Raw genomic sequence first — 144,179 nt, forward strand, 5'->3', positions numbered from 1 at the left:
CCTCTTCAAAGTGGCATAACGAACCCCCCCCCCGCCTCCTCCCATCATGATCGATGGGCAACAGCACTTTGAAATAAAGGAGGTTCTAGATTCCCGAAGGCTACGGGGCACCCTTCAGTACCTGGTCCGCTGGAGACATTTCCCCCACCCTGAGTTGGTGCATGCCCGGGATGTCTCAGCGCAACGGCTTGTGAAACGCTTCCATGCAGCGTATCCTTCCAAACCGGCGCCTTGACGTTTTTTCCTTCCTCCTTCCTCCCCGGAGGCAGTATGTCATGTCCCCCATTGCAATGTATACATACATCACAACGGGGAACATGCCTTCCCGGGGAAGGGGAGGAAGGAGGAAGGAATCAGTGATAATCTTATAAGCACTGAAAGTCAAATGGAAATAAAGGACAAAGGAGACATACCTTTGCCCTGACCTAAAAAGCCATCATCCTATCTCCCTGACATCTCTGCATTACCACGGGGGACACACCTGCTCCGGACACAGGAAGAGGACAATCAGCGCTAATCCTCCTGATCACCCATTGAGACTCCGGAATCGCCCCGATCGCCCATCAAGACTCCGGATCAGGACTCTGGGACAATAGGGGGTGGGGAAGGATCAGGTCCACACCGCGGGTATTTACCAGCTACCTCGCACGCCATGTGCTCATTCCCGTCTTTTTCTGTGCATGCATTCTATTCCTAATAAACCAGAAATCCTTAGCCCTGACTAAGTGAGTCTGTGTCTCTTTGGGAATAAGGCAACCATCACATTGTCATTGTCATTAACAAGACAATCATGCTATAATCATTGGGAAGGAAAGAATGAGAATACTGTACATGTGGCACTAACAGATACTTAGGTGATAGTCCTGCTGACATGCGCCTTGGTTTGTAAGAGAGGTCTCAATTTACCTATCTCAGGTTGATGCAAGCCACTTGTTACTAGCCAACTACATCCACCATTGAGCAGTTGATGAGCCAGTATGGAATACTGACCTGGCCTTTTCTGTTTCATGAATAATGCCAAGGATACAAAACTGAATTTCAAAAGTGCATCAATCCAGTTCCACTATTAGATACCTAGCAATGGAGATGTGTACTCACTGAATAGATCTATAGATCTGAGCATGTGAATGATCCCATTTCTTGATTATATTAACATCCATGCATTGCTTACTTGGTGGTCATGTATATTTATTTTGTATTTTAATTGTTTTAATTGAAATTGTTTTAATTGTTTTATAGTTTTTATTGTTCTAAGCTGCTCAGAGTCACTTGCTGAGATGGGTGGCTATTGAAATCGAATACATATATACATACATACACACAGTTTGGAGCCATGCACTTTCCACCAGATGAGTTTCTGGGTTTAATTCAATTTTCTTCATTTGAAATTTAACTGGGCAAGAAGACTTGTGCATAAGCCACTTTCATATGGAAATATCTTTGCTAAAATTGAACTTTTTTTTCTTTGAAAGAGCAGCTCTCAGATATGCTCTACCATGTTATCTCTGCAATCACAGATGAGGCCTATAATAACTGAGTGAAACAGCATTTTTTGTTCAGAAATTATCCTCATACTAATAGTTATAATTGAATGGCATATTTTACATTTGTATGTGTAACAGCATCCTAAGGGCTGATCAGGACTGCTTGTAAAAATTAAAAATGGACTGTGTAAATAAACACTTGTGGAATTATTTTACTTAATGTATTCTTATCTAATTTCAGACTCCAATATCTCCACTGTTCTGTGTTAAAGAATGCTAATAATTTGAAGCCAGCTGAACTGTTACAAAACTCCACAAAGACTAAACTACATTCTAGATTATTGTAGGAAGCAAGTTTTCTTAGTAAAACAGGGATCAGCAATCCTTAGCCTTCAATCCCATTTTGAAGTCCAAAAATTGTGCAGCTAAATTTCACCAATAAAATTGTATATATATATATTTTTTGGCTTTTCCCAAGAAAGTAAGTCTCAAAAGGCACACTTCGGGAACACCTCTTCTGAGTAAAGAAGGAAAAAGTACAGCCAACCAAAAAACAAAACAAGCCCTTTCAATGATGTGGAGGAAAATTGTGCATCCTGGTAGTGAAGAAAAGGAGATTTCTCTTAGCAATATTTTCTTTCACATATCATCAAATGTTTGGGCAGAGAGGGCTTGTCTGGCCTACAAGTATGACATTATATGATTAGGAGTGCAAGATATTAACATTTTCAGGTAAAATTATACATGCTGCCTCAGGGTAACTATTGGGTTAGTTATTTGGCAGTTCAACTCATTTGATTTACACCATTCCATTTGCTGTGTGAATTACATCTTTTCTTTCTTACACAGCAAAACTTATATTTATGTTGCTTGCTTCATGTTTTCTAATGAAGCCTTCAATCCCATTTTGAAGTCCAAAAATTGTGCAGCTAAATTTCACCAATAAAATTGTATATATATATATTTTTTGGCTTTTCCCAAGAAAGTAAGTCTCAAAAGGCACACTTCGGGAACACCTCTTCTGAGTAAAGAAGGAAAAAGTACAGCCAACCAAAAAACAAAACAAGCCCTTTCAATGATGTGGAGGAAAATTGTGCATCCTGGTAGTGAAGAAAAGGAGATTTCTCTTAGCAATATTTTCTTTCACATATCATCAAATGTTTGGGCAGAGAGGGCTTGTCTGGCCTACAAGTATGACATTATATGATTAGGAGTGCAAGATATTAACATTTTCAGGTAAAATTATACATGCTGCCTCAGGGTAACTATTGGGTTAGTTATTTGGCAGTTCAACTCATTTGATTTACACCATTCCATTTGCTGTGTGAATTACATCTTTTCTTTCTTACACAGCAAAACTTATATTTATGTTGCTTGCTTCATGTTTTCTAATGAAGTACTAGAGTCCCTTGCCTGCAATCAAATTCTAATAATAATAGCTTTTTTTTTTCAATTCTGCTGGCACTTTTCAGTGCTGATATAATGAAGTCTGAAGTTTTTGTAAACATCAATTGTACATATTTTATAAATCTTCAAGTTACAAATTAAAATTTCTCTGGAAAGGAAAATTGTTATTAAAGTTTTTATTTCTAGCTTCTCAGACTTTCTCAAGGAATTATAGTCACTATCAGACATTAATCGTGCTAGTCTGCAGAAGAAAATAATCTTCAACTATCCATTTGGAAAAAGACTGTATTCCAGCATTCCCCAGCCCAAGTGCCCTCCAGGTGTGCAGACTTCCAGTATTTCAGTATCCCCTCATTAAGACCCCACAGCCTTCAGATCCTAGGACAAAAGCTCAATAACCTTACTTGGTCAGTCAGGGGCAAAGATATACAACTGAGTATCATCAGTGTATCATCAGTGTACTGATGAAACTATACACTAGTACCGATGGATGACCTTCCCCTGCAGCTTCATGTAGATGTTAAACAAAAATGGAGAGAGGGTAGAGCTCTGAAGCACCCTACAAACATGGAAAGATGTGGATTATGGTATGATACGTTCATGTATGTGTACATAAGTGCACATCCAAGATTTGAAAAGATATCTAGAAGTCTCTAGTGGAAATCTGCTGGAGAACATTGTAGCAGAAACAGAAATTCTCCAGTGCTACCTTCTAGAACTTAGGAATGAATGGGGCCACCATCAAATAGTATAGCCCCAACACTATCTGGCAATTCTGAAAGTTAACTTTGCTGTTTGAGCAAATTGCTCAATCAACAAATTAGTGCTGAAGCTCGATTGAAATGGATCTAGAATGCAGAGAGAGATTACAATGTTAAAATGTTTTCCTACCTCTATGGGCTGAAGGGAACATGACAGTGACAAGGGATGTCATTTCAATTCTCAAGGGGAGGTCCAGCAAAAAAAAAAAAAGAGCAACTTAAGCCCACTAGATTCATAGCATGACTATGTAATGATTGCCTATTCCAATAAAAGGAGTCTCATCAGTAATTACTAGAGAAAACTAATTTATTGAATGAATAGTATGCAAAGTACGAAGAAAGCTGAGAATGAGCAAAAGCGCGCCAATTACAAACTTAAAAAGCCTTGCTCCCGTTGCGAACCCTCCCCTCAGGCTAGCATAGCAACCCCCCACCCCAGATGCTAGCAACCGTTAGAATCGGCCTGAGAAAGTAACCTTGAACAGCAGAGATAACCCAAACATACATTCCAGAAGATCACAAGTCAGCACAAAGGAAATTTACCAGCGTGGCCAGGCAGGCACGCAACTGCAGATATGACATGTGAAACGTTACGAGGAACCATAAACATCGGAACGGGAACATGACATACCGCCCCCCCACAAAGAAAAAAAACTTAATTGTTAAGGCGCAGGTTTATCAGGGCAAGCAGCATGAAACTGAGCAACCAAGTGGGGAGAGCGCACATGTTGTGCAGGGACCCACTCTGGATGAGAGAAATGCTTCCAGCGAATCAGATATTGCAGAGTGGAATGGAAACGTCTAGAGTCTAGTATTTCCTTGACTTCGAAATGTTGTTGACCATCAATCATTATGGGGGGAGGTGCAGGCGGCTCAGGATGCCAATGGGTAGACTCCACGAATGGTTTAAGCAAACTGCAATGAAAAACAGGGTGTAAGCGCTTGAGATTGTGAGGTAAGTCCAACTTAAAGGTAACAGGATTAATCTGAGCAACAATAGGAAATGGACCTATGAACTTGGGCGCCAGTTTTTTGGATGGTTGAGGGGATTTGATGTATTTGGTGGAAAGGTATACTCTATCCCCTATTTGAAAAAGAGGTTGTGGTGCCCTTTTTTCGTTGGCATGTCGTTGATAAGTGGCTTGAGCATCGGCTAAAGCTTGCTGTAGTTTTGGCCAGGAATCTGCCAGTTGTGAGGCCCAATCGGTTGGGGAGGTGGGCGAAGTAGACGGTGGAGGCAATTCAGGAATAGGGACAAAGTCATGGCCAAATACAGTACGAAAGGGCACCGCCCCAGTACTTTGATGCACAGCATTATTGTAAGCAACTTCAGCAAATGGCAGGAGGTCTACCCAGTTGTCTTGTTGATAATTAACAAAAGCACGTAAATATTGCTCCAACGTGGCATTAACCGCCTCAGTATTCCCATCTGTTTGGGGATGAAAAGCCGTGGATAGCGCCTGTTTAGTGCCCAATAGTTTCATAAATTCCCGCCAAAAGCGTGAAGTAAATTGTGTTCCTCTGTCGGTCACCAAGCGGGCGGGGCTACCGTGTAATCTGTACACGTGAACTAGAAAGAGGCGTGCCAGCTGTTGTGCAGATGGTAGAGACGCACAAGGGACAAAATGAGCTTGCTTCGAGAAAAAATCCTTAACAACCCAAATGACAGTCTTTCTCTGGCTAGGAGGTAGATCCACAATAAAATCCATAGAGATTTCCTCCCAGGGGTGGGAGGGATTGGCCACTGGCTGCACAAAGCCCTGGGGTTTCCCCCCTTTTCGTTTTGCAGTAGCACAGACAGGGCAAGACTTGACATAGGCTTTTACATCTCGCCGGAGGGTTGGCCACCAGAACTGTCGACGCACTAGATGAATAGTTTTTGTAAAGCCAAAATGCCCAGCTGTTTTATCATCATGAGACCTGAATAGCACGGTTTTGCGCAAGGTTACGGGCACATAGAGGCGATCATCTTTCCATGCCAAACCTTGCTTCAAAGTAACCGCGCTCTGATTGTTTTGCAACCAAGTATCCGATTTCAACTCTGCCAGAAACCTTTGTTGCAAATCTGCAGGAACGGATACATGTATCGCTCTAGGACCGGCAGGGGTGTCAGGTTGCTGCGCTCGCGTCTGACTGCGAGTGACTGCTGCTAGTGCCATTTGGGAATCTGTCCAGAGGGTTCCCACCACATCTGGGGCTGTTCCTGAATCCTGGGGTTGGCGCGACAGTGCATCAGCTAAAAAGTTTTTCTTTCCCGGAATGAATCTGAGTTTAAAATCAAAGCGGCTGAAGTACTGAGCCCATCGCACTTGCTTAGGGCTGAGCTTACGAGAGGCAGTAAGGGACTCCAAGTTTTTATGATCAGTCCACACTTCAAAAGGGTGTGCCGCCCCCTCCAATAGATGCCTCCAATTCTCCAAAGCGGCTTTCACCGCAAAAGCCTCCTTCTCCCAAACATGCCAGTGTCTCTCTGTCTCAGAGAATTTACGTGACAGATAAGCACAAGGCTTTAATTGTCCTTGCTCATTGCCTTGCAATAAGAGGGCACCAATAGAAAAGTCTGAGGCATCGACTTCACCACAAATGGTTTGTCAGGATCAGGGTGTTGCAAGATTGGTTCAGAGGTAAACAGTCGCTTGAGTTGGTCAAACGCCTGTTGACAAGCAGGCGTCCATTTTAGGAGTGCCCCTGGATTCTTTGATTTGCGGGTGTCTCCCACACCCTTTGTTTTGAGTAATTCGGTTAGGGGTAAGGCAATCTCAGCAAATTTTTCCAAAAATGGACGATAAAAATTCGCAAATCCGAGAAACGATTGCAGCTGTTTGCGTGTGCGTGGGGGCTCCCATACTAAAATAGCCTCAATTTTGGCAGGATCCATTTCAATGCCTTTATCTGAAATCCTATACCCCAAATAATCAATTTGTGTTTGATGAAATGCACATTTGGATAGCTTGGCATACAAGTCAGCCTTTCTCAATTTGGTTAACACTTGCCTAACCAATTGCACATGTTCCCTCATGGTTTTTGAATATATTAACACATCATCTAAATAAACCAAAACCCCATTGAACAAGTGGTCGTGCAAGACCTCATTTATCAACTGCATAAAAACCCCAGGTGCCCCAGCCAATCCAAACGGTAACACTTTATACTGAAAAGCCTCAAATGCACAATTAAAAGCTGTTTTCCATTCATCCCCCTCCCGAATGCGAATGCGATAATACGCCTCCCTTAAGTCCAATTTAGAGAAGATTTTCCCCCCCCGCCAAGTGGGCTAACATTTCCTTGATGACCGGGAGGGGAGATTTGTTTAATAGGGAGACTGCATTTAACCCATGACAGACTATTGCAAACTAATGCTTTAAAATATTTATCTCCCTCCCTAGCAATTTGCCAATGAATTTCAACAGCTGTGTTTTCATGTCACCCATGGGCGACCCATCCCTAAACAGAAATAACCCGTATCATCCAGAGTGAGTGGAGATTTGAGAATCTATTTCTCAGTCAACATGTCACCCTGAATGGTATATCTGAAACTACCTGGAAATTGTTTGATGTAGTGAAGACAGATTGGAGATGTTCAACCTTGCCTTACTGATACTAGAAGACCCCATATTCTGATACAGAGGTATTTATCAACAAAGTATCTTGCAAATAGGTCACAATGAATCATCATTTCTTTTCTTTTCCCTTATGGATCAATAGAACATTTTTTTTTTACTATTCTGAAGAGCTTCACTCAGAATGCATCAGAATCAGATCACTACCATGCATCAGGTCTAAGGCAAATTTTAGCCTGTATCAGCACTCAATTCCTTAATTATCTTCTGTCACAACTGTTCATTTACTCAGCATCCCTGTTCCTTTATGGTCCCGTCAACTGACTACAAGGAAAAGTTTAGCTCTACTAAAGAGCTTAGCAATAGCTAGGTGAACACATTTTGCTAAATTATATTTTGCTGAATAAGCCAAAATTGGCAAGAATCATAAAATATAAGCCAGAGATGGGCAATTTTATTAGGGTCACATTTAGTATTTGAAGGCATTAAGAACACCACAACAATGCAAAGGAGGAAGAAGACATTTTTTCCATTATTTCTCTTTGTGGGGAAGGGAAGGGGACCCTAACCCTTTTTTTAACCTGCCACCAATTTTTGCCATCAAAATTCAATAGTGTAGTTAGGGTGCATTGGGAAGGCTGCATCAAAAACAGAAAGAAAAAAGGTCCAGGGTATTTGGTCTGGCCATTGCAATTTGCCTATACTTACCATAAACCATGGTTTATAAATCTCAACACATGAAGCCAGAATTAAACAAATTAAGATTACAGTTCAATATTGCTGGGAGATAAAGTCACAGCTGTGAGCAATTGGTTAGGAAAAATTAAGTTACACCATTCAGATAGGCTTAACCACCTCTTTTTAGAAAAAATCCAAGGCAGAGTTTCAGTACTGCTACATCGTACCAACTTTTGCGCTGATGCCTTTAAGCAAAAGTCATGGCCTGGGGAGGCACAGGAAAATTGTTTCGAAAACTTTCTTCTGCGCTCCCTGTTCCCCACTCCTTCAGATCGCAGTCTCTGACGAAAAGTAAGTCCCCGAGAGGCCGCTTCATTAGCGGTACTGAAAATAAACAAAAACTTCCTCCCCGGGAGGTCTGGAAAGGTGGCTGCAGTGTCCCCAGCGGCTGTTACGCGAAGTCAGCTTGGCACCTGACGCTGCTGCTTTCGTTCTCCCGTTTCATAGCCAAGGTCCTTCTTACTCCGCCCCTAAAACGGGGTCCGCGGTTTAGTTTGCCCGCGCTGTGACGTCCCTCGAATAGCAAGTCGAGGCGGGCAATTCCTGCGAGCGCCTCGGGGAAGTAAGTGCCGCAGCTTAAGCGGCTTGTCTTTTTGCTTTGGCCGAAGGAGCGCTCGGGTGCCAAGGAGCGCGCTCCCTGGAGAAAGGCGCCGGACTGTCTCTAGACAGGTGAAGCTTCCCAACAGGATGACACCCGCCATCTCTGCCCCTGGAGCGTCGCTTTGGCTCCTTTTTCTCATGCCCTTTGCCGCGGTGCCTTCCAAATTAAACATCCCTAAAGTGCTGTTACCATTCGCTCGGAGCACAAGGATTAATTTCACCCTGGAGGCAAGCGAAGGCTGCTACCGTTGGTAAGTGAGGGAGGGGAGGAAGACGGATTTGAGCGCGCTGGGCCTCCTGAGCTGAGGCTCATGGCGCAGGTGCAGCAACTGCTGGCGCAACACGTGGAAAAAGGAGCTTGAGTTTAGACCATCTCTCGAAAAAACAAGTTCCTCTCTTGATCTGCGCCGAACAAGTTGATTGGCAAGATATTGTTAAAGGAGGAGGGTTAAGTGAGGTCTACTAGAACAACTCTTAACTGTACTTTTCTGTCCAGCAGAGTATCTATTAGTCTCCAAGGCGCTTGCGCACTGCCCGAGATTCGAGCATGTAGGAAACACACCTTGCGTCCAGTATTTGGAATTGGGGGCCCATAAATCGGGAAAGTTGCTTTTATTTTGTAGCAGTGGTTTGAACCAGAGACGTTCCCACCCATCATTCGGGGATCCTCAGTTCTGAGCTTCAGAGCTTTTGGGGTGTTAAAAGTTTTGTTTCCTCAGCACCAGTACCAGAATGCTACTGAGTGAGGAATATGTGCGGTGTAGCCTCATCAGAATTCAAAACTTTCTGGAACAGAGTAAATTATATGTGGTAACATATTGGTTTTCTTAAGAATCTAGGATGGGCTGCTTTTGGAAAGTGAGGTTTTATCTACAATAATAATGAAATTACACAAGTACTGTCAAGTCTTACAATGATATAACTGGTTCATTCTGTCTCCATTTCTTTCCTGTGGTTATTCCCCTGTTTTTTTGTACAGGAGAAATTGACAGTTCTGTTGAAAGTCTGAAATAAAAGCTAAGGTGGTTAATATCATAATCACCTTTCTAATTATAAAGAAAAACACCTTTCTCTATTCTTAGGAGTACGATTTTCTTGATCTCAGACAAGGAAAAATCCAGATTATTTCCAAAAAATTATACCACCCTAACCAAATATATCTATATCTATATATGTCCAACTTTTGATCTTTTCATGCATTTTATTTAGTTGTTTACATGCTGCTGTCCAAGTCAACTTCCAATAATAAATGTAAGATAATAATCAACATTTAAACGGGATATTATGAGATTCACATAAATTAACCGTAAAAATAACTTTTCTGTGATATTAATGGAATTCCTGTGTATCACCCTGAAAGTTCTATTGGTGATTATGAAGGGTGCTTGAAATACCAATAAATTATGTGTGGATTTTACCAGAAGCAAGCCGGATTGCTTTGCGTTCAGTTACTATATAGCCAGGTGAGGTTTATAGGATTGGAACTTTAGTGCAGTGACTATAGCATAGTGTAGTGCTAAGTATTCACAGTGACTTATTTGGGTTTAGGATATGGCCTTGACTATATAGAATGTGCAGCTATGATAGTGTGTGTATTACTTCATTCTTACTTAGAAAGACAATATTTTCAATTATCCAATTACCTGTGAAATCTCCAGGATCTATCATAGCTTATTAATTACAGTCAGAGTCCATAAAGATGAATGAGCACTCTCTCATAATTCATTCTTGTAAAGTATTTTCTATTCAGTGTCAGTTTTATTTATTTATTTATTCATTCATTCATTCAATTTATATATCCACCCATCTCAGACCAGGGACTCTGGGCGGCTAGGAGACATGTAACAGAAGTGAATATATTGCTATCCTCATCACATTTTTTCTGTCTTGGGAGTTGTGCTAGACCAAGATTTAACAAATACATTAATTTTAAAAAAGTTAATTTTAATTACAAATGTATTCACATAATAAGATCATGGTAGTGTTAAAGTTTGATTAAAGCACAGCTGCTTAAAATACAAATCAGGTAACAATGTAATCGTACTTTTTAGTAAAAAAAAAAAGCTTAACTGGCAGTCTGATCTTGCACATGGTTAAAATGAATTCCAAATAATTAACTGAGACTTACTTCTTTGCAAAACTGCATTAAAAAAATTCATGAGTTCACATTAGACTTAAGCATACTGTAACTTGGTTTGGTTTAGCATGATGTATGAAACTAGGGTTATGGCCTAGGCACATATAATGTAACATTTAAAATGCTAAATTGTGCTTAGCATTGCCAGTTATTTACATATGGATGTTGTTCCAGACAGCACAGCAAAATGCTCCAATGGTTTCCTTGTTCTCATTCTCCCTGGCTGATAGTTTATCCATCTTTCTAGTAGGTGGCTGGTACATCTGGGTTTTAGTTTTGCAAAAAAAAAGAAACAAAAGAGGCATGACAGCCTGATTGGAGTCAGAGTTACTACTCGTTCACTGTATTTCAGTGACACCCTGGACTACTAACTAGCTAATCACACCTTAGCCTTGTATTTTATGTGAACACTAGACAACCCATGACCCACTGGGTCATCATTTCAGAGATATTTCCATACCTAAACAGAGTTGTAAAATGACCATGGGTGGGCAAAAAGGGAGCGGGAGTGACTTCTGACTTCCTGCTGGCTTCCCCATTGACTTGTGGGAAGCTGTCAGGGAGTGCTGGATATCTTCCTTCCTTCCCTCCCTCCCTCCCTCCCTTTCTTCCCTCCCTCCCCAATCCGAATTGCACCCCCATGCACCCTCCCCAGCCAGCACTGTACCCTCACACATCCTCCCTGACCCACACTGTGCCTCTCACGCACCACTGTGCACCCTCCCTGACTCTCACCTCATACCCCCTGGCTCTCTCCCCCACCAGGCAGCAGCCACTTAACTGCCTGCAACTTTCTGCCAGCTTCCTCACTGACTTGTGGGAAGCTGTCAGGGAGCATTGGAAATGACAGTCACGTGGCCATGGCTGACCACGGCAGCATGGTGACACTAAAATGGCAGCAGCACAGTGGTGTTGAAGCAGCCACAACTTTGCCAAAAATCAGTCTCACAGGAGTAATGGGTCATAGATTTTGGATGCATTCTGTAAGTTAGACCGTTTGAGGTACCTTGGTTCAAAAATTGTTGCCGTGTGATGCACCATTTTGCCTAATGGAAGGCTACAAACAGACAGACACAAGAGTTTTAGTAGTATATAGATAGATTATGGTTCAGTATGTCATGCAATCTCAGAAAATTGAGTTGAGTAAAGCCTGTCATGTAAACATTGAGTTAAATGAAGCATGTGAACATAGCTGCTGGTGGGAGAATGCTAACTGTTCACAAAACTCCTTGGTGTTTTTGCTTTTGTTTGTTTTAGTGGAGGAAAAAGCAGTTGAGAAATAATGGAGAAGCTTTATTCCATTCCAGATGACAGAGGAAGTTGTGATCAGACCAAGCAAGCGTAACAGGTTGAATCTAAAACATGATCAGGGGTCTGTTTTTTAACCATAATTTGAGCTATGAACCCAGTTTGGATTATATGCTAAATCTAGCCATTGCAGGTAATACATACCAGCAAACTAGTCTACCGTGATTTCTTCAGGAAAAAGAATAAAACAAATCATAACTTAGGACAGTGGGTGAAATCAGCCATGATATAATTTAGATTTGAGCAGTTACTCAGCTGTCCTGGATGGATAATTTGTGGAAAAGGTAAATGGGACCTGGTTCTTTCATTTTCCCCCCTAACAAGACTAATCATTTTCTATAGATCTTGATAAGATACCAATAAGAACTAAATTAAAAGTGAAGTGAGATATTTCTTCATATTCTTTGTGCATTCTTTTTTTTTTTAAAAAAATGCCAGTGATACTATATGACCATTCGTACCTTGGTTGCAATTATGATAGATAATTTGCCCATACAATTTATTTTCATATGTAGTTTGGCTCTAAATTTTATGAAAAAGGTGTAGAATCTGTATAAATGTTGTATGTACTTTGGCCATAAAACCACACTAGAGTTTTTTCAAACATTCAAATGCTTTTAGCCTCTATGTGCAAAAAGGAAGGGGGATTAGTGGCACCTCTGTTGTTCAATTTACTGTCTTGCTGTATGAAAATTGACTGCACCAGAAGGACTCCTTTATTCCTGGAGGCTCTTCCTGTGATTTAGAGCCCTGATACAGTAATCTAATAAAGCTTGCATGTTTAAGCTGTTAACCATCCATGACTGACTGACATAACCAGATTCATACAGCAGAGCAGTGTTCATTGGGGCTGTGCAATGATCCACATTTGAAAGAGAAAATATTATTTGGAGTGTGCAAAAGCACTCAAGTTGTACCTGTCAGCAGCTTCTTAAAAAGCAAGTAACTGCATGATCCCAGAAAAAGACATGCTTGATTTCTGGAGATGACAGAAGGTGCATTGTATATTCCCATGTCTGCTCTAAATCACCTTTCCCCTTTGAACTGGGGAATTCAATCCTAGTGCTCATGAGATGCTAACAATTATCTTACAGTATTGTTCAGCATTTTTTCCCATTAGAACTGCTGGTTAATGTGTTGCCTGTGAGGGTGACTTGTATATATTGTTGGTGTTGGTTTCTGCTGAAAAAAACATGGAGTATTGGCTACATGTTACTGATCACTTGTCCTGAATGCATAGTTTTATACTGTACAATCAAGATGATTATGTTACTGGGTTCATGTCTTATAAAAGAATGATCTACCAGAGAGCCAAATCCCCCTTGATAAAGATATTCATGTTTGTAAGTTAGAACAGATAAAGACAATTTTGTGCAATTACTGGAACTGAACCTTAAGTCTCTTATATAATAAACAGTCATGATTATGCATGATTCAGCCAAAGTTAAGCAATTTAAGTCTCACTGATTCAATAGGAAAGAGTTAAATATCTCACAGCATTCACCACCTGAGAATATTTAGGGAATTCAGGAAGGATAATTAGGTCCATTGAATTCAACAGGGTTCTTAAAAATGTGAACAGATGTTAGTATTAATTCAATCTGTCAGTATCTTCATAGCAGATATATATCCCCAATGTTGTGTATATGGTTTTTAAAAAAAGCTAATTTAGAATGGCCCCATGAATATGAATAGGCAACATATGAGTCAGAAAAAACTATTTATAAAGATTGCAGTAAATAATGAGAATCATATACATATATAATTGGCATTACTTCTGTCTTTCTAATTTCTTACAATTGGCATGTGATTTTTTGTAGATTCAAAAAGAAGGGTCTAGTTTAAGGATACTGAAAGTTTGTGGAAGCAGATGGGAAGGAATGAATGATATTTTTAATTGTAAAAATGTTGAAGATTAAACTAGTTTCCAAGAAAAGCTTGCTACTTCAGAATTTTCCAAGTTTAAAAGTGCTACTTTTTGTTATTTTGTTATACTGTCTGTAAAATTAGGCAGACTTTGATTGCCCACTGATGATCCTACCATTAAATAGCATATTTTGTTTTATTTTATTTTAATGCACTTTTATCCATATTTGTATAAATTTGTATTTTATTTGTATTTCTGGTCTGTGACCATAATAAAATATTGATTGATTAAAAGTGCTACATTTTTTTGAAAAAAATCTTCATTCATTTTGGAGTATCATCCTTTTCACTTGTACTGGATATGTACTTTCTTCACAAGCCTCGGTATTTAGAATTATTATGATATTGTCAGTATTCTTCTAGGTTTCTAATTTTGCTGCTGGTGTAACTACTGTATTAGTCTTGTCTCCATGTTAGACAAACATCTCAAAGAATGTTAGATCATTAAATTTCACTCCAGTAGTAAAAATCTGGGCATAAACCCATTGCTTTTTGCTTCAGAATTTGGTGTGCAGTGTTTGAAGAGGTTCCTTTTTCATGCAGAGTAGAAACCAACAGAACAGGAAGCACTGTTGCACCAGACCTCTGTTTAATCTCAAATTCTATGTGTAAGAAAAGAAACGGAAATAAACTTCTGAGTATGACTTTTTTTTGTAGTTACTAAAGTATGCTACTTTACATTTTCATTTGTACTGTTCACGGTTCTATAGAGTCTGCTGAAAAGACAACCTGACTGAATCTAAATATAGGAATATCTATATGTAGGGTCCATATCTATATGTAGGATTACACACACACACAACTATGTATGTATGTAGGTCCGTGTGTGTGTCTGTGTATATTCATATTCCTACTCCTGAGGATTGCTAATCATTAATACTATCTGAAAGTCTGCATTACACATTGGTAACGAGATGTGCTGGAGCATGTAATTACATGCTCACATCATTAGATTTTTCAGTCTTCCAGTTTGAGGAGTAGGGGTTGTGCAACTGGGTCTTTTTTTAATACCATGTATCTGAATGCAGTTAAAAATTATGTTTAGTGCATGGATGCAAGGTAGACTTGGGTGACAACATTTATCTAAATAAAAATGTTCTTAAATTGTGTATGTGCTTCAGAAGAATCCATAATATCATGTTCTACCGAGATTTTCATAAATACAGTCAAAGGAGAAGAGTTGATGTTTACGTTTCTCTAAAGATCCCATTGAGGTTAGGCACTTGGAAATGTCAGGCAAGTTGTTTCCAGTAACTCAGGCTTTCCTGACCTGGTATTCTTCAAATAGGAAGGATGGATGGATGGTCTTCAATTCATATAATTCTTAGTTAATATGGCCAGCAACAGCTGGTTGGGGCGGCTTTAGTAGTTACTTAAGAAATCATTTATAAAAACAGTCTAGAGATAATTGGCTAGGAACCCACGGCAGTAGGTTTATTCTCTTTGATTCTGCCTATTTATCTCTAGATCAGTATTTTGCAGTTCTGAGTGTGAATCTTCCCCCCACACCCCAGAATATTCAAAGTAAGTCTTAAAATAGGCAGGATGTATGGATGATTCTTAGGGTTAGTATTCCTTTTTTTCATCCAGCTAAGTTTCAGTAATGTATGCCAAATTTGCCCTCTCATCCATAATTTCATAGTGAATGAGGTTAGATTTGTTATAGAAGGAACTGGTGATTGGAAGCATCAGTCTGAGTCTGAGGCATGCAGCAATCCAGATGCCTCTCTTAAAGGTGAGATTGAAAAAGTGAAAGGTCCCCTGTGCAAGCACTGAGTCATGTCTGACCCTTTGGGGGGACGCCACTTTCGCGACATTTTCTTGACAGACTATAGCGGGGTGGTTTGCCATTGCCTTCCCCAATCATCACCTTCCCCAGCAAACTGGGCACTTATTTTACTGACCTTGGAAGGATGGAAGGCTGAGTTGACCTGAGCCAGCTACCTGAGAATCCAGCTTCTGGGATCGAACTCGGGTCATGGGGAGAGGGGGACTTAATTAAAGATTGGAAATTTTGTGCCAGTCTGTCTTCTCTTGAAATGCAAGTATTCTTCTTGCATTCTTTCCCTGCCATTGCCATTGCCATTCTCCTTTTCGTCTTTGCCCTCCTTAGCTATCCAGTCCCACTCCCAACCACCCAATGCCAAATAACAGCACCTCAGCAAGAGTCAACTACAGGTACAACTAACTAACCATTTCTTCCCACTTCCTACACTAAAACAGCCAACTTTTTCCTTCCCACTTCCTACATTAAAACAGCCAACTTTTTCCTCACCCTCTCTTTCATCCATCTCTCCATCCCTACCTGGCTCTCACCCATCTAGAGTCAGAAGGGACCAAGATCCCTTCCTTGTTTCTTACTCTGGGGAAGGAGCTTTTCAGTTCTTCAGCTCTACTCAGAGAGCAAACAATTTTATCCTTATTTTGTTAGTCTGTTTGTCTTCTATCCCTTTGTCTGTTCCTCCTCCGTTCCTCATTCTAATCTTTTAACTGTTCTCCTGCTGCCACCACTTTACAATCTAATGCAGCAACTGCTCTAGCTTTGGATCCTCAATCTTGCCTTCTCCTCAATAGAAGAATCAAAGAGATTTGATTGATGGCAGAGGCAACAGTTTCAGTGGTGGTCTTAGCAACTTCCACAGCTTCCTTCAACCTCAGACAACATCTGCTTACCCTGAGGCTCCAGCATAAACTTCATTTGCCTTTTAATAAATTCTATTTTCTTTTGTTCAAACTATTGAAGATATGTGCTAACAGAAACTTTTAGAGACTTTTCATTTCTTCAAAAACAAGATTTCCCCAGTCTGACATAAAGTTATTTTATAAATTGCCTTATAAAGAATTTAGCTTCATGTATAGCCAATAGAAGTATAACTGAAGGAAATATATTATCACATATGCTTAAGGGACTTTTTAAGGCTCTTTCCTGTTTATTACTATAGCATTATTTTATATATAGGTACACATTCATAGCAACCAGTAAATTGTAATAAAACAATGTATCATGCAAGTGCAAGTGCTAAGAAATATCCACTGAACTTCAGTGTTGGCATCTACTGAATGACAGATCCAATGGCTGCTGTTCTTCCAATAAAGAAATTTCATATGTTGGTGTCTTTGTTATTAGATAACAGAATATTTTTCACAAAATCTTGGTGTCAGTGAGATCAGAAGTAGCAGTAGTGTTAATGGTTGCATTGCCTAAGGGAGGAACTTGTTTTAGTTTCAGTTTTCCCTTCTGTGTAGGCTTGCAGAGAATATGCAGCTGAGAGAAATCTCTCCTCTCAGCAAACAGCCTTTAAATATGTTTTGCTTTCTGTAAATAAAATTATTTTTATGGAAATGCCTGGTGTGTGACTTTTCTGATCTCTCCTGGGCCAAATGCTTTCTAGCACTCTGCCAACATGGACATGGCCTTGAAGAATGAATTCAATAACTATTATGTGAGCATCAACCACATAGACAGGAGGTATGAAGGAAAAAATCAAGATTGTCCCACCTTGATTCTCTGGGAAGAGAGTAAATCTCTGTCCAGCTTTCAAGATTCTGTTGTTATACCCTGTAACAATAAATTAGAATTTCAGTAGCTCTTGTGGTGTCTGTTTCCTGATCTGGTTTAGACATTCTACTACCAGCCCCAGCATCTACTCACCCAGAGAAGATGTTAAACCAAAATTACCAATTCAGTCCCCTCAAAAATATCCTCCAAATGATTGGGACATCCAGGTGTATCCTGTACAGGAAGTCCTGGGTCCAGCTGGAGAAATTCATTATGTAACATGCTCCATGGACTCTTTGTGACTTAAGAAACATGGTTTTACAATTTCCAAGAATCAGGACCCTTAGCATTTTAAGTATGAATTGCAAGCCAGCATTGATGTTTATGACTCTATATGGGCAGATGTAGATCTAGGAGCTATTTTAATAAAAGAGCAATGTTCTTGAATGAAGTATTTGGGTCAATGGCCAGCCCAGATGCTGGCTGGGACAAACATTGATTAACATCAACAGAGTCTTTTGAAATGTTCCCTGTACAATCTGATTGGGTTAAAATCCATTCCTGCAAGCAAGACTCCACAAAAGCATATAGGTATATTACAAATGCTTCTTAAAGGCTTTTGGTCAGCATTCTGGAATTCAGAATCTTTGCAATTTTTCCACAATCAGTCATTGCTGCCTTAGTTAATGGTTACCTGATGTTAGCAATCAAGCTAAACCAGTTAAGGTAAATAAACGCTGAATGTGACTACCCATTGTGTCCATCAAATTGAACCCAGGCAGAAGGCAAGTAAAGATAATTTTATAACTCTACAAACTATTACTCTACAGATAGGAAACAATTTTTTTCTGAACAAACCACCCTGGTTTTTCACCTTCTGATCGTGGTTGTGGACACAGCCACAGACCTAGGGGTCAAGGACAAAAACTGAAAAACTTCACTGACCCCAAGCTTGTTATCAGTATGGATAGGAAGGTCACTGAAAGACACAGTGCCCTCAAAATCTTAAAGCCAAGCCTTAGCAAACTCCATTGCTTGGACCAGTCATCCAGGGAACAAATCAGGGCTGAGTTGGGATAACTATTTTATGTTTCTGCCTATTTATTTCCACTTTTGCCATTTGCCACTAACTTTGTTTCTGTAATATAAATGGGAGGCTGTCTCCTTTTCTTATAAATATTGGTGGTGCTTGTTCTGCTTTACCTACTCTTTCCTTTCCAGGTTTACCTCATTCAGAGATATGGTGACTGTAACTGGAATTGGCAACAGCTCTATCGTTCATCGAGTGACCTCTCCAGTGACTCAGATGAGCATGCTTTCCTCATGGGCATAGATTTCTCTATGTGTTAGCTAGGGAGGGATCTACTTTATAAATTATTACTGATCTTTTATCATAACAATAAATTTGATTTTACTTTATAAATTGGATTGCATCATATTTGTACAGCAAAAGGTATGTTTTTGCAGGTTGTAATGGAAGATCGTAACTCAGCATATTTCTTGTTAAATTCTTCTTCCCCATCCTGATCTCCCCCACCCCATCTTGGCTCATATCCCAGTGACCCTGTGAGCAACTTTTAAAACTGAATGTAGTTTAGTGAAATCCATGAAGCCTGTGTTGGGTACCTTGAAGCCTGGTGTCTCTCTTTGTACAATACCCGCTTAATAAAGCTGGTTCTTGAGGACCTCCTACCTACTAATACTCAGACAACAAGGAATTTGGGGCACTGCTTCTAAGCCCATGCACTACACCCCCATCCTGGCAGTTAAGAAATCCCACCAGGACCCCACTGCTCCTCCCCAGTACTAAATGATGCAGGACCTTCATGCATCATTATTTTGAGACCTTAATCCACTTGAGTTCTTAATTCTTGTCAGCCTTACCAGGTAGACCAGACAGGAAACACAACCAGATTACTACTACTACTTTATGGTAAAGCTACATTAGCAGAATCTTGGAAGTCTGAAAGTACAATTCTCCCACCGACTCCTTTACAGCCAGAGAAACTGGGGAAGGTTCTTTCTGAGGCTCTTGCCCCACCCACTATCCAGCTGCGGGCTATGATGTCTCTTATCTGACCGTTTCCTGGGTGGCATCTTTTTGCCCCGTCTCCCAAGGTCTTTCCCCCATACCATTACAATCCTACAGCATCCTTACATAGTAAAATGTTTCCCAATACTACATTCTTTACTGTTATAAATTTGTATTTTGCTTTCTTTTTTCTTCACTTATCCCTGGACTCTCAGTACTTGTCTGCTTTAACTTTTCAAAGGGAACAATTTGCCTGGACTCCAATGCTACAAGGGTGCATGGAAGGTTTATCTAGGTGTGCCAAATGAACATGGTGACCCTTACCCTCCTTTACCACATGGTGGTTGCTCTTTTGTCAAAAAACCTGGCATCCCCATTGATTTCACAGAGACTGTTCAAAATTAAACTTTCTCTCCTAAATTCTCCTGATAAGAAATGTGTCACATTTCTTCCCTTGATCCTTCTACTGCCGTTCCTTTGCCCACGCCCTCAGATGATACTGTGTTGTGTGCTTTTAACTTTCCTTAAACCTGATATCTTGAAAACTTCCTTTATACACGTTTCCAAAATAATAGCATTTGGTTGCAGTGCTTTTTTGATGTAAAAAATAGTCTTGGGATTGAGTTTGATTTCTGATGATTCCATGGACCCATCCAGTAGTTTTCTTAGCAACTATACAGAAATGTCTCCCCAAAGAAAGTACTTCGATACTCTAGAAATGCATTTTAGTAGGCATTGCAAAGTACTTTCACAATAACCAGTTTTGTAGGAGCTGTTCTGAAAGAAAGCAGGGGAAACTAAATTAACTGTCCGTAAGATCTCTAAGGAAGCCCATGAATGGGTTGTTCAGGGCATTTTTGAAGTACTAGCATAATCTGATTTATGAACAAAATCATGAAGAAATATGGAATTCCCAAGGTCAACATTTTCAGTGTGGGGAGAAACTATCCTTAAGTCTATCTCCATGGCCTTTAGTAGTGTAGAAGAATAAACACTTTATTACTGATAGCATTGAAGTTTGGGAGGAATTGAATGTTTCCTTGACAACAGAAATAGAAAAATGACATAGTTAAGCCACAGAAGCTTTAAAAATGAATGACACAAACACTTTTTTACACAGTTTCTTGCCCATATTCTCAATTTTCAGTACTGTAGTTAGTCTTTATCTGCTAAGAAGAGCAATTGGCTATCATGAGCATCCAGCAAATCTCAGGACAAGGGATATATTCTTAAATATTTGGATTCATCGATCACTACAATATTAAACCAAATTTTTAACAGCAGTGAGTATTTCTGCTGGTGTAGAAAGAGTGTTTACTTCCTTTAGTGCTGTTCATTTTCTTGCTCTTATTTTTTCTTTAAAAATATATTACTTATAAATGAAACAGTTAATTCAAAAGTACATGTGCTTGCTTTTTGTTAAAATAATATACTGTTACTTTTATTTTTCATTAAACTAGCTAGAACAAACAAAAATTTTACTATGGTTTAAAACTAGTCAAATTATGGCAAAAATTATCCTCCATGCATCCATATATGTCAATTCAACTAGAGCCAGTTGCTAACAAGACCATCATCCCATTTTTTAAATTGAAAATTAATCGGAAAATAATGTTGCTAAATAAATTGTCATGTGATATGTACCTTCTAAAAGTTAAAGTGACATCTCTCTCTAGTAAAGTACCTGGTTAGTAAATTTCAGAGAACTTATGGCTGAATAGACATTATTGCTGATGTACTCTGGATAAATCCAAAAAATACAAGTAAGAAATACACCCTGGACTTAATATTTTGTGACAATACAGGCAGGTAGGCAGGCTACAAAAAGCTTATTTATTTATTAAATTTGTCCCCACCCATCTCCTCCCACCGGAGGGAGAAAACAATATTTCTCTATTGTCTGCTATGGGAATTTTAAGTTTTTTAAAAAAAATACTGCACCCATGCCAATTTTTGTAGGTTGAGTGCTAAATGGCACTTGGCATGGATTATCACTTAATTTTCTTTTGTGGCCCTAGGATAAAAAATTGAGAGGATAACTGCTATATTGGTGCACTCTGTTGTGGTAAATTGGAATAATGGCTTATTAAAACAAGCCAATTTCATTAATCAAAATTTAATCTGGGTTGCTTTTATAATACAAAATAACAGGAGTCACATATGTAAAAGAAAAGAAAAATATTGTTTGATCCTCGTCTTTTGAGTGAGTGGATTGTTTGTTGAATACTTCTCAGTAAACACTGAAATAAAAACACTTCTTTCAGTCAAACTTGACAGCTGTTGACTTCATGCCATGTTAACAGCACTATGGAAGTCATTTATCCTTATTATCATCATCATCATCATTTATTAAACTTCTTTGATGCACAACTTCTTTGATGCACAACTGTCAATGACTTCTTCCAGGACTTTATTTTTATTGCCTAGCTTAGCCTACAGCCCTGAGATTCCTGGTGGTCCTCCCTTCAAGCACTAACCAGGTTTAACCTGCTTAGCTTTCTGAGATCCACCAACATCAGCTAGGTGCTGCCAATGCAGGATTCTTTTTTCCCCCTCTTTGAATCAGTGTTGACTCCTGGCAACTGCCTGGACTAATCCCTGCAGTTTTCTTGGCAAGGATTTTTTCAGAAGTGGTTTGCCGTTGCCTCCATCCTAGGGCTGAGAGAGAGTGACTGGCCCAAGATCAACCAGCTGGCTCTGTGCCTAAGGCAGGACTAGACCTCATGGTTTTCTGGTTTCTAGCCTGATGCCTTAACCTCTACAGGTAGTCCTCACTTAACAACCATTCATTCAGTGACCATTTGAAGTTACAGTGGAGCTGAATGAATGGTAGTTAGGATTGGTCCTTGAAGTTACCACCATTGCAGCACCCCCACGGTCAAGTGATAAAAATTCAGGTGCTTGGCAGCCCGCCTGTATTTACAACCCCAGCATGCACTTCAATTCCCCCCACCTCTTTCTCCCCCTCCTCTGCCCTTTTGGCCACCCTGCACTCCACTGCCACATACCCCTGCTGCCCCCAGCTGACCTTCACCATCTTTCACTGCTGCTGAGGCTGCTGACAAGTCTTTGGGGAGGCTGCACAAGGCCTTACAAAGGGCCAGCAGCTGCCTAGGTTGGGCATGTCTTGTCAGCAGTGGGAGGAAGAAGATGGCAAAGGTCAGCAGGGGTGGCAGGGGTAGGTGGTTGCCAAGTGCAGGTTGGCCCAAAGGGCAGAGGCAGGGGGGAGATAGGCAGGTAGGGGGAGTTGAAGCGGAGAGCATGGCAGGGCAAGAGAAGCATGAGGTCCTGGCCTAACAACTGCAACCAGGACTACCGGAACTGCTGTCACTAAGCAGTGTGGTCGTGATATTTCACCTAACGACCGCTTCACTTAGTGACAGAAATTTCTGTCCCAATTAGGGTCATTAAGCAAGGACTACCTGTACACCAAACTGGCTCTCACAGTAAATATTAGGACTGTTTATACTAGGGACAGAATTATAACTCTCCCATATTGACTACTGCAATGCGCTCTATGTGGGGCTACCCTTGAAGAGTAGTCATTGAGCAGTGTGATTAGATTTGTTATTTTGAGGCTTAAGATTAGGTTGTTTTTTCCAAACTACTTCCACCCAAAATAATATAGAACCAGGGAGCATCCTGTCCCTGCTATTATTGGTTTACATGCAGTGTGGTTATATGGGAATAAGATGCTAAGAAGAGAGGATACTGCTGTATCCACATACAAGTTTTGCTAATGCTGCTGAGGTATTGTAAAGAGCACTAGTATAGTGTTGGTTTGGTGGGTTTTTAAAGGCCACTGTACACTCTACGCCTTCTCTTGTATTAAGTTAATTTTGAGCTTCAAGATGCATTTTAAAATGGAAAAAACTCATGTTTTGTTGTCGTAATGTTAGCAATATTAAGAAGCATCAGTGACCATTATTTGCACTCAGCAGATGTACAAGCAAAACCATTAGCAAATCAACATATAGTAGTTGCTTTTGCTGTGCTTGCATGGTAAGCAGGCTTTCCTAAAAACAATACATGTCAAATCTGATGTTTGGATTTGCTAAATAAATGGTGTGTTAAAGCTTACAGGAATAGTGGCCAGAAGAATCTTTTAAAAATAATAAAATTGTTAAGAATAGCAGAAACTTGGTAATGAAGGAAATACTAAAGCAACTGGCTGCTCTCTTTTTTCTTTGATCTACTGTCTGAGCAACTGAGATTAATTTACTGATATAAATAAGATCTCTGTTGAAGACAGACACGGGACAGGAGGTTCATAATAAATTCTAAATTAAACAGAATTTTCAGTATGTGATAAAAGCTATGGGGATTTATTTTTATTCTTTTTAAAGCTTAAAAATCATTGACTAAGCAAATGTATCTGCAATTTGTATAGTTGATATACTTAGCATGGATTACCTTACCATCCTATTTATCCTTGTGATTCTTAAATGGAAAATGAAGGAGCAGCAGCTGATCGCAAATTCCTATTGTTTCTTATGGTGGGCACACTTGAAACATTCTGAGTTTTGTTCTGATGAAATGCGTAACCTAAAGCTATTTCAAATTTTGTTCCATCAAAATAGACCGAACGTGAAATGACTTGCCAGAGAGTTTCAAGTAGGGTTGTTTTGTTCTTTATGAAACAAAATGTTTTCCATTTTGTCATACCAATACAAGTAGTCCTCACATACTGACCACTCTTTCAGTGACTGTTCAATGTTATGACAGCCCTGAAAAAGGAGACTTACAGCTGGTCCTCAAAGTTGCAGCCATTGCAGCATCCCCATTGCCATGTGATTGCAATTTGGGCACTTGGCAACCAGTGCACGTTTACGATGGTCGCAGCATCCTGCGGTCATGTGATCACCATTTGTGACCTTTGTAGCTAGCTTCCAACAACCAAAGTCAATGGGGAAGCCAGCATGAAGTTGCAAGTCACGGTCATGTGACATTGTGCTTAATGACCTGCAGTAATTCATTTAATGACTGTAGCCGGAACTGACATCGTAAGTCAGGTGCGGTCACATGACATTTACAACCGCATTGCTTAGCAACAGAGTTGCTGGTCCCAATTGTGGTTGGTAAGTGAGGACTACCTGTAGTGCAGATTTCAAAGGGGTATTTCATATCAACATGCTTTGTTCAAATCACCTTTTCAAAGCTGCTTCACAAAGCAACAGAGAATTTATAAAATTCTCATGTTTTACAGTGACATTACCTGAACAGGCAAAATGGGCACATGAAGAATCTTGTTTCTGCAATTCATTGCTTAACCAGTGAAAATGACAACTGACTGTTCTCTGAGTTCCAGCAGTATTAGCTGTTCTCACCATCAAAGGATTTTCAATTTCTAAAACATTTTGCTATAAGAAGTAAAAAGTAAAGGATTTCAGCAGTTATAATTGGTTTATAGCGCTAATATTTTAAATATTTTTAAATAGGTCTTCCAGCAGACCAGAAGTTGCTAGCATAGAAGCTATAGAACAAGATAACCATCACTGTTCACAGAAAGCTATTATTCAAGCCAGATCAACACAAATAGCACGGCTTACAAGTATTATTTTGGCTGAAGATGTTTGTAAGTACCATATCTTTCTTTCTTCTCCATTAAGATTTTATTAGGACTAAATTTTAAGCAGTTGTAGGAATTCTACACTTTACATACCATTCCTATGAAATTCCTAGTGAGTACATGAATAAAACAGTCTTGTCCACACTTACTCAGAAGTAAGATCCATTGTTATCTATGCATAGGATTTTACATAGGAAACAGACTACCCTAGGGGTGTGTGTGTTATTTGAAGTGAGAGACATAGAACTGTGAGTGAAGTAAAACTTTATCTATAGCTTCTGCTCATCTCTTCTGGCAGATGCCACCTCTTTCCAATACTGACTAATTTTTCATAGCATCTGATTCCATTTCAAGCTTTTCTACAGTTTGTTAGACAGGTAGAATGTTTATAACTACAAAGGCAGGCATCCTGTGGAGATAGAAAGAAAGGAATGACTTGATCTATATGATTGGAGGGAAGAGAAATGAAGAAATTATGGCAAGACAGCAGGAAAGAACAAAGGGATATTATGTTTGCATACAGAATCATAGAACGTAGAGGAAAAGGTACATACTAAGAAGGTAGAAAAAATTAAAAATAGAAAAATGGGTGGCAGAGAAAAGTTGATGCGTGTCTAATGCCTTCCTTTAAGTGTGTGTGTGTGTGTCTGTGTGTAAAGTATTTTAACCTGCTCATGGAACTTGTATTGATTGAGAAGCCCTAAAACTGGCCATGGATTGTATTTGCATGGATTAGATTGAATGGTGGAGAACTGTGCCTTGAAAAGTGAAATATGGGTAACTGATATAATTGTTAAATGTCTGCTGAATGACTTTGTATATCTGGAGTATATTCTAGTCTGAGAATAACATATTGAAACTATATGTAACTTGCTTTGAGCTAAGTTCCAAAAGAAGAGAATAAATGTAGCTCAGGGTTAAACTGTGGAGTCCATGATGCTCTCTGAGCTCAGTTGTTTGCAGATGTTTCATTACCCAACTAGGTAACCCCATCAGTGCGAGTGAGTGTGGGGTTTGCTTCCTGTTTATATCCAGTGGCTTGGCCTGCCAGTGTTGGTGGGGGTGTGGTTTTCTCCTTCGTAGTTCCTGATTAGGGTATTGTTTTCTGCTTGATTGTTTGTCTGGTGTTAATCCCTGCTTATCTGGGTATTGGTTGCTGGAGAGGATGTGTTCTGGTCTTTTTTTTCCTTCTTAGCTTTTTTATTGTCTCTTTTATGTAAATGTGGTTTATCTCTGTTTGTCTATTTGAGACAAGTATAAATACGAATGTCACCTAAGATGTAAAGATGATTTGTTACAGGAACTTGCTGTGTTTCAGTATAATCATAAATGAATTTTGCATATCTTCAAAATTATGTATAATACACACACACAAACACACAAAACAGTACTGTAGTGAATCACCTCAAAGGTCTTTTTGGATTGACAATAATTCTCACAACTTTCCTAAGCAGAGATCAGTCATGGCCCTTAGATTTTATATTAGGGCTATGCAAGGGATACTTTGGAACATGTAGAAGCATGTATGAAGTGCCCTCTTTGAACTGTAGAAGGAGCCATGCTTTTTTCTGTAGTTGTGTGGTTGCTTTGCAAGTGGTTTCCAATTGTCTCTGCATGCACATGCATTACATGGCAACTGGAAGCAGTTTTGAAGCAGCCATGCTATGTATGATATCCTGCATACTCCAGTTCAATCTGATGAAATATAAGATTATTTTATACATCAATTCCGGACAGAGACCAGAATTCCTGCATAGCAGGATGGGTAACAATTCTGAGAGTCATAGTCCCAAACATCTAGAGGCACCAGGTGGTAGAATGCTGTATTAAACTGTAGACTGTATCAGTGCTTAATGTTGACTGGATCAGTAACAACATTTTCTTCTTTTTCATCAAGTGACAGGCCAGGTGCTTCGCTGTGATGCTATAGTTGATGTTATTCATACTATTCACATAGTATCTACAACAAAGGAACTGTATCTTGAGGATTCACCGCTGCAGTTGAAAATTCAAGCCCTAGATTCTGAAGGTATCTAATGTATTACTGATTCAACATTTTAATCCATAGAAAGACAGCACCTTTTTCTTTCAAATACATGACTGCATATTGATGGTATAAGCTATATACCTTGTCTTTTAATAGGACTTTCAAATTACATTTAATTACATGGATTTTTAATTGACTGCAAAATTATGATAGTAGGAGATTTTTAAAGTAGTCTGTTTTCACATTTATTTCTTTAGTTTTGCTTTCTTTTTTTAATTGAACGAATACAATGTCAAGACAAAAACTAAGAAAATAATAAATTGAGTTAAAAAAGAAAATAAACTAAGCTAATTAATACTAATCTTTAAAATAAATACAAGCATCCATATTTAATATTTCTGCCCAGAACATTTTCATAGATATAGGTACTCTGTTAATGTAACACTAAGACATAGTGACCAGATTTGGATAAATATATCGTTAATTATAAAACTCATTCAGAGCTCTTTGCTGAATTAATCTGTAGCCATTGATTCAAAGAACAATATCCCTTGGTTTTCCAGTATTTAATATGGAAACCTGGCAGCCAATAACAAACCTAACAGCTAACAATAACAGTAATTGTATTAATGTCTTACATGACATCAGTTCCTATTCTTTAAAAATATGAATTAGAAACCAGTATCAGGAGTCACTGGGAAAGATTTTTGAGTGGATCTTCCATTTTTTTCAGACTTCTGACTGAAAGGACTAATTGGGCATTGCAACCCCAAATGCTAATATATACTAATTTGATTACAACCTTACCAGTACTTTTTGGAAATGGTACTATTCATATAATGTAATTTTAAAGAAGTATAGTGCTGCCAATGGATTATCTTCAAAATTAATTCTTGATAACTTGTTGAAATATAGTTAATAGGAAATTCATGATACAAAACATTCCATGAGATTCATCAAATCGAAATCCCAAATCATTCTCTCAGAGGTTAGGAATTTCAAGAAAATCTTTTCTGTTAATATATAAACATTTTAGACAGCATGGAATCAATCAATCAATCAATCAATCAATTTTTCCTTGATTTTAAATGAAATAGATGTACACTTATTTTGGAAACCTTGTATTCAGATCATTTAAAAATCTATCAACAATGGAAATAATACTTAATCTAAAGCAGTTCACAACAAAGTCAGAAGCAATAGTAGAAACGTTCTTAAGAAAAACAATATTCTGAAAGACTCAGTGAAATACATAAGTATGTTCACTGCTCACTTAAGAGAAAGCAACAATAATATCAGGGATATTATTTTTTAGGATGTTATTCCAGATGCAGGGTAACCTAACTAAAAAGGCTAGGAAGGAGTTTAAAAGCAGTGGGTGGCAGACAAGTAGGAATGCATGCTGCCCTTGCTTCAACCAGAGCGGGGAGACAGCAGGACCAGCAGGATAAGATCAGCATCGCTCAGGACTTCTTTGCAATCTGCTGCTGTCAGTCAGGCTTCAAGTGAACACCCACTTCAGGGAAACGGAAGAGGCAGGAAGCAGCAGCGATTGGGCATCTCTCAGCAAGTCTTGGCTGGGGAAAGAGTGCACCTGCTGATACCAAGGAGAGGGAAATGCCATCCTGTTCAGGTAATAGGAACGTGATGTTGGTATGGTATGTGCCAACACCTAGCTATGTGATCTGAAATTGGGGGACCTCTCAGTGTCTCCCTTGTCATGGTCAGATCATGCCCTGATTACCATGAGATTCTCTGTGTTTTTTGCTGTACGTCACCCAGTCACTTCTTGTATAATGGGAGGCCATTTGATTAAATAAATAAATAATCATGGAGGTGACAAAAGCATGAATGTTCTAGGATACAATGATGTTTTTCCAAAGGAGGCAGCCACTGGTATGTGTCACAAAAGAAGTAGAAGATGCTTCTGTGTATTGAAAGGAAAAAAACAGAAAATAATATTAATCAAGGATTTATTTTTGTTCAGATTTTACTAATATTTTAAGAAGATTTGTCTTAATTTTGTAGAGTTAAATGATATGCCATGAAAACAATGAATTACTATTACACAACTTGTATACCTGTCAGTTACACTTATTCATTGATACCTGTTTCCTATATGATACACTGCATTATTAAATATTAATGATTTTAAATCCTTGGTCCTCAAAGTCAGGAAATTACTCTTAATGAACACATGTAAATCTGCCTAGCCAAGGGTCCTCCAGATGAATGGAAACTAACTTCCAGAATTCCAAGATAGCAATTCCATGGGTTCTATTCCCAACACATTTGAAGGATGTCATATTGGGAAGGTGGCTTATATAGTGAGAGGTCAGAGATATGAATCTCCTAAGATTTATTGTGGCAACTTGTACAGTGAAGTAGTTCAAAAACTTTAAGCAATTATTTACAGATAATTCCTTTTGCAAATAAGCTATCTTGTATCTAATTTGTTTCATGAATCACAACTGTAACAAATATCAAGGAACATTTGTTTTTAGAGTAAATGCACTTTCTGCATAACTCTCTTTTATCAGTAATAGGGGTAATGCTAGCATTTTAAAAGCCAAATATATGTTGCAGAGGGATATGCGCATTAGATCATGGTGTGGTATTTGCAGTCAGATAGGGGGCATTTAGGGGACGCGGTGGCGCTGCGGGTTAAACCGCTGAGCTGCTGAGCTTGCCGATCGGAAGGTCGGCGGTTCGAATCTGCGTGACGGGGTGAGCTCCCGTTGCTAGTCCCAGCTCCTGCCAACCTGGCAGTTCGAAAACATGCAAATGTAAGTAGATTAATAGGTACCGCTTTGGTGGGCAGGTAAGGGCGTTCCGTTTAGTCATGCCAGCCACATGACCATGGAAGCGTCTACGGACAAACGCCGGCTCTTTGGCTTTGAAACGGAGATGAGCACTGCCCCCTAGAGTCGGACACGACTGGACTTCATGTCAAGGGAAACCTTTACCTTTACCTAGGGGGCATTTAGATATAGTGCTAGTTGAAAAGAAAGTGTGCTTGTGAATAATCATTTGCAATTTCACTCTCTGTGGTTGATGAGGCATTTGATAGTATTAATGAAGGAAGATTGTTTCCCTACCCCTTCTAATTTTCCATTGTTGCCGTTTTAAATCTTTCCATTTTAAAAAACTTATTTTTTATCAAATATCATAAATCATGCATCTGATATACAGTACATAAAATTTATTATATTTATATCAATATATTACAATTTGTATTACATTTATAGAATATTTAATACAAGTTTGTGATTTCTGTTAGCTAAATGAATTGTGTTCTGCCTCTATTCCTCTTTCCCCAGATCATTGCACTTAGTCATATTGCCAACTACTTCTGAGATGAGTTTAGTAAAGGTAAAGGTTTCCCTTGACGTAAAGTCCAGTCGAATCCGACTCTAGGGGGCGGTGCTCATCTCCGTTTCTAAGCCTTGGAGCCGGCGTTGTCATAGACACTTCCGGGTCATGTGGCCAGCATGACGACTCGGAACGCCGTTACCTTCCCGCCGAAGCGGTACCTATTGATCTACTCACATTTGCATGTTTTCGAACTGCTAGGTGGGCAGGAGCTGGGATTAACAACGGGAGCTCACCCCGCCGCACGGTTTCGAACCGCCGACCTTCCGATCGACAGCTCAGCGGTTTAACCCGCAGCGCCACCGCGTCCCTGTTGAGATGAGTTTACCTGATCATTTTATGTGATCTGCTTTATTTTCACTGTAATTCCCATGTGGTTGTGCAGATAGTTTTACAGATGAAGGAAAACTGTTCTGATATTCTAACTGTTTTGATGTTCAATTATTTAAAGGAAATACTTTTAGCACTTTGGCAGGACTTACTTTTGAGTGGACTGTGGTGAAAAGCTCTGAAACTAATGGATTCTCAGATTTCCATAATGCACTGCGGTAAGTTTCATTTAATTTATTCAATTGTTAATGTGTTCATAAATGTAGACATTAGGTAAATGGCTAGACAATTTGCAAGTAGTGAGGTTTTTTTAAATCATAGTTGCGGTAGCTTCTTGATTAGGCCCTTTTACCTGCCTAAAGATTAAAACTTTGTCTTCTTGTCTTTCTTCTTTCCCTTCCCTTCATGTTTCTCTGAGGGTTTTTTTTTCTTTTGTTTCAGATACACTTGGCCACAACTCTTGCTATCATGCACATCTGTATACATGTTTATGGTAATAGAGATTGTAGCTAGACTAGTGCTTTTCAAATGCAGAGATACTTCTTTTACAAAAAATAAAATTGTTAAAAAAGTGTGGAGAAAACATCTATCTTTCTAAAGTTCTGCAGTTGCATCCCCAGATTGGCACTGTACTATTGCTTGCCTCTTTATGTTAAGACTTTTCAACATTTCATTATAAGCCGGTTATCTGGTCTAATTATAGCTGATGTTGCTAATGCACAGTTGTTACTCATTGCAGTTCCTAGAGGGAAGGGATATTTGGGTGTGATTCTCCAGGAGGGTTTGAGAACAGACCACCGAGCTTTCATAAGAGCTGCAGTTGGTACAATTGTCTCATCCATCTGGGTCTAACTTACAGTGCTATACTGGTGGTTCCATGCCAATTACTCAAACCTTTGTTGTTGTTGTTGTTGTTGTTAGCTGCCGTCAAGTTGTTTACAACTCAAACGTTGCAAATTACAAGACAAGGAAACACTGTAAGGGATTGTTCGTAATGTAAAAAAGTCATTCCAGTGAAACACACACACACACGTATATATCTGCCAGAGACAGCATGGAAGTGGCATTCTCTGTAGAAGCTCCCTCCGGTAGAATAGTTTATCCACAGAAGTAGCCCTTTCTCTCATTATATTTTGGAAGTTTGTTAAAGCTTTTGGGGAATAAAACGCTATGCCATAAGAATGAGATCCAGCTCTGCTCTCTACTCTACTCATTGTATTCATTGATTTTGATTGGTATCATTGTACAGTTGGAGCAGGTATCTCAATAGGAGAGGACCTTCAACAGGGACTCTACTTAGACTTATTTGGTGGGCAGATTTAATAAGTGGTTTTGAAGATACCCAGATCCTAAACCATATAGAGCTTTATAGGTGATACCCAGCACCTGGGTAGAATCCAGAAAAATACTGGTAGGCAGCGCAGCTCATATTACCAGTGAAATATGACAATGATGGCTCTGTCCCATTATTAGATGGACAGATACATTCTGCACCAGCTGAAATTTCCAGGTGCTTCAAGGGCAACCCAGTGTAAAGCAAATTACAATAGTCTAGTTGAGAGATGACAAGTGCATTAATGACTATACTCAGTGCATCCTGTTCCAGGTAAGATCACAAGTGGTGCATTAGCCAGAGCCAGGCAAATTGTTATAAAACTGATTAGGAAAATTGGAAGTCCCTACTGACCTCCCCATTGTTCATGCATCTCCTTTGGATGAGGTTTGTGGTTATTAACTGTACAAAATGGTATAAAATTCCATTAGATTTTTACATTCGCCTCAGAGAAGAGACCAGCATTTATTAAAATGATATTTTAATGCTTTAGCTTCTATTTTAAGATTCATCTGATTTAAATGCTTTCCTAGAATATTGTTTGGATATTTTTCCTTTCAACCTTCTGATGTTTTGTCATACCTCTGTTATTGATACTGACTCTTTGAAAATAGGTCTTCAATACAGCTGAATCCCATTGTATATCCCAATTTGGTACGATTTATCATAATAAATTAAACAACAGGCATTCTAGTTCTTTAATTTTCATTGAACTACGTAAGTGCTTTTTTACTATGCTTTAGAATTTCTATTCATTACCAGAAGTATTCAGAACACTAAGTAACTTTTTCAATATGAACAACCTTTACAAATTAGAGCAAGGAAACTAAAAGAAAGAAAGGCACCTAACATTTGGAATCAAATTCACAGGTTTAGGTTTTTTTAAAAAAAATATGAGCAAGATATAGCCAAAGTTTAAGTATTGTCTGTTTGTCTTTAGTATGTAAGTAAGTAAATACATAACTTTATAGTTATAACCACAGGTCATAACATATAGCGTGCCATAAAATACAATAAAATAACAGTAAAATAGTAAGATTGTAAAATATCTTTGGTGCCAACACAGATGCTTGTAAGATTTCATTTCTTACTTCTTGCAGACATTTCTCCTGCCCTAGTCTAGTTCCTAAATCACAACCTAACATAAGGCTGCATTCCATTTGCACACCCTGAGATACTACCTGGTCATGTTTCATTGTATCAGAGCATGATAGGAAATGATGAATATGCAAGGGAACTTGAGCTGCCTTGAACTAGTATATTAACAGTGCCATGGAGGAACAGTCAGGAGTCTTCTGCCCACTATTTATTTTATTTATTTATTTATCTATCTAATTTATCCCCGCCCATCTCCTCCCGTCGGAGGCCTCTGGGCAGTTTACAACAAGTGATTAAAACCATCAGAATAATACAAAAATAAAATACAGTAAAAATACTATAAATAGAAATAAAGAATAAAAAATCCAAGCGATGAAACATCTAAAACAGTCCAAGTGTGGGAGGAGTGGTCTCTAACAACCATCCCCATGTAACTCTATTCCCCTCTCCACCCCAAGCGAGGCGACAGAACCAGGTCTTCAGACTCCGCCGAAAGGCCAGGAGCGATGGGGCCAATCTCACCTCCGGGGGCAGCATGTTCCACAGGGCAGGAGCTACTGCGGAGAAGGCCCGCTTCCTGGACCCCGCCAGATGAAATTCTTTTACAGATGGGATCCGTAGCATGCCCTCTCTGCACGATCGGGTGGGACGGGTTGATGTAATGGGGAAGAGGCGGTCCCTCGGTAACCTGGTCCCATGCCATGTAGGGCTTTAAAGGTGATAACCAACACCTTGAACTGGACCCGGAAGCAAACCGGTACCCAATGCAGCTCACGCAGCAGTGGTGTTACATGTGCCCTACTGGGGGCACCAAAAACAGCTCGCACAGCTGCATTCTGGACCAGCTGAAGCTTCCGGATACTTTTCAAGGGTAGCCCCATGTAGAGCGCATTGCAATAGTCTATCTGAGAGATAACAAGGGCATGAGTGACCGTCCAAAGGGCCTATTGCTTGTCGTAACTGGGACTTTCCCCCAGAGTGCACAAAAATTGTGTTTTATGAATCTGGTATTTGTGGTCTTTGGAGAGTATGCACAGAACAATGAGGATTATGTGTTTCTGAAGTTTATTTATGCTATATATTTTGCTTTGCATGGCAACTTAAATATGGTGTGTAGTTCAACAGAACATTGAGAAACTACAAATGCAAGCTCATCCACATAATAAAAAATGAAACCTTGACTTAAGGGGACCATGATACAATGATCCAGTGGATGAAATTGCCATTGCATTTACATCATTTGGTGTCATTTGCATACTCTTACACAAATGATATAAAATGACAAAAATTATGTAATTTGCATTGTTTGCATAATGATGTCATTACAAGATACAGTGCTCCCCAATTTAATGGACAATTGAAAACAACAGATACCTCCCTGCCCCCAGCTGGTCCATTCAGTTTAGGTTTCATTGTATTGTGAAAGATTTTGTAATATAAAAGTGTTATCATTTGATGCCTAAACACAAGAATGTAAGCAGTCTGAGCATAGTTTTTGAGAGGTTTCAGTTGGGTAACTAAGTGTTTAAAATAATTACTGCTATTTACCAACATGTTGCATTTGTACAATTATCTAATATAATACATAACCTTGGGGAAATAGCAGCACATAAAGACACAGTTGTTGGGTTTTTTTTTGCTAACATACACGTTTAAAAGAAAAGAACAACAGAAAAAAACACGATATTAGAATTAAATTGGAGAAAAAGATGAAAGACAGAAAGTTAAAAGCTAGTTATTATGGAATAAATAGTTTTATACAGATACTGAGAATATTGGAAATCTTAACATTTTGGAAGAGTGATACCATCATTCAGGTCATATTGGATTTTATGGAGTTATTATTTGGAAGTCAGCTGGCAACCAGTGCAGATTAATAAATGTGGTATACCAGCCACTCTGAACTTTAAATGCCATTTGGTTATTTCTAAGATAGACTGGGTCTGCGGACATGATCCTAAAGACATTTTCATCCACATCTAAAATAGCTTGGGTTTTGATCAGTTTTTTAAACTAATTTTCTCTCTTTCCTATTCATCTTCTTCCTGAAGTAATATCCAAAGGATTTTTTAGAAACATCAAGCAGCCTTCCACATATTTTATGTTGTAGGTCGATATATAACACACAAGGTAGTATAACGTATTTTAAAGTATTAAAACAGCTTTCCATAATGGCTGTATGGCTTGGATCCTGGGTATCTTAGAGTTTGCAATTCCGAGAATATTCTGCCCATCCAACCCAGATGAAAAGGGAATGACTGCTGAAAGTCCCATCTGATCAGCAGGTATGACAAGGGGGGGCATGCAGGGGACATTTTCTCCCCCCTTTTGGAACAGTCTACCCCTGAGGTAAGGATGGCCCCACTCTTATGGCCTCCTGGAGAATAGTTAAACTTGGCTTTTCTGAAAGGCCTTTGATGATTAAGCAGCTGTAAGAAAATCCATGTCATTATTGTTTGCTATTGCTTGTGTTTTTATTGTGTTTTATTATATTGTGCTTTGTATTGTGTTGTGTACCACCTAGAGTCTCTGGAAGGAGCTGTTTTATAAAGCTTATAAACAAACAAATAAATAATATAAATATCTAAAATTATTAACATTTTTAACAGCATTCTGAAATTTTCTGAATCAACATATATACCTCCTTCATATATATTAGAGATGGAAAAAACTGCAAAACAAGGAGATATTGTCTTAGTATCTGGTATGAAAACAGGGAGTTCAAAACTCAAAGCAAGTCTACAGGAAACTGGGTATAAGGTAAGTTACTATTAAGTGCTACATTTATCATAGCCATTTCCCAACCAAATCACTGTCCTATGATGGAACTAAAATAAAAGTGATACCCATTAGACTAACACCAATACTATAAAGAAAGCACAATTCAACAGGAATCATGTAGTAGCCATGGGTGGCAAATATATTAGGGCCTGAGTTTGGTCTGAGAGCCAGTTTGGTGTAGTGGTTAAGGCACCAGGCTAGAAACTGAGAGACTTTGAGTTCCAGTCCCACCTTAGGCACAAGACAGCTGGGTGACCTTGGGCCAGTCACTCTCTCTCAGCCTAGGAAATGGGCAATGGCAAACCACTTCTGAAAAACCTTGCCAAGAAAACTGCAGGGACTAATCCAGTCAGTTGCCAGGAGTCAAGACTGACTGGAAGGCCCACACAAAAAAAGTTTTTATAGATGAGACTATGAAGGCAAGGTATGCAAATAGAAATATTGTGAAGAAAGCAACTTTTCCCTCTTTTATAAAATTCTAATGAAACAGAATATAGTGTTATGTGTTGACAGAATGTATTTTAGTCTAGCTCAAAAGGAGCACATTTAGAGTCTGTGTTTTGGACATTAACAAATTTCATCTGAAATTGTTAGCATTCATTTATGAATGTCAAAATCCATTAATGCTGGCCATTGGATATATTGGCCAGTAGTGTTGAGCTCTTCCTTACTCAAGGCCTTCAAGCTGAAAATGGCATAGTTGCTCGTTAAGAGTGGTCTAGCTCCAGAATTTTAGCAGAAGGCAGGTGGATTACAGCTAGATTGTTTATTTAGCCATTTCAGTTCTTTGAATCTGCACCTCTTCCCCTGCAAGCTAATTATTAGTATTTGGAGGAGCTCCAGAAATAAGAACAAAAATATAGCAGAATTACTATTGCTATTTTTCTCCATAAATGCTTTTTTATTGTCACTATTAATTAATTTTGCTCAGTAAGTGATATTATAAATAGAACATTAAGGAAAGCTCATTGTGAGATGCCTGTTTTTTAAGGATTAAAAATGCAAAATAAAGTGTTGTTTTCTAAGTATAGTATAGTTCCCCTGAGTATTCAAAAACCTCACAGATAAAAATATGTTATCTATAACAAATACTGATTTTTCAGCGCTGACACTAGTATGACATAGTCAGGAGGATTCTATTCTGGTTGAACATTCATTTTCTAATCCCTGAATATTTTTGTTGTCTTTCTTTAAATCCTTTCCTTTTTTAAGTTTACTGGCCTGGACTGGGCCTCGTACATTAGGTGAGGTCCAGTGAGCCTAGACTGGAGTACAAATACTATGGTCTGTAATTTGGAAATAGTGGTTCTGTTGATGAAACCTAAAATTTCATTGGCATTTTTTTGTGGCCACATGTCATTGGTGGCTAACAATTACGGACTGTGCTGGGCAGGGACAAATGGTAGAGCTATCCATTACATTCCCCCAGACTACTGATTAAATTAATTAAAGATAAAATAAGTGGCAGATGGTGGTGGTTGTTTGACAGATTCATGCTAACTTCTAAATCTAAACTGGTTATAAGGTGCTTTCTGATCAAATGCTTTATAATTTGTTCTAGAATCTTTTAGGAACTTTGGATGGTTTTCCTAATGTAAATGTAAATTTCCTCAGAATTTACATCTTAATTTTTGCAGTTGCCATTTGTAATTGTGTTATCAAAAGATTTACTTTAAAATACTGCAAAAGGCCTACAGCTGTGTTTATTTATTATTATTATTATTATTATTATTAGATTTTTTATCCCATCATTATTATTATTAAATAACTCAAGGCAGGGAACATACCTAATACTCCTTCCTCTTCCTATTTTCTCCACAACAACAACCCTGTGAAGTGGGTTGGGCTGAGAGAGAGTGACTGGCCCAAAGTCACCCAGCCGGCTTTCATGCCTAAGGCAGGACTAGAACTCACAGTCTCCTGGTTTCTAGCCCATTGACTTAACCACTAGACCAAACTGGCTCTATATACCAGCATGGGCAAGCTTTTTTACCCCTGAGAAATATATATAACGGTGGCCAGAATCCCCATGTGTGCACACAGATTTCTATAAAGAGAAATTTCCTCCCTTCACAGGAAGCAGTAATAGGTTTAAACTAACCCTTCCTCTGTACAGCAATCTGGCTAAGATGGCTTCCATCTCCACCAGCAGAGTACAGAGAATTACAAGAAGAAATCCTTGGTTACAATGGGGCACCAATCTAAAAGGCTGCAGTTGTGGTAGCTTGAATCACAGGAACTTCTTTCCTCCCCTTCCCATAAGGCATTATATGAACAAGTGTCCATATCATATCAGAAGCATAGCTCTGGGGAGGGTTTTGAATTGGAGATAGGGCTATTTATTTATTTATTTATTTATTTATTTATTTATTTATGGAATTTTTTTTATACCGCTGCAGTTGTGAAACTCTCAGCGGTATACAGAAACGTATAAAACATCCACAGTGAAAGATTTAAACCCTACAGTACAAAGAATAAATCAAAAATCGAAATCAGACCAACATGCAGTCTGAAAATCTAGCAATGCAAGGAAAAAATTCAGAAGATAGTGTCATCTTAACTAAGCTAAAAGCTCAGTTTTTTAAAAATTATTCTGGAAGACCCCTGTGTTCATTTGTTTCTGAGAAGCTCTCAGTATTGGGGCAAGTAGAGATGCCCCTCACCCCTAGATGACTTATAATTTACCCCAAATTACCCCATTCTGCATCAGGTTCAGCAGTTGCTGTGATGGCTCTAGTACCATGATCTTAACTTGAGCAACTCTCCAGACAGTCCATTAGGAAGCTTAAAGAATTCATTTATTAAAATCCGATTACACAGGAAAGTTGCAAAGCTCTGAATAATGCTTTGGCACCAAAGCATTCAAATTAAATCATTCCCTCTGACATAGTCTCCCCTCCTCTCCCTGTCTCGTTCACAAGCCCATTCTCACTCCTGATCTCCCCCTTCCTAGTTCCTTACACTTAATTGGAATCCAGGTGTCTTGTCAGCCTGTCCTTGGCTCCAACGGCTTGTGAAGGAATGTGATTAATGATCCTCTCTGTTTGCAAAGCTGCAAAAGCTGACATGGGTTTGCTCTCGCCTTGGCTGATGCATGTAGCAATAGTTTCTATGACAGGCATGTAAAGCGAACCTGACAGTTGCATTGAATGAAGTCACAGCCCTACTTTAAGTTTCTATTATGCTAGATACGTTGGTACTTCAAATAGTAGCAGACATTAAAATGAATTCATATAAATTTAACTTTTAATTTTAATTATTTCAACCTTTAGGTGAATTAACATACTAGCATTTACCATACTAGTTCATTACCATTGTTAAAGAGACATGTGGTTTTATTTTCCCCATTATTTCAGTAACACATTCTCCCAGATGCTTCACTTTTTGTGTGCAAATTTATTTTTATTTCTCTTCCAATGTTATGAACCTTCTCGTCTCACAAAATGTAATCCTAATCTATCAATATTCATTCATTTGTTTATTATGCATGTATGCTGTTCATTTCTTGAGGCTCTAGACAGCTAACAATGTCAACATAAAATACCCCAATATCCTAAGTACATATAAAAAAGGAAAAAAAATCAGAAAAGATAAAAATCAAAACACAGAAACACCTTGCACCTGCAAATCCTAGCTTCAGTTAAAATACACCTGTTGTAACATGGAACAGGTAGGCCTTTATCGTTTTCTGAAACACAAGAGGGACAAAACTGAATCTCTACCAGGAGGCATTCCAAAGAATGGGGGCAACTATGGAAAACCCCGTTTCTAAGGCCCCATCAGGTGGAAGTCCCACAGGGATTGGGGCTTGGAGGGAATTGAGCCTATTGGATGGACAGATGAATATAGGAGAAGATGATCCCGCAGATAAATAGGTCTGTAGAGCCTTAAAGGCAGCTTGAATTGCAGCACCTTGAATTGCAGCCAAAAGCCAACTGGAAAGCCAATGTCGTTACTGAAGCAGTGGGGTCACCCAAGTATATCGGGATATACCCATCCCTGCCCAGGCCTCTGCATTTTTTAGCTCCTAGGGGATCAGCTCTGATGTAATCCAGCAGCCAGCTTGTCCCAGGTCATGTTCTTCTCCCAGGCTTTGACTCTCTTTGCTGTAAGAGGCTAAGAAGGGGAAATATAGTCATGCTTTCAAGATTCTGCTATTATAGCCTATTTCAATAAATAGTATTTACTGAGTTCTAGTATTTCTTGAGATGTCTGTTTCCTGACCTGTCTTACCTTGAAGGGCTGACATCAGGAGACTGAAACTTCCCAAAACTCTGGAGCCAAGGGCTAAACAGCATCCCAGAGCCAGGATATAGTTCCCAGGTCTGGGCGATGTGTGCAGCTCACAGTGTCTTGCTCCTTCCTGAGTAAGCAGGCTTGCAAAGGCCTCAGAGCACTTCCAGTGTGCCCCTTGGGTTGCATTCTATCATCCTGGAAGCATTTCAGCTCATTAAATACCTCTGAAGGCACTTCAAATTGACACTCCGAAGACCCCCACAAACTGCGGGATCAGGCATATCCTGCACCGTCTCACATATCCTTAGAGCCACCTTACTCTTGCACTTTCCCCAAACATTCCTGTTGTGGTACCATGATGGGCTGGGGTGGGGGAATATTATTTATTTATAATGACTTACGACAGGAGCCACAGAGTAGAAATTAAACTAGATAATTTCTGAGAATTTCAGTTATATACAGCTTGGGGATTTTTAATTCTTTTTAAAAGAAAGATCAACGAATTGTCTGTTTTCTGATATTTTAAGAGGTTCCAAGATTAAAATATACTCAGATTTGCTTTTCTCTGGGCAAGAAATTATTTATTTTTGTTTTGTTATTGTTTATTTGGCAATATTCTGATTGAGCGACTGTAGAAGAGAATAGAACATACATATCTGTCCCAGGAAAATGGTTTCAAAATATAGTTTCAGAGCTCAAAGCTCACTTTATTTCTCTCTTTCTTTGTCAGCAAATTATATTGTTGTTCCATAGATTATATTATTAGACAGAGTAGAATTAAAGCTCCTGTTCAGGAAAAGTTGCCTGGCAGGGTCAGATGGACCATTTACAAATTTTAAGCAGTGGGGGACTCACTAATCTTTTTCAGTCTAACTCCCAAAACATATCATAAGTGTACAAATTGGAGTATATGACTTTAAATCCAATATAAAGTACCCATTATACAATTACTTTTGGCTACAAATATAATGACTAAATCAAATAAATCATTATTATAGTTATAGACCAACATATGTCTAAAATTTGTTCATATATGAACAGCACTCACACAGATGTATTTTACACAAAACACCACTCTGCTGTTTTATAGTAAGGGACTAGAAACCTTCAATTTATAACTATTGTGCCATGCAAGAAATACAGAAGATCTTTTATTTTCTAATTTCATTGTGTTGATACTCATTCTCAAAAGCTAATAGGAACTGATGTTACTCTGGAATGAAGTAGCACCTTCATATTCTGTTAGTCTTCTCCAACTGCTTCTCTTCTATACCATTGGACTGCTAACATCAGACATCTCCAGTCAGCATGATCAATGACATTGTCAGATTGGGAAAGGCAGCTTTGTATTTTCAAAATAATTTTTTTGTAAATTAAATATTTATGATTAAGTTAATTATATGTTTAAAAATGCATGTGTGATTGTTTCTTTAAATTAAATTCTTCTTTTAACCGACAGAATGTGCCTGCAGCTGAAGTCAGATTGTTTATTTTGGAAAACATCATTTTAAATCCTGCTTATGATATCTACCTACTGATAGGAATGTCAGTACAATATAAAGTCATGAAAATTAGGCGAGGGAAAATTACAGGTTTGTCTTTTGTCCAGCTGTAATACTTTACATACGCTTCCTATAGATCTATATAATGGTACAGCTACGTTTAAGTTAATAAGGTCACAACAGAGTCCACAAGTCATTGCTCAATTAGATTTCTGTGTCCTATAATATTCAGTTTGACACAGATTTCATCAAAATATTTCATGAGCTGAAAGACTCAATTGTCATCATATGAACCTGAGTAAACTCCTCAAATGTCAACCCATGGTGTGTGGGGGAGGGAGGAGAGAAAAAAAATAACAGTAGCATTGTGTTAACTGTGCCTTAGTTTTCTGTTACTTAGGGTTGCGGTGGGGACGTGGTGGCGCTGCGGGTTAAACCGCTGAGCTGCTGAGCTTGCCGATTGGAAGGTCGGCGGTTCGAATCTGCGTGACGGGGTGAGCTCCCGTTGCTAGTCCCAGCTCCTGCCAACCTAGCAGTTCGAAAACATGCAAATGTGAGTAGATTAATAGGTACCGCTTCAGCGGGCAGGTAACGGCGTTCCGTGTAGTCATGCCGGCCACATGACCACGGAACTGTCTACGGACAAACGCCGGCTCTTCGGCTTTGAAACGGAGATGAGCACCGCCCCCTAGAGTCTGACACGATTGGACTTAACGTCAAGGGAAACCTTTACCTTTACCTAGGGTTGCAAGGGTTGCCTGAAAAATTAGATAACACGAACCCATGTCTGAATTGTATACTCTGGTTTGGAATCAAGTTTCTACCATGTTATTGGCCTATTCTACTAAAGAGTTGGGGAAGCAATATTTTCATACTTCAGTTCCTATCTGATCTCAAGGACACTTTTTGATACTTATAAAATTACTTAAATAAAATAAACTTAATATTCAACACATTTCTATCCTGCTCTTCAAAGGAGCTCAATGGAAGTATGTATGAGGTCAGGAGGGATTGTTCTGTTCTGAGAAAGCCAACAGTGTATTTAAGCAAGTTGGTTTAGAAACATCAACTTTCCCAATTGTATAAAAAAAATAAAAAATTTAAAAGGTTTCACTCAGTTGAGTTGCTATTTGGACTCAATTTTCATGGTTGATGAATCCCTCTTAAACTTAACTTTCTTAAAGGATAAATTACAAGAAGTTACCCTAAGTGGAGAAAATGGTAAGAAATATGCATCAGTGAATTAATGTAAGAAATCTAAACCCATTTTCAAGGTTTAGAAGTACTTCTAAGCCAAGAACTAAAATACAGGTAATATTGACTTTAATCCAGGTTAGGATAATTGCATTTAATTTACCCTGAAATCAGTGGGAGAAATAAGTAATCACTTAAAACATTTTCCATTGGGTTAAAATACAGCAAATTTGGCTTGGATCCAAATCCATTGATAAAATATTCATGTAAATGTATATTCATATTTTCCTAGTTTCTTAATAAAACCACATGTCAGGTCATCTTCACTTCACCACAGTTAGCATCTGTTATTTACTTTGGCTCTGTTATATCTAAAAGCTTAGATAAACTCATTAATATGTGCCAAAGGGTGGAAGAGTTCTGCTTTGGGGAACAGAAAACCAACATAAATAAAACAGGTCTTGTGGAGCCCTTGGTGCTCTCTGAGCCTTGTTGCTTTCTTGCAGACATTTCATTGCCAGAGTAGGCACCATCTTCAGTGCCAGTGAAGATGGCACTGAAGATGCTGCCTAGTCTGGCAATGAAATGTCTGCAAGAAAGCAACAAGGCTCAGAGAGCACCAAGGACTCCACAGTTCAACCCTGAGCTACAAATATTCTCTGTGATTGGTAAAACAGGTCTTCCTTAGAGGCTAAATAGAGCAAACACCTATATTAGTAATATAATGAAAGTTTTTTTTTAAAAAAAGAACATTGTGAATCCATTTATTTCTGTCGTCCTAATGCCTATGGCTTTAGCAGCGAGGATTTCAACCATAAGAAAAAACTGTTATTCTGTGACTTTTTTTGTAACCTTGTACTCTGGCTCTTTTTAAGTAAATAGGTAAGGTGATATTTTATAGCAAACATTTGTATGATATGTTTTTCTTTTAAAAAGTCTTTGATAAGCACAAATGCATTCATGTATTGCTTTTTTTCAATTGGCAGAATTCAAACACTGACACCTTTTTTTGTTTTGGTTGTTTCTTGTGTTGTCTTGCATTTTGGACAGAACTAATCTTGCCTTCAGATCAGTATGAGCTACAACTTCAGAACAGCACACTCAGCCCTGGAGGAGATACAGCCTGGCCAGTTGCCAGATTGGATCAGACAACATGCACAGTTACTGCATTGCAGCGGGGACAGGCCAATCTCATACTCTCCCACAAAAATATCCTTTTTGTGTGTGGTTTTTCGTATTAAGCACAATATGTAATATAAATGATCATTTATTCTGTGTTTAGATGCCTCTATCTTTCCAGGATACTCAGTAGTAGCACCACTACTCATTAAGCAGCATTACTCCTGACTTGTTCAAACAGCAGAGAGTATAATAGATGTTAGTGTAACAAATCTTCACTGTGACTTCTTTGATTCTCTCTAGTATTGGAAATTAGGTAAGCAAAGACTTCACTGATACATCAACTAATATTAATTCGTTATCTCTTTCAAACCTTTGGATCCTTAACCAATTTACAAGCGTATCTATGCAAGGAGCTTCCAAATTACCAAATGGCACCATTTTTGTTGTGGACCCAGGGTACTTAGGTTAGTACTCACTGCTAATTGACTTTGGAAATAAAATAAAATAAAGAACTTCATACATTATTTTAATAACCAAAGCTTCCATATATACATGTATGATAATATATTGGCATGTACTTAACTCCCAGAGTTGCTGGGAGTTGTGTGGCATATAAATAATAATTATTATTATTCATATTTCTGTGACTGGCTGCTCAGTAGATCTAATAGTGTGTATGGCACATTTCAATTGTTCAGATTCTCAAATATTTGGAGTCCTGGCATCTCATTTTCAGTAAGCTTACTAATATGTAAGCTGTCCAATAAATACTGATCTTACCATTTGTAAATGTACATACTCCTAGTCTGCATTCTCAAATCCTTCCTCACCTTTTCTTTAAATGTCCTTTCACTTTGTTCAAAATTCATGATTGATTGATTGATTGATTTAGTAAATTTCTATGGCCACTCATCTCATATACATGACTCTGGGCAGCTAATAATTAAAAACAGGAGAAAACCACCAAGATTTTAAAAAATCAGCATAAAATAGCTGCCAAGAACATTCATAAGGTCCCACATTCAAATTAACCATGAAACGGGTTCACCCATATTGCCATGGCCCTCGACTAGATAGTAAAATCAAATTTTTAATGCCATGAGAAAGGCCAGCAGGGTCAGGGCAAGTCTAATCTCAGGGGGGATGATATTCCAGAGGGCAGGCACCATGGCAGAAGAGGCTCTCTTCCTGGGTCCCGCCAAATGGAGCTCTCTCACAGACGGGGCCCAGATCATGCCTCTCCTGCTGGATGTAACAGGACAAGTAGGCACCACTGAGGAGAGATGGCCCCATAAGTAACCTGATCCCAAGCCATGAAGGGTTTTAAAGGGAACCACCAGTACCTTGAATTGCACTGGAAGCATACTAGTCGCCAGTGCAGCTTGCAGAGCAGAGGTGTCACATATGCTAAATGACCAGCACTCATAACTGCCTGTTCTACTGCATTTTGCACTGGCTGAAGATTCCAAATACTCCTCGAGGGCAGCCACATGTAGAGTGCATTGCAGTAATCAAGATGGCTAGGGCATGAGTGACTGTGAGCAGGGCCTCCTGGGCCAGCAATGGGGGCAATTGACACACAATGCAAAGCTGTGCAAAGGCCCTCCCAGCCACAGCCACCACCTGCTCAAAGAGGAGCCGTGAATCCAGGAGGACCCCCCAGCTTGTGCACAGGATATGTCTGGGGCAGTGCAACCCTATCCAGAACAAGAGAACAAGGGGATCCTAAAACCCAAAGCCACTCAGTCTTACTAGGGTTGAGTTGAAGCCTGTTGTTCCTCATCCAAAGCCCCAAAGCCTCCAGACACTGAGACAGGACCTCCACAGCATCACTTGGATGGCCTGGGGTGAACATATATAAGCAGGTATCAGCTCCATACTGATGATACCTCACCCTGAACCAATGGATGACCTCACCCAGCAGCTTCATGTAGATGTTAACAGGAGAGGAGACAGCACCGAGCCTTGTACAAAGTAGGGGTGGTGGGCTGGACCTCCCCTTATCAACACCTGCTGGAACCAGCCCCAGAGGAAGGAGGAGAAACAGCACAAAATGGTGCTGCCCATACCCAACCCTTGATGCCAATCCAGAAGGATACCATGATCGAAGGTATCAAAGGCTGATGAAAGGTCCAGAAGAGCAAAGACAGATGCACCATACTGTTCTGCTCCTGCTAGAGATTATCCAAGAGTATAGTCAGTGCTGTCTTGGTTCCATACCTGGGCCTAAATCCTGACTGGAAAGGGTCCATTCAATCAGCTTCTTACAGAGTTCTTTGAAGCTGCTGTGCAACCACCTTTATATGTGATTACTGAATGTATATGTGATTACTGAATCAAATAGACAATTACTGCTTTTTTAATTTGGAAGAAAATAAGTTTCTGCTGAATAGTAAGATCTTTTAAATATTTTCTTTTTATGGAACAGTTTATATAGAATCTCACTTAATGCCACTCTGATGTGTTTTGATCAGGTATGTATTCCATAACTGTATGACTTTCAGTGCTTTTGCTGTGCAGGATTTTCAATTCATCCTGGTGAGAGATGGGTGCTGGAAACTGAGAGGTTCTATGAAATCACTGTTCAAGTGTATGATAAATCAAGCAATAAGGTGCATTTATCTGAGGTAAGTGAAACATAAAGAAGCATTTTTCTCAAAAATCACATCAATTATATATTTGATGTGAAGGTGACAAGAGGGATTTCAATCAGGAGCACTATTAGGATTAGACTGAAGACAGAACATAGATTCCACATGAACAAAGAAACAGGTGTCTAGCCCAAAGATGAAAAACGATTTGCTACTTTCAATCCCCACTTTGAAGCTATCCCTTTGCTCGTAAGTTATGGTTGCTATGGTTTTTTTTTAGCCTTCTGCATTTTAACAGCAGTCTGACACTCTTCTATGAAACCAAAATTGTCGAGGAAAATTAAGAGAATAGACCCTCTGTTGAAAAGCAGAAGTCCACATCTTTTACGCAGAAATAACATACTGAAGTTTATTCCTGCTTATTAATGTTCGAGATGGTAGTGGTGGTTTTATAGTTCTTTTGTTTTGAATTGACAACCACAGCTTATGCATATGTGTATTGAAAGTGAAATACTAATGAAACATCTTTAAAGAAAACTAGGGCACAAACTTCTTACAACAAAGAAATTTGTCTTGTAAGTTTGGATTTCTTAGTGTTTGAGAGCAGTTTATGGGATGGTCATTATAAAGTATGGCTGAGGCAGCATGACCTGATACTGAACATCAAAGCAGTTGATTAGCTTTCACTGAGATCTGAAGAGTTTTGTTTTATTATAGTTGTCAAAATGGCAGTACCTTTGCCACATTTTCACTTTGCTTGTGATATTTTCTCCAGTTTCTCATTGTCTTTGAGAAACGTTAGAGCAGCAGTTCCCAACCTTTTTGGCACCAGGGACCGGTTTCGTGGAAGACAATTCCACAGACCGGTGGGGGGATGGTTTTGGGATGATTCAAGCGCTTCCTCTTTTTCCTGACCTTTTATTCTTTTTTCTTGGTGCCGTTTGGAGATAGCATCCAATGGGCTTGCTTTCTCTGACAGGAGGCAGAGCTCAGGCAGTAATGTGAGTGATGGGAAGTGGCTGTAAACACTCAGGCTGTAAATTCGCTAGCTCGCCCACCACTCACCTCCTGCTGTGCAGCCCAGTTCCTAACAGGCCACAGACCAGTACTGGTCTGCAGCCCAGGGATTGGGGACCCCTGCCTTAGAGCATGGATGACTGGAGGAGGGAAAATATTGTCCAGTCTTCCAAAGGGGGAATCAGTAGTCAATCGACATCAATACTTGGGAAGATTCTAGAGCAGATCATAAAAAGATTGAATTGCAAGCACATTAAAAAAACAACGTAGTTGTCCTAACAGTCAGAAATCATGCTGAGATGAGGAGTAGGTCTCTGGTGTTTATTACTGCTACATTAAACAGAATCCTAACAAACTGAAGAAGCGTGGGAAAAACCCAGACAGATAAACCCCAAAAGTTAAGGCAGGTCTGATCTGTGTCTCTTTGAATGGCTGCTTAATTCCTCAGTACTACACATGTGTTTTACCCCCTAGATAGAGGCCCCCTCCTGCTTGCCATCAGTACTCATGACATCACCCTCCCCTCCAGATTCACATTCCATTTCAGCCCCCTCCCTTCCAGAGGATTGATAAGAGTCTATGTCTCCTTCTAAGTTCCCATGGGAACTGGGCAATGATGGAAAGTCTTCAAAGGAAAACTCCTCTAAGGACGAATCAGTGCTGCTTCCCAGGTCTGATAACTCTTCTGGCCCAGGTGGCTGCTGCTGGAAAATAGCTAGATAATTAGAAGAGTCGTCCCCCCCACCCCCGGGAAATGCAAGCCCGAGGTGGAGGGCTGCGGTTCCCCCTCCCCCTCTGTTACTGGTGTCAAGGCTTCAGGCGGGGGTGGAAACTACAAACTTACAAACTCCTCTGCTTGGGATTCCTCTGCTTGCTCAGCCAAGTGAGGAATCTCTGATAGAGTGCAAGGCTTGGGTTTGTGAGGGAAAAGCTGATGGAATCGATGAACCAGTGCTGGAGCATGTACATCTCTGGCATTCTCCCACGTGCGCTCTTCCTCAGGGTACCCTTTCCAGTGTATGAAATATTGGATGCCCCTTCCCCTCCTCATACAGTCCAGAATTTCCTCGACTTCGTATTCTTCCTCCCCCTCCACAATTACTGGAGGGGGGGTATTTGCAATCGCAAGGTACTTGGGGGAGGGTCTTTGGCTAGCAAGGCTCTGTGAAAGACTGGATGGATTTTCATGGATGCTGGCAGCTTTAAGCGATAAGCCACTGGATTTATCTGCTGTACTACAGTGAAAGGGCCCACAAACTTAGACTCCAACTTCTTGGAGGGCCTGGTAGAGGTCAAAAACTTGGTAGAGAGCCACACTTTGTCTCCTACCGCAATCGCTGGCCCCTCTTGTCTGTGAGCATCTGCAGCTCTCTTGTAAGCACTCTTTGCCCTGTTCAGCTGCTCCTTTAACAACTCCTGTGCGGCTTGTTGCTCTTTAAGAAAATCAGCCGCGGCTGGAACAGCTCCCTGCTGGGAAGAGGTGGGCAACACCCGAGGGTTAACCCCGTAGAGTGCCTGGAAAGGGGACATCTTGGTCGAGGATTGCACAGAGTTGTTAGAAGTAAATTCTGCCATGGGGAGCAGGGCTGGCCAATTGTCTTGCTGATAAGTGGTGTAACACTTGAGATACTGCTGTAACCATTGGTTAATTTTCTCAGCTTGTCTGTTACTAGCCGGATGATGCGATGATGATAGGTGGATCTGGACCCCTAATGACTGGAAAAGCGCCCTCCAGAACCTGGAAGTGAACTGAGGGCCTCTGTCACTCACCAAGTGATTTACCATGCCTCTACACCTAAAAACATGGTCCATGAACAACTGCGCTGTGGCTCGCGCAAATGGGAGGCCCTTGCACGGAATAAAATGCGCCATTTTTGTGAAAAGGTCCACCACCACTAGTATGGAAGTCAGCCCCTGGACTGGGGGTAAATCCGTGATGAAATCCATGGAGATTGTATCCCAAGGCTGACTGGGGATGGGTAGGGGTTGCAAGAGTCCTGTGGGCTTCCCTGGGAGAGGCTTGGCTCGTCTACAGGTATGACAAGAAGCCACGTAGCCCTTTATGTCTGCAGTCATCTTAGGCCACCAGTAGTCTCTCAAAGCTCTATGAAGAGTTTTGAAAACACCTCCGTGGCCTGCCGTTTGATGGTCATGGCAAAGTCTCAGTACTTCTTCCCTCGAGGGGGGAATGTATAATCTCCCGCTATGCCAGAGGATTCTTGCCTCCACTTTGAATGGTGAGGCAGTGTCTTGCGGGTCCTCTGGAGGTCATCCATCCTGGCCCTGGCATACGGGTCTTGTTGCTGCTGAGCTCTGACTCTTGTAAATAGGTCCTCTGCTTGTCTGCCTGCTGCTAAAATCTCTGTTTGGTTCCCCCTCATAGACTGATCAAAGTTGTGAGGTTGTAATATAGTAGCCTGTACCTCCTGGTGAGTGGCGGGGGTTGCCTGAATGGATTGAGACAGGGCATCTGCCAAGCAGTTTTGCGCCCTGGGAACATAAATAACAAAATTGAAATGGGAGAAAAACTGGCTCCATCTGCTTTGGCGTGGGGTGAGGGATCTGGTGTTTTGTAGAAGCTGTACATTCTTGTGATCAGTGCAAACTTTCACAGGAAAGGCTGCACCTTCTAGCCAGTGCCTCCACTCTTGGAATGCTGCTTTAATTGCCAGCAACTCCTTGTTAAAAACATCATAGTTTCTCTCTGCTGGTGAGAGCATGCGTGAAAAAAAGGCACAAGGAAGCAATGTATTCTCGGTTTTGTTTGTATATTGCAATAACACCGCCCCAATGGCAATATTGGAAGCATCTGAATGCATTATGAATTGCTTCGTGGGATCAGGGTGTTTTAACAGCGGCTGGGATGCAAAGAGTTGCTTGAATTCTTGGAAGGCTGCTTGCTCCCTCTCCCCCCAAATGAATTTTGATCCTTTCTTCAAAAGCTGTGTGAGGCGTCTAGCCCTGTCACTAAAGTTTTTTATGAACCGCCTGTAAAAATTGCAGAACCCTAGGAACCTTTGTACATCTTTCACATTTCGGGGGGGTTGCCAAGAGAGAATTGCCTGGACCTTAGAAGGATCCATGGATATGCCTTCTGTTGATACTTTATAGCCCAGGAAATGTAATTCAGTTAAATCGAAGGCACGTTTCTCTAGCTTGGCGAACAGCTTGTTCTCTCTCAGTCTTTGTAAGACATTACGTACATGGGTTACATGAGTTGTAGCATCCTCAGAGAAAATTAATATGTCATCTAGATAAATGACCAGATACTTATCTAGTAAATCAGAGAAAATTTGATTCATAAATTGGGAAAATATGGCTCCTGCATTAGACAAGCCAAAGGGCAAAAGAAGGTACTCAAATTTACCAAACCTGGTGTTGAAGGCAGTCAGATATTCATGTCCCTCTTTCATCCGGTTCAGATTGTACGCATTCCTGAGGTCCAACCTAGTAAAAATGCATGCTTTCTGTAAACGATCCAGCAGATCAGATATTATCGGCAAGGGATAATTTTCTTTTTTTGTGAGTTTATTGAGGGAACTGAAATTGTGTACCACTCTCATGGGTGTCTCCTGGTTTGTCGGTGCCAACGGGTCAGGCTTCTTTGGTACGAAGAAGGTAGGAGCAGATGCTGGAGAAGTAGATGGTCGGATGAACCCCTTTTGAAGATTAGAATCCAAGTAATCCTTTAAGGTGGCTAGTTCTTTGGGGGACACGAGATATTGTTTCCTTGCTGGAATCTTGGCTCCTGGTATCAACTCAATGGTGCAATCACAGTCCCTATGGGGGGGTAGTGCTGTGGCCTCTTGTTCACTGAAAATGTCTGCGAAATCTGCATACTTGGCTGGCAACTGGACCCCCCCTGCTTCCGTGACTGCGTTGGTTGCTGGAGAGAGGAGAGCGGCTTGAATCTTGTGCTGGCATTCCTTAGCTGGGAAGGAGATTGCTCCCGTAGTCCAGTTCAACAATGGGTTGTGGATGTTCAGCCAAGGTGTGCCCAGGACTATAGGCACATTAAGTGATGCCGTAACATAAAGTTGGATCCACTCAATGTGGTCTCCCGTTGTTAGTTGCACAGGTTCTGTGAACCTTCTAATTGGTCCTGCCTTGAGGGGCTGGCCGTCAATGGTCTCCATTTCTATGGGACGTGGCAATTCTATGGTTGGGATGTTGAAGTCTTGTACGGTCTGTACATCAATAAAATTGGTTGAAGCTCCAGAATCCACAAGGGCCTCTAGCTTGACCTGGTGCTCTGGGTTTACGCGCATTATTACTGGTAAGTAGTAAAAGGATTGCCTGGAATCCTCGGAGTGAGCCCTTCTTAATTGATTGATGGTCTCCCTGCTGAGCTCTGTGGAGGGAGACCGACGGAGTTTCCCTGGTTGGAAGTAGATGCAGAGGTGGCTCTTGTTTCAGCTGCTTGCCCTGCGGCTCTTACGGAAATTGCTTGGCTTCTCGCTGGGCAAGCTCTCACCATGTGCCCCTGGACTCCGCAGTAGAAACAGAGGGCTCTCTCTCTCCTTCTCTGTCTCTCAGCCTCGGAAATAAGCCTCCTGCTCGCCCCGATCTTCATCGGCTCCTCTGGTCCTGAGTAAGGAGATGCTGTGGAGAGAGCTGGAAATCCTGGAAGGGTCCTGAGGCCCCTGCCTCCCCCCGGCTGCATCTGTCTGAGCTCTTCTAGCCTGGCATCTATGACCACAGACAACGGATATAAGGCTTCTAGGGTAGCTGGTGTTCCCTGGCGCACTAATTCATTCTTAATTTCTTCATCCAGCCCCTGTTTGAATTGGTCTTTCAAGGCACTCTCATTCCAGTCCAGATCTCCTGCTAACAGCTTGAAATCAGCAATGTAGATTCCCACCCTCTTGTTGCCTTGCTTGAGCTTCTGAATTTCCCGGCTGGCAGTGACCTCTCTGATCGGGTTGTCAAAGTGTGCTCGGAACCCTGCCAGAAAATTCTGGTAGTCATTGAGAATTGGGTGGTTGTTCTCCACCATGGGATAATAGCCCATTTGGCTGCTGGGCCCTTCAGCAGACTTAAAATGAAGGTGACTCTGGTTCTGTCTGTGGGAAACTCTGCTGGTCTGCTGTCGAAAAACATTGTGCACTGTGTGAGAAAGGTACTCAACTGTCCTGCTTCTCCTCCAAACTTCTCTGGTAGACTGCCCTGGGATCTCAAGACTACTGGTGGAGCTGCTGCTGCTGGCACCAGTTGTGGGTTAATCGGAGCTGGTTGTTGTAACTGCTGTAGCATGGCTGCTTGTAATGTGTTGAACTGGAGATCTACTTGTTGTTGGTGTTGTTGCAGGGCTGCTGCCAATTGTTGGATGGCTTGCCGAATTTCCTGGTTTTCCGAAGACATTTTCCAAATGTCTCTCCTTTATTTTTCTTTGTTCCTCCCTCTTTCGATGGGAGTAGGAGTTTGTTAGGATTGATGTCCTAACAGTCAGGAATCACGCTGAGACGAGGAGTAGGTCTCTAGTGTTTATTACTGGTACATAAAACAGAATCCTAACAGACTGAAGAAGCGTGGGAAAAACCCAGACAGATAAACCCCCAAAGTTAAGGTGGGTCTGATCTGTGTCTCTTTGAATGGCTGCTTAATTCCTCAGTGCTACGCATGCGTTTTCCCCCCTGGATAGAGGCCCCTTCCAGCTCGCCATCAGTACATGACAGTAGTAATTGCCAGAACTCAGGATGGATCTATTAATAACAAAACTTGCACAGCTATCTCTTCTTTCTTTTTGATTTCCTCAATGAATTATGGAAATGGGGCATACATAATGCAACTTATTTTGACAAGCTACCCAATGACAAAAAAGAAAGGTAGATTCCAACTGAATGCTTTTTAAAACAAAAAAAACCCTGAATTCATATTTTTCTTGAACCATCAGATTAGATTAATGGTGATTTTATTAAGGTATGTTTTTATTCAAAATGTATTTGGTAACCATTCATTTTTTTAATTTCAGAACATCAGAATTGATATGTACTTGTCAAAAGAATATTTCAAAGTTGTGCAGTCCTCTCTGAATGGTTCGTATTACTACGTAAAAGCAATAAAAGAAGGACATACTGTTCTTAGCGCTACACTAACATCCATTGTAGATCAGGTATGATGCTTTTTAAAAAGTGGCTTGTATTTGAACCTTATCTAATTAATAATTAGGCTAATTAACTAATTAAGAGCACATTCAACCACTTTATTTTAATAGAAATTTAAAATATGATATAATTCAATCAAAAACATTCTTACCTGAAAACAAATTTCATGAATTTTGTTAGAATTACAATTTGTAATGTAATACTTATTTTTAAATGGATTATAAAGAAGTGAAGTTGTTGAAATTAGGACTTTCAGATAGACAAGAATAAGTTTTATATACTGAGACACAATTTAGATATTACACTTAGAAAGAAGTCAGTGTGCAAAATTAAAATTCCATGTCTTGGTAGCACATTTCATCTGCCTTTCACCAACATGTAGCAAATACCTTATTTAATACTATAGTCATCTTTGGAGTGATTCCTTTAGCAATCTGGAAAAAAAATCAGAAGATTAAAAACAATTCTAATTTGTTATGTGTGTGCATATGTGTGTGCATAAATAATTTGTTGCACATTACTAGGGTACAAATTAGTATTTGCACATTTGCCATTAAGTTAGTTCCTGGTGGATTGCATTCTCCTCACTCCAAACAGGAAAATCTGTTTCCAACATGGTTTGAAGGTGAAATTTTGCTGTCAGATTCTTGGCCAGTTTCATTTGTACATTTGGGACCAATATATGGCAATTAACTTTGAAGGTGATCCTGCCTGATTTTTTTGTTTTTAGTAATTAGGAGAGGTGAGTGGGGTCAGAAGGAATAACTTTTAGAACAAATATACCAGCAATTATTCACCTCGGGACTTGATATTTACCTAGTAACCTAGTCAGTTTGTTAAAAAATAATTTGCGTTTCAAGGGGTAGCATGCATGAACCATTACCCTAAGGAAATACTTATTATTTTTAAAAGATAGTAATCTAGCCAATTTTTATTTAGTGATAGCTGTTGAATCATCATGATTCTTTAAAAGGTTTTTCCTATCTTCAGTAATTAAATATAAATACATGGTCTTAGTATTCAATATTTTCTTCTTCCCATTCTGTGCAGCTCAGAGATATATTGGCTCAAATACATGTTGCAAAAGAGTTGAACATATGTTGGCATTTTTTTAAAATGCACCATTCAATAATACTCTTTGATTATAATGCACCATAACAAAATAATAAAATAGTACAATCATGACATTATACTAGCATATAAAAGCATAGTCAGATAACATTTTAAAAGGTATGAGAAAGTTTTTAAAAGTTACTTGGCTGAAGCAGAATGCCATAAAAAAGTTAAAGATAATATGAATGTCATAGCTAGGAATGCCTTGACTCCAGTTGCAATTTAATAAATTAATAGGCATGAATTTCTGAAGATGTATCTGCCCTGATGCCCCAAGAACACAGAGAAGTTCATACAGGAGAAAGCAATTTCTAGGAATCGAGTTCTACTTGTGGAACCCTCTTATGAATGGAGGTCAATGTTCATGGTCAGCGTAGGGAGGGGAGGGGGAAGCATATGAAGTAACTCTACACTTCTCTGCATATTGCATCTTTCCCAATAAAAATAGGTTTTAAAAAACACTGGAGTAAAATATTTATTTATTGCACGTTTATTTTATTAGGATGGAGGTGTTCACACATTTTCTGTTCCTGCACAAAACCAGCAAGAAGTAGATATCTATGCTCCGATTGTTCTTCAACCAAGCATTTTGACCTTTCCATGGCAGGCAAAAGCAGGAGCCTATCAGTACAGAATCCTGGTAGGTTTTGAAACCATCTAAGTGTAGAATACAGCAAGCTTAGCAATTGGATACGTTACTGGTCTAGTATATGTTATTAACTTTGGTGGCTGTAACCTTGTTTCTATTGGAAAATGAAGTTTGTAACTACTTGGTTGTAGTTTCCCACCTGTGTTCCTAAAATCTACATTTTATTTTATCTTACAATTTAGAAATATTTTTAAACTTACAGTATGTATGGTTGCAAATAAGAAATGTTGATAGAAATGACAAGTATAAAAATGACAAAAATATAAAAACAAATGACAGATACAAAAAACAAATGTGGCTTATTTAAGTACTTGTTGGTTCTCTAAATCTACAACTATATTCACCGCCAAAAAAAGAAGAATCACCATAGAACCTGGCACTGACATATATCACTTATTCTGGTTTTTTTTTCACTATTGCTATAACATTGTGCTTTATTTATATATTCTTCCAAGCATACCTTTTGTTCTGTACTTTGCATGTTTCTCCATAAGGTCTTTTCATAGAAGTGCTTTTCTTCAAGAAAGTTCTGTTATGCAAGGAGTGTTTTTTTAAGTTAGCTCAATTAAAGTTGTGAAAGTCTTTGAATTGTTTACAAAAAGATTCATCCTTTTACTGAAATGCTTTTCTTCAAAACAGATACCTATGTAAAACATGCTTAGAAAAAAATGCCAAGCTGTTGGTTGACACAGAAGTTGGTGATTCTTTTCTAGTCAGTCTATCTAATTAAAGATTTTAAAAAATTAAGTAATCTTGAATAAGACTGTGTAGTTCTTGATAATTAATAGCTGGGCATAAGCCCCAGTAACTAATGCTTCATTTATTTCTGAGTAAAATTCCATAATCATCTTGCATTAAATCATCTTCTTGAAAAGCCTTAGTGAAGATCCACTCAGCTGAGAGTTTGCACTTCAGAGTTATATATAAAGTTCATTAATGGGAATATAGCCATTTTCATATCAACCAGCTCTTCTAATTGACTGTGGCTTGTAGCTGCTGTTAATTGTGGCTGCTGTGAAAAAGATAAATTTTATATTGGTAATAATTAGGGGAAAGATAGGAAGAATGAACAAGGTACAAGGGCAATTCCTTTAGGAGGAAAAATTAAATTCTGCCTTTCTGCATTGGGATGTCACAGTTCTTTATGATTTTCAGATACCTTATGATGTTTTTATATTTTTTATTGATTGTTTGATTATGTGCCATCAAGTTGGAGTCAGCTCTTAGTGACCACATGGATATTCTCCATGATAATCTGTCTCTAACCTAGTCCTTCAGGTCTTCCAACAGTGTATCCATCACCATTATGGGTGAGTCCATCCACCTTGCTGCTGGTCATCCTCTTCTATTTCCTCCCATTTCCGAGCATTAAAGCCATCTCCAGAGAGCTAGGTTTTCCACATAATGTGTCTGAACCTGGTCATTTGAGCCTGGTCATTTAAGCCTTGAGTGAGAACTCTGGGTTGATGTAGAGAAGATGACCTTGATGGAGATAAACCAGATCCGTTCCCAGAACAACAAGGTGAAAAATGCAACTCAAATCCAAAACAATCTGAGGGGAGGAGGAAATGACTCAGTTTCACAGGAGTATAAGAGGGAAGGGGAAGTAATGCACAATCAGACCAAGTGGAAAGTGGTTGGCTTTCTTCTTCTTTAGCTTAACTAGGAACTTGCACATGAGCAGTTCATGATCTGTTCCACAGTCCGACTTGAATGATCATCATATTAAAGGGTTGTCCACAAAGATTAGTAGATATTATTCCGTCATTGATTGCATTGCAGCCAACTACTGTTCTTGCTATGCCCTTCCTAACTATAAAAGCAACACTGTTCCTTCTTTGTTTTTCATGTCCTGAGTAATAAACGATGTGATCTTCTGACTGAAAGTGTCCAATCCCAGTCCATTTCAATTCGATGATACCTAAGATATCAACATACAGTTGATTCATTTCATCTTTGAGCTTTCCAGTGTTCATACTTCTTACTTCCATGTTTAATTTTTTTCTTTGCAGCTTCAGATTTTCTTTTCCTGTATGGCAACATCAGCAACCAGATATTCCAAAGGCTTTAATCTAGCCCATCATAAACACCACTGTTACTCCAAAAGATCCTCAACTCTTCCTCAGTAGCTTGTTGAGTGTCATCTGACCTGAGAGGACCATCATCCAGCACTATATTGTTAATCATTTAATATTTTCTATCCATGTGGTTTTCTTGATAAACATACAGGAGTGGTTTACCATTGCCTTCTCCCGCACAGTATGAATTGATGCCTTTGCCATTGCCAGTAAAATGATCATTTGCCTCCAGCATCTTCCTATATTGCTGCTCCCCAATATAGGCTTCTGCTTGCTTTAGCTGGGCAGCTGGCTGGGAGTATATACTCTTAGCATACACTCCTGATGTTCTTCACACATTCCTTCCAGGAACACCCTCCCCTCCACCACCATGATGAGGCAACACAGCAGGACTTTGGAGGAGCAGAGTATTGTTTACTGTAACTGTATTGTTGTAATGTAAATTTTTATTATTAGCCTCTGTGGGCTATTGTTCTGAGAATGACAGTTAGACAAACTCACAAGGAAATCTGTCAGTAGTGTCTACTAAGAGGTGCACTTTAAGCCTCTTAATATCTGTGAGAAACATTGCTCATGGGAACAGAATGCTGGACTAGGTGGACCTCTTATTTATTCCAAAGTAAATTGAAAATACAGAGCATATTTTATTCCTGTTTCAGCCACTAATGCTAGAAACAAGTTCATTCATTATGATGAAGAAATTGTCTGTTGAAAGAACTGATAAATGCAATTTTCCTGCAAATAATGAAATTCTGACCATCATTATTGCTTTGGATGTGCCATATTATATAATCAGGAAAAGAACGGACAAAGTTTATTTTTAAAAAGGAAATTGCACACTTGGCTTTTTACTGTGCTTTGTTCTATATAACTTAATGTTGCTCAGAATAATTCCATGACAGATCAGTCTTCATGTGCTGCCCTTCCACACACATGGCACTCCACATGGAAGAAGTAGGTTGAGTATTGGAAAGGAGTGGTAGGAAGGACGTCTGAGGGGAATACATGCTAGCAGGGGATATGGAGACATTATTTTATTATTTGCCATTATTATGTTGATCACATTAATATTGGCAGTGTGATACCTAGGCTGATTCTACTAGGTACCTTTCAGACTCTATTTTTATGCAACTAGAAAGTTGAAGCAGATGGTAAAGATCTCTGATAGCTGCAGCAGAAAGAGCTATCCTGCTGCTTAATCTGCAAGCAAATCCATCTTTCTGTATTCATAGGCTATAAAAATGGAGCAAATTGCATTTTATTTTTCAGCCTAGAAAAACTGAAAAAAAGTAAAATTTCTAATGCTTTTCTTTAATGATAGTTTTTTAAAAGGCCTTAGACCTGATGGTACAAAACCTTTGGAAATAGTAAGGATACTACAGTGCAGAACTATTCAGGCCTTTGTGGGAATTGCAGTAAATGCAGTTACTCTTTATTGTTATCAGTGACTGACTAATTTCAAAAGCCATGCATATATGCAGCTGGCCTTCCCTTAAGGTTAAAAATAAAGATACCATGTTAGGAAGAAATCAATTTTCTCTATGCCGCGTCCCCCATTTGGCATTTATACTTCCAAATAATTCCCATTATTAAGAAAAACTTTCAGCAGTACACAGGTTAGTTGCACTGAGACAAAATAATTCAGTTGGCTGCCTCCAGCTTTCAGTATAAGGAAATTAATCAGGGTTCTAAAAATTGTGGCAATCCTATCACCTAGATCTCTTATGTGCTGACCTGGGAAACAATATGCTGACTATAGGCACTATTAATCACTGAAGTCTCAGATTATCAAACATTTTTGGAGACAATGGGCAACCAGAGGTACTGAGATGTTTTAGAGATGTATCAACAGATACAACCTCTGATAAAAAGAAAAATGGGATTATATTGCAGTGATGTGTGTTGTTCTGATGCTTTATCAGAAAGGAGTGTACATTTGTGAATTTCTGGCTGGTAATTCTATCCTGAAGTATTCTCTTTAATTTGAGTTAAATAACTAACAGGAATATATATAAAAAAACTCATTAATAAAGCTAATGTTTTAATTTGCTTTTCTTTTATGAACCTAGGCTTATGGTGGAAGTGGAAATTTTACTTGGTCTTCATCTCAGCAAAATGTTGCTTCAGTTACAATTAAGGGTGTAATGACAACTGGGAATGAGATTGGTGACAGTGTCATTCATGCCAAAGATGTTCAGAATCCATTACACCATGGGGAAATGAAGGTAAACAACACTTGTTTTGTAAGAAGGTGTCAGGAGCTACAGAGAAGGCTTATAGTGCTTCTTGTGGGGCTAAGAAGCAGAGAAGTTCCTAACTGATTAATCTTCCTTGGAAGTTTAATTTCCTAGATGAAGTATTTATGTATGGTAATGAGCCTCAATCTAATCCAAGTATTTTAAAACTACATGCAAATGAAAATATTTCAGAAGCAGATTTTATACAAAATGTCATACTGTTCAGAACAAGGGTAGAATTAAGAAAAAAAAGCTTGAGCATATGATATGAAATATCATGGCCAAGAATTCAAATCAAAGCCCAAGCATATAAATGGACTTACCTGAAAACTTATTTGGGCAGAAGAACAATCCACCAATGATCTACTCTTCTCCCAAATAACGTCCGTTATAAACCTCTGTCTCAGATCCAGAAGTTGCAGATGTATGTAATGACTGATCCATAGGCCACACTTTCTACACATCCCCCTGTCAAACAGACTGCTAACTGCACATGTCCCTTGTGAGTACTGAGATAGTATATTCATTCCCCCTCCCCCCTTCTAGATTTCAAATAAATGATTGGTGCTATCAAAGGTCTCAACATCAAGCATCTGGTAGGAGATGACAATTTTCGGCAAATGAGACTTCCTTCCAGAAGGTTCAGAAATGATGTGTTTAATTAAAAGTCTACTTTCAAATTCAGGATTCAGAGCACATGGCAGTAGGAGTGCACTTGAATTTATAAGGAACAAATATTATATTAAACTAACATCTTCAGTTTAAGATTTTAAATTGCTCACACTTTGCATTTTCTACTTGAACAAAGCACCTGCCCACTGACCTTGATTATCAGATTATGCAAGTAGTCTATAAGTTCCACAAGGATTACAATTTTAACACCATACCATATGGTCTACAATTTAACCTGAAGCAGTAAGCAGATGGCTTTGGAAATTAGACATGCCAAATGAAAAGCTTTGATCAAGCAGTTGTTATGAAATGTTACCATCCATCTGTGATGTTTTCTTTATTGATAATAAAAAATTAAATACAAACCCATAATCCAAGTGTCAGTTTACCCCTCTATTTCAGATAGCAATTTCATACATAAGCTGCAGAAAATGCACTATAGATCACACTTCACAATCCGTTGTAAGTTACCATTAACAAACCAAGCTTGCTGCATGGTTATTTTAGAAGCCAAAGCTTTCTGATGTGTTTGGTTTGAAGGCAGGCAAGATAATGAAGATGGGCACCATAGAGATATCAGAGCCAATGCAATGCAGTATTATTGACAATGTGAAATGGGCTGCTTCCGAATAAATAAGTCAACCTCTGAGCATGTGCCATTAATGTTTAAGCAATTAAATAAGAACTTCCTTTTAATTAGCTTGGGTTTACTTTTGTGTTTTTTTTTTAATTCCAATTCAGGGTTTGCATCTCAGTCTGGACCTTGTGTCTGACATTATTCTTGTCTCCTAGATCTATGTGATAGAACCCAGTAATATGGAATTCATGCCTTGTCCAGTTGAAGCACATGTGGGTGAGATACTGGACTTGCCTCTGAGGATTACTGGTGTAATGAATAAGGAAGCCAATGACATAGTCACTCTAAGCGATTGCTCACATTTTGATTTAGTTGTCAACATTGAAAACCATGGTGTGTTTAGTCCATTTCAAGGTAACTTAAAATAAATTTAAATTTAAATTTTTAAACAAATGGACAAATGAGAAAATCACTTTCTGATATATTAATGTCTCTTTAATAGTAAATGCTTTTACATGTTTAATATGAATCATAACTTTATATAAATTTGTCTCATAATTAAGCATGCTCCAATGGGATGAATAAAATTTGTCTAAGATGTGTCCAAAACAAAAATGATTCTCTATTATAGTAGTTCATAAAATACCTCTCCTCATTTTAAATAAATACTACTTGTCCATTTAGGACTTGGGTTGAGCTTTCTTCTACATGTCTTGTTGCTGATCCTTTGTCATTCTATCATTAGCTTAACATTTATGAAAACATTTAGGCAAATGTTACTTTTCCAAATAAAATTGGAAGTCATATCAGTCCAGGAATTACTCAGAAGACTTTTTTGTTTTCTCTATCCCACTATATATGGTTAAAAAAAAAAATCTGAAATAAAGACTCTGAACATTTATTTTACCATCAAGAAATCTTTTTAGAGCCAAATAAAATGGTTAGAGGCAGAGTGCCTATGCACTTGCACAATGAAATTTCTCTTCTCATTCCTCCTGCAGGCCTCTGTGTCTTCCCAAAATCTGCTCCAGGGGTCCCCCTGCCACCCAGAGCAGATTTTGTTGGCACAGAGGGGCAGCATAATAGAAGGGGTTTCTTTCTGTTCAAGATGCCTTTCAACAGTCCTATCTGGAAGCTTCCAAGAAAAGTCAATGACACCAATTCTCCAAATGTTTTTGACAATATGGAGTCTTCATATGCACCCTGTCGTTAATCTGTCATTGGAATATTCTCATTTACTTTTTGATTTGATCAGTTTGTAGCCACGATGAAATGCTACCAGACAAACCAAACTCAGTATCCTTTTTGACAGATGTTCAACTTTATTCTGCTGTAATTGGCTGTTTTGGGGTTTATTTGTTTATTAGTACATTGATTTGCAGTAGTAGTGTTTATTGGCATGGGCAAGTTTTAAAAGTAAACATTTAAAAGTGTAATATCAATATTACTTACTTTTATGCTCTGTTTGTATTTTCTTAACAGGGAGACTTAACCCGACTCCTGAACACTGCAGTGGGATCAGAGTTAAAGCTGAAACCCAAGGGTATTCAACCGTTGTTGTTAGTTATACACGTGATCACATTCACCTCAGTGCCAGTATCACCATAGCAGCCTATCTACCAATAAAAGTAAGCCTATTGTTTAAAAAATCAGTTGGTCTTTCTGAAATGTATGTCAATTATGCAATATGAACTGATATAAGATAGCAAGTGAACTAGGCAAACATAACGACTTGGAATTAAATGAACTTCACTTGGAATTAAATGAACTTGATTTCAGATTCCTGGATATTTTCTATTTGGAATGCTCCCTAGTTTGTGCTTAAAAGACTGCAGGGGTTATTTATTTATTATTCCATTATATTTCTGCATTATCTTTCTCTAGAAGGCTGCACAGAGCACAACAAATCAACTACCACCACCCCAAACCAAATAAGCAATAACATTGTTTAAGAAACCCTAATATATTAAAAATAGTAAAAGAATAAAACACTGAAAATAATTTTTAAAAAATTACACCACAACTTTTAGGCATGTATCTTTTGAACTGACATAAACTTTTCATAAATATTGTAGTGACATCTAAAATGAAAATAAAGCCTTCATACATGAAACTTTTTTTGTATGATTAGACTAGAAGTCTTCTATAGATTGATCTCTGAGGTCCAGAGCATTGACTGTCCCTAGCTTCACTAAAGAATACTAAAGAACATTGGTTCTAAGAGCAGATTCAGATGTTTATCTATCTATCTATCTATCTATCTATCTATCTATCTATCTATCTATCTATCTATCTATCTATCTATCTAATTTGTCCCTGCCCATCTCCTCCCATCGGGGGACTCTGGGCGGTTTACAGTAATCAATTAAAACAACAATAAAATCCACAATATAAAATTACAATAATAAATTATATAAATAAGAATAAAAAATAAAAAAGTCCAAGTGGCAAAAGAATCTAAAGCAGTCCAAGTGTGGGAGGAGTGGTCTATAGCAGCCATCCCCATGTAGACCTATTCCCCTCTCTGCCCCAAGCGCGGCGGCAGAACCAGGTCTTCAGACTCCTCTGAAAGGCCAGGAGCGATGGGGCCAATCTCACCCCCGGGGGCAGCATGTTCCACAGGGTGGGAGCTACTGCGGAGAAGGCCCGCTTCCTGGACCCCGCCAGATGGAATTCTCTTACAGACGGGGTCTGCAGCATGCCCTCTCTGCACGATCGGGTGGGACGGGCTGATGTAATGGGGAAGAGGCGGTCCCTCAGGTAACCTGGCCCCATGCCATGTAGGGCTTTAAAGGTGATGACCAACACCTTGAATTGGACCCGGAAGCAAACTGGTACCCAATGCAGCTTGCGCAGCAGTGGTGTTACATGTGCCCCTCTGGGGGCACCAAAAACAGCTCACGTGGCTGCATTCTGGACCAGCTGAAGCTTCTGGATACTTTTCAAGGATAGCCCCATGTAGAGCGCATTCAGTCTATCTCAGAGATAACAAGGGTGTAACTGGTGCACAGCACGTAGCTGCGCAAAGGCCCTCCTGGCCACGGCTGCCACCTGCTCTTCGAGCAGGAGCCGTGAGTCCAGGAGAACCCCCAGATTATGCATGGGGCCTGTCTGGGGCACTGCAACCCCATCCAGAACCAGAGATGTTAATGTCCCAGATATGGAAGAACCGTTAACCCACAGCCACGCGGTCTTACCAGGGTTCAGCTGAAGCCTGTTGTTCCCCATCCAGACCCCCACAGCCCCCAGACATGTTCATGTAAAGCAACCCCCACAGAAGAACTGCTGAACTTGGAAACAGCTCTTGCTCTAGGAAGAAAACTAAGCTATTAGAAAGTTACTAGTTTTCCACATTCAGGAAGATTTTCTCATAGAGTAAGTTATCATTAACCCTATTTCTGAATTGGTACCTTTCTATCATGGAGTTTCTATACTGTATATCCTTAACCACCTTTTTTTCCCATCTCCACAAAGTGGGTTGAATTATTTGTCACATTTTTAATTATTTGCAAATGTAAATTTAATATTAATACTTGTAGTTAACTAGTAAGAGCTGGTTTGCTGTAGTGGTTACAGGTTCCAGGCTAGAAACCAGGAGACTGTGAGTTCTAGTCCCACTTAGGCACAAAGCCAGCTGGGTGCCCTTGGGTCGGTCACTCTCTCTCAGCCATAGGAAGGGGGCAATGGCAAACCATTTCTGAAAAACCTTGCCAAGAAAATTGCAGGGACTAGTCCAGGCAGTCACCAGAGTAAAAAACTGACTGAAAGGTACACACACAGTTAACATGTATGGTTAATTGACTGATTAGAAGTCAACAAATATGACAAGAAGTGCTGACTGGTTAGAAATTAAATACCCTAGTGTAACTGGAATTAATATTCTAGCATGTTAATATACTATAAAAAAGTTCATAGTCATCTTCTGGTCTCTTGTGCATAACTATATTAAAGTGTTAATGCTATTTAAAAACAATTAGAAAAGCTCACTATTCTAATAATTGAAAGTTACCAGAACCAAAGACAAGTTGGTTGTCTGGTCCTGCAATTTAAGTTATTCCACTTGAAACAACTGCTTGCTTTTATGGCTATTTGTCCACTTATTTTATGAAGTTGCTCATTGTCATATGTTGCTATTTACTATATATGTCTAGAATATTGGTCACAGGAAAGACTAGGAAAATTTAAGCCAAGTACTATGTTGAAAGCATCTGAAAAAATGTGCCTGGCTATAACTCCCATTAATTTGAGTGGAAATTATTCAAAGAAAATGAATCAGAAAACAATAACAGCCCAGAGTCCCCCGAAGGGAGGAAATGGGCGAGGACAAATTGGATAAATAAAATAAAAATAAAAAAATAAATATTACTGTGAATGTAAGCAAACACTTTCCTTAATATATAGAGAGTAAGGTGGAACAAGATGCAATCCAGATGTTGTGATTTCTCCTCATGAGACTCTTTTCTGTAGGCAAGTTATCAAATCCATTAATTATTTTGGGAAAATCTTCCCTTGCATGAATTACAAGCATTGTACTGCAGAGTTCTGAAATGAAACAATTGTGAATGCACAAAAAGTATCTGAGCATTTGTGTTAGTGAGCAATTCCATGCAGCCAAGAACATATTGGTGACAGGTGCAGCCTTCCTAATTTGTTCAGAATATGCAGATATTTCAGAGGATGGTTTGTTTTTTGAGCTGATATCAAAATGCCCCTCTGAAGCAAACTGGAGCCTCTGCTTCTAATCCTTCAAGTGGAGCATCTGCATTACTGAAAATAAAGTGGGTTGACCTCCTAGCAGCTTTCAGTGGTATCCTTCTGGACCTGCTCCGGGAGTTGGGGCTGGGCAGCACTGTACTGTGTTGGTTCTCTTCCTTCCTCCAGGGCCAGTTCCAGTTGGTTTTGATAGGGGAGGAGAGGTCCACCCAGTGGCCCCTGCTGTGTAGTATGCTGTAGGACTTGGTGCTGTCTCCTCTCTTGTTTAACATCTATATGAAGCCACTGGGTGGGATCATCCACCAGTTCAAGATGAGGTCTCATCAGTATACAGATGATAACCAGTTACTATATATATATCTACTCCAGGCTGTCTGAGTGATACCATAGAGATCCTGTCTCAGTGTCTGGAGGCTGTAGGGTTCTGGATGGGGAAGAACAGGCTCAACCCTAGTAAGACTGAGGGGCTCTGGATTTTAGGACCTCCTCATTCTGAGGACCTTCCATCTCCTGTTCTGGATAGAGTTGCACTGCTCCAGACAGGTCATATGTGCAATTTGGGGGTCCTGCTGGACTCGCAACTTCATGATACAACATATACAACTTACCAAATATATTTGTGTCATATGCAAGCATTAATTTCCATCCTTATAATGTCATGACAGACCTGTCATCTTTTTGACATCATTGCAGTTTGTTATGGATACTGCAGTGTCTAATATGAAGAAACTGTATAGGATAGTGAACAACTCTGATAACAGTTTCTGATAAAACACTGATAGTATTATCATGATCTGAATAATTCTTATTTTCTCTCCTAGATTATTGATCCCATTTCTGCTGCTTTAGTAACTTTAGGTTCTTCTAAAGTTATCCTCTTTGAAGGTGGACCCAAACCATGGATTCAAGAGCCATCCAAGTTCTTCAGAGATATCAATACAAAACATCCAGAGAATGTTGGTTTACATTTACTAGGGCCACCTACATCTAGGAATTCTTTCCAGCATTGGGCTAGAGCAACTTGCAGAGCCCTAGGGGATCAAGTGAGTGAGACAGATATAGATTATAAAGTTTGCTGGATTTTTATGTCACAGTAATTGAGATGGTTTAATTTAAGAGTCTGTAAAAGAAATAAGGTTTTAGATCATTAATGGTAATAATAACTATTATGATATTTGAATGCATGAATCAGTTGCTGATTTCTATGTATGCTGATGCTATTGTTATTACTCATAAGAATTAACTTTGTTAAATTTACTGTTACAAATGCTTCTTATATCATGAAAGGTGCTAATGCTTCAACAACTCAGTGTGTGTTTCCTGACTGAAGATAATTGCTTATTATCTTATTCTTTTTTCCTAAAATTCATAAGAATTTAAAAGCAGCAGGAAAAAACAACAACTGAAAACCACCAGATTACTAGATGTTTAAACAATGTAAAGATACATGACATGATGATTATAGTTTCACAAAGGACCCAAAAAATCATCCCTGTACAATTAAATATCTCAGCAGTTTAACTTTTGAACTTGGTCAGATTTGATTTTTTTTTAAATTGCAGGCATGACTTAAAGTTTTAATGCTTTAGATAAAATAGCATGCACTTGCAAATCAATATGGGCGAATGCAACCAAATAGCCATGTTCAAATATAACCCTGGTTGATTTATTATGTGCTATCAAGTCTTAGTGACCACATAAATACATTTCCAGGGCAAACTGTCCCCAACCTGGCCCTCCCTAATGGTGTACCCAACATCACAATAATTGAGTCCTTCCACCTTGCTGCTGGTCATCCCCTTCTTTTCTTTCTTTACCTTTCCCAGCATTATGGATTTCTCACAGGAGCTGGGTCTTCATATAATGTCTCCAAAATATGATAGTTTGAGCCTGGTCATTTGTGCCTCTAGTAAGAAGTCAGGATTGACTTGTTCTATGATCTTTTTTTTTCACTATCCATAGTACTCTGAAGAGTCTTCTCCAAGACCAAAGTTCAAAAGCATCAATATACAGTATTTTCTATTCTATCTGTCAGAGCATTGCCATCAGCATAGTGCAGGTTCTTGATGTTTCTTCATTCAGGTTTAACAGCATGCTCACCTTCTTCAAATTCGAACTGTCTCAATATATATTTGGTCCATAGGTTGAATAAATGAAAGATTATACAGCCTTATCTGACTCCTTTACTGACCTGGAGCCAGTCTTTTGCGCCATATTCCATCTGGACTGTGGCTTCCTATTCTGTGTATAGGTGTTTCATGTAGACAGTGAGAAGTTCTGGGATTCCAATTTTCCTTAGGACATTCTACAGCCTGACATGGTTGACACAATTGAAGACCTTTCTATAATCAACGAAGCACACATTGACTTCTTTTTGATATTCTTTGGATTTTTTCAGTTATCCAGTGTGTCAGCATCAATGTTTTCTAAAACCAGGTTGAACATCCAACATCTCCCTTTCCATGTAGGATTGAAAGCTGTTTTGGATGATCCTAAGCATTATTTTGCTAGGATGTGAAATCAAGGATCTTGTATGATAGTTTGCACACACCCTTAAATCTCCTTTTTTTGGTATTGGTATATAGACTGAACTCTTCCAATCTGTTGATTACTGTGTCATTCTCCAGATTTGCTTGCATAGCTTGCATAGCTTCAGAGATTCTTCTATTGCTTGCCATATTTCTGTGGACATTACATTAATTCCTGCAGCCTTCAAACTTGGTAGTGATCAGAATGCTCATCTAACCATCTAGTACTAGAGGTACTTGTAAATCAGAAATATCTTCTAAGGTATCTTAGATGTTGACATTTATACTATACAGAATTTTAGTATACTTCTTCCATCTTTCTTTGATCTTCTTTGAATCAATTACCGTTGACTGGCATACCAATTTGAGGTTGGAACCTCTTTTTGAGTTCAGAGATCTTTTGGAAAATTTTCCTTGTTTTTTCATGTCTGTTTCAATCAGTGTTTTTACAGATGTCGTAATAGTGCTCCTTGCCTCTTCTAACAGCTCTCTGAAATCTTTTGTTAAGTTCCTTCCTGATATCTTTTATCTTTCTTGGCTTTGGTTTCTCTTCTCTTCTTGGCAATTTTTACTGTCTCTCTGACATTTTATCTTTCACTATGTTGAGCTTTCCAATATTCATGCTCCTTATGTTCCATGTTCCCACTGTAATTGTGTCTTTGCAGCCTTAGATTTTCTTTTCCTGCATGGCAACATCAGCAGCTAGACAGCCAAAAGGCTTGCATGTAGCCATCGCATAAAAAGCTTGATCTCCAGAAGATCCTCAACTCTTCCCCAGTAGCATGTTGAGTGCCATCCAACCTGAGGGGACCATCATCCAGAACTATATCATCAACCACTTTATCTTGTCTGTCTATTTGGTTTTCTTGGTAAAATACAGGAGTGGTTTACCATTGCCTTGTCCAGTGCATTATGAAATGATGCCTTTGCTGTTATCAGTAAAGTGATCCTCCTCCTCTAGCATCTTCTTATATCATTGCTGCCTAATATAAATGTCTGCTTGTTTTTGCTGGGCAGCTGGATTGCTTTCGTGCCTTGGAAGTATATACTCTTGTCATTCACTCCTAGGGTTCTTCACTCAGCCCTCCCAGGAACATCCCTGCCATTATGAGGCAGTCGAGCAGGACTTGAGATTGGTGGTGGGAGGGAAATATAGGCAGTTTTGTCCTAAAAGGATAAGACTTTCATAAGAATAATGGTCTCTTAAGTTTTTGAAATAACATGCACTCAAAAACCATTTCCTAGGCTGCTAGAGTTGGGTTATACAGTCCACAGTAACCTAAGTTTGTAGATTCTGATCTTTATCATTGATGATCTAACCTTCATGTAAGAGTAATCCAATTTTTTAACCTGACATTCACTGTTTCTTAGTGATCCATAACCATCACTTCCACCCTCAAAAAGTAAAACCTAATAGTATAAGCTGATGATTATCTGAGCACACAGTCGTTAGCTTTAGTAGAATCTGGAAACAGCATCAATGAGATTTAAAAAAAAATTAAGCTCTTCTATTATTAACAATCCAGTAGGCCACTATGGTTCATTCAACAAATTATAGTTACAGAAATCTTGTCCTAGGCATTATACATGAATACCACAATTAAAAAAAATACTAAAGAAAATAGTTTCATAAAATTCTCATTCTGCTGCATTAATCTTCTTTGTAAGTATTGTTAAAATTAATACATTTTGTGCAACAGCACCACATGGAAAATTATCCCTGGAGTATTGATGTAACCTAAATTTACTTAGAATGTGCAATGAATATCACTGCTGCCCATAAATAAAATAAAAGACATCTAGGATTAAAATACAGTAATAAGCTACTGACTTTTGAAGCAGTCACTTGTATGTGTTCAAACCCCCTGTCTTACACATTTCCTTTTTCTTAAAAGAAGAAAGAGAGGTCAGCCATCTGTTTCAAATCTTAAAAACTTTATTTTATTTTGCAGTGTTAAATTGAGTAAAATAGCAATAAACAATGGAAAGTTGCACTCTGATAATAGACTAGAACTGCTTCTGAAAATAAATGTCAGAATGATACATCTTTATATGTCAACATTTCAGGCTATACTGGAACAAAAACTAAACCTTAATGTTCCTTTCTTAAAGTGAATTGCATAAGGAAGAAGTGTTTTGCTATGTGCAGCCTTTTTTTAAAAAATCCCAAGTACAGCATTTCTTTTTTCATTTAAAAAAATTCCAAGTACAGCATTTCATTTCATTTCTCACCAATTTTTATGCAGGTAATTTCATTAACAGTTGGCAACAAGCCCACTGTAACCAACCCCTTTCCAGCTGTTGAGTCAGCTGACATGACTTTGATTTGTGCCACTCCTTCTTGGTTCACCGTGGCATCTTTATCTGCAGATCCTGAGCTGGAAGTTTCCTGTCCCTTTCTTCACCAGGACAAACAAGGGGTAGGTATAAATCAGGGGAAGGCAGTGTGGTAACTATGAATACTTCTATTGGTGCCCACCATCTTCCCTGATCCATCTAATTTATTAAATATGTTTCTAATGAGGCAGGCAGAGAGGAAACTGACATACTGCTAAGTCCCACCCTCTAGCATCATTTTTATAAGAATTGTGCAGGGACTCCCAAGGCATATTTTGGAAATAAAATGATAAACAGTTTTGTCTGGTGCTTTGTTTGGAAGGATCCCAGCTGTCCTGGAGAAAAATAAGCTATGGTGGTAGAAAATACCCTGGGAGATAAGGGGTTGAGGGGAGCAACTTTTGTCAGCTTGCCTTCAGGAAAATGACCTGTCCGTACCATCATACTCCTTCTGAACAGGGTTGGGGTTAGCCATTTTGTGATGCTTTCAAAATTCTATTCCCAAGGCCCTGGTATAACAAATGAATAAACAGATTGGTTGTATTCAATTGTTCTAAGCAGTATTTGTGGATCTGATTCTCCTTGCCCTCTGCATCCCTCACATCTTAAATCTGCTCTGGAACTCCATGGAACAAATGGGACGTGTCCTGCAAGAGGGGAAGAAAAGTCCACCACTATAATATGTAATATAGCCCCACCCAATCCCCTGCAAGTTAGGTACCTTTTAAATATCACAGTAGTACTGAAAAGCTGCCTTTCTATAGCTTCATTCCAAAATTCTGCTGAAATATTTAAAGACCTAGTAACTGAGATTGTTCAATATGGTAGAACGTGGCCAGTCTTTGATTGTGTGCATTATCTCTGGGGGCATACACACAGATGCATGTGTATTTTTTAAAGATATGTTTTCCTATTTATAAGCAAAATGACTATCTTCTAGGTTCCTGTTTCAATTTCCCGCAATCCAGTATTGGGGCTAGAAGTTTATGATCATCAGGGGCATAAATTTGACAATTTTAGTTCTCTTGCTATTACCTGGGAATCAACAGAACATTCACTAGCTAGCATAGAGCCCAGTATGCCCATGGAACTGTCTATGAAAGATCATGGAAACAGCCAGAAGAAAATGCAAGGTACTGTTCCCCTACATTTTTTCCAAATATTCATTCAGCTTCCTGGTGATACTAATACTTGTAATTCCACCCCACCACCCCTTGCTTCCTGGAGTGAAGGTTTGTTCATAGATCCAAGAAGCTATTTGAAAGGAGTGTAATATTTTTCTATTTTTTAAAACCTTGCTTAAGGGTATTAAATGGGGGGGGATGTGAAGCTATGTAACTTTGAAGGCCAGTTTATTGCTATAATCCTGTGTTCTGATGATTAATTCAGCAGTACACATTGCTTTTTTTATTTTCTCTGTCCTTTTTTCTTAGGTCTGCAAACTGTTTTAGTTCATCATAAACCAGGAACAACAATAATATCTGCTACTGCTGTTGGCTATCAGCACGTTCATTTGATCACCAGTGAAGTACAGAAACCGGTAATACGTTTTCCCCCCAGATTACTGCCCTAATAAGATATATTTTCTATCTCCATTTCCTAATTCCTAACGTTAATATATTTTGCTAACTTTCTAAAATATTCAGCGTAATCGAGACACTTAGAAGGAAGACAAAATACTGAAATAGATTTTCTAGCTTTGAAGTTCCTCCTCCCTCTCCTCCTTCTTACTCATTTTTGTATGACCTAAATTATTTTTTGTATATTTTACTTGAATGTCTGAATGCAGGTTTAACCTCAAGAAGGTTCATTTATCAGAAAATTGACTATAGTGTTAGAGTTAAACATAAGCAGTATAGTTATTGGTAAATAAAAATATTTTTGTTTCTCCTGGGGAAAAGAATAAATTGTTCAATCTGAATTTCTACACATAACACATCAACTATAATCCCCAAAGTTGTAAATACATTCTGCAAAGTGATTTCATGAACCCAACAGAACTTTGCAATTATTTTAGCATCTTCTTCCACCCATCAATCACACAATCTTTCTGTATCACAAGCTGTATTAGAGTTTGCCCTGTTTCTTAAGCAGTGTTGCCATGTATCAAGTTATGCTATATAAATTTAAAGAAAAATAACCTTAAATAAAAGAGGAAATTTAGGAACAAACAAAACAATCCATCATGACAAAAGAATAGACTTAATAATAGTTTTACATACTTTTTACATTATATATAGTGCATTTAAGTTTGAATTTTAATACAAGGGATAAGTTAGAACTAAGGTAAGGTGTAAAACTTGTTACTGAAGACTCAGTGATACTCTTATGCCTCTAAGCAGTAGCATATATGAATTTATTGGAGTGCCTAATCTTGAAGAAAATGTACTGAAAAGAACTGTATCCATTCCCTTGTTCCGAGGTTGGATATGGGGAAAAATGCCCGAAAATACTAACTTTGAGAAACAGTCATATCTTCATGACTTAACATTTCAACAGGCCTAGTTCCTGCTTATCATAAAATATTTTTTCTCAGAGAAGAATGGACATGATTTTTTAATTTATGTGAAATACAGAGTTTGCATCCTAAATGTAAAAAATAATGAAGAGGAATATAGAGTAAAATTAAATTAATAACTCCAATTCCATCCTACAATCTACCTTCATTGTATGATATATCCAGATTCTCAGCCAAAGAGAAAAAAGAACCTGGGTTATAAGTAGTCAGGTGACTGGTTCATTTTGCAATTTGCACACATGGCTTCTCTTCTACTGCAGACATACAGTTTCTCCATTATTTATATTTTTGTGTGATGGAGCTCTTATATCTTTAAATGTGTGTGTCTGTGTGGGTGGATGGATGGATGGATGGATAGATGATAACAAATCTGTATTTAAGTATTTCCAAGGTCAAGTTTTGTATTTAATATTAATAATTTGATTTGATTAATTGTATTTAATTTAATATTAATTAATAATTTATACATTTATATGCCACCTGACTCCCATGTTACTGAAGTATATTTGGCTATTCCAAAAAGGGTTTTACTGTTCAATAAAAATATATAAACAGAAAATTCAAATAATTATTTAAATTATATAAATAAATGTATTTAAGCATATTTAAATGCCAAAATTTATTCAAGTTGCTCATTAGAACTCTGGCGATTATGCTTCTTTCATATGTCACCTTGAAATTCAGTGTCATTTATCCATATATAACAAAAGGTAGGAATATATCATTCTTATATAAGACCGTGCATTTGTTAGGTTTTGATATTATCATGAAACTAAGGAAATAAAGAGAAAAGGCAAGGAATTTGATTAAGAAATTAGAATCAATATGAGGAATGTATGAAGCCAATGTTTCATAGAGGTCAGTTAGCAAACACAATTAGATAAAATGCAAGCTGCATCATTCAGATATAAGTTGATGGTTGGGATTATTCTGGAAAGCATATCAAAGTGCACTGGCATTCAGTGGTATAAATGTTTTGTGAAAATAGAGGTCAGGGAATGATTAACTTGTTACTAGAACCACATGTTCTAGAATCATGGTCTTCTGTTTTCCAGGGTGGTTCTCTTATTATTTGTTGATTACTTAGATTTATATCCTGCCTTTCCCCAGGATTCAGGCCCATGTCCATAGCACTCCCTATTTTATCCACAGCAAGAATACTCTGGGATAGGTTGGGCTAAGAGAGGGTGACTGGCACAAAGTTAGCCAGTGGGCTTCCATGGTTGGGGGTGAACATGAAGCTGAGTCTCCCCAGTCCTAGTCCAACACTTTATCCACTGTACCACTCTAGCTCACTTTTCTAAATCACTTTTCCATATTATTGTCAGACTGGAACATCTGCTTTGCTTTGCTTTCTCTCTCCCTCTTTACAGTATGAAGCTCTTTTACCTGTAAATGCAAGTACCAAACTAATACTTGTGGAAGATGTTAAAATGAGTCCTAAAGAAGTGACTATTTATAATCACCAGGCAGTTAAGGTAGGTCTGCGTGTTTGTATCTGTATGTATGTAATAACTGATGTCTCAGTGTAAATCTTATAAAAATGTACTTTTCTTCACAGGCTGAACTGCTCATTAACGGGGGCTCTGGATATTTTTTTATTAATACCAGTGTTGTTGACATTGTTAAAGTGGTATATGAAGAAGGTAAAGGCATTGCTCTGGTAAGTATTTATAATGCAAATACTTTATTTCTTCTTTAGAAAAAAACCATTGAAAAACCACTGGGTTTTGTAAAGTATATTGGGAGAACTTTAAATGAAGTATTCTTAGAAATTCCAAGACTTAGAGGAACCATGGAATGAGAGTCCACCATCTCCTAATTATGTCAGTTTGGGTGGTAAGGAGATACAGAAGTCTGTTCTGCTTTGGTTCGAGAGAGCTCTGTGAGAAATATTCTTAAAGTAACAGGCTAGCTCTACTGTGGTGCCAGGTTAGAAACCGGGAGACTGGGAGTTCTAGTCCTGCCTAAGAAGGCACAAAGCCAGCTGGGTGACCTTGGGCCAGTCACACACACTCTCTCAGCCCTGGGAAGAGGCAATGGCAAACCACTTCCAAAAATGTTACCAAGAAAACTGCAGGGACTAATCCAGGCAATCATCAGGACTCAAGACTGACTCAAAGACACACAGACAAAAAGTATCTACTGGGGATGGGTGGGGAGTAGTCCCTTAAGGGTCTGATGGGCTTTCAGCTATATTCTGTATAAATCTACTTTGGTCAAGTCAGACTTTTATTCAACAAAATCAAATTCTGTCTTGTATGAGTATTTTCATACTAACTGAATAGCAACTAATTAACTAACAATTCATTCAGTGTGACGTTCTTCAAACTAATTTCTGCCCTTTCATGTTTTTTCCCTCTTTATTTATATAACTTGCTTTATATATGTGGGTGGGTGTAAGAGTTTTAAGTTTGAAGGCTGAGATCAGCCTTGCCCACTGCTCTCTCTTGATGTGAGCTGCAGCATGGAATAGAAATACTATAAAGGTAAATCAATCGATAAATCGCATTGCTTTGTGTGGCATTTGAAGTTCCCCGAGTCTAAGTAGTGAAATTAAACTAAACCCTTTACAAAGTGTCAGACTTTCATAGGATATCTGCTTTAGATGGTTTCAAAAAAATGTGTGAGCTCAAAGATAATGACAGCCAAAGCTAAAAGAAATGGGTTGATGACATTACAGAAAATTGTAATATCTTGCAAGATATGACAAAAAGCCATTCTGATTAAAAGTTTTCACTGAAAGGTGAAATTGTTGTTCTGGAAGATAAGCTGCCATCAATTTATGTGGTGTCATTAAGAATAACATTCTCAGCAGCATAGATGCTTTTTTTCCTTTTCCCTCAAATTCAGTCTGCATAGTGTTTTTATAAGGTCTTATAAGGTCTTATTTATAAGATCCTTTCCTGCTGTGATTTGTGTTTTGTTTTTCTCTTCCTGGTTCCAAAGGCAGAATACAAGACTGGAGGCTAACAGTTGTATTAGGGGCACGTGAATGCAATTGCTACCTACAGGCCCTTTCCACGGTTACAGTGAAATGAGATTGCTCAGATATATTTTAGAACTTTATTTGGAAAGGGCAGCTTCTCCTTCTGTAGAAAAATGTCCTTCTTAATCTTACAATACATATTCTTTTGTCACCGGTATTTACCATTTGTTATTTGCTTGAAGCACAATAACTTTAGTTTAAGTAAAGAAGCAGTCACAGTAACTAGTTAAGAACAACATCCAGTACCATTTTCCTTTCTCTGTTGTTGTTTATTCATTTAGTCGCTTCCGACTCTTCGTGACTTCATGGAGCAGCCCACGCCAGAGCTTCCTGTCGGTCGTCAAAACCCCCAGCTCCCCCAGGGACGAGTCCATCACCTCTAGAATATCATCCATCCACCTTGCCCTTGGTCGGCCCCTCCTCCTTTTGCCCTCCACTCTCCCTAGCATCAGCATCTTCTCCAGAGTGTCCTGTCTTCTCATTATGTGGCCAAAGTATTTCAGTTTTGCCTTTAATTCATTCCCTCAGGTGAGCGGTCTGGCTTGATTTCCTGGAGGATGGACTGGTTTGATCTTCTTGCAGTCCAAGGCACTCTCAGAATTTTCCTCCAACACCACAGTTCAAAAGCATCGATCTTCCTTCGCTCAGCCTTCCTTATGGTCCAGCTCTCGCAGCCATATGTTACTACGGGGAACACCATCGCTTTAACCATGCGGACCTTTGTTGTCAGTGTGATGTCTCTGCTCTTAAATATTTTATCGAGATTTGTCATTGCTCTTCTCCCAAGGATTAAGCGTCTTCTGATTTCCTGACTGCAGTCAGCATCTGCAATAATCTTTGCACCTAGGAATACAAAGTCTTTCACTGCTTCTACATTTTCTCCCTCTATTTGCCAGTTATCAATCAAGCTGGTTGCCATAATCTTGGTTTTTTTGAGGTTTAGCTGCAAGCCAGCTTTTGCACTTTCTTCTTTCACCTTCATCATAAGGCTCCTCAGTTCCTCTTTGCTTTCAGCCATCAAAGTGGTATCATCTGCATATCTGAGATGGTTAATGTTTCTTCCAGCGATTTTAACTCCAGCCTTGGATTCCTCAAGCCCAGCATGTCGCATGATGTGTTCTGCGTACACATCATAGGTAGGGTGAGAGCATACAGCCCTGCCGTACTCCTTTCCCAATCTTAAACCAGTCCGTTGTTCCGTGGTCTGTTCTTACTGTTGCTACTTGGTTGTTATACAGATTCTTCAGGAGGCATAAAAGATGACTTGGTATCCCCCTACCATTAAGAACTTGCCACAATTTGTTATGGTCCACACAGTCAAAGGCTTTAGAATAGTCAATAAAACAGAAATAGATGTTTTTCTGAAACTCCCTGGCTTTTTCCATTATCCATTGGATATTGGCAATTTGGTCCCTAGTTCCTCTGCCTTTTCTAAACCCAGCTTGTACATCTGGCAATTCTCGCTCCATGAATTGCTGAAGTCTACCTTGCAGGATCTTGAGCATTACCTTACTGGCATGTGAAATGAGTGCCACTGTTCGATAGTTTGAACATTCTTTAGTGTTTCCCTTTTTTGGTATGGGGATATAAGTTGATTTTTTCCTGTCTGAGGGCCATTCTTGTGTTTTCCAAATTTGCTGGCATATAGCATGCATTACCTTGACAGCATCATCTTCCAAGATTTTGAACAGTTCAGCTGGGATGCCGTCATCTCCTGCTGCCTTGTTATTAGCAATGCTTCTTGAGGCCCATTCAACCTCACTCTTCAGGATGTCTGGCTCTAGCTCACTGACCACACCATCAAAGCTATCCCCAATATTGTTATCCTTCCTATACAGGTCTTCCGTATATTCTTGCCACCTTTTCTTGATCTCTTCTTCTTCTGATAGGTCCTTGCCATCTTTGTTTTTGATCATACCCATTTTTGCCTGGAATTTACCTCCGATGTTTCTAATTTTCTGGAAGAGGTCTCTTGTCCTTCCTATTCTATTGTCTTCTTCCACTTCCATGCATTGCTTGTTTAAAAATAATTCCTTATCTCTTCTGGCTAACCTCTGGAATTTTGCATTTAATTGGGCATATCTCCCCCTATCACTGTTGCCTTTTGCTTTCCTTCTTTCTTGGGCTACTTGTAGTGTCTCAGCAGACAGCCATTTTGCCTTCTTGGTTTTCTCGTTCTTTGGGATGTATTTTGTTGCCGCCTCCTGAACAATATTGCGAACTTCTGTCCAGAGTTCTTCCGGGACCCCATCTATTAAGTCCAGTCCCTTAAATCGATTCTTCACCTCCACTGCATATTCCTTAGGAATATTAGTGAGCTCATACCTAGCTGATCTGTGGGTCTTCCCTAATCTCTTTAGTCTGATCCTAAATTGTGCAAGAAGAAGTTCGTGATCTGAACTACAGTCAGCTCCAGGTCTTGTTTTTACCAACTGTATAGATGTCCACCACCCTTGCCTGCAAAGGATGTAGTCAATCTGATTTCGGTGTTGTCCATCTGGTGAAGTCTTAGGTTGTTGGAAGAGAGTGTTTGTTATGCAGAGTGAGTTGTCTTGGCAAAATTCTACCAGCCTATGTCCTGCTTCACTTTGTTCTCCCAGGCCATGCTTACCTGTAATTCCAGGTGTCATTTGACTGCCCACCTTAGCATTCCAGTCTCCCCTGATGAAAATAACATCTCTTTTAGGCATGTTGTCCAGTAGGTGCTGCAGATCCTCATAGAACTGCTCTACTTCAGCTTCTTCAGCATCTGTGGTTGGGGTGTATATTTGGATCACTGTGATGTTAGATGGCTTTCCCTGAATTCGAACTGAGATCATTCTATCATTTTTTGGATTGTATCCGAGCACTGCTTTAGCCACTTTACTATTAATTATGAAGGCTAATCTGTTTCTTCTGTGGTCCTCTTGTCCACAGTAGTAGATCTGGTGGTCATTTGATGTGAAGTGGCCCATTCCAGTCCATTTCAGTTCACCGATGCCCAAAATGTCTATCTTTAATCTTGACGTCTCACCAATAACCACATCCAATTTGCCCTGGCTCATAGATCTTACATTCCAGGTTCCAATGGTGTGTTGATCCTTAGAACATCGGATTCACTGTTCACCACCAGCACCGTTGGCCGCTAGCCGTTCTTTCGGCTTTGAGCTAGCTGCGTCATCATGTCTGGGGCTAGTTGAACTCATCCTCTGTTCCTCCCCAGTAGCATTTTGACCATCTTCTGACCTGGGGGTCTCATCTTCTGATGGTATACCGACATATCTCTGGTTGTACTGATCCATTGAGTTTTCACGGCAAGAATACTGGGGGTGGGTTGCCATTACCTTCCCCAGGGACCACATTTAGTCTGACCTCTCTGTCATGACCTTCCCGTCTTGGGTGACCCTTCACGGTTTAGCTCATGGCATCATTGAGGTGCTCAAGCTCCAGCACCACGACAAGGTAACGATCCTTTGCTAACGATCCTTTCCTTTCTCTATTTTAGATATATCCCTTATATCCAGGGTCAGTGTCTGTAATGATTCATGACTTGTGTCTTGCATCTACCACCATTGCTAAAACTGAGGTGTATGTTTCCGATATACAAGAAGTATATGTTGGAATTGTTGATAAGGTTAGTATTCAGTTCTAAGTTATTGGTTTGTTACATTGTTTACTACTGGCAATAAAGTATCCTACACAAGTACATAAGATTCTTTAAGATTAATTCATTATAGGCAATGGGTTGGAGTTTCAGCTGTGATTTATTTGCTTCAAGGGATGCACTTAAGAATGCTCTAAACACTTTTAGGTCATATTCTACTGCAAGCAAGACTTTTCTACAGTATCTAAAATATGTAGCAAATCTATAGTTAGTTAGCTATACATACTAACATATTGCAAATGAAAGCAAAATGTATGGCTTTTTTCCCACTGCAAAGTCAGAATTCTGATAAATATTGGCAGGCTATATTGTTCGAACATGGTCATAAGGAGTTTATTTAGCTTAATGATAAAAATGTGAGCATGCATTTCAGTTTGTGGCTTATCTCACAATATGAGAAGCTATCCTAACTTACCTTGCAGTTTCCTCTTAAGGTTGTTGAAATCATGTCTTGGTTTGGGAATAACACTAAGCCTTAGTTTTGGGTTGCATCCACATTAAGTTGTACGGCTTTTAACTCTAATAGGCTATATAAATAGTAATTCCCAAGTGCAGATTGGCATACAGGTAGTCCTTGATTAACTACCACGATTGGGACCGGAATCATGGTCGTTGACCGAATTGGTCATTAAGCAAGATGCCCATGTGACTACTTCGCCCAACAACTGGAAAACCCAGCACTTTTGCAGTTGTTAAGCAATCTCCTGGGTTGTTAAGTGAATGGAGTGAAATTGCTGCCTGCCAAAGGATTTCAGCTCCCTTTCCTGCACAGAGGGGAAATCCTTTGTGGGGCTGCAGGACCGGAGCTGAAATCTTCAGGTTTTGAACTTCGTGTCAGCAGCTCCATGAAGGGTTTCCCCTCCCCTCTGTGCACAGAGGGGAAGTCCTTGGTGGGGCTGCAGGAACAAAGCAGAAATCTTCAGGATTTGAGCTCCATTCCTGCAGCTCACAAAGGGTTTCCCCTCCCCTCCTTTCCCTCTGCTTGCAACCCTCCCTGCCAGCTTCCCCACTGACTTTCTGAGGAAGCTGGCAGAGAAGATTGCAGATGATGATCACATGATCATGGGGTGCTTGGCAACCAGTCATAAATGTAAGCCAGTTGCCAAATGCCTGAAATGCAGTCATGTGACTGCAGGGGGGTGATCGATGCTTCACGACAGCCAGAAGTGCTTTACAGGCCGTAAAGCACCCTTTCCAAGGCTGTCCTAACTCTGAACAGTTAAGCGACCGGTTGTTAAGCATGGACTACCTGTAGTAGACAATAGCAAGCATATGAACTGTTTATATGCGTGTATGCTATGTGTGCATGTACTTTATTACAGCAATATGTGTGCTACTTACTCAGACAGCTTACACTTCTAAAAACAAAATACCTCTTTGCTCATATTCTCAATCACAACCAGGTCAAAAGTGCCACTAAACAGGAAAATCTCTAAGCAACATTCCCATGTAGAATATTGATAGATTGAATTCGTACGGCTCTCCAACTCATACAGTGACTCTGGGTGTTTTAGAACAAAAAAAAAGTCCAAGATGAAAACAAGCAGTTAGTAATAGGCAATCTGGCTCATATGCATGAGATGAGCTCTTTGAAGTTCCCCTAGAAGCCTTAAAGCAGGCTGAAAACCTTTTGTTAGCCAGAACACATCTTGCTCCCCACAGCAGATGGCTGCAGAATGCTTTCTGGTGACACAAGAAGGGATGTGACATATGGGGAGGTGGGGTAGATGTTGGTAGAGTTAAGTGTGGGAATGAGAGAAGGTCTCTTGGAAGCAGACTGATCCCATTTCCTCCCCCCACACATGCACACACACACAACCTGTCCAAAATAACCTGAATTTTGATTAGCGCATTTTAGAGTTAGTTTAAGGAAGGAAATGGAAATGGTTTCCTAAAAAAGGCCTCCCTCTACTCCTATTTCTATAAAGGAAAAGGGAAGGGGAAAAAACTATAACTACCCAAAAATTGCCATTTTGTTGCCAAATTTCAATGATGCAGTCTCAGAGTAGTGGGGTGCCATTTGGGAGCAAACCAATGGGCCATGGGTTCCCTACCCTTGCCTTATAATGTAAGGGGTTGTCTTTGATAAGCCTAAGCTGGGTAAAATAAATGTAGTTCAGAAGTTTGATTAGTATGTTTAGCTAGTGCCTCTACCACATTATGGCTGAGGTCTTCACTCTGGTTCAATCATAGACAAATCCAGTAAAGCATTCACTCAGAGCAGGGGAATTGCACAGAAAAACCTTTCCCAGCCTTGGTTTATTCCACAGCTTATTCTACAGTGATGACTGGGGATGATACTGGCTGTGAATGGTATATAGTCCAGTGCATCTGAGAAAGCTGAAATAGAACCAAGTCTGGTTGCAATCTACAGTTGCTAAAACATAGTGAAGATTATGTTACTTCTATTGCAGTAATTCTGTATTAGTAGACTGATCATGGTGCACAATATTTTAAGCTACAGATAAACAGAACGTATTGCTTGAATTGAAATGCAAATATCTGTAAACATGTATTGTAGGTAGAAATTGGCAAAAACGTTAAAGCATATGTCAGAGTGCTGGATGCTTCAAAGAAATACTTCCACAGTAAAAACTTCAAATTCATGGACTTAACTCTAAAGGCAGCATCTCAGATTATCTCCTTAAAGTAAGTGCTATGTTCATTTCTTATGCCCTGGTCTAAGTAGAAAAAAATGATATTTTTTTGAAGTAGAAAAAAACACAGCAGGCATTTACAACTGTCACAGTGTCCCGCAGTCACATGGTCGCCATTTCAGTGCTTCACAGCGGGCTTCCGACAAGCTGAATCAATAACGAAGCGGGCAGGAAAATCACTAGTTGCAGCCACATGATGTCTTGCTTAATGACTGCAGGTGATTCACTTAACCACCACAGTGGAAGTGAGGTTGTAAGTCCATTGTGGTCACATGATGTCTCGCTTAACTACCACATCACTTAGCAATGGAGTTGCCAGTCACAATTGTGGTTATTAAGCGAGGGCTACCTCTATATCTTTTGATTATCTTTTTCCATGTCTTGCATTGTTTCATATAACTGTTTTATATATACTTACACTCCAAGTCAATCCTCCTTTACGACAGCTCATTACATTGTATTGTTGATATTTATTTATTTATTATTCCAATTTCTATCACCCTCCATCTCCCCCTGAAAAGGGGGACTCTGGGCGGTTTATAATAAAATTAACTATTTAAAAGCATCAACATATAAAATTACAAAGTAAGCAACCGAGATACTAAAATAATAAATATAAATATAAGATCCAAGTGGGGGAGATTACATTTGGTAGGGAGGACTACGACACCAGCCACCCCCAGGAAGAGCTATTGCCCATCCCAGGTGAGGCGGCAGAACCAGGTGTGATGGTTGCCTTATTCTAATAACATGCAGACTCACCAGCCAGGGCTAAGGATATCTGGTTTATTAGGAATAGAATGCAGACACAGAGAAAGACGGGAATGAGCACATGGCGTGCGAGGTAGCCGGTAAATACCCGCGGTGTGGACCTGATCCTTCCCCACCCCCCATTGTCCCGAAGTCTTGCCCGACGGTGAACCCGGAGTCTCGATGGGTGATCAGGGGGCGATTCCGGAGTCTCGATGGGCGATCAGGGGGATTAGCGCTGATTGCCTCTGTCCTCTTCCTGTGTCTGGAGCAGGTGTGTCCCCCGTGGTAATGCAGAGATGTCAGGGAGATAGGATAATGGCTTCCCGGGTCAGGGCAAAGGTATGCCCCTTTGTCCTTTATTTGTTTTTATCTTTCAGTGCTTATAGGATTAGCACTGATTCTTTCCTTCCCCTTCCCCTTCATCGGAAAGGCATGTTCCCCGTTGTGATGTATGTATACATCGCAACGGGGGACATGACACCAGGTCTTCAAATCCTTCCAGAAGGCCGGGAGCAAAAGGGCCTGCCTCACCTCCAAGGGCAGAATGTTCCAAAGGGCAGGTGTCACTGCAGAGAAGGCTCGCCTCCTGGACCATGCCAAGTGGAACTCCCTTGCCGATGGGATCCGTAGCATGCCCTCTCTGCGTGACCGGGTGGGATGTGTCGATGTAATGGGGATGAGACAGTCCTTCATATTACTTACAGTACTATGATATCTGCTCATCATTGCTAATGAGCACAACTGGAAATTCTGCCCTGAATTAAATTGAGGCAATTTCTCTTTAGTGCTTCTAAAGGCACACAATCAGATTTATACTAATTAATACATTTTATTATTGCAGAGCCCTTGGTGAAACTTCTGATGAATACACAGCTGTTTTTCTAGTGCATGGCATGGCCATAGGTCAAACCAGTGTTACAGGAGTTGTCACTGACAGATATCGTGAAAAGATCTATTCAACTCCACAACAGATTGAAGTAAATATTTTCATTATTAGATAATCATGCTTTTAGGATTCCTTTTTATAATGATGCTTATCTTCTAGAAAAGCTCATCACTTAAAATGATTTCAAAAACTGAAAGCAGAATTATTTTAATGGGCAAATATCAGTATCATTAGGCAAAAATATGTATGTGGTAATGCTATGTACTTAGCTTGATAAAGCAGGAAACACGTTACTGATCATTTTAGTAAGCATCAGAGCTTGGATGCTTCTTTTGCTTTGCTTTGAGCTGATCAAAACAAAGGAGGGGATGGGACTGAATGTTAGGCAGTGGTTAGGATGGAGAAGACAAGCATAAAGTAGAGGGGCATGTAGTTGAGTTAATAATTCAGAAAGAAGCTGAGGATTAATAAGGAAAATGCTGTGAAAATAGTGAATCTCCAAAGTTGTTGCAATAGAATAGGGATAATTGTTAGATAATAAATTAATTTTAAAATGAAAGAAAATATGACAACAGGGAATGGAATTGGCAGAGCACTGCCACAAAGAAGGAATTAAGCCCTAAAATGCATTTCAAGGGAAGGAAAATTAAGGGAATGATAAAGACAGGACAGGGTTGGAGAGGAGGGAATGCAAGCTGCTTTGGGTACAGAAATTTTAAAAAGACAGAAGAAAACTAATACAAGAAGAAAAATTGAACATGTAGAGCAAGAAGGTACACTGAGATGAAAATTATGTTATTCCTGAATAGTTGAATTTTAACTTTATAAATGAACATTAATTCTTGTCCTACTTCTAGGTATTTCCTCCTTTTAAATTGATACCACAAAAAGTCACTTTACTCATAGGTGCAGTGATTCAAGTAAGTTGTTTTTAAATTATTATGCTAAACTAATTATTTCCTAAAAGGGAAATCAATGTATATCTTAATAGAAAGTAGTCATAATCCTATTCCTCGATGTGTGGTTTTCCATTGATCTGTGTAGCAACTTTGCCCAATTTGGTAATTTCCAAATGCTTGGGGACTACAACTTCCAGAATTCTTGATCTGTGAATGCTCAGTAGTGAACAATTTCTTGAGGAGGATGGCTAATAGATAATGTTACAACTACAAAAAATATATATATATATTTCCAGATTTTTAATTGCCTTATTCCCAGAGTCCACAAGCATCAAACTTAAAAAACAGTTGAAAACATTTTTCATCCATTCTGGTAACCATTTAATAACTACATGACTACACTTAATGACTGCTGCTGGAACTGACATCGAAAATTGATGCAATCACATGACATTTCACTTTACAACCGCATCACTTAGGGATGGAGTTGCTGGTCTGTACACTGTAATTTTGTAAAAAAAAAAGAAAAGAAAATTCATAAAAGAAAACTTAGATATCTTTTAAATGACTTTGTTATGAAAGTCTTGAAAAATACGAACTAAATATCCAGGTAAATAAAAGGAAAATACAGGCATTTATACTTGTCTCACCTTTCAGTGCATCACACAAAAGAATTCTCTGCTGACTGTAACTTAATGCTTGCTGAACACATTGGACTACAACTCCCATAATCCCAAGCAAGCATGTCCAAGTCCTTGCTAAGTCTGAATGGGGGAATTGAAGTCCAGAAAGCAAAAATGAATTATATTGTATATGCTTAATGATCTGCCTTTTGCTCTTCTCTCCTCTTTAAAGAACAAGGTAATGACAAATAGCTTTGTATCAAGCTAGAAACCTCAGTTTGAATGTATTGTATTATTAGAATATAAGTACGTTTTACCAGATCTTATATAATCTATATTAGTGTTTCTCAACTTTGGCAACTTTAAGACGTGTGGACTTCAACTCCCAGAATTCTCCAGCCAGCATTAAAAGTTAGAAGTCCATACGTCTTAAAGTTGCTAAGGTTGAGAAACCCTGATCTATAAATTGACCAGAAATGAGAAAGTAATTCTTATTTTTTAAATAACTAACTACAGATTACTTCTGAGGGAGGACCACAGCCTCAGTTCAACATAATATTTTCCATCCACGATCCCAGTATTGCTTCCGTAAACAACAGTGGCTTTGTAAGAGGCATATCAGTGGGCAACAGTACCATAATGGGAACGGTTCAAGCAGTTCATGCGGACACTGGCAAAGTTGTGATTGCATCCCAGGTAACATCTTGACACATGCGTATATAGAGCTGAAGTGTAGGCTTGTTAAAAGTTTTTTAAATATCTTTTACCATTTTAAAATGAAGAATAGATTTTTCTTTTTATGCTAAACCTCTGAAGCATAAAACCATAATGAATTGTACCAAACCAGTAAATATGTTCCAGAAGCATGCACAGGAGATACTCTTCCTATTTTTATTTTGTTTCTCTTTTTTATCTTTTTAGTAACTTTGTAATCTTTTCTTGAACTTCGATTATTGGGCAGTTTAGTACTGTAACAAATAATTACTTCCCATAGGTTTTATATTTTCACAGTGCAAAGTTATGCATGTACAGCAATATTCACATTTCTAAAAAAAATCATGTAAGTTGCGATGAACTGAATGTTTAGTGACCTGCAGTCCTTACTCAATTCATCTGAACAGCAGTCCTGCCTGGTGTCTCATATTTATTCCCTACCCAGAATAAAGAGTATGGGTGAGTAAGTCCATGGCCGTGGTAGAATTTAATCATTATCTAACACACACACACATACACACACAGACAGACAGACAATCAGATCATATTAAGAATCCATCTTCAATCACTTGTTCTCTACTTGTACTTGTTTTGTCCCATAAATATTATTTATCATCATTGATGCTAAATACTTACTAAAAAGCCTAAACAGGCCTGTGCTCCTGAATCTGATACCCAGTTTTAAGTGTACTTTTAACATAAATCCTGTTCTGTTGATGTATCTGCTTGGCTAGATTTTGATGTGTCATTGATGGGCAAACAGTTCACACACTGACGTGACTTTGATCTGTCATTGAGCTTTTATAGTGTCCTGATTTATATATCACATCTGAAGTTTCAGCCATTATATATTGTACCTCAGTTGAGCTTTAAGTCTTCTGAAAACTTCTTTTACTGGTTTTTTTATTCAGTGAGTGGAAAGAGCTATAAAAAAATTAAAAATCACACTGAAAATACCTCTTTTCCCATCTAATCAAACTCCATCATTTAAATTAACAGTGCAAGGTGTTTCTGCTTTTATTTCTAAAAGGAAAATATAATTCCCAAGGTCCCAGAGAAAACAAATGGCGTTTACCTATATCAAGCTTCTGTATAGCTTATAATTGATTCTCTTGATTGTTCCCCTCATTCTTTCATTTTATTTATGTTTATTATTCTTTATGTTGATGATTGATTGATTGATTGATATGATCTGCTGTCCCACACATTAACTTTTCATAATTTTGAACTGTTTTGTGGGTTACCTTGAGTGCCGCACTAGCCAGCTTTTAATAAATAATTACTGCTTTTTCTAATGTTCAGGCTCAGGTGATGAATGCCAACAAATATGAAGGAAAATGCACATCTGTATTACAATTAATTGAATTGGTGTTATATTTTCTGATGTTCCCTTTAGGATAAAGTTGAAATTGAGGTAATTCAGCTTGAAGCTGTCAGAATCCATGCACCTATTACCCGAATGAAAACTGGAACTCAGGTAAATCTAATTACAACATTATTTCTGCTGTCCTGGTTGCTGCTGATGTTGTAATAGTCAGATATGATTGCAGCACCTTAACTGTCCTAACAGCCAGGAACCACGCTGAGACAAGGAACTGGTCTCTAATGTTTTATTGCTTGTACATAACAGGAATCCTAACAAACTGAAGAAGCGTGGGGAAAACCCAGACATATAACCCCCAAGGGTTAAGGCGGTCCCGATCTGTGTCTCTTTGAATGGCTGAACAATTCATCAGTGCTACGCGTGCGCTTGACAGGCTGGATGGGAGCCCCCTGCTCGCCATCCTTACTCATGACATTAACACTACCCTATTTTTAACCTTTTCCATTTCAAAAAAAATGTGATATCCCTTAGAAAGTAAGGAAGTTTCCTTTAAGTTAGTCTTTGCTTCCCTTTTTCCAGATGCCAGTATACGTGATGGGCATTGCTAGCAATCAGACCCCTTTTTCATTTGGAAATGCAGTGCCAGGCTTAACATTTTATTGGTCTGTCACTAAGAGAGATATCTTGGATGTCAAGTCAAGATTCAGTGAGGTAGGTGCTTAATTCCATATTGTGGTTTAGTTCCTAAGACTTTGCATGAAATAATGTTTCATGGTGTGTGATTTGGAAAAAAAAATTCTGAATAGTCTTCTTTAGCAGTGGGTATATAAAATAATCATGTTTGATATAAAACAATCTTCTCCACCTTGGCACCTCTAAGTATTGAAGCTGCCACCCACAATATTCCAATGGAATTGGAAACAATTCCAGTATCTCCAGATTTAACTCTAAGAATTGCTGTAATAAGGGTTTTCCTACATTAGCCTTTCAATTCTGTAATTGTTATACATGGATTTGCAGAGTGGTTTCTAATAAACTTCTTTTGTCAGACCACAGAACATTGAAAGACTAAATTTTTAAGAGAAAGGGAAAGTACCAGCCCTAAGATACTGAATGGAATTCCAGCATTCCTTAATTAACACTTTTTTCTTTCAGGCTTCCCTTCAGCTTTCAGTGGAAAATAATTTTGCTATGAATATTTGTGGTAAAGGGAAAGGAAAAACAGGGTTGAAGGTTGTTGTGAAAGTCCTTGAACCTTCAGCTGGACAGTTCCGTCACATGGCAAAAGAGTTGACAGATGAAATCCAAATACAGGTATTATGTTGGCAATCCTATAGTTCAAACATCCTCAGCCCTTTATAGAAGGCTGCTACAATTAGTGTACATTGTGAAAAACAGATATTTGTGTGCCCATACCACGAACTAAGGACTGAATCGTTTTATAATTTTATATAACCACAGGAAAAAAACATGCACATTGGTATTGATCATCAAATTTATTGCCATGAGAATCTGAAACTGTTGATTTGCTTCAATAAGGGGAACCTGAGAGGCAATACCTAGTCTAATATCAGGACCAGAAAAATCTAGAGATCTAGATCTAGAGATAAGTTAGCTGCTGTTCCTTGTCCCTGTCTCAGACTAGATGAAATACACATAAGTTTAAGTAAAAAATGCCATTTTTAAAATTGAGTACTCTACAAATTTCAAAATTCAGATCTTTTGTATTGAATTTTAGGTTTTTTTGGCACAGGGTAGATACAGTCATGACTTTAATCATTCTGCATCAGAGCAATGGCACAACATTATGTTTCTGATATTCACATTTAATGCAGTAAGATTACACTTTAGCAATAACTTTCCTATTTTCAAACAAACTGTATATATTATGAGCTCTGTTAAGAAGGTGGTCCAGTTACACTCAGTAGCTAATCCATGAATGTGTCTGGCACCTTAGTCCTAACACAATTACTGTAGTGTAAATTCATTGAAACTAATCTGAAGCAATTTTGTTTAGATTACCCTGAAATAAATGAAGCTGAAATGGCATTTTCTGAGAGCTAAATAACTTGAAAAATTAAAATTGGCTATAAAGATTAAATATATTTGGGATGATTTCTATCAACTGAATGATCAGTACACATTATCACAGTTAGTTTTGAATTATATGCATGTGAATTATCTAGATGGATTAGTGTTTTCCCTAGATGCATATTAACTTGTGCAGTTTTGTTGGAATAGTTACTTCAGGAAGGGCAGGGGAAGCGGGCAGAATACTGTAGCTTGAGGTCCTAAATGTGTATGTCCAAAAGTTTAAATATAATGATTTTAAAGAATGTTTAAATACAATGATTTTAAAGAATGTTTAAATATAGTCATTTTAAAGAAAATATATAAAGTTTTTATATTAGGCAATTCCTAGCCCAAATTTTACCCCAGCGAGATATGAACAAAAAGACACAGAGTAAAAATACAGAATAAAAATGGGATGTTTTTTCCCTTAATGACAAGCAGTATTGGGGGAACCTGGATTTCTCGTACATATCTTTGCCTAGTAATTACCAAATATTTTTCTTTTTATACGATGATAGCATGACAAACCTAGGAATTAAACTAAATAAACCACAAAAAAAATTTCCATCAGGTATGTAAAATACCAAGGTCACATTTACAGTCAGAGAATAACAACATCTAATTGTCAAAAATAGGTAAAAGTGAAAGAATTGGTGTAAAAGCCTGTATGCATATATTCACATGTGAACACCATCATGTTCAGAGAAAATTATTTGCAGGCAGGATTGCAACCTTAGATCCATTTATAAGTAAGTGCTTCAAGATTTACTAAATATTTAAATGATATCAGTTTGCATTCTGCCTAGTGGGTAAGTGTGGTTTGAAGAAGTCTTTATATTTTATTTACGCTATCACTTGGGATTCTTTAAATACATTGATATTTAATAACAGCCACTTTTAAAATTGTGTTTTTAAGTCATTCTGGTACTAAGAATCATTTTTGCAATGAATAGGGGCAGTTCAATTGGAATGTTGTTGAGTCAGATTCAATTTAGCTATTTCCCTTCCTACTTAATCTTTCTCAGTAACAACTATCCAGATATAGATGTTTCATTTCAGATGTGTATCTTGCAAAACATTGCAATGAATAATTGTTTAAAATATTCTTAATAATTCTGAAAAAATAGCTAAACACATAGGAATTCTAGTAAGCATTGTCTCCAAATGGGTAAAGTGGAAATAATCATCAAAATGGCTGCTTGTCTGAAGTGCTCTGTCACAAGTCAGCAATCTTTTGATGGTGGTATGTGAGGTTTTAATGGCTACAATGCAATCCAAGGGCAACTGTTGTACAGAGGACATCCTAGAGAGTACCCTATCCACTACATCAGAGGTCACAGGCCAAAGAAAAATCCCAGATAACATGGCAAAATGGTACCCTAGTTACCACTCTAGGCCATGCCCATGTGGAGTCGAAACCCAAGCAAATCTGAGCAACTTTACCAGCAAAATGTGGCCTGTGACCTATTACACTCAAGGACTGATTAAGATCTTTTTGCCATGTAGATTTTATTATATTTGTATTTTTACTGTATTTTGTATTGTAATGATTTTGAATTTTAATCCTGTTTTATTGTAAGCTGCCCAGAGGCTCCCCATAGGGGAGAGATGGGTGGTGAATAAATTTATAAAATAAATAAATAAATAAAATGTTGCGTTAAGTGATCACAGCAGCCAGACAGGAGCTCTTGCAGTCCCACGGAACAGCTGGGAAAAGTCATTTGGAGTGGTGGGCTAAAACGAATAAGGTAGAATTGAACAGGTAGAAATGTAATTCTGTATCTAGATGTAAGAATTGAGTCTGATTCTGAGGCTGAGGAATGGGAAATCAAAACTTAGGCTAGACAATTCAGGGAAATCGAAACTCAGAGTGACTCAGCAGAGCGGGAAAGTCGTAAGCAGCCAATTGGACAGAACCAAGAGCAGGATTCAAAACCACCAATCAATGCAAGGGAGAGGTGAGCCAAAAAGCATGCCAAGCAAAAAGAAGCTCGATTGGTTCCAGAGAAAAAACGGCATGAAGGAAACAAAATAAAAAGGAGTCAGCGCAGGGACCAGGTTGCCAGAGACAAACATTCCACTGAGCTAACAGCTTCTTCAGAAGAAGAAAAGCTGGAACTGATCTCAGAGCCCTACCCTGTAGCTGCTACGGAATCAGAGCCTTCCCAGTCCTCCATACCTTGCCTTGCCGCCCAGCTGAGCCTTGCCTTGCCACCTCGCTGTGCAATTCAGCCGAGCCTTGCCTTGCCAATTTGCCTCGCAGCCCAGTCGAGTCGTGCCTTGCCGTTCTGCCAAGAAGCTCAGTCGAGTCAAGTCCTGTCACCTTGTCTCAAAGCCCAGTCGAGTTTTGCCTTGTCTCCCAGCCAAGAAGCCCAGCTAAGTCGAGCCCTGCCGTCTTGCCTCCAAGCTCAGTCAAGTCATGCCTTGCTGCCCTGCCATGAGGTCATCCCGAGTCCAGTCTGATTGCCTCACCACGGAATCCAGTCAAGCCTAGCCTTGTCGCCTCATTGCAATTCATAGCCAAGTTTTGCCTTGCAGTCTTGCCATGTCCTCCAGCCAAGACTGGGTCAGTTGCCTTGCCACCAGTCTCTGCCGAGTTCTGTCACGCCTCCTTGCCTCAGCCTCCAGTCGAGTCCTGCTTAGCCACCTTGCTGCGGGTCCCAGGCGAGTTCTGTTCAGCCACATCACCTTGCTCTCCAGCTGAATCTGACTTCACTGTCTTTCCAAGCCCAATTGGGCTTGAATTGAATTATTAATTTAAGGACAACTATTGATTGGAAATAGTTCTATTGTAAATAAAGAATTTCATTTTACTTCCTAGTCGCCTCATAGTCTAAATAGAACACTAGATAGGAAACGTTTTAAGGTACAAGTATAGGATAGGGAACACTTGGCTTGGCAATAATACCTGTGAAAGGGGTCTGGCTATCTCATCAACCACAAGGTAAATATGAGCCAGCAGGTTGATGCAGCTGCTAAAAAAGCAAATACTATATTGAGGTGTGTTAACAGACGTATAGAGTCCAGTTCATAGGAAATAATTGTTCCACATTACTCTGTCCTGATCAGACCCTAGTTAGAATACTGTAGCTTTCAGGGCACCACAATTCAAATGTCAAAAATGACAGATTGGACTGAGTTCATATGAAGGCTAACAAGATGGTGAAGAATCTAGAAACCAAGTCCTATAAAGAGTGGTTAAAGGATCTGGGTGTGCTTAGCCTACAGAAGGGATGATTCAGGGGAGATACCTGAAGGATTGTCACATAGAAGAGGGGATGGACTTACTTTGTATCATCCCAGAGAGCAGAACCAGAATCAGGTTAAAACAACAAGGAAGTAAGTTCAAGCTAGTTATCCAGAAGAACTTCCTGACTGAATGAGCTGTCAACCAATAGAACAGGCTGGTGTGTGACATGGTGAGATCTTCCCTACAGTTCTTCAAACAGAGGCTGGATCCTGCACCAAATGGGAGTTAGATTAAATGACCTCTAAGTTGCCTTTAAATTCTCTAATGCTGTGACTGTAAAATATCATTTGACCCTTAGAATGCAATCATAGCTATGAAAAATGCCATTATCTGTATTTGGAGAAAGCCCTATTTTTTTTAACTCTGTACTGCATGCTGAAGGCTTGTGTTCAAGTAATCAGAGAAATGCATTCTGAGATTTTGCTTTCTAAAACAGAAGTATCTAAATCCCAAGTATTCTTTTAGCTACTTTGATTTCTTGCTAATACTAATTACTTAAAGGTGTAGGGGAATGTAGAGGTGGCCAGGATCCTCTGCTAGATCAGAACCCTCCTGATAAGCTATCTGTAAGACACTCACACTATTACTTTCCAGTATATATGTACATACAGTACATATTATGCCATTTGTGCAACACCTATAGTTTTTACAGAAGGTATAGAAATTCATATCACTATTACATTCCACTGATCAAATCTGTCTCCATAAAGTAATACATATCTGGAAGTGAAATCCTGTTAATCCCTCACTTCTAGCCTAGTACCTTTCAGCCATGCAATTCCCAGAGTTCGCTGCCAGGACCAAAGTCCCGGTAAATCTGGAAAGTTTATTTATTTTATTTTATTTATCAAATTTTTATTACCACTCATCTCCCCCCACAAAGAGGGACTCTGGGCAGTTTACAACAAAACAAGTTCCAAGTTGGTAGATAATGATTTAGCCTATTGTACATATTTTCCAGTTTATTCCCAGAGATTCTCACAATTTCCACCTGGGAATGACATGTATCTCATTCTCCTCTGCTGAGATACATGCTGTTGCCTTCTACTGATTTCAATGTCTATGTTATATCTAAAGCAGAATTATTTTTATTGTGTTGAATTTTACTTCACTATTTACCTCAAATGAACTTTCAAGATATACACAATTTAATGAAACCAACAGATTCACTTAAAACTTTGTGTGCTTCTGCATTTTCCCATAATAAATCTTAGGAAGTAGGTGATATACAAAAGGACACACATTATTTTCCTATCTTGCCCAACTTTTTTCTCAGCTTGAGAAAAGCTGTAAACAATACTCCATGTATCATAGATACTACAGGTGCCCCACTGATGCCACTGTACTAGCAAAGAGGGGCACCCTGGTTTCCAAAACTGCTTGGCTAATAACCCTGTGCATTATTTGAAAGAAGAACAAAACCCACTTCTGCTAAACATCAGAACACATTAAGTGTTCAATTTTGGGAGGTTAATCATAGTTTAGGACAGATATTCTCCTGCAAAGCTAGGTATAGATTTTGTCCTTTGTAATTCTGATATGAATTAAATCTCTGAAGAAGTGTGCATGTGTGTGTGTGTGTGTTTCATTTTAAAGTAACTGTTTTAGTGCATTACATTCTTTATTATTCATGTAAGTGTTTAAAGATAACATTAATACTTATTTATATGATAACCTACCTAATTTTTATTTTCTAGGTATTTGAGAAACTAGTTATTCTAGGAATAGAAGTAGGGCAGATCTTAATGTCAACAAACTCCTTTTTTAAAATTCAGACAAACAGGTAAGTAAACAAACCAATTACAAGTTACAAAAGCTCACAAGTTACAAAAGCCTTGGCATCTGGCAGCTCTACTGGTTCTTCCCTCCTGGAAGAAAAAAAGACTGGTGCCAAAGGAAAGGTGCCCGGGGTGGGGCATGTCTGCAGTAGGCCCCAGGGTCACTATTCCACCAACAGAATAATCAGCCAGAAGCATCAGAATATCCTCTCTTGGACATAATTATACGTGCTCTGATGGATTGGACCGCCTAACCCATCTAATCCAGTAATCTGTTCTCACAGTGGCCAATCAACTGCACAAGGAAGCCCACTAGTCTCCCAGCAAATGGCCTTCAGAGGCAGTTACAGTGCCATCAAGGCTAATAGCCACTGAACCTAATGACTTCCGTAGATCCATCCAATCCTTTTTTGAAGTCAGCCAAGCTGGTAGCCACCACTACATCTCATGATAAAATTGCTAATTGCTTCTAGATTAAGGGGAAACATTAAAATCAGAACAGATAAGGACAGCCACATTCATGGATTGGGGACAAAATAAAGCAATGTCATGAAAATATAGCAGAATAAAGAAGTTTCCAGGACATGTTTGTACTGTGTTTAAGTGGAAATGGGGGAAGGCCCTCAGATAAAGTATTTTGTCCTGTTTGTGTTTAAATTATATTTTTTCTATGTAAGCTGCCAAGATTTGTTTTGAATGTGATAGCATAAAAATATGTTTAATAAATGAATAAATAAATTCCAAATCTACCTTAGATTTAAAAAATGCTTTGGAGGTATATTAGAACAAGACTGTGCTAAGAAATGGCAATGTAACTTGTATAGTTATTCTCTGAATGCTAGCATTTGAGTTTCAGAGATCTGAAGCCTATTTGTTTGTTTTTCTTAAAATCAAGGGATGGAGCTGCTTCTCTAACTTACCGTGTACTGGATAGTCAAGGCAAAGTTCCTGTGGTAGAAATTGATGAAAGTGGTCATCTTAGTTCTCATTCTCAGATTGGACTATCAACAATAGAAATAATTTCCCAAGAATCATTTGGAATAAACCAGACCCTTGTTGTTGCTGTCAAGGTATTATCTTTCAGTCCCTTTCAATGAGAATAGAATGCTAAGCTGAAGGCTTTTTGCTGTATTCAAAATTAAAATTTCCAGTACTCCAGCTCAAGAAAATAATTGAAGCCTTGAGTCATTTAAAGAGGATGATAAAGTACTGTTTTTATTCTATTCTCTGCTAAAACTTTGTAAAATACATAATGTGGTAGTGATGACCAGAGTTTAGAAAATATAATTGCATGATGGATTGATTGATTGATTCATTCATTCATTGTTTATATGTCATGAAGTTGGTGTTGACTCTTAGCAACCACATAGACAGATTTTCTCCATGATGATCTGTCCCTAACCTGGTCTTTCAGGTCTTCAAGCAAACCTGACCTTTAATAAAGAGCTTGCAAATTCCTTAATAGATTACTGCAGTTAATACTGCTGCTATTTAGAGTTTTGGAAAGATAACAATAGAAGAAACTAAGTGACCGTCTTGAGTGACCATCCCTAAATGGCTAAAATATGGGCAAATGAAGCAGTCCTGCTGTTGGATAGAATGAGGCAGCTATCTCAGGCAGTTGAGTTTAAGTGTTATAAAAAAAGGCACCCAATAGTACTATTACTTGCATTGGTGGTTCTTATTATCATCATCCTATCAAAAGTTGGAAAGGTATTTTTTGCTTTGGATGCTAAATAAGGTGTGAGATAGATGCCTTTTGTTGCTGTGCATCAGTCAGGAAAATAAATTGGACTGACCTTGTGTCAACTCATACTTCTGAGGCATATAGTTAAAATCCCTACCAGTGCAGTAAGATCAAAAGCATGTTTATTAGTAGGCTAGTAAGTAATCCAAACGATCATATACAGTATGACTGCTTACATGTATTTTGAGCAATAGCAAAATGATTTCACATTCAGTTTTTTACTGAACATGTCATGCAGGTAGCTCCTGTTTCCTACCTGAGAATATCCATGAACCCAATTTTCCACAAACAAAACCATGAAGCTTTACTGGCATTACCATTGGGCATCACCTTGAGTTTGACCATCCACTTCCACGACAATTATGGAGATACTTTCCACTCTCAAAGTTCCATGCTTCACTTTGCAGTCAACAGGTATTTAATCAGCATTTAATTATCATAAACTGGTATTACCATAGACTGGTTTAGAAACATAGATTTGGATGGGAGATCAGAGGTCATCTGGCCCAAGGCCCTGCTCAGTGGAGCATCCGCTAAAGCATTTCAGATTGACAATTACATAGCCTCTATGTGAAGATGCACAGTGAAAGAGAACATTCCAATTATCATTTATGGTACTTGATTATATAGTTTGATTGTTCTATGGTAATTGTCAGGTGCTTGATATATCAATGGAGTGGTGTGTGTGCTAATGTTGTATCCCCATATGGCCAACATCCCTGAGTTAGATGAGGAAACAAGAATGTAGCTTAGAGTTAACATATTGGTAGGGTGCATGTGGCTCTACCAAATTGGTGGGTGGAAAATACTTCCTGTTTGTTCAGACCGGACAGTGCTTTAGGTTTAGTCTCAAAAAGGTGCTTTGGAGCATGGGGAAATGAATGTAGCACCTGCCATCCAAGTGTTTAAATCAGCCACATGTTTACCCAGGACCACTTGGCAGCTATAGAGGGCAGCTGCATGATCCCAGAAAAGGTACTGCTGCTTTAAAGAGTTATAGGCAAATGTTATATTCAGACTACCATGCATGTCAAAGCATCTTTTCGAGATTTGCACAGTCCTATAATCTGTAAATCGGGGTAATGCATCAGCATTGTGTATTTAAAACTCATGCCAGTTTCTTTTTATAGTAATTAAACTCATTTAGTTGGAATAAATCCCATTTGTTTTTATAGAACTTCCAAGGAAAGTACATATGATCAAGTATCAGTCATTTGTAAGTAGCCCCAGACAAACAACCCCAATTAATACATGACTAATGTTTGATCCTATATACTGGAGTTAAAGAACTGTCTTAAAAATTGGCCTACTGGGAATAGATGAAAAACATTTCCAAAGCATATTAGACAAATGTAAATGATTAACTTTTCATCCTCTTTTATCTATGACATTCACTCTTCTGTCTTCTTGACTGTTAATAATTATTAACAATTTGTTCATTATTTTTGTATACAGAGATGATTTTTTACAAGTTGGGAAAGGGACCTCTAACAACACTTTGGTACTTCGAACAATGAATGTTGGACTAAGTTTGCTTAAGGTTTGGGATGCGGAACACAACAGTATCGCAGACTATGTGCCTCTTCCTGTCCAACATGCCATCTCCCCTGAGCTCACTGATATTATCGTAGGTGATGTCATGTGTTTAACTTCCTCACTGGTACACCAAGATGGTAGGTCCATTTTGAATAATAGCTGGCATTAGGGGAGAGTAAATAAGACAGTTTCCAACAAAACTAAGTTGTCATGGAAATGTTTTGTGGTTGTATGCAAGGCACATATTCAAAATAACCAAATACATTATTCATTGTGTTGTTTACTATCAAATGTTAGTCTTTGTTCTTGCTAACAAGATGGACAGGCTTGATCAGCTCGGTTACACATAATTATATCAAGTCAATGTGTTATTTTTTCTGAATGGTTGTCATTTCAATTGATCTTTTAAATAATAAGTTACTATATTAAATATATATTTAACACAATACAATTTGCGTATATGTAAAAGAAATACGGTATAGCTTTTATACTGAGTCATGCATCACTTTATGAATAGGAAGGATATTTTGTTGATCCTTGTTTTAACAACCTTTGTAGAATTGATGTAAGAACGGATACCTGATGTACAGGTATGAAAGTACAAATGAAAGCAGGACTTGGTATTACCCAACTGGATTTCTGGTTTGGAAGATATTGTGTGCAGTCATTACTCAGTCTAGCTGGCAGTAGCACAGGCTGGGCAAAGCTGGGACAAAGGGGGACCTTCTGAAACATGCTGAATAATGTCAGCTTATCAGAAAGAAAAGTGCTTACATGTATAAAACACAGTTTTCAGAAGGATGAAAATTATTATAAAAAAACTATTATAAAAAATAAAAACATTAATTTAAAAGACTAGGAAAGGCGTCTTGACATTACGTACAGCGTAGCCATCTCACCAGTTCTCCATTTCCCTGAGATCCCTAAGCCTGCTGACATAGCCAGATTTTGAGGGATTTCTGGAAGGTTGGTAGAGATTGGGCCAACCTCACCTCAGGGGGAATTATGTTCCACAGGGCAGGCGCCACAGCAGAAAAGGCTTGTATCCTGGGTCCCTCCAGATATAACTCCTTAGCAGTCACGACCCATAACATACCCCTTCTGCTGGACCTGGTGGCACAGGCAGACATAATCGAGAGTAGGCAGTCTCTCAAATAAATACCATGAATCCCACAGCTGTAATGTGTAAAGCAGTCTTTTGCTTAACCTGACAGATTTTGACATGCTGGCTGAATAGATGGATTGAAGGTGCTTTTCCCAGGATGCAGGATAATTCCGGTAGGGGAGATGTAGCTCTTTAGTAGGCCATAGCACAAAAATAAATAAATGGATATGACACAGATCCTCAATGCTACTCCCTGAATGAAACTTCACTGTAGGGAGGGGATTGCCTCTATTTCAAAAGAAAGATTTTTGTAACATGGTGTGTGCATTTAGACAATATTCATAATGCTACCATTGTATTTATAAAAGTAGAAAAATAATGTGTTATAAAAAAATAAATGTTTATTTTTATTAAAAACTTGTATGTATCCATGTTAGATATCACTTTTGTAGACAATAATTAAGTCTGTTATGATTGGCAGTTGTAATATGGTTATTTTTACAAATACTTTTTTTCATAGGTTTGTCAGGAATATGGAGTTCTTCTTCCAACAATATTCTTCAGATTGATTCAAAAGCAGGAGTAGCTGTAGCAAGGAACTCCGGAAATGTTATAATATATTATGAGATACCTGGATTGTGTAAGACATACAGGGAGGTAAGTCACTTCTGAAATTCCCACTATTATACTTTTACTTTATTTAGGTATGTACGTACATCTAGAGCTTTTAATGTTATCTTACAGCTGAATTTTTTTGCCACCCCTCTAAGGTATCTAGCTGTATTATTTTATTACAGTAAAGTCCTTAAAAGTTACTCATTATGATAAGGAATGCCAAAGAGCTTACAGCTCCTAAAATAAGAAAGAATCCATTTATAATTGTAGAATTGCAACCAATTGTTTGAAGAGGCATCATTCTTCCTCATGGATCCTCATGATTTGCAGAATGACCATTAGTCATAGATTGCCAGTAGTTTTTGCTGCTACCATGAGAGAGCAATAAGTCAGAGGAATGGATCATTACAATATTCATTTGGGATTGACCAAAAGCCAGTGTGAAATCACAGACTGCATCAATCTGTGCAGAGTAAGCCACATTACTCATGGATCAAATCATTCCTGACAACTCTGTAGAGGAAGTACTTGAATTAATGGCATGGATCCTCGGATTTCTGCATCAGAATCTCCTAAACAACCATCAAAACATAGGTAATCTGCATAGAATTAGCCAGTGGAACAAAGCAGGAGTTTGAAGCAGAGGCTTTATTGCTTGCCAGCTCAGAACCAGCTGAGGGCCCTTCCATAGGAATGTTTGTTATCCAGCTATTATTTGTTGTTTCTTTAGGTGGACTGCTTAAGGCTGGCTCACTTGGGTTGCAATCTCAAGGGGGGTTGTCATTTTGAGGGGGAACCACTTTGGAGGCAACACAAGTCAAGGGCTGAACACCTAATGGTGTTGCGTGTGTGTGTGTGTGTGCACGCACACAGGGTCTAGAGGTGCTCCTGGGTGGGAACCAGGAATTGTTGGGAGAGGAGTTTAAGCCTCACCTTGGCCACCTGATGAAAGGTGGACCACCAGGAAGTAGCACTCAGAATTAGTGCTTGGTTGCCACTTCAGAGAATATATTCAATATATCTGGTGAATGGTAAGATAAGGGCTCTTGACAGATTTTCTGCTTTGATGTTCTGTGTGTGTTTATGTGAAAAAAAGATATCCTTTTGGCCTGTTAAAGTACATGTTGCTGCATGAGGGACAGGCAGGGAGGGTCTGCCTATATGGAATCTGGAGTGGCAATCATAGTACTTGTGAGGAATAGATTTAATATTGGCAGGAGAACACTGCAGGAAAAAAAGATTAAAAGTTGACCTTATCAGCTCCCAGGCCATGGAAATGGTTCAACACTGTAGATAACTTGCTTTGCCTCCAACCTAATTTTTGTTAAGCAATTTGGCTGGAGGAGGCATGTGGGGAGATGTAGCTGTGATCCATGAGGGCAATAACTCAATTCCTGTGAGAGAATTGTTTCGTATTGAGTGTGTGCACCTCAGTCTTGGGACCAAGGGCAAACTGGGAATTCTGCAAATATATTGCTAGCCCGTTTGCTTAACAGAGTCCCTGACTAAACTGACAGAGCTTTTCCTATCATTTTTGTTGCAGACCACCTATACTGGGGATTTCATAATCCATTTTAAGGCTGGTTTGTTTGGAATAGCAGTCATGGAAAATATGGGCTTATCCCAATTGCTCAAAATGCTGTTTTGTTTTAATCGGTGAGGTACTCTGTGGGCTTGCCCCAGGTTTTCCCATTTTCATGGATGGCTCATTATCCAGTTAGGTTTGCATTAAGAAGTACATATCACCTCTTCAGGGGCAGTGGACTTGTTAGGATGATCTGCCTGAAATATTTATGGGATCCAGTGGGATGCCAAGAGGCCTTGGACGAGTTTGGGGCTGGTTCTACCAGTTATTCTTTCAATGCCCTGGTTGGTACCTGGAATAAGGAGCTTGCTAAGGTGATTGACACAATTGCTCTGTAACTTCTTCTCTCACCTTCAAAGCTAGCCCTGTTGCACACAGTTGAACTGTAGGAGCTGAATCAGCAAGGTAGATGGCTAGAGCACAGGTAGAGGAAGACCTGACTATAATCTAGTATAGTGGCACAAAGCCCATTTGAAGGCCAATGCTGTGGCAATATGCATAGGAAAGAAAAAATCCTTTTCTGCATGTACTGCATAAGAACTTCTGCTCAGTCATTGCCTGTCCTGCTCACTCCTCACAGATATCTATCATAGAATAATCTGAATTTGTTATAATGCTTTGTGTGAGTTCTTTGTGGATATAGTCTTTTATATTCTTAGCAGTCTAGATGCCATCCTTGATGTATAATCAACTGTCTAGTAACTCCTCTTATGTTGTTGGGTTAGATCAATTTCAATATGTAATGTGCGAAGACATGGACAGGCTGCTTAGAACAACACACTCCACCATTTGACCTCTGGCTTGTAATGTGGCTGGTAACTTCTAGCCGTGAGGTTATTGAAGACTTTAGGTAACATCACAAATATTGGTTCTTTTTATCCCCTCAGTGTGTTTTGATAGCACTGAATTGCCTGGGAGATTTGAAATTAGGACACAGCTTTTTAGTGGTTTCAATTCCTATTTAATTGGTGTCACTTTCTATACGAACCCGTACACTTAGTGTGATCATTTGAGAAGATTGGCCTGCTGTTGTAAGTTTGTCTAGTCACAACTCAGGGATGAGTCTGTTTTCGTTTTGATTGTAAATTTGTTTTTATTGTAAACAACTGAGAGACTTCAATAGTCAGCAATATACCAAGTGAAATTAAATAAATTTTTGGCACAATAATGATACAAAAATGTGTATATGAAGCACAAATCCACATATTTCATTACAATTTTTCCATGACACCTAGATGAAATCAGAGACAAAGTACATGTTCTATAGAGAACAGACCATAATGATTACACATCCAACAGTATGGCAGCTAATGCCTTTCAAATCCTTCTGATTTTATGAGTGTGAGAAAGGCTTGTTATGACAGATAATAGGTTATGAGAGTTGATGTGTTGAACACATCGGTAGAGCAAAAAATATTGGAAGTTGTAATAAAGTAAATGTTTATGCCAGTGGTTCTTAAACTAGGGGTAATTACCCTGAGGGGAAATCAGGGCATATCCTTGGGGTAATGGAGCAATTTGTAATTGCTTGTTTGTGAGTCAAGGATCCAGTTTGGGACTGCTGCTGCTGAGATCCTTGTGTAAAACAACAGTCTGAAAGGTTTTTTTGGTGGGATTAATTACATTATTCAAGACCCGAAAAGGAGGTAATTGGATCAAACAGTTTAAGAACCACTGGTTTATACTATTATCCTTAGTCCAACACAGTTGAAAAATGAACGGAAGCCAAGAGCCTGAGTATAAATTAGAATGTTTTAATGTATAAAAGACAGACAGTTTTGTATAGTGGTTAAGGCATCAGACTAGAAACCAAGAGATCATAAGTTCTAGCCCTACTAAGGCACAAAGCCAGCTGAGTGACCTTGGGCCAGTCACTCTCTCTGTGCCCTAGGAAGGAGGCAAGGGCAAACCACTTCTGAAAATCTTGCCAAGAAAACTGCAGGGACTAGTCCAGGCAGTGTTGAGGAGTCAAGACTCTCTCTGTGTGTATTGTTGTTGTTTTATTGTTATATAGTAAACACAATTTGCCTGGTTCAAAATTTTCCAAAGGTTTAAACTAAAAAATAGTCAATTCTGAGTGAGATAGCATGTTTAAACTCATATACCACTCAGATTAAACTGAGATACAGCCTAATTCAGAAAATACCCAAGTGACCAGATCTTATGACTTCCAAACTCAAGAGGAAATTAGATCCATCCAAACGATTATCATTGAGCATTACATTATTTTTCTCCCCTTCAAGGTACTAATTAATGAACCTAAAAGGATTGTGGCAACACATGTAAGTGGAATGAAAACAAATCTTCAGGATACTTCAAAAGTTATACTTCAAATTGGACACAGAAGTAAAAATTTGAAAGGTATGCTTATTAAAGTTACATTCACAATCATTTTCTCTAATTTTCTCTAATTTATGTGTTTCTACATAGCTACTAAGTTTAATTATGGAAACTCATTTGAGCAGTCTTTGCCAAACTAGTATCTTCATATGGGTTGAACTTTAGCTTCCAGAATTCCCAGAAAGTTGGAAATTCTGGAACTTGAACTTCAGCATATGGGGAAGGACTAGATTGAAGAAGTCTATAGGACAACAGTTTAATCTGCACATGTTTTATAGATGAATGTCAATATTATACATTTTGTTCCAGCCTTAATATGGCATGAGTGCCATGTACAGTATATTGTAACCCAGCTTACTGTCATGAAGAGTCTAATATTGTGCGATGTTTACACAGAAGCACCACTGAATTTAATATCCATGGTAAATCATAGCATTGTAGTCTATGTAAAATATATTGAGAATCGGGGTATAAATTGAGCAGATCAGTAAACTGGCTGCCTATATAGGCAGAAATTCTACTTACTAGAACTCTTCCCCTCATTAAAGAGTGGAGAAGATAATAATTATTTTAAATATGTATACGTTATGCAGAAAAAGTCTATGTGTATATGCCCTGGCTCAATTCTCCCTTGATAATGTTCAAATTATGTTTCAATTTGTGACATAAAGAGTATCTTTTCTGACACAACAAAAAAATGATTAATAAGTAAGTATATTTCAACAGCACAGTGTAGAACATTCAGCAGTTTCTGATCTATTGAATATATTTTCAGGGAAACTAATGTCCCATTTCAATTCAATAATAAATGACACAATTTATCTTCTTGACAACCTCTGAAAAACACATTAATGAGACTTCCATAGTATATTTCTTGATTACCATGTCTTTATCCAGAGTTTAAATAAAGTGAAATTACATGTCATTCAATATGACCCATCACCTGGCAATGCTTTATACCTCATTCATTCTCAGTAAATATTGTTATAAAAGTTTTTCATTAAATGCTTTGAACACAGGAAAGAAAGCTTATCCATTTAAGTCTTATTGCTCTAATCAATGCCACTTTTGTTAAATTCTAAAATCTGCTTGAAATGACATTTCTTGCCACAGCTAATTCTTGAATAGATTTTTCTTTTGTAACTTCTCAATTCCATTATTCAATTTTTCTTAGGAGAATGCTCAACTGCCCAAAATGAAGTAATTGAGAAAATCAAGCCCCAGTCTGTTATCAGCTGTCAGCTTAATTTCAAAAACAATGTATTTGACTTCCAAGCTTCTGAAATTGTTGCAGCTGAACCCATGTTTGATATAGCTTCAGGTAAGATGAAAGCACCAAATTGTACTAAGAATACAACTATGAATTCTAATGGTGGTCATCACATTGAGAATCTCATGAGAAGAAAAACTGAAAGTATTCAGAGTTTGCTGCATTGATTGATTCCAGCTGAATATAATGGGTAGTGCTTACTCATAGATTTGTCCTTCAGGAATTTGTCTAATCTTTTAAACTAGCAAAACCGGTGCAACAACTGATAATACTGCTCATACAGTATAGATACGGAATAAATTTTCAAAATCTTTAAAAGTTGTAAGTCTTGATGCTTTCCATTTAATTGTACTTATTTCTCAAATCTACATAAAGCATTTGGCACTGAAGTTGGCCCTTTTCAATTGAAAATCTATGTTGAGTTGAACACATTTTAGTATTGTGTATAGATTTACATTCTTTCCAGAAAAATTGCTTCAACTTTCCTATGGGTAACCATGTAAGTGCTTATTTGTTAGTGCTGGATTTGTAAATTACTTTAGTTTTTAATCTATATGACATGGAAAATTGATAGCAGTCTTTATGTGATAAGAATCTCAGAACCACTCTTGGGTTCACAATGCATATCTTCTGTTATTTCTCCTGTTAACTTAATATTTGATCATGAGTTGAAAGAGCAAAATAATTCAAATGGTAAGTAATAAAGTAATTATGAGCAACCTGGGAAAATAAAGATAGAAATGTGTCAGACCAGTTTAATAATAATATGGCCTATTGGCTACAATCACAGTGTAAAACTAAGGCAGCACTGCAGTTCGTATCAAGACTAATATGCAGTATTGACAATCATCCACTTCTCCCATTGTTGCTTAAAATAAATGAAAATACTTGCATGTTGAAAAATTCTTCTTTGAAGGAAACTTAAACTTAAAACAATGGATATTGTCCCATTTGTCATCTGCAGCAGCATCCACAACAAGCCACAGTGGTGCCAACATGGTGACAAATATATCACAGTGTCATCAAATTGACATTGATTATGTAACTGTATCATGATCTTGATGCAAGTATGTAAGTCACATCATTTGTCATCTTTTGCCACCCCTTCTTCTCACTGTGGATGCCTAGGGTCATATAGTAATTATACTGTAAATACGGTATTGTTTGTGGTACTAAAACTGTCCAACTGTCATTAAAATTGTCACTTACCTCTAAGTGACCATGCTTAGGACTAACGTGCAGAATGTTCAGCAATAATATCTACAAAATGAAAAAAGTAGAAAAGATGTTAACATTCAGATTTGCCTTTTTTTACAAGGACAGTATACTTGTTCCATCAGAATGCTCAGACTAGCTGACAAGCAACTAAAACAAGTCACTATGAGCAAAACCGCCATCACCATCACACCTTCACTCCAAGGGAGCCATTCCTTAGAGCGGATTAGCACTGAAGTGCCACTTAACCCAGGACTCTATGCTAATCAGACTGAACTTACCCTAACTAATCATTACACAAGTTCTGATGTGAAGATCTTTGGAGCCATTGAAGTTCTTGAAAATCTTGAAGTAAGTTCCATCACATTTTCTCTTTTTAACTTTTGTGGAGCTGGCATATTGTGTTCTCATTTTTTCCCACAGAGCATAGACCTGGCTTTTTAAAAGAATGTGGAGCTACACAACCAATTGTTTTTAACTTTTGTATGTGTTTTTCCTATTTATGTTAACCTGATTGTTATTAGATATAAACCAGCAAAAGTCTCTAGAGCTGGGTGAGATACAAATGGGAGTAAATTGATTAAATAAAGGATATGAATATTTTAGCTGTGATGAAAAATTCAAAGCAAATTGGATGTTGGCCAAGGATAGAAACCAGACTTTAAAAAGTAATGACTTATTCATATTGCCTGCCTTTGAACAAAATTTAAAACTAAATTTGCCAATTCTCTGAGATGTATTCTATTCATCTAGAGATGCCACTGAAATAAGATCAAAATATTAAATAATATGGGTTCTGGCTTTTATCTCGCTATTTAATATTCCAATATAGGTGTGGCTTGTGTGTTAAGTCTATTATATGGTGCCTCTATTATTATATTAAGATTATTTTAGTTCTGTTTTCTGCTTGGTGTGTACAGGTTTTATTAATAGTTTTTTGTTGATTGTTGTTAGCCACCCAGAGTTCAAATGTAAAATGTGTGTCATATAAATTTTCTAAATTAATAAATAAGTAAAAACCTGTCAAAAATTATCTTTTAATTTCATGTGGTTGGGTGATTCTAGGCTAACACAGATTTACTGTTAGTTCTGTTCATAAATTCCAAAAATAAAAGTTCAGCTTTATAAGTGTAATATGTTATTAAAAATAACCCTCTAATGTTTGTTCAGATATTTAAATTTAGGGGGGAAAGTATCACTAGTAGTTTAGCTATCCCAGTTAAACTATAGATTAATATTCAAAAGTGAATTTTTGAGGAAAAATGACATCAAACAGAAATGGAAAATTCCATTTAAAATGTCCCAATTAAGGGGAATTGTGCAATTTGCAAATAAATCAGAAATTAAATGAGATATTTGGTTCAATTCTTTGAAATAGTGTGTTATATATGTATAAAGGAAAAACTACGCTTTTTGTAAATGATACCACGTATTTTATCTTACAGGTGAGATCCAGCTCACCTGTGGTGGTGGCTTTTGAGAAAAACAGATCCTATGGCTTACCCAGTTACGTAACCTACACTGTGAGTTTATCAGACCCAGAACTTGCAAGTAAAGCAAATTCAGTTACTACACTTACTATATCCAGCACAGTGACAGACCAGTCTATCACTATCCCAGTGACAATCACTTACCTATCTGACAGAACGCTATCGGTGAGATGTAAGTTCCTATTACTCTGTTATATTATAAAATATTGAAATATTCTTATATATTTTTTTAGAATTGGATTGATATAGTTTTATCTACAAAGCTATATGTAGTTTCATTTATTTGTTATATTCCACTTTCCCCTAGGAGCTCACATTAATAGTATTCCCTCCTCCAGGTTTTCCCCACAACAACAATCCAGTGAGATGGTGTTGGCTAAGAAAGAGTAACTAATTCGAAGTCATCCAGTGAGCTAACATGGCTGAGGGTGAACTTGATCCTAGGTGTCTCCAATCCTGATCCAATACTGTAATCACTTATGCTATAGTGACTTGCTAACATTTGTAATTTTATCACCAACCTGTTGTTGACAGAGATTTTATTGTGCAATGATTTTTCAACATGTTGATCTACTATTTCACACTTCAGAAAGTTTCAGCTGTTTTTCAGCAAACTCTGAACATTGTTTTGAAATGTACATTAAGACTAGACTAAATTAGATTAGATAAATATTCATGAGAAAAAGTAGCAAACTAATAAAGAAAAGAATTGTATAGGTTCCAATTTAAAGACTAAAATCAACATTTCCTCCTTTTTATTGTATCCTTCAGATAATCCAAGTTTATTCCAACACTTCCTTGATTCCTATCAAGTTATGTTTTTTACATTTTTTGCGCTTTTGGCAGGAATGGCTGTTATGATCATAGGTAAGAATATCAACTGAAATTTGACATATTTACTTTGATTTTTTTTAAAAGAAAAAATTAGCTGTAATTTTAAATGTAACTCAGTTTATATATTTGTTCCATTATGTATTTTAGTGCACTATGCTGTTTTCTCACCAAAAGAACAGCAAATGCATCCAGCTTTTATCACAAGGACCAGTCCTCATCACAGACAATGTAAGCAAGATGTCCATTAAACTTTGTGCGATAAGGATCATGATAATAAATATTTCATCTAAAGATGGAGCTAAATGCCATAATTGTATTTTACAAATCAATGAAATTTAAGAAACTGCATTGTCATCATGCATAGTTCTAATCTGAGTTAACGGTAACAATAAATTGGTATAAGGAAAAGGAAAAACAAATGAGAGCCAAATGGGCAATCTAAATCCTTTACACTTGTAAATGGTAGAGATTTCATGGAAAGATAGTAAGCACATGATGGGTTCCAAAAGAGATGTTCTGCTTATTATTGTTGCTGTTATTTAAATTGATTTGTTACAGCCACCCACTCCAGAAGACTCTGGGCAGCATAGAGTTTCAGACTATATAATTAAAACAATTAAAAACATAATAACAAAACACAGCACCCAAGATTAAAAAGCAACCATAACGATCAGAAAACACAACAGGGGTTCCACCAATACCCCAACCCAAGGCCTGGGAACAGACAGGTCTTAAGGGCCTTCTGGAACCCCAAGGAGAGTGAGCACCTTGTGTATCTCTGTGGCGATGCTGAAATAGAGTAATATCAAACGCCCCTCATCGATATGCACACACAGAAACATGCATTCCAAGAATATTGCCAACTGTGGCTCTCACCTTGTCATACCTTCTCTAATAGCCTCGGTGGCTGCTTCTAGCTACCTGAAGGCCCAACTGTATGACTTTAGTCCCACATTTGAACGGTGGGCTTTATCTGGCTGCTTCGCTTTGGGAAGGGCAAGAACCGTAGAACTCCAATCCAGATAAGCCTTTGATAAATGCTGTTCACTGGAAACAGATCTTTGGGTGCAGAAGTCACTTGGTGAGGGACAATTCTCAGCACAAAATCATCAAGTTGCTCCAATTCAGATACTAAGCATGTTCTGGGTCAGGCCTGCACATCTGTATTTTCTCCAATTAAAAACAAATGTAGTTTACAATTTGGTGTAAGGCTTGGTGGGTGTTTCACCATGAACTGTAGGGACACGGCTTCTTTTCCTGTATGTCCACATTTTAATTGTTCTGAACCAGATCTCAGGGAGACCCACATAGAGCATTGTTAATACCTGTATGTATTATCATTCTGCTTCTTATTTATAGATACCGGAGTTCCTGTTACTCCGACAACTTCCTTCAGCCCTACATCTTCAAGCCAACAAAGCGGTTCTCCCAACAGGCTGTGGAGTCCTCCGTATGCTTCACAATGAAAAACTCTTTTGACACAAAATGTCTTGTTTTGATTTTAAGTAAGATGGACATTTTAAGTATAATATTTATATACACCATAGATGGTTGTAACACCTTGGTTTATAAAAACTTCCTTTAGGATTCATGATGGAATTAATAGGGAGGGGGGAAATTCACTCAGTACCTGTGCTCTGCTTGCTTGCTTGCCTGCTTCAGTCTATTTCAGCTAGGATTTCAAATTGCTATACATGTGTAGCATCTGTTTGCTTCCTGTGGAAATACTGATTTTATCATTTGATAAGAGGGCTTGATATCAGAGCCATAATGAATGTATAAGGCCCAATGAAAGGAAAAATTGTGTTAGTTTGAATTCAGATTGTATTACTTTATTTTGAGGCTCAGGAATGAAATGTTCTGCACTGATACTTTTTTTTTTTTTTTTGCACTATTAGCATCCCAGGCATTTGAACTTGCTGGCTTAGGAAGTAGTTAAAGTACTGCTTTTACATATTTATATATGTAACGAAGGAAGAATAGGTACTTACGTAGGAAGAGAGAGAAAGAGAGAAGATAGGATTTTTATTTACCATGAAATTATTAATATAGTTTCATTCAGTTGATACTGCACAATTTTTTTCCATTTATTTGTCAATTAAATCCTTTACTATAGCAAACTATGCATTTTAAAAAAAAAAGTTATTTTAATCAAGTTTTTTTTTAATGTTGATAGCATAACAAAGAAGTCTGCCTTTTATGTGTTTTTGTAAGTGTTAAATACCTCAGCAGAGTCTCCATATGCATCTGGTGACTTGCAAATGTAACTTGGATCAGGGAACTTTTTCTTTGCACTAGTGGGTTAATGTGAATGCTACTTTTGCTACTGAAGTTAGTTCCAAGTTAGTGCTCATTTCAGAAAGGAGTTTAGCACAAGTACAGATATCCTGATGACTTGCATAGCTGGTACAATGAATGCTTAAGCTACACCAGTCTGTACTCAGCAACAGGCATTGTATAAGGTTTTAAATCAGACCATATGGTATACAAACAAAATTTGCTTTTTGGAAGCCACCAGTCTGTTTGAACTATGAACATTATTTTTTATGAGCCCTTTTTTCTCTGCTATTGTTGTCAGAGTCTGTATGCTTTCTGCATGCTTCCATCCATTGGTTGCAACAATATAAATACAGTTGCTGAATGTTACAGCAGTAAAGAATTTCAAAATTCAGTGTAAGCCAAGTATAAAATGTGACTTATTAAACCATGTCTCCACAAAGGCTTGCTTTTCTAGAATTACAAAAAAACCCAACAACCTTACAGGGCCAAATGCATATACGACCCTAGTAGAAAACAAGACTGCCCATAAAATATAAAAAGCACCTCTTCCAGATATCAATACAGTAATGTGATATCAACTGAGAGACTATTCTGACAATGTTCTCAAGATAACATTATTTGCATTATAAAATACAATCTAGTATGTCATTTTTTGCATTATTTAGAATAGGGATTCTGAAAAGACTTGCAGAATAATCTTGGGTGGGTTCATGAAGGGATGGCAAAGCTAGTCATCTACCCGAGAGGCCTGCTGACTCACATCAGCCCAGAAGTATGTGTGTTGTGATGGGATCAATTTCCTTTCATCAGCTGTGAGATTGTAAGTGAGAGGCTCTTTCAGCAATAAAATCTGGATTGAGCATATTACAAAATGGCACCAACCAATCCATGGTACTCCTCAACACTTGATAATAGCTTTCCACATAGGTGAGCAGGGATTGTCATTATAACTGCACCCCTTCAGTTGGTGATGTTCTCTTATTCTAATGCTGTGAGAATTGTGATTCTGAATCTGCTTAATTGTGAATTTTAAACATTTTTTTAAAAACTAATGACAATTCATAGAAATTAAAAGTTACAAACAGTGTTGATAAAGGTTTTGAGCACATGTGTTTATTATTTAAATATTAGCTACTTTTTCTATATTTCTGATACATCAGGCAAATAAAATAAAGATGTACTTTAACATAAGTAAATTGCTTGAAGATAATTATATTTAATTGTTAAATATATTAATACTGTGATTGATTGATTGATTATAGATAAACTTTCTCTAGGAAAATCTGTTCCCAACATAGTCCTTCAGGTCTTCTAATGTTGCACTGCTGTAATTTAGACCATCTACCATGCTGCTGGTTGTCCTTTTCTCTTTCCAAATATTGTATTTACATGAAATGAAAGCTATCCTAAATTTAAGACTGTCCTGCCCCCAAAAATGAGCATTAGGAAAAAACTATCTGGTGGCACTACTGTATTCTCTGAGACTCTTAAGGCAATATCCACATTTTAAAAATACGTTACTTCACAGGGAAAAACTGGGCACGTCATGCTGACATAGCAACTACTCTAGACTTCTTCAAAACCAGTTTGAAGCTGTTCTGTAGTTTTCTTTAGTCTTCCTTGCTATATATTCTCAAATAGCATATTTGATATTCGATAGAATGATGCACCAATCACTGCTCCTCCAATCAGAGTACAAAAATGGCATTGATCAGTGCCTTCTACCTAGTCCACTTTATTTTTGTTTTGTGTGTGTGCACACAAGTATGCATGCCTTTGAGTCAGTGGTGATTTCTGGCAACTGTCTCTAGATAAGTCCCTGCAGGGTTTTGGCAACATTTGTTCAAAGTGGTTGGCCTGTGCCTTCTTCCTAGGGCTGAAAGAGTGTAACTGACTTAAAGTCACCCAGTTGGCTTTATGCCCAAGCAGGGCTATAACTCACAGTTCCCCAGTTTCTAGCATGGTGCCTTTAACCACTGCACTAAACTGGCTCTCATTTACACATTATATCCTTTAAAATCCAAGCAGATTGGTGGGCGTGGGATGGGCAGAATAGCTACCAAGTAACTGTCTCTCTTTTAAAGAAGCATCTTGGCAAAACATGTTGGTGGCTGGCTCCATGGACAGAATCCAGAGAGATATTTGCAAGCAAAGCTCCTCATCAAATGGCTTATACAAGTCCTATTTTCAATTTATATAGCATTGTTTTGGAGTGGAATCATAAACTGTAAAATCGGGGTCATAAAATTATAAAAATGTTCCTCTTGATAGTAGCCATTCTCTAAACAGTTCCTTGGTTTGGTGGACTTCTCCACATGCAGTTGTGTCAGCATACAATCCAACAGGAACACACAGTGTTTCTCAATTGTATAATATCCTAAATTTGTCTTGCTTGCCTTTGGTATTTTGGGAAACAAAAGCTGCTTTATCAAGATTTCCTGAGGTGACTGTACAGTTTTGATTTTGTACATATGTTGCTTACCTGTGCCTTCATCAGATCATGTATTTCCTTTGCTATTAGTGAAAGCTGACATGTTGCTGTCCTCAAATCTCAATGAAGCATATTCAGTACTGGTGTTGTGGGTAGGTGATGCAAACACACACACTCTTTTAATTTCAGCTGTTTTCACAATAAATTCAATAAGAAGTTGCACATAAATGCTCTTGAGCAGTGGTCAGCTATAATTCAATGACAGTTATAAGATAAGTACCTCTGAAGGGCTCTGACAAACTCTCAAGAAAAATATATCTCCCTGATAAAACACAGCTTACAAGGTACAGTTTTCTCTTTATATTCTTCTTTCCTTTTGGATCTAAATCTAGTCATAAGAAAGACCCACTAAATCAGTGGGATTTAAGTTCATAATAACTATATCCCAGTCATTTTAGTGACCATGGAAATAGCTCCTTGCTTTCTGCAATTTGTCACTTATTTTTCTCTTACTCTTCCCACACAAACCTTGCACTTCATGATGCGTAGTTATCGAAATTTGTTTCTTTGACATAAATGGATATATCCACGAAAGATGACATTTCACAGATTAAAAACAAGCATTCTTGTAACATTCTTTTATGCAGACTTCATGAAAACCAAACATTATATATTGTAGTATTCATTTATTCTGCAATATTCTTTGATTTAAAGGCCAACTATGGCAATGATATTAGAAAAATACAGTTGTGCAATAATATATTATTACTAGTTAAAAACATACTCCAACAGATGAAAGGGGAGAAATGTCATGCTGTGCAACATAAGTTGCCTTAACAGATTTCAAGTGCCTGTAGCCCAGAGATACAACATATCTGATTCCACGTTCAAATTTGACTTCTAATGCAGCCTTTGTGCCAGAAGATTAGACATCAATCTTCATCATCCCCAACTATCATGACAATGTCTTACACATCTGAAGGGTACTAATTTCTGGGGAAAGAAAAGTTATTTCCTTGAGGAATTATAATAGCGATCTACAGTAACAAAACAATGTGCAATAAATGAAACATGTATGAAAAGGTGATTGGCTCTGAAAAATCGGCATGTATGCAAAATGGCTAAATGAATGTTGTAGCTATTCAGTTCCTATAGAAGCAGCATAATGCATGGCCTACAGACTACATATATGTTCAGGCCAGGGTAAGTTGAAATAGGTTTGTGGTAAAGTTACATGCACACAAAACTCATATCTTCAGCTCCACTGGCACTGATTCACTCCTGTTTCTCTTATTTCTACAACTGACTTCCAAGAATTCCAATTCATACTTTAAATTTATTTCTTACATTGGTAATCCTGATTTTTATCCAGGAACTCAAAGTAACTTACATGGGGATCTTCCTTCATTTTATTCCCACAGCAGCAACCCTGTGGGAATAAACTGAGCTGGGAGAGAAGGTTTGGCCCAAAGTTTCCCACTACATTTCCACATCTGAGGGTGGACTTGAACCTAGTTCTCCCTATGTCAGCATCTTAAACACGGCATGCTAGTGATTCTGTTCATATTTGCTAGGGAGATTAATGGTCAATATAAACAAAGTCTTCACGTAAAATTAAATATACCCAATTGTAACTGTATGCTCCATGGGGAAGTCTGACGACTGATAGGAACACGTCTGCCTTAGCAGTCAGAACAGAATTAGGCTTTTATCCTCTAAATAGCTATCTAATGATTAAAGTTTTTACATATTGGCTGAAGATTAAAACAATGGACCTTAATAGACTTCCTAGAATCTGGCTAATTGAACAGCTAAGTATGATGAAGCCTAAAACGTGGGCTTGTCAACTTTATGATGTTATCACACATTGTGGGCTCTCTATTCAGCACTTATTATCCAGGGCCCCCCAAGCAAGGAAAATTTTTATGCAGAGAGTTATGGACATAAGTGCCCAAACTGATTTAGAGCTTTTAGCCAAAAATAGATCTTTAAAGTGGCTACTAACAAAACAAATTTTCAACCTGAAAAATGCCTCTCTCTGAGTCTGCCCCAATCTTTAAGAAGGACTTTTTCCAGAGCAAGATTTGAGTTGTTGGATTCAATGGCCAAACATGGACGCTTTCATAACATTCCATACTATGAGAGAACTTGTATAGGCAGTTCGCCTGATATTGAAAATATTTTTTCATATCTTGTTTAATTGTCAACTTTATGCATCTATCAGGCTTAAATATCTATCTCCACTATTGGAAAGAACTGCACACTGGGACCCAAATTTTAGATTGTCTTACTTTCTCCAGGGTAATAATATATATATTGTACACAGAACTGCTATGTTCATATTGAAGGCCAGAGATTTAAGAGCCCAATATATTGAACAAATTGGGGTACCCTGTAAAGGCACTCTCATCTGATCACATATATATGTATCTTGTTTTATTATTGTATTCCTATTATTTGATTACGCTTCGTTTATATTTTATATTTTATATATTTTAATTTTATCTTGCTGTATTGATAAGGTCAATTTGACTAATCAATAAAATAAGTACTACATTAAAGGGAAGTATGGCGAACTGAAGATGGCTGTGCAAAAGCAAAGACCAAGAAACCGGTGGGTTCCACAGAAAAGACCTGGGTTCCTCTGAGGTGGAAATTAGGGTCAAGGAAACAACAAAGAAGAACTAAAGCCCTTTTCATCAGGCTTTTGTTTATTGCAAGTAAGCTATCTGTTGCAAGTGTGGAATGTGGGGAAGAACCAAATGGGCAGATAGGAAACAAGAATGTTTGTGTATTCTGTAGCAGCTACGTGAGAAAAGATAAGGACGGGAAGGGAGCTCACCAGCTGCCCCAGGCTTGTTTCACACGGCTTGCTTCTAAAGTTGTTTCATATATTCTGAAGTTGACACTTAGTTTAGGCTGTATAATCATTAAGGGGGGGGGGGTTATAAAAGGTGTAGGACCCCGAACCTTCAGGGTTCAGAATTTGAAGCTTGAGCTTGTCTGAACCTGTGTACACAATAAACTCTTTTCCTGGATGAAGACCCGAGCGTCCTAGTCTTCATTTCTACAACAATTTTGGCGACCCAGATGGGACAGCTCGAGGGCGATTTTTCGCTGGAACGGGAGGAACCCTAAGGCACAGAGCCGCCGCCTGGAGTCGACGCCTAGGCGCCGTGGGAGAGTTCTCCTGAAGGTCTTGACCGAGTCGACGGTTTGGTCCCGGGGATACCTCCTCCTGATTCCAAGGACCCTTCATGACAAGGAAAAGAGAAGTCTGAATGGAGAGCCGGCCGGCGTGGTGCGAATGACGGGCTGAGTGAACGTGGAACCAAGATAACTGAGGCGAGTATATACTTAAACTAAGGGGTACCTATCCTACTTGAGGATAGAAGAGGAGTACCTATCCCGCTTGAGGATAGAAGAGGGGGCCCGTACACCCCCCTGGACTCGGGCCGGTGTGCCTAATGAAGTCCACGTAGGTTGTGTGGGTGGTTAAACAGTCGCAGTTCCTGGTGGTAGCCGTTGAGAGTCCGGTGCCACAGGTCGGCTGTAGTGTGTGCAGAACCCAGGGAGGGAACCCTAGGAGAAAGAGAAAGATCCGAGAAACCCTTTTCACGCAAACACCGTCATCCCTAGTCTTTAAAGAAAGCCAGCAATTGCTGGGAGACTGGACGGGAAGTTAGTGGTCTTTAAAGAGAGCCAGCGTCTGCTGGGAGACCAGTTCCAAAGGGCGGTGAAGTTTGCGGAGAAAAGGGGGGTGACTAGATTGCCCCGAACCTAAGGTTGTAGGAGAAGAAGAAAATAAAAGAAAATGGGGGGAGGAAACAGCACCCCTGACACCCCACTAAAGTGTATGGTGAGAAACTTTTCTGACGCTTTTAGTGGAGATTATGGAGATCCCCCGGCTAACCCAGATACCCTGAAGATTTTTTGCAAAAATGAGTGGCCCACCTTCGGGGTCGGCTGGCCGGAAGAAGGGACATTCAATCCAAATGTTATTAGTAAAGTCCATCAGAAAGTGACCGAAGATGGACATTGGGATCAGTTTCAGTACATAGATCAGTGGCGATGCGCTGTAAAGCGGAGACCCGCGTGGCTGGTCCAATGTGTAACCAAGTGCGCTCGAATTTGTGTAATGAAAAAGAAGCAAGGGAATACAACCAAGCCCCCACCCAAGCCCCCAATTCTAGCCCAGCCTGAAGATGAAGTTCTACGGGGAAATCCACCCCCCTATGCCCCCATACATGGAGAACCTCAACCTTCAGGCAGCCAGCAGCCCCTAAGGGGGGGCGAGGGTGCAAAGCCAAAAACTCAAATAAAGGAACCAGTTAAGGTTGAGGGATCAAGTGCTGAGGATAAAAACCCATCTCAAATTGATCCGGTAGCCATGAGAATGCGATCGCGATCCCTTCAGCCATCTGAGCCCCAGCTGATGGCCCCCTTGAGGCAAGTTCAAGAAAGGGGGGCAAACGATCAGGGAGAACCAGTCCTCACTTCTATTTTTCAATATACTCCCTTTACAACTACCGATATCCTAAATTGGAAGCAACATTATGGGCCGTTTTCTGAAAAGCCCCGTGAGGTTTGTGAGCTTTTAGATACCATAATGCTGATCCACTTGCCATCGTGGGAGGATATTCAGCAACTGTTGGGAACTTTGCTGACTCCAGAAGACAGGGAGAAGTGGAAAGCTGAAAGGGATAAGATCTTGAGGGAAACGTACCCCCAAGACGCCCAAGCCAGAACCGAGAAGACAGCTGAAGTGAACCCTCAATGGGACCCTAATAATCCCTTGCACCAAACTGCCCTGCATGAGTATCGTAACCTGACACTGCGAGCCTTACATGCTGCTGGAAAGCCACCAGTTTATTTTGGAAAACCAGCTATGGTGATTCAAGGCCCCCAGGAAAGCCCAGAGGCGTTTTTGAGTAGGCTCGTTAGCGCATATGAACAATATGCTCAGTTAAATATAAGAGATCCGGACCATCGGATGATGCTGAATGAAAAATTTATTGCCCAAAGTGCCCCTGACATCAAACGGAAACTGCAGAGGTTGGAGGGAGCATTGGGGAAGAATACCAGTGAGTTGATGGAGGTAGCTAGGAAAGTGTATGTGAATAGAGACAGGGTAGAGGAAGGAAAGGAGGAGGGAAGAATGAAGAAACAGGCAGCTTTGCTGGCTGTAGCCGTGGAACGCGTAAGGTTAGGATCTAACCAGTGTGCCATTTGTAAAGAAGAAGGGCACTGGAAAGGTGAATGTCCTCGGCGTCGTGCTGAAAGACGAGAAATGGGACATTCTAGAGGGAGGGGTATGCAAGGTTGGTGAGGGAGCCGGAGTGAGAGAGGAAGGATGAGCAGAGGAAGAAGGGACAGGCTGAGCCCTGGAAGAACCGACCCAGAGGTCATAGGGCTGGCTGACACAGATTGGACCTACTGACGGTGACCAGGCGACAGGGTCCCACCCCCCGAGCCGACGGTCACTGTCAGGGTGGGAAAAACCCCTATGAAATTCTTAATTGATACGGGGGCCGGAGCCTCGGTGGTAAATACTCAAATGACAACTGTAGGCAAAAGAGCCATGACCGTGCAGGGAGTGGGGGGAGAAGTCGGACAACGCCCATTTCTAAATCCAATACGCTGTGAAGTGGGAGGAAAGAATATAATTCATGAGTTTTTGTATATACCTGAGTGCCCGTTGCCCCTTATGGGTAGAGATATGTTAACTAAGTTGGGCGCAGTAATTAGTTTTTCCCCGCATGGGTCAACCCTCCAATTGGCCCATGATCCAGAAAAAGCCTGGAGGCTTATGTGTCTAAGTGAAAAGCAGCTAGATGATAAATGGCAGGAGTTCCAGGTCCCCGGGGTTGTGGGCTGAAGATAACCCCCCTGGGTTAGCCCAGTACCAGGCACCACTAATAATCCCAACGAAGTGGAACCATCAGCCGGTATGGGTCCGACAGCGGTATTATACCCGAGAAGCTGTTCAATCAATCCAGGCTTTGATTGCCAAGTACCTAAAAGCAGGGATTTTGGTCCCAACAAGCTCATCTTGGAATACGGCAATCTTACCCATTCGAAAGCCTGATGGGTCATATCGCCCAGTGCAAGATTTGAGACCTGTCAATGAGGCAACAGAGACAATCCACCCAGTAGTCCCGAATCCGTACACCCTATTAAGTACCATTCCTGCCTCTGCAGTATACTTCTCAGTGGTTGACTTGAAGGATGCGTTTTTCACAATCCCAATACACACCAAGAGCCAACCCCTTTTTGCCTTTGAATGGGAAGACCCAGCATCAGGGAGGAGGAGACAATACACGTGGACCCGGTTGCCCCAGGGCTTCAAGAATTCACCCACCCTATTTGGGGCCGCGCTGGGAGAAGACCTTAAATACTTTCATCCGGTACAGCGCGATGATGTCCTGCTCCAATATGTTGATGACGTATTAGTGACTGGAAGGACAGAGAGGGATTGCTGGGAAAACACCCGAAGGCTACTGGAGTTGCTGGGGGATGCCGGCTACCGAGCCTCAAAGAAAAAGGCTCAATTAGTACAGCGGGAGGTTAAGTATTTAGGCTACCATCTAGCCCAAGGAAAACGCACCCTTGGACGGGAAAGAAAGGAAGTGGTGGCCAGGAGTCCTGAATCCACAAACAGGCGGGAACTGCAAGGATTCCTAGGGCTAGTGGGGTACTGTCGTTCGTGGATCTCCAACTTTGCAATAATAACAGCCCCACTATACCAATCTACCCGAGGAAGTGACCGGGACCCTTTTGTTTGGGAAGATCCACAGCGGGAAGCCTTTCAGGCAATAAAAACCGCTCTACTGGATGCCCCCGCGTTAGGGCTGCCAGATTTGCAAAAACCATTTTTCCTATTTGTAGACACTAGAAAAAACATCGCCTTAGGAGTCCTAACCCAACAGATTGCCTTGTGGCACCGTCCAGTGGCTTACCTATCCAAACAGTTAGATGAGCCAGCCAAAGGGTGGCCGCAGTGCATGAAAGTAGTAGCCGCCATAGCCCTACTAGCCAAAGAGGCATCTAAACTCACTTTTGCTGCTGACCTCACCGTCCGGACGCCCCACGCAGTCCGGACTATGCTGGAAAATAAGGGACACCTATGGCTCAGTAATCAAAGGCTGTACCAATACCAAGCTACGCTAATTGATAACCCGCACCTCCGTTTGAAAGTGTCTGAAAATTTGAACCCTGCTACCCTGCTTCTTCTTCCTGGAGACTGCGTTAATCATGACTGTCTGCAACTACTAGAAGCCCAGTATTCGTGTCGCCCAGTTTTGAAGGACACTCCGCTTAGGGAAGCAAAATACAACTGGTACACAGATGGCTCAAGCTTTGTGACGGAGGGGCAAAGGGTCGCAGAATATGCAATAGTGGATCAGGTGCAGGTTGTGGAAGCGGGACCCTTGCCAGCCGGGACAAGTGCCCAGGTAGCTGAGCTATGGGCTCTAAAGCGAGGTTTACAGTTAGCTGAGGGAGAAACTGTGAACATATGGACAGACTTATATGCCTACCTAACCATCCATGTACACGCAGCAATTTATAAGGAGCGAGGGTTCACCAATTCACTAGGCAAATGGATCCAACATGGCCATATTATCAAAGAACTCATTGGGGCTGTCTAGCTGCCTGCCAAGGTGGCGGTGATGCATTGCAGAGGTCACCAAAAAGGCATGGACCCAGTAGCAGTAGGAAATCGCCTGGCAGATCAAGAAGCCCGCAAAGCAGCAACCAAAGAGGGACCCACCCCAGATGTCTCAATACACTTAGCACTGGGATATCCGGTCGACCCCTTGAAATATGACCCAGTATATACCCAAACTGAAAGTGCCAAGGCACAAAAAGACCTATGCTGTACCTCCCAGAATGGGTGGTATATCCTGCCGGATGGGCAAGTATATGTCCTGCAATCTATCAGTTGGACTCTGGTTAAGGATACTCACCTTCAATCTCACATGGGAAAAACAGCACTAGCTCAGTTCATCTTAAAGGAATGTTATATTGACAACATACACGCGTACACTGCTCAGGCCACCCAGCAGTGCTCCATTTGTGCTCAAGTCAACCCAAGGCAAGGGCCAACCCTGCCACAAGGGGAGCAGCCCATTGGATATATACCCATGGACTCTATCACCATGGATTTCACAGATCTCCCTAAAGCAGGGGCATATAGGGCTCTGTTGGTATTAGTTGACTCCTATTCAGGCTGGCCAGAGGCTTTTCCAGTTCGGACTAAGCAAGCTAAAGAAGTAATAAGGGTTCTGTTAAAACATATAATTTCCCATTTTGGGGTACCCTCCACTATAGCCTCGGATAATGGACCCGAATTTACAAATAAAATAAGCCAGGGGGTCAGCCAGCTTTTAAATATAAATTGGAAGTTGCATTGCTCCTTTCACCCGCAATCGGCAGGACGAGTGGAACGAATGAACCAAACTATCAAAACCCAACTCACTAAAGTATGCATGGAGACCAAACTCAAGTGGCCTGATGTTCTTCCTATGGTGCTGTTTAATATTCGGATCACTCCACGCAGGAGAACTGGACTCTCCCCCTATGAGCTGATGTTTGGCAGGCCCCCAGTGGTCCTGAAAAAAGAACTCATGGGATACCCAAATTTGACTCATAAGGGAGCCGTAGGGAACCACGAATTAATCCAGCAAACACAAGCTCTCAATAGAACAGTGAACCGCCTCCGTCAGTACATGATTGAACAGGTCCCTCCCCCATTGAATACTAAGTGCCATGAGTTTCAGCCAGGAGATCAGGTGTGGGTTAAACATTGGAAACACACTAACTTGACCCCCCAGTGGAAGGGCCCCCATACTGTCATTATGTCTTCTCCTCTTGCAGTCAAAGTATGCGGAGGAAAAAGTTGGATACACTGGACCCGTTTAAAGAGGACGGCATCCAAGGCTCAAGGGAAGTGGCACGTATGCCCCACCGCCGATCCTCTTCGGCTTAAACTCTTTAAGTACTCACCACCAGGAACCGGGAAAGTTTTACTGCATCCCACTGCTGGGTCACCCCCGGAAGCTGACCCTCTACGCACTGGGGAAGATGTGGATAATCGTCACTCTGGTGACTCTGGGGGGGGGAATGAGGGGAATTAAGGGGAACACCTTTTGCATTTCAAATTTTGGTAGATGGGAGATGTGGAAATTAGGGATTGATTACTCTTATAATGTGGGCCATCCTGCTCCGAAATGTCCTGAAAGGAAGCACATCTCAATTCAACCCCAACAGTGGGTGCAGGGGTGGCATCCCTGTTGGAACCCCCTGCTGTTTGACAATGTAGTAACAGCGCAGTGTAAAGGAAACCTAAGAGTGGGAGAATCAAGTATAATATGTAATCATGTGGGAGGGATACTTCGAAAAGGGATGTGTGCAGAAAATCTTTGGGCTAAAGCACAGAGAAACACAACGTTAAATCCTAATCTTCAGCTAGATTGCGGGAAACCCCTCATGTCCCAGGGAGCAGCAACGGCTGTGCGTGACTTAAAGGAAGGGTGGCAGGGAACATGCTGGGTCACTCTCAGAACGGGCAAACCTCCCAGGTATTGGGAAATCGATTTGGCTAGAGCCAAAGCCCCTGGCACACGGCGCCTGAGGAGAAGCCTGAACACGTGTTTGAATTGCACCCACACCACAAGCCTCGGTAACAAGGTAGAGAAAACTTTAGTTTACCATACCCAGAAACCTACCAAATGCCGACACACTTTACCATCATGTTTTCACAACCAGACTAAGTATGGGCAGTGTAGAAACAGCCAGGGACAGATCCACTGCTACAGCCCTGTGCCAAGCCCCAACCAATGGGCATTATAAATCAAAACTCATCAGTCTGATGGGAAGGCACGAGACCAGAAAATATTGGGGACGTCAGCTTGGAGTTCCCACAAAGATGGAAAATTTAATGTAACCTTTGATGTTTGTGTAGCCGCCAATTTCTGGGCAGCTATTAGTGATTGTGGCGGAATCTCCTACATACAAAGTTATGCCACAGAAAACAAGTATTTATGTGCTCCCGACAGCTGCCAAGTGTCTACTGTAATGTGCAAATGGTGGTCATGTGTGTCCTGGAATACTGGGGGCCAAACAGACCACAAAAATATAACCTTTGTTAGCATACCCACCACAACGGCCACCTGCGGGACTGCCACTTGTAATTTGGTCCGCATTGAGATAAAAAACGGGAGCTGGTATGCTCAACAACGGCACTGGGCAGACAAGAACTGGATGTTTGGGATAGGGATAGATGGGAAAGGGTACGATCCCCTTTCTGAAATAGAGATGAAGCTAATAGGGCGGGTCTATGGATTCCAGAAGAAAATAATTTTCTGGTCTTATTATCAGGAAATGACTAAACTAAATGTGCAAAATCTCCCAGTTCAGGTGATAAACACCTTTGTAAAATTAGCAGAAGAAATAGCAACCACGTTGCAAGTTAAAAATTGTTTTGTATGTGGAGGAACTAACATGGGAGAAAAATGGCCCTGGGAAGCCCAAGAAATAAATTACCAGATGATAGTCAAGCAACATAAAGCTGGAAATCTGACTGTCACCCCTGGAAAAGACGGGAATTGGGTCCTGACTTCGAATCTGGTAGGCAGGGTATGTTATGGTCGAAATCACACCCAGAATTGTATAGAGGTAGGGACATTGCGATGTCTCTCTTCATGGAATAATGGCTCATGGTGGTTGGGCGAAAACCAGACAGCCAAAGACAGTGAGCGGGCATTAAGTAAAATTGCCCTTCTGGGGTATCTCGCTGATCCTGAGAACCCAGCCCTCCCTTGGACAGCCCCTGATGGGTTCTATTGGATTTGTGGCAAGTATGCCTATGCACAATTACCACCTAACTGGTGTGGAGCATGTGTTATGGGAATCATTAGGCCAGGTTTCTTTTTGTTGCCACTAAAACAACGACAAGTTCTGGGAGTACCAATGTATGACGAGCTTGGAAATACACGAAAAAGAAGGGCTGTCCCTAGCATTGGAAAATGGAATAATGATGAGTGGCCCCCGGAAAGGATAGTCCAGGTATATAGACCAGCTACTTGGGCGGAGGATGGGATGTATGGTTATCGCACCCCTATATATTTGCTTAACCGTTTAATCCGTTTGCAGGCAGTTTTGGAACTTATCACTAATGAAACTGTTAAAAGCTTGACGCAGCTAGCGCAGGAGAGCGTGAAATCACGAGCCTATATAATGCAAAATCGCTTAGCACTTGACTATCTCTTAGCAAAGGAAGGAGGAGTGTGTGGAAAATTTAATCTGTCAAATTGTTGCATTGAAATAGGTGAAAGTGGAAAGGTGGTACAAGAAATCACAGATAGGATGGTGAAACTAGCCCACGTGCCTGTACAGACCTGGAACGGATTAAATTTGGAAGATGATTTTGGGCAATGGTTCCCAAAGCTACCAGGACTCCAGGCTATCGTAGCCCTGATTGGATTGATCGCTGCGGGGTGTGTGATACTGCCCTGTGTGTTACCAATTTTCATAAAAGCAATCAATAACAGCATCTCACTCCTAGCAAAAAGGGAGGCTACCTCACAAGTCCTGGCTCTGTGGGAATATCAGTCTATCCCCAATGATGACCTTAGTGAAAGTAGTCTGCCCTGAAAAGGTGGAATACTTTCAAAGGGGGGAATGAGGTGGAAATTAGGGTCAAGGAAACAACAAAGAAGAACTAAAGCCCTTTTCATCAGGCTTTTGTTTATTGCAAGTAAGCTATCTGTTGCAAGTGTGGAATGTGGGGAAGAACCAAATGGGCAGATAGGAAACAAGAATGTGTGTATTCTGTAGCAGCTATGTGAGAAAAGATAAGGACAGGAAGGGAGCTCACCATCTGCCCCCGGGCTTGTTTCACACGGCTTGCTTCTAAAGTTGTTTCATATATTCTGAAGTTGACACTTAGTTTAGGCTGTATAATCATTGGGGGGGGGTATAAAAGGTGTAGGACCCCGAACCTTCGGGGTTCAGAAATTGAAGCTTGAGCTTGTCTGAACCTGTGTACACAATAAACTCTTTTCCTGGATGAAGACCCGAGTGTCCTAGTCTTCATTTCTACAACACCTCAACCACAGCAAAGACCAAGGAACCAGTGGGTAGACCAATTCCTTGGAACCTCTCAGGATAAGGAGAGGACAGGAGATTGCCCACTTTTGCTCCAGATAGCTGCTCCCTGCAAGGAGACTGCAGGACAGCAGTTTTCCATGGGTTTGAGTGCTGGGAGATGACAGGATTAGCCATCTTGCTCACAGCTGCAGCGGAGACTTTTAACAGACACCAAGTTTGCAAACCTCACTTTCTAATCACTTTTGGAAATTGCTCACTAACTACTTCTAAGCTATCAGAGACCTTCAGAATGACAAGTCTGAAAACTCTGGGTGAGTCTGGCTTCAGTCCTTAATGAAAGAAAATTTTAACCATAAGCTTAAGAATTTAAAGAATCTGAAATAAACAGTAAAAGCATGTGGCATGGAGATGCCTGGGGAACGTACTTACCAGGTTATCTGGAAACAGTTTAATCCTGTTGGGCCCATGGAACTGGACAGGATCCTCTGGACTGTAAACACCATCACCTGTCAACTAGATCCATGTCCCTCCTGGCTGGTGAAGGCAGCTTGGGATGTGACATGTGGGTGGGCCCAGGTGGTGGTGAATTCATCCTTAAGGGAGGGAGTGTTTCTGGCTGCCTTTAAAGAGACACTGGTGTATCCCCTCCTCAAGAAACTGTCCAGTCTCCCACCTCCCCTTTTTAGGGAAGGTGGTTGAGAAAGTGGTGGCATTGCAATTCCAGAGGATCCTGGATGAAACAGATTATCTGGACCCTTTTCAGTTGGCTTTCAGGCCTGGATATGGGATGGAAACAGCATTGGTTGCACTTTTGGATGATCTCTGGCAGGAGCAGGATGGGGGCAGTGCATCCATCCTGGCTCTTCTTGACCTCTCAGCAGCTTTCAATACCATCAACCATGGTATACTTTTGGGTCAGCTTAGGGAGTTGGGGGTGGGTGGGTGCATTTTGCACTGGTTCACCTACTTCCTCCAGGGCTGGTCCCAATCAGTGTTGATAGGGAGCGAGAAATCTGGCCTGTGGCCCCTCATTTGTCGGGTGCCGCAGGGTTCAGTAGTCTCCCCTCTCCTTTTTAATGTCTACGTGAAACCACTGGGTGAGATCATCCATCACCATGGGATGAGGTATCATCAATATGCTGATGATACTCAATTATACATTTCCATCCCGAGTGGTTTAACTGATGCTGTGACCACCCTCTCTTGGTGCCTGGAGGCTGTAGTGGCTTGGATGGGGAACAACAGGCTTCAGCTGAACCCTGGTAAGATGGAGGAGCTGGGGGCTCCTCTGTATCTGGGAATTTACATCTTTGGTGCTAGATGGGGTTGCACTGCCCCAGACAGACCTGGTGCGGAATCTGGGGGTCCTCATGGACTCACAACTCCTGCTCAAAGAGCAGGTGGCAGCTGTGGCCAGGAGGGCCTTTGCTCAACTTCAGGTTATATGCCAGTTATGCCCCTTCCTGGATCAGGAAGCCCTCTGGTCAGTCACTCATGTCCTAGTCATCTCCCATATAGACTGTTGCAGTGCACTATACATGGAGCTACCCTTGAAGATAACCAGAAGTTACAGCTAGTTCAGAATGCAGCCGCAAGAGCAGTCTTGGGTGCCCCAAGGTCAACCCATGTAACACCTTTGCTGCAAGAGCTGCACTGGGTGCCAGTTTGCTTCCGGGTCCAATTCAAGGTGTTGGTCATCACCTTTAAAGCCTACATGGCATGGGTCCAGGTTATCCGAGGGACCGTCTCTCCCCATTACATTGACCTGTCCCACCCAGTCAGGCAGAAAGGCACCCTGTCATGAGAGACTGTCGATTTGCAGGGCCCAGGAAGAGAGCTTTCTCTGCCATGGCCCCTGCCCTGTGGAACACGCTTGGGGTGGGAGGAGGGATAATCAACCCTGGGGTGGTTAGCGCCCTGAAGAGGCCTCCATGAATTATATGAATTTAAATTAAGAACTTTTAATATCTCCGTCTTGGATTCTATATTTATATTTTTATTAAGAAATACTGTTTTTATTGTATTTTAATCTGTATTTTTAGTTGTTTTGTAAACTGCCCAGTGCCACTCTTTAGTGTGATGGATGGTGATGAAATTCGAAATATAAATAAAGAAGAAATGGCTAAATAAGATTTTGATCTTCGAAAGCTATAAATGGACTAAGGGTCCAGATAAAATCGGAATATTGAAACTTTTACAATAAGATTTTGGAATTAATTATAAAGTACAAATAGCTTCTCATGGGATCCTATTTTGGTTTTTACAAGAAATAAATAATTTCATGATTTCAAAAACTGTGTACTATAGGAGACTAAAGAATTTAGGTAGAGGAAAGATATACAGGCCTGTTAGAGGGTGCAAAACATTATGACAATAAAAATACTGTAGGAGATTTTCAGTATTCATCCTTGAAGAATGGAATCAGAAAATAGTAGCCACAATATCAACAATGTCAGTAATGATGCCCACTTCTATGGATAGACTATGTCCAAAAGATGTTATTGAAGGAATGTCAGATGTAGAATAAATTTTATGTGACAAGATTGTGATGGTACCGAAAGTGGATTTACAACGACCAGCAAAGAGAATGATTTAGCAAAGGCTGACAGGCCAAGAGAATGATTTAGAAAAGGATGTTTCATTGGAACTACAAAAGAAACTGGCTGAGGTTTTAAAATTTAAAAGGGAAATACAAATGACAAACCAAGAGAGTGACCTGGATAATTTTTTTCCCATTGGATTTACAAAAGAAGCTTTGAAGAATTCTGTGTGATGGAACAAAGAAGAAATAAAGAGAAAGCAAATCCTATGGCAATATTCGAATGAACTAAAGATTAAGACTGTTAGAAGTAAAAGAAAGAAATATAAAGTTGGTTTATTTGATCAAGGTTAAAACAGGATAGCTGTTATTTCAGGCTATCTTTTATGGACATTCTACTGACACCAGGACTGAAACGATGATGTTTTATGGATTTGTTTATAGATAAGAGATTGGACATGGGGTGAGGACATAAATGTTTGTAACTTTAGAGAGGGTGAAGAATTACTAAATTTGTTTATACTTGTGATGAAGGTTGGAAGTCACTTCTTTGTACATTTATTTTATCTTATATTCTTTTTTCTTTCTTCTTTATTTCTTTTTTCCTTGCACTTTTTACTCCTCTCTATTCTCTATTCTTTCTTTAAGTTTAGTTTGTATTAGATTTTACTAATACAAACTAAACTTAATAGATTTTACTATTATAATCAAAATTCTTAATAAAATATTTTATAGATAGTAATTACATTACTGAATACCTTCCTCCACGCAAATGGTGCCTTCCAGATGTCTTATCATAATTGTTAGTCCATATGGCCTTAAATTTTGTTATAAAAATAGCTCCTTTTCATTAATTTTTTTTTCCAAAAGGGATACAATAATGTAATGAGTACAATATACTTTCATATACTCTGAATGTTCATTCATGCTTGCCTAGTAGTTATAAGAAGCTAAAATCCAGATAATTAGGTTCAATTGTTTAACCAGTGCAGTTCAAAGGGCTTTACAGAAACCATATTCAGCATAGTCTTCTAATATCTACCTTCTCCATATGTAGCCAAATGATTCTCTTCCTTACAGCAGGAATTTCTGAAACGGTAATAAATTTGCCAGAATACTCATGCTTATTTTAATTCTAAGCTAATCCAAATGAATCACTATAGTGTCTCAATTTTAAAGTTTACCAGTGTCTAAAGTAATGCCTAGTGGAGCACCTATTGCAAGAACATTCATAATGCTAGGTGAGTGGAACTCCAGCTAGAAAGTACATCTGACACAGATAAGCTATAGCAAAGTATAATTAATAATTTTCCCCTGCAATGCTTTGTATAGCAAAACATCCTGTTACACTTTTAAAAAAGGTATTGAAGTATGAAAGTCACAGTGGGCTGAAGAACAACTCTTCCATGGTTAGGGTATTTACTCAGTGCTTATCATTAGTAAGAATTACCAAAGATATATTGGCCTGGATTATCTCAAATTAAGTGTGATATTATCACAGTCAAATTGTAACATCTGTCTTTGAAAGAGCACCTTCCTCAAAGGCCTGAGAATGCCATGGTAATAAAACTGAAAGTATTCACTGTGTTACAGCTGGCATGGAATCAAGAACAATGCTGGACCAGAATTAATTCATGATCTTTAGAAAGGTAACAATGGAAGAGTTATTGGAGACAAATTAATAGAGTGAACGTTCTGTATCTTTTCCCAGTCTAAGTTCATCCAGGATCAGTGGAGCTCTGAAATCCTTATATTACCTAATTAAAGTTCCCCTTGGATTTATGTTTTCATGCACATAGAATGGTTGAACTGGTGTATACGATTTCATTCTTACCCTTTGGCAAATGTTTCATAACTGTCAAGAAGGATTTATAGCCTGAACTAAATGATAAAGCTTAGTCAAGGCAACGAGCATTTAAATGTGCAATCATTTGAAAAGTTATTTCACAGATTCCACATACGAGATGTACCTACATTCATATTCTGAGTAGGTTCAGCAAAGAGTTAATTAGTATAAGCAATTATCCCCAGCAGAGAAAACAATGGCAAAACATTTTAAGTAAACCCACACAAGTACTCAACTACCACAGCAACAATCCAAAAGCACACAAGAGAAGTTGCATAAGAACTTTGTTCAGAAGAGCAAAAACACATTGCAGTCAGCCAGAACCGCAGAAAACAAACAGATTACCTATATGATGTCTTCCATAAAAATGTGTCTATACACACAACCAATCACAGCATAATGTCACAGCACACAAAAAGGACACCCTTCCATGCATCAGAAACATCTCAGAAACCACTAACAGATTACTGCACCCTCTTGGCATCACTTTACTCCACAAACCAACAAAATACCTGCAAAGCATCCTAAGCAAACCCGAAGATCCAGTAGCCAAAAAAGACAAAACAGAAGTCATTTGTTACAATATGAAGACTGCAAAAACTACTATGTAGGACAAATAGGTAGAAAATTAGCAGAACACATCCATGAACATCAATTGACAGAAGACATTATGAACATACATTGATTTCACAAAATGCAGACACCACAATTTCAATTGGAATCAGTGTTTCCCAACCATCACAACTTTTAAGATGTGTGGACTTCAACTCCCAGAATTCCTTAGCCACCATGGTCATCACAAAAAATTCTAGGAGTTCACACACATGAAAGCTGCTGAAGTTAGGAAGCACTGTTTTAGATCAACCCAAGTCTAAGAATGCAAGACAGTTCCTAGAAGCTGGCCATTCTGACTAACTAGCCTTCAATAGACATACAGCAATACATTCCATTTATGAACCATTCAGTAGGAACAACCAAAGATTGTTGAAAGAGGGCAAACAGCCCAGGGTAAATCCTTGTCACACAGCCAGATAAGCAGGAACCAACATCTAATCACCATAGTTAACACCAGATAACTGTTGTTGTCGAAGAACAAAAACACTCATCAATTCATCCTGCCCAAATCCACACGAAGTCGGTAAAACAAGCTCCTATATACAAACTGCAGACAAACCTCACTTCTCTATACCAAAGCACTGATGATGTTATCTAGTAATAAAATGACAACCCAGCTCAGATAATACCACGAACCCAACAATATAGCATCCCATTGGCGCATCTGGTCACACTGCCCCAAAAGAATACTTGTAAATATTTACAAAGAGCTAGAAATACTTGTAAATATTTACAAAGATGTAAATACTTATAAAGATGTCTTGATTCAGATTATTTGGGAGTGAGGGTAAAAATAACAAAATAATGCTCAGTGCTAAAAATGATGGAATTCAGCTCAGGAAGCAATTCAGTGAAAATTTCCTGGTCAACGTTTTAAATATTACCCAACAGTACAAGAAGTCAACTAATGGGGAATACTTAATACTAAATGTTCTGGACTGTCATTCTTCATCGCAGTGATAATTTAAAACAGCTGACATGCATGTCTTTCCGGAAAGTATACAAAGAGAAAGGTCTGGAAGGCTTGTCTTACACCCTGATTTAATTCCTAGACCATATACTGTGAACATTCAGCACATTGTTCTTGCATATTTAATGCATTATTCCTATTGACGTAAGACTTTTAGAAAAAGAATTGAAATAAAATGTCAGAAGTAGTATGTTCTGGAAAGTAATGGATGCACAGAAAAGAAGCTTGCCAGAAAAGATGCAGATCAAGGTATGGACTTGATATGAAAGAAAGGCATAAGTAAAGTCAAAAATAAGAGGAACCCTTTGTGAAATCTAATGGGCAGAAACCTGAAATGCAGCCTTACTTAGAATAGTCATAATTCATTTGAAGTAGAACTAAGGCTTAGCTGCACTACCTAGGTGTGCCATCACAGGAAGGGGATACCCATCCTTTCTTGAGAGCAGAAAGTGACAATATCAGCCAGTTACCTCCTTCCCTTCACAACTTCAATCTCCAGGCATGCTTTCCTGCTGTCTGAAAGCAGCCTTTCTCACAAGCACCCTTATCTGTTTCAGCTGGATCACTTTCCTTCCCAATAAGCTTACTGCAACACTTCATCTGCTACTTTGCAGAGGAAGGAATGCCCCCTCAACTGAGGCAGTAGCTGGCCTGATCTCTATGAACTTCTAAGACCTTTCCTGTACTATCAGTATTAAAATAGAGTGATTAAGAGTTCTGCTTAGTATGTAAGACGTTGCAAAAACATTTTGTTTCTATTTTCTGTTCCTCATCTAACTAGCTTTTCCAAGTTAGCTGAGGGCTTTTACTTTTTTTTTAAGTGCAGGGTTGCATCATTTCATTGTTTCCCCAGTCACTTGAGGTAAAAGGGTTCCATTGTACTACAAATTAATTTCAGGGTCTGAGATGACATTTTCAGGCAATTGATGTGTTTCAGGAATAGTAGCAGTGCAATTTCATTTGTGACAGCAATACTGAGCATAGAACAAGTGGATTATCTTGGAGAAGAAATCTATCACAACCAGTAATATGTCATGAGAATCAAGAAGTTCAGTAATAAAACCTATTGAGTTTACTTTCCATGGACCAACATGTATAGCATGGGAAGACTTGTGGATTTGTGAGGAGAGTCCTTATCCCTTCAACCCAGACATGGTTTCCCACACTGGCCTGAACTTAGGAATCATAGAAAAAGGGTGGAGAGTTTTGATTACCTATTATTCCAACCACACAAGACATGTTGTTACATAGCATTTTCCTTGGAAACAGTACAGTAAATCCAGCAGATCAACAGGGGAGTACTAAAAGTGGCATCCAACCACTACCTCCTCTCACATCCAGGTAGTGGGTGGTATTTGGCATGTTATAAAAGAAATTGAATGGTCTTGATTATGAGGATCAGTGAAGCTCCCAAGATTTTATTTTATTATCAAATTTATCACCACCCATCTCCCAAAAGGGACTGTGGGTGGTTTACAATAAAACATAAATAAAAATATAAAACTGTAAAACACTATAATACATAATAAAATAAATATAATAAAAACCCCGATGGCTGGAAGTTCTTTAAGATTTGCAGGCAGAGCAGAGTCCTTCTAAGAAACTAACCGTCCCCAGGAATGGCTACTCTCTCCCCTGCCCCAGGCATAATTACAGAACCAAGTCCTTAGCTGTTTCCTAAAGTCCAGGAGGGAGGGAGCCAATCTCACTTCTGGGGGAAGGATATTCCAAAGGGCAGGTGCTATTGCCGAGAAGGCCCGCCTCCTGGACCCCGCCAGTTGGAAATCTCTTGCAGACGGGGTCCGTAGCATGCCCTCTCTGCATGATCAGGTGGGATGGGTTGATGCAATGGGGATGAGATGGTCCCTTAGGTAACCTGGACCCGTGCCATATAGGGCTTTAAAGGTGATAACCAACACCTTGAATTGGACCTGGAAGCATACTGGCAACCAATGCAGCTCGCGGAGCAAAGGGGTGACATGCGCTGATCTTGGGAAACCCAAGATCGCCTGTGCGGCTGCATTTTGCACCAGCTGTAGCTTCCGGATACTCTTCAAGGGTAGCCCCATGTAGAGCACATTGCAGTAATCTATATGGGAGATAACCAGGGCATGAGTGACCGTTCGAAGGGCCTCTTGCTCCAGGAAGGGGTGTAACTGGCGCACAACACGAAGTTGCACAAAGGCCCTCCTAGCTACGGCTGCCACCTGCTGTTCGAGCAGGAGCCATGAGTCCAGGGGAACCCCCAAGTTACGCACCGGGTCTGTCTGGGGCAGTGCAACCCCATCCAGATGCTCCGCTTTTACTTTTTTTAGGGGTGCTTCCAGATAGTTAACAAAATGGTGAAGGTACTTCTATGGGAGGGAAAAAAACAGGAGCCAAAAATTAGGTGAGGTAAGAACTCTCACCAGCAGAAAAAGGACTTTCCTCAAACTCTACAAATCTCCAGCATTTCTAGTTTACAGCTTGCTCAGTGGAGATTTGGGAGCATCACAGATATTGTGTATGAAAGTGCCCAAGTCTGGTTGGTTGGTCTGAACCTCTTAATTTTCCTTAGACACTTTAAAGCAGCGTTTTTCAAACTTGGCAACTTTAAGATGTGTGAACTTCAGCTCCCAGAATTCCCCAGCCAGAGCTGAAGTCCACATTTATTAAAGTTGCCAAGTTCGAAAAACACTGGTTTAAATGTACTTTAATTCAAAATTAACTTATTTCAATGGCTCCTCTTTATTATAATCTTGAAGATTGTTGTTACATATTTAAATAAACAATATAAAAAGTTATTTAAGCAAACAGGTATATGCCACAGTGTATTCATCACTAAAATATTGAATTCCACCCATTCTTACTGCATGTAGAAGACACTAAAAGGGGTCAACAATAAGAGAAGGGCTGGATGGCTACTGTTATAAAGACATAGTCCAAGTGTCAGTTTTGCTGATAAAGGGCTAAATCTAACACTTATTGTCTTCCAGTCCCTTCCCTTGCACCATCCAGAAATCTGCTCTAGAGGTTTCTCTGTGGATTATAGATGATAGAAAGAGTGAGCATGGAAAACATCTATTATTCTGCATATTACTAAAATAGGACAAGCTGTATTTTGCATGAGTTTGCAAATGGTAGAATTGATCATTCTATCATTCTCAAAGCAGACAGCATAAGTGAAATATTTTTATGCAAGTGTTACTTGATTGCTTCATCCTCAGGTACTGCTATCTGTGTTATTCTCCCAGAGATAAGAAGAATAGGTCTGCTGCTCTGGATCCAAATTATCTCATCCTAATGCAAGATATTGGTGCTAACAGCAAAGTCAAGCAAAACAGAGCTAGCAAGACCCCTTTACTTTGTCCAGTTGCTAATGCCACGTCTGCAGCTCTGCATCTCAGTGTAACATGGAAGGTACAGGTCACAAAATGTCACTGTTCTATGCCCATACTTGTTGCAAACAGTGTTCTTTCAAAATGATTAGTTGTAATAGGTATGTTATTAGTAGGCTAATTCTGCTGTGGTTCTGGGATACCAAAATTACCTAACCACTATTTTATCTCTTTTCTGTTTTCATAGATTTAGATCTTTAAGACAAAATTGGCCCATACAGTGTAACCCATATCACCTTCTGAAAATCTAAGAGCCAAATCCAGTGGTATATCCTTCCAGCGGAAGAAATTTCTGCTGATGAAACAGGAAATGATCGATTTCTCTCTCACATAGTCCACAAAGATCCAGAGCAGACTTTCAGGGCACACAGAGGCTTCAAAGAGGTGGGGAGAGAGGATATCCCATTACCCAATATATTTCCATTTGCATGACATTCAATTCTGCCATGTGCATTTTTTCCCCCCTGTGGGTGAGATAGATTTAAATGATGGCATAGGAACTACCCTTGGGATCAGAACCAAGTCTTGCTCTATTGATTTGGCTAAGGGTCACATTATCAAAATGCATAATTGCTTCTCATAATAAGGGATATGCAAACCCAGTAGTCTTTCCAGGTCAAAAAATGTTACCCAGATTGCTGACAGGTTTGAGCATTAGACTCCCTTTGAAGCAACCAAAATTATTTCATGTAGTATAAATAGAACCATTAGAGCAGTCTTTAATGTCAAGGTAAGTATTTGTATTAGCTTACATAACTTCTTATTTAAGAAAAAGGAAAAGCTTCGTCTTTATAGAATGAGGAAAGCATAACAATGAATGCTTTGTATTCCCTTTCCACTAGGAATAAAATAGAGGGACAGTTTACCATAGTTGCAGAATCATACAAGTGAGTTTTCTACGTAAAAAAGCAATGAGTCATTTCTACTATTCAGACAACAAGTAGCTATAGCGAACCTCTAAAGTAGATGACTAAAGCATCCAAAGAATCACAGGTTCTCTGACTTGGGATGATTCAGACACCAACAGGCCAAAAGAGAAGGCAGAAGCTTCGCCCTCAATGGGTTCTATTTACTGCTTCACAGATACAAATAGGTCACTCTTACATTTTACTAACCTAAACTGTCAATCCCACTCTTATCCCTAGTTCAACCTATGCCCCAGATAGTTCCTATAAACGTCTAAACTTTGTAAAAAAAGTTGCCAAACTTTGTAAAAAGTTTTCAGTGTTTTCTATTTGCTTGGTAGCTTGAGTTCAGATAACATACCATTTCTGTTTTTGTTCTTGACTCCACTCCTTCAACTACTATAGATTTTTCTTCCCATTCCTTCTAAATTGCTTTTACCTTCACAATCCCGTTATACACTATTTGTAGTAGATTGTAATCCATTGTACATGTAGTACATAGTAGATCTGTTTCTGAGATCTCAGATTCTTGGGGAATCATTTGGAAGTAAACTTCACCTTTTTTCTCAGACTGATTCTCCCTTGCTCATGTGTAGCTATCAGCTGACTCTACTTCTTCCTCTCGGTTCCACAACCCTTCAGCTCTCATCCTGCTGTCCCACATTATCCTCCCCCAAGCTCATATCTTTTGTCTTCTTTGGATGAACTGATACGCCCCTGGCTCAAATACACCAGCCCCTTCTCCAGCCCATTTCACAGTCTACCACCACCAGGCCCTCAGAAATCCAGCCATCCTGGTCTCTGCCTGACTTTGACTGGCCAGTTAGCAGCTTGCAAGCAGGGGCAGAACATGCAGAGATTCCCAAACAGTTGTGAATCTACTGCATAAGCAAGTTCTTGTATGTTCCAGAGGCTTGGCTTCTCTCCAAAACACCAGACCCACTCCCCACTGGGGGGGGGGCAGACTGCACTTTTCCAGTCTATTACAGCAGTGCTTCACTTTGCACCTGCATGTGAAGGAAGAATTCACACTTTCCAAGCTGTTCCATGTAAGCTTCTTTCCATACAAAATACTTTTTGAAATTGTTACTTCTGACTTCATAGTGCAAATAACATTTTTCTTTTGTCTATTTTTATACTTTCCCACCATACTGTAATTCCTATACAATCCTAGGATCAGTGTGTTGGAAAAGGACATTTTGGCCATGAGTCCAAACCCCTGCTCAATGCTGGTATCTAAATTAAAGCATCCCAGACAGTTATTTATCATCTGAATTCATCAAGGTTATTTATCATCTGAACTCGTCAAGGAATTCATCAATTCAGTCAAGGTAGGTTACCTCTCCTGCCCTCCAGTAACGCATTCATTGTACCATGTCCTGCACTCTGGAATGAGGTTTTGAGCCTGTTCTACATGATATCCTTCCAGGTATTTGAAGAATGCTATCATATTCTCCCTTCCAGTCATCTTTTCTCAAGGCCAAACATACCCAGCTCCTTCAATCTCTCTTCATAGGTCTAAGTTCCTAGTCTGCTGGTAATCTTTGTTGCTCTTCTCTGAATATATTCCATTTTTTTCCTGAATAAATGAACAAGCAAGCAAACTTGAAGCATGTTGCCAAGAACTAGAAGTAATGCGAATGCTCCGATGATGCCTTGGACTAATGCGATTTGACCACGCTGTGAACAATGATGTCCAGTGACTGGGAGTTGCGTCAATTGTGGCAAAACTGCAGGAAGGAAGGCTTAGATGGTATGGAGATGTCATACGTGGCAAAGAAGACTCAGTGGCGAGAACAGCCATGCGCCTGGGCCCTGGCGGCCAGCGGCCCCATTGTAGACTCAAGAAACGGTGGATGGACCACATTAAGGAGGACATGGAATGTGTGAATGTCACCCCTGAAGATGCTGTGGACTGAGCTAAATGGAGATGGATATGCCGACAAGTGGACCCTGCCATAGCGGTGGGTTAAAACAAATTATATTTGTGTTGATGTAGCCTAATATTGCATTTGCCTTTTTTGCAGCCACATCACAGCAAGGCTCATATTCATTTCATAATCACGTATACCATTACCAAGTCCAATATCCCCATCCTGTATCTGGGTATCTGATTTTTGCTTCCTAAGTGAATAACTCTGTACTATGTTCAGTTACTTTCAGCCATTTATCCAATCTATCGATCTGTCTATCACCATTTTGAATTATATTATTCAAAATCATTAATCAAAATGTTGAGAGTAGAAGACCCAAAAGTGATCATTAAGTCACCCCACCTGATACCTCTCTCCAATTTGATGAGCAATTATCAATGAGCACGCTTGGAGTAGGATTTTCAAGCCAGCTCTGAATCAACTTAATTGTCATACCATCCAGCCTTCACTTCCTAGTGCACTAAGCTAGATTAGAAGGCTGGAGACCATGACAAAATGAAACATTCAGTACCATACTTAAGAAACCTTGAAAGCAGGTGAAATACAAATGATGCTATGGCCTGTCTCTTCAGCAAAGGATCGTTACCTTGTCATGGTGCTGGAGCTTGAGCACCTCAATGATGCCATGAGCTAAACCGTGAAGGGCCACCCAGGACGGGAAGGTCATGACAGAGAGGTCAGACTAAACGCAGTCCCTGGGGAAGGTAATGGCAACCCACCCCAGTATTCTTGCCGTGAAAACTCAATGGATCAGTACAACCAGAGATATGTCGGTATACCATCAGAAGATGAGACCCCCAGGTCGGAAGATGGTCAAAATGCTACTGGGGAGGAACAGAGGATGAGTTCAACTAGCCCCAGACATGATGACGCAGCTAGCTCAAAGCCGAAAGGACGGCTAGCGGCCGACGGTGCTGGTGGTGAGCGGTGAATCTGATGTTCTAAGGATCAACACACCATTGGAACCTGGAATGTAAGATCTATGAGCCAGGGCAAATTGGATGTGGTTATTGGTGAGATGTCAAGATTAAAGATAGACATTCTGGGCGTCAGTGAACTGAAATGGACTGGAATGGGCCACTTCACATCAAATGACCACCAAATCTACTACTGTGGACAAGAGGGCCACAGAAGAAATGGAGTAGCCTTCATAATTAATAGTAAAGTGGCTAAAGCAGTGCTCGGATACAATCCAAAAAATGATAGAATGATCTCAATTCGAATTCAGGGCAAGCCATCTAACATCACAGTGATCCAAATATACGCCCCAACCACAGATGCTGAAGAAGCTGAAGTAGAGCAGTTCTATGAGGATCTGCAGCACCTACTGGACAACACGCCTAAAAGAGATGTTATTTTCATCACGGGAGACTGGAATGCTAAGGTGGGCAGTCAAATGACACCTGGAATTACAGGTAAGCATGGCCTGGGTGAACAAAACAAAGCAGGACATAGGCTGATAGAATTTTGCCAAGACAACTCAATGTGCATAACAAACACTCTCTTCCAGCAACCTTAGAGACGGCTTTATACATGGACTTCACCAGATGGACAACACCGAAACCAGATTGACTACATCCTTTGCAGCCAAAGGTGGCGGACATCTATACAGTCGGTAAAAACAAGACCTGGAGCTGACTGTAGTTCAGATCACGAACTACTTCTTGCACAATTTAGGATCAGACTAAAGAGATTAGGGAAGACCCACAGATCAGCTAGATATGAGCTCACTAATATTCCTAAGGAATATGCAGCGGAGGTGAAGAATAGATTTAAGGGACTGGACTTAGTAGATAGGGTCCCAGAAGAACTATGGACAGAAGTCCGCAACATTGTTCAAGAGGTGGCAACAAAATACATCCCAAAGAAAGAGAAAACCAAGAAGGCAAAATGGCTGTCTGCTGAGACACTAGAAGTAGCCCAAGAAAGAAGGAAAGCAAAAGGCAACAGTGATAGGGGGAGATATGCCCAATTAAATGCAAAATTCCAGAGGTTAGCCAGAAGAGATAAGGAATTATTTTTAAACAAGCAATGTGCGGAAGTGGAAGAAGACAATAGAATAGGAAGGACAAGAGACCTCTTCCAGAAAATTAGAAACATTGGAGGTAAATTCCAGGCAAAAGTGGGTATGATCAAAAACAAAGATGGCAAGGACCTATCAGAAGAAGAAGAGATCAAGAAAAGGTGGCAAGAATATACAGAAGACCTGTATAGGAAGGATAACAATATCGGGGATAGCTTTGACGGTGTGGTCAGTGAGCTAGAGCCAGACATCCTGAAGAGTGAGGTTGAATGGGCCTTCAGAAGCATTGCTAATAACAAGGCAGTAGGAGACGACGGCATCCCAGCTGAACTGTTCAAAATCTTGGAAGATGGTGCTGTCAAGGTAATGCATGCTATATGCCAGCAAATTTGGAAAACACAAGAATGGCCATCAGATTGGAAAAAATCAACTTATATCCCCATACCAAAAAAGGGAAACACTAAAGAATGTTCAAACTATCGAACAGTGGCACTCATTTCACATGCCAGTAAGGTAATGCTCAAGATCCTGCAAGGTAGACTTCAGCAGTTCATGGAGCAAGAATTGCCAGATGTACAAGCTGGGTTTAGAAAAGGCAGAGGAACTAGGGACCAAATTGCCAATATCCAATGGATAATGGAAAAAGCCAGGGAGTTTCAGAAAAACATCTATTTCTGTTTTATCGACTATTCTAAAGCCTTTGACTGTGTGGACCATAACAAATTGTGGTAAGTTCTTAGTGGTATGGGGATACCAAGTCATCTTGTCTGCCTCCTGAAGAATCTGTATAACGACCAAGTAGCAACAGTAAGAACAGACCACGGAACAACGGACTGGTTTAAGATTGGGAAAGGAGTACAGCAGGGCTTTATACTCTCACCCTACCTATTCAACTTGTACGCAGAACACATCATGTGACATGCTGGGCTTGAGGAATCCAAGGCTGGAGTTAAAATCGCTGGAAGAAACATTAACCATCTCAGATATGCAGATGATACCACTTTGATGGCTGAAAGCGAAGAGGAACTGAGGAGCCTTATGATGAAGGTGAAAGAAGAAAGTGCAAAAGCTGGCTTGCAGCTAACCCTCAAAAAAACCAAGATTATGGCAACCAGCTTGATTGATAACTGGCAAATAGAGGGAGAAAATGTAGAAGCAGTGAAAGACTTTGTATTTCTAGGTGCGAAGATTACTGCAGATGCTGACTGCAGTCAGGAAATCAGAAGACGTTTAATCCTTGGGAGAAGAGCAATGACAAATCTCCATAAAATAGTTAAGAGCAGAGACATCACACGGACAACAAAGGTCCGCATAGTTAAAGCAATGGTGTTCCCGTAGTAACATATGGCTGCGAGAGCTGGACCATAAGGAAGGCTGAGAGAAGGAAGATCGATGCTTTTGAACTGTGGTGTTGGAGGAAAATTCTGAGAGTGCCTTGGACTGCAAGAAGATCCAACCAGTCCATCCTCCAGGAAATAAAGTCAGACTGCTCACTTGAGGGAATGATATTAAAGGCAAAACTGAAATACTTTGGCCACATAATGAGAAGACAGGACACCCTGGAGAAGATGCTGATGCTAGGGAGAGTGGAAGGCAAAAGGAAGAGGGGCCGACCAAGAGCAAGGTGGATGGATGATATTCTAGAGGTGACGGACTCATCCCTGGGGGAGCTGGGGGTGTTGACGACCGACAGGAAGCTCTGGCGTGGGCTGGTCCATGAAGTCACGAAGAGTCGGAAGCGACTAAACGAATAAACAACAATGGCCTGTCTAAAATCTGTAAATAATGGTGATGGTCTAATTTTCAAGATAAATTTTTAGAACTGGAGTGCTGCAGCAGAAAAGGCTTTGTTATATGTTTCCAGGAACTATATTTGTGGTAGTGTCAGGGGCATATGCAGGAAGAAGGTAAAAAGTGTCAAGTTGGTAGCTTCAGCAATGGCAGACCTTTGGGTTCTTCAAAACAGAAATCTTCCTAGAACACTTCCACCCAATTGTCACTACATTGAATTTTATTTTAAAAATTAGAAATGAAGCAAGGGCTGGGAACATACAGAAGTGGTTGAGATAGCCCTCACTCATCTTATAATTTTTTAAATTAAACTTTCAATTAACAAAAAATTAAATGGGGAGTTTACTTGTCATAGAGCAAAGGGCCAGCTCCAGGATATACAGTATTCTGTGCAAAAAGATGGAAACGGAGACTTGCTGTCATGAGTAAGGATGGCGAGCAGGGGGCTCTCACCCAGACTGTCAAGCGCATGCGTAGCACTGAGGAACTGTTCAGCCATTCAAAGAGACACAGATCGGGACCGCCTTAACCGTTGGGGTTTATATGGCTGGGTTTTCCCACGCTTTCTCAGTTTGTTAGGATTCTTGTTAAGTACTACTAATAAATATTAGAGACCAAGTCCTCGCCTCAGTGTGTTTCCTGGTAATCAGGACATCAATCCTAACAAACTCGTACTCCCATCGAAAGAGGGAGGAACAAGCAATTAAACAGATACGTTTAGAAATGTCTTCAGAAAACCAAGAAATGCGGCTTGCCATCCAGCAATTGGCAGCAGCCCTACAGCAACACCAGCAACAAGTAGATCTCCAGATCAACACATTACAAGCTGCCATGCTACAACAGTTGCAACAACCAGCTCCGATTAACCCACAACCGGCACCAGCAGCAGCAGCAGCAGCAGCCCCACCGGTAATGTTAAGATCACAGGGCAGTCTACCAGAGAAATTTGGAGGAGAAGCAGGACAGCTGAGAATCTTTCTCACACAGTGTACTATGTTCTTCGACAGCAGACCCGCAGAGTTTCCCACAGACAGAACCAGAGTCACCTTCATCCTAGGCCTGCTGAAGGGACCAGCGGCCAAATGGGCTATTCCCATGGTGGAGAACAACGATCCGATTCTCAACGACTACCAGAACTTTTTGGCAGGCTTCCGAGCACACTTTGACGACCCCATCAGAGAGGCCACGGCCAGCCGGGAGATTCGGAGGCTCAAGCAAGGTAACAAGAGGGTGGGACTCTACATTGCTGATTTCAAGTTGTTAGCAGGAGATCTGGACTGGAATGAGAGTGCATTAAAAGACCAATTCAAACAGGGGCTGGATGAGGAGATTAAGAATGAATTGGTGCGCCAGGGAACACCAGCCACGTTAGAAGCCCTATATCAGCTATCGGTGGTCATAGATGCCAGGCTAGAGGAGCTTAGGCAGATGCAGCCGGGGAGAAGCAAGACCCTCCGAGCGTTTTCAGGATTCCCAACTCCCCTTGTAGCAGCCTCTCACTCAGCACGAGAGGAGGCAATGCAGATTGGGGCAAGCAGGAGACTGATTTCCGAGACTGAGAGGCAGAGAAGGAGAGAGAGAGCCCTGTGTTTCTACTGTGGAGCCCAGGGGCACATGGTGAGAACTTGCCCAGCGAGAGGCCAAACAGCTCCAGTAAGACCCCCAGGGCAAGCAGCTGAAACAGGACCCATCCCCGCCTCTGTTTCCAATCAGGGAAACTCCGTTGGTCTCCCTCCCAAGAGCTCAGCAGGAAGACCGTAAATCAATTAAGGAGAGCTCATTCCGAAGATTCCAGGCAAGACTTTTACTACTTACCCGTAAAAGTCCAAGTCAACCCAGAGCACCAGGTCAAGCTAGAGGCCCTCGTGGATTCTGGAGCTTCAACTAATTTTATTGATGCACAGACCGTACAAGACTGCAACATACCGACCAGGGAATTGCCATGCCCCATAGAAGTAGAGACCATTGACGGCCAGCCCCTCAAGGCAGGGCCGATTAGAAGGCTCACAGAACCGGTGCAGCTCACAGTGGGAGACCACATTGAATGGATCCAGCTTTATGTTACTGCAGCGCTAAATGTGCCGGTAATCCTAGGCACGCCTTGGCTGAGGATCCACAACCCGTTGATGAACTGGACTACAGGAGCAATCTCCTTCCCAGCTAAGGAATGCCAGCACCACAAGAGTCAAGCCGCTCCACACTCTCCAGCAACCAACGCAGTCACAGTAGCAGGGGGGGTCCACTTGCCAGCCAAGTATGCAGATTTTGCAGACGTTTTCAGCGAGCAAGAGGCCACAGCACTACCCCCCCATAGGGACTGTGACTGCACCATTGAGTTGTTACCAGGAGCCAAGATCCCAGCAAGGAAACAATATCCCATGTCCCCCAAGGAGTTAGCCACCTTAAAGGATTACTTGGACTCCAATCTCCAGAAGGGCTTCATCCGACCATCTACGTCCCCAGCGTCTGCTCCTACCTTCTTCGTACCAAAGAAGCCCGACCCGTTGGCACCTGCAACCCAGGAGACACCCTTGAGAGTGGTCCACGACTTCAGTTTCTTAAATAAACAAACAAAGAGAGAATCCTATCCTCTGCCCTTAATCTCGGAGCTGCTAGATCGCTTGCAGAAGGCACGCATGTTTACCAGGTTGGATCTCAGGAGTGCGTACAATCTGATCCGGGTGAAAGAGGGGCACGAATACCTGACTGCCTTCGACACCAGGTTTGGCAAATTTGAGTACCTTGTTATGCCCTTTGGCTTGTCTAATGCAGGAGCCATATTTTCCAGATTTATGAATCACGTTTTTGCTGATTTACTAGACAAGTACATGGTCGTTTATCTAGATGACATATTAATTTTCTCTGAGGATGCCACAACTCACGTAACCCATGTACGTAATGTTTTGCAAAGACTGAGAGAG

At 39.6% G+C, this 144,179-nt stretch overlaps 1 protein-coding gene across 1 annotated transcript; it reads left to right on the plus strand.

The window, feature by feature from the left end:
* Nucleotides 1-8,491: 8,491 nt before the first annotated feature.
* Nucleotides 8,492-110,522, plus strand: NUP210 (nucleoporin 210). Its single transcript, XM_063291824.1, has 40 exons — nt 8,492-8,801; nt 24,891-25,027; nt 26,919-27,050; nt 30,832-30,928; nt 35,751-35,901; nt 41,618-41,750; nt 43,905-44,076; nt 44,373-44,440; nt 46,497-46,603; nt 53,556-53,696; nt 55,304-55,441; nt 59,598-59,753; nt 61,230-61,428; nt 62,497-62,642; nt 66,549-66,770; nt 70,502-70,675; nt 71,533-71,725; nt 72,026-72,132; nt 74,484-74,588; nt 74,672-74,773; nt 79,584-79,712; nt 82,264-82,391; nt 83,994-84,129; nt 84,896-84,958; nt 86,077-86,256; nt 87,671-87,751; nt 88,178-88,309; nt 88,754-88,912; nt 94,619-94,704; nt 95,595-95,769; nt 96,685-96,860; nt 97,902-98,119; nt 99,608-99,744; nt 103,531-103,648; nt 104,802-104,948; nt 106,216-106,463; nt 107,558-107,774; nt 108,374-108,469; nt 108,584-108,664; nt 109,796-110,522. The coding sequence occupies exons 1-40, from the start codon at nt 8,638-8,640 to the stop codon at nt 109,900-109,902; spliced, it is 5,658 nt and encodes a 1,885-aa protein (XP_063147894.1). The 5' UTR covers nt 8,492-8,637; the 3' UTR covers nt 109,903-110,522.
* The last annotated feature ends 33,657 nt before the right edge of the window (nt 110,523-144,179 follow it).

Source organism: Candoia aspera, chromosome 2 (assembly GCF_035149785.1).
Source record: "Candoia aspera isolate rCanAsp1 chromosome 2, rCanAsp1.hap2, whole genome shotgun sequence".
Lineage (NCBI taxonomy): Eukaryota > Metazoa > Chordata > Lepidosauria > Squamata > Boidae > Candoia > Candoia aspera.

Excerpts from the sequence above, each read along its gene's own strand:
- NUP210 (XM_063291824.1), top strand. The coding sequence starts at position 8,638 with ATGACACCCGCCATCTCTGCCCCTGGAGCGTCGCTTTGGCTCCTTTTT. Across the intron at positions 27,051-30,831 it reads TCAAGCCCTAGATTCTGAAG|GAAATACTTTTAGCACTTTG; the intron begins GTATCTAATGTA and ends AATTATTTAAAG. Across the intron at positions 95,770-96,684 it reads CCCTTGTTGTTGCTGTCAAG|GTAGCTCCTGTTTCCTACCT; the intron begins GTATTATCTTTC and ends CATGTCATGCAG.